This window comes from Canis lupus, chromosome 29, assembly GCF_048164855.1.
Source record: "Canis lupus baileyi chromosome 29, mCanLup2.hap1, whole genome shotgun sequence".
In the NCBI taxonomy this organism is placed as follows: domain Eukaryota; kingdom Metazoa; phylum Chordata; class Mammalia; order Carnivora; family Canidae; genus Canis; species Canis lupus.
Genome location: NC_132866.1, coordinates 3,715,942 through 3,860,120, shown reverse-complemented (window position 1 = coordinate 3,860,120; position 144,179 = coordinate 3,715,942). Strand labels below are relative to the sequence as shown.

Here is a 144,179-nt window from a genome sequence, read left to right as displayed (position 1 = left end):
ACACGTTGGGACGTGATTGAATAAAATTGGCCTTTACCACTTGGAGAAGCACCTCTCTGTGCTCTTCACGGCACTTCATAAACGATGACGTGTGAGAGGAGATGCCCTGAACAGTGGCCAATAAATGATTTTATAGCCATAATTGTGTTTTTCAGGAAAAGGGAATATTTCATGGAAAACCAGATAAGCCTTGTGCAGGCTGACGGCATCGGATCTGGCCACTTTGGTTCAATTGATCTATTGTGTATATTGTGTCATGTGATTTCCTTAATGACATTTCTCTCTTCTGCGAGTCTCAGGATCAAGGGGAAATTCTGAAACAACTACTCTTTTGTAAGACTGAATTTTTAGTAAGATTAGAAAGCTGACTTTAAGTTGGTAATAACCGTATGTATCTGTCTTTTAGGAGGATGGAACAGGATGGCGATGCCTCATACGTAGTAAGAGCAAACAGAACCTGCAGCCTAAAACACCTGTGGGCACGTGGGAGTCTGTCCCAGCCCCTGCGAGTGGATGCAGGCGAGAGCATTTTCCCAGGGAAATGGGCTTATTCCAAACGTCCAACTCATTCACCTCCACGGGCCGAGGCCGGAACCTCCTCCAGAGTTTCCACCGGAACTTTATTTTCCTCCTTCAAATCTGAGACCCTTGATGATGTTTCTACATTTAGGGGTGGGACCAGAAAGAGGAAGAAGTTGCGGCCAAGGGAGGTGGATTCTGAATGAGAAAACCAGACCCTTTGGTCAGCCAACCCCTCTGTGGACACTCGCGAACTTTGCCACACATCATTTCTTTCGCTTTGTTTTTAATTTAAAAAAATGTTTATTGTCATAACATGTAGATAGCATATGGTTCCCACCTTAGCCATCTTCAGGAGCACGATCCAGGGGCATTGAGGGCATGTACAATGCTGTGCGGCCACCGCCCCCCCCCGAGGACATTTTCGTCATCTCAAACCCAAACTCTGTCCCCGTTAAGCTCTAACAGCCTGTCTCTCCCTCCCTCAGCCCCTGGTGACATCATCCTGCTTTCCGTCTTCCTGGACGTGCACATCCAGGTCCCCCGTTCAAGTGAAGCCCTATAGTGTTCGTCGGTTCTACTTGATTCCACTACAGGAGAAGGGTTTCAAGGTTCTGGCTGCATAATATCCCACTGTGCGCACACACCCCAGATGTGTACCCATCCATCTGTCAGTGGGCGCGTGAGCTGCTGAGCACACTGTGTGTAGACCTAGAAGAGGCATTCCCGGGTCGTATGGTCGTGCTGGGTGTGACATCTCAAGGAAACTGCTGTTTCCCACGGTGGCTTCACTGGGTTCATTCCCACCAGCGATGCGTCAGGGTTCCCCTTTCTCCACATCCTGGCAAACTTGTTATTTTCTGTTTGTTTTTTTTTTTATTTTTTATTTTTTTTACTTTTCTGAAAACAGCTAGTGTAGTGGGCATGAGGTGGTACCTCCTTGCTGCTCTGATTTGCATTAGCCTAGTGACGAGTGATGTGGAGCATCCTTTCATGTGCCCACTGGGTTTTCATCTGATTATAAATAAATGAAAAGCTATACCCCACGTCCTGACCCTCACCCAGCTTGGCTCCCCCATTCCCTTCTCTCCAGTCTGCGCCTGGGGATGACAACGTGGTCCTCTCTCTGTGGGAGAGCAGAAGAGCAAGTGGGTGGCAGAGAAGCCCGTCTGCCTGTGGAAGTGCTACTGGCTCATGTCCTCCCGCCCCGGGTTCTGACATCCAGCTCTGGCCGTGTGGACACGAGCTTTGGGCGGGGTGACTGGGCTCCTGGGACCCTATGAGGTGGCTAATGTCTTGAGACTTTAGGCTGGCATGGGCCCTGCTTGCCCTACTCAGCTACCATCAGCTGTCACTGAGGATATTTGTGCAGCGCGTGGTCTGGTTATTAGCATCCACGGCCCACGTCTGGCCAGGAACCAGGGCTGCACCCAAGCTGGAGAGGCAGTGGCTGGTTTCTTGTTTTCTCTCACTGAACTTAGCCTGGTTTAATCCCACCTCATCCACATGGAGTCTGGGTCAGGAGAAGGCTTCTGCAATCAGGGGGAAGGTGGGACAGATTCTGGGGACACCCCTAAACTATTAACCATAAAGTGTTGACATTTAACTAGGAAGTGTTGACATTTCATGTAGAATAACCTAAACATTAATGTCATTTCGGGCACACGGCTACTGGGCTTTAGAATGTATGAAGCCTCTCTCTCTCTGGAGATGAAAATGTCCATTTAGCCAAAGAGACAAAATATTTTTTTTTTAGGCAAAATATTTTTCCATGTCTTGTGTCCACGCAAGAACGATGAGGCCTGCGTTTCTATTTATCAAAACGTGTTGCCATGCGGCAAAGTCCACGTGTTTCAGACTATCCCGTGTGCTCAGACGCTGCCAGCCCCAGGGCTTTGTTGGAGGAACCGCGTCCAAGGCCCCCACGCGCCGCCCGAGGGAGAGGACGTGTCCCCACGCATCGCAGGCCTGTGCGCAGGAGGCCTGCCGCCCCGGCCGGGGACAGCCCCACTCACCATTTACTCATCACGGGTGTCGGACCTCAGTGTGTTCAATCGTCCTCTGCACGGATTCACCTGGAAGGCCAAACGGAGCCCTAATTTTTTAAGCTGCGGGGTCCATGTGTTTATGCATTTAGCACCTCAAGACAGCAGGAAATAATTAGCGGTTGGAGAACAACGTTCACAAAACCCAAGAGCTTTTTCAAATTTGGGACCTAGAATGCTCTCTGCGAACTAACAAGCACGCACGCCAGAGGGAACAAGAGCCTTTTGTGACCGGGGGTTACCCTGAGCCCAGCTCCTGGGCCCCTGGGCCGCCCGCCAGGGCCTCCCTGTCCCGCCAGGGCCGTCGCCGGACCGGTCCTTTCGTCTCAAGCGCCCGGGACCGTCGAGGACGGCGAGCAGTGGGTTCCTTCTCCCGCGGCAGCTGGGACAGAGTCCCATAAAACACCACTTTATTTAATCCGAAGTGATTTTCTGGCAGGCTTGCCTTCTAATTTGGAACCAAATATTTAAACAACCACTGCGTGCAGGTCCTAAAATACAAGCTGGTGTGAGGACTTGAAGGTGATGACATGAGCAGAGACGGTTTGCAGAAAGACAAGAAGTTCGGTTCTGGGGTGCGGCCCCCGACCCCAGGGTCTTTTCATTATTTATCGATATTGCCTTTGTTCCCAAGGTCAAGGACGGCGGGGGCGACAACTGATGTTTATGTGGCATCTCGAGTTCTTCATTCCTCATCCCCATGTCGGGAGGAATCAAATATTCCCCCTATTAAAACTCTTGTCTTTGGCCAGTAACTTTATGAGAACAGGAATAAAAATGTGCAGGATAATTTCATCTCTTGGCAAAACCAGCCCCTGGGGTGCTGCTGTTGAGCTGGGCAGCGGGGACCCGCGGGACGGGGGGCGGGGGCGCACCTGTCACCGTGTCCGTCCCCCGCCCCGAGAAGGCGTGTCTGGATGCCGGAGGAAATGGTTTGGTGTGTAGGGAGTCACGTGAGAGCACCCTGGACGGTCCTAATAGATGAGCAAATATTTTGCAGGACGTTGGTCTGTTTACTTTGCCTTAGCCGCAAGACGCCTGTAGGGGGAGTTTTCTTATTATTCTTTCTGAGCATCTACACAGGGAGAATAGGGTCGGGATCTTGCTGTTTCCTGACTGATCCGCTTCTGCTGAGTTTTGTGTCGGGGTTCAGATACTTTTGCACCTACGACGATCACTGCTTCCCGTTTCTGGAGCATCCCGGGTTGTGACGGAGAACAAAACCAGCTGTGGCCATCGGAGGATTTCGGGAAACCCGGGATGGGGAGTGGAGGGTGGTTTTATTTTTTTATTTATTATTTTTTAAAAAAAGTTTATTCATGAGAGACACACAGAGAGAGGCAGAGACACAGGCAGAGGGAGAAGCAGGCTCCCTTCAGGGAGCCCGACGTGGGCCTCGATCCTGGGACTCCAGGATCATGCCCTGAGCCAAAGGCAGACGCTTAACCGCTGAACCACCCAGGCGTCCCTGGAGGGTGGTTTTAAAGAAAGCCTGGGACCTGGGCAGCGGTAGGCAGAGGGCACAGCCAGGGAGTGCCCGGGGGGTGAGGGTCCGCGGACTTGGAGCCCCCTTGCCCGCTGGAGGGCCCCAGCCCCGAGCCAGGCCCAGCCTGGCCCCAGATGAGGACAAAGGGAAGGCAAGCCAAGGGGGCTCTGCTGGGCCTGGGGGCTCCGGCCTGCCCTGCCTGCGTGGCTGGAGGAGGGAGCTCGCTGGGGAAAGGGAGCAGAGGGGTCTGCAGCTGGAGCCCCTGCATCCGTCTCACAAATTGGGCCTCACGCCCTGGAGGCCATCTCCGCTGTCAGGGGCCAGGAGACTCTTTGTGCCTGGTGTCAGAGGAAAGGGTGAGAGAAGCAGGCTCCATCTGTTCAAGTGGAAGAATGAGGAAGCGAGGTGAGCAAGGTGCCTGAGAGAGAGCAGGACGGTCCCAGGGCCGTGGAACTCCCGCGGAGGACAGGGGCCACCAAGCTGGCCGAAGTGGCAGGTGTCCCACAGGACGGAGCCGACCAGAGGGGACACAGGCCCTCCCTGGCCTTTGCACACATCAGCACAGCTGCCCTGACAGCAGCACGGGCAGGGGCCTGGCTGGTCCGTCTGCAGGGCTGGCGCCCTTGAAGGCTCGCCCCGTGTGCCCGAGCAAGGCCAAATCCACGCCCCCTTGGAGAGCTGCTCGCCCTTCAGTGAGAACTGTGAAGCCATATGACAAAGGACACGGTCCAAGCAAGGTCAAGGTGGAGGTCACTGATGTAAGGGAATCACTTCAGTGTGGGCAGGGTTGTGGGAAACAAGGGGCTTTTATACTCCGCAGGTGACACTATGCACTAAAAACGTGGTTTGGGAGGCAGTGGGGTGGCATCTGTCGACACTTTACAACGCATAGCCCTTTCGAGGAATTCACCAGGCAGATATATTTACCCCAAACACCAAGAGATGCGCCAGATGGTTTGTTAAAGGGAAAAAAATCCTAATCAAGAAGCATCCTGAAATTGGCAAGGGACTGTTTAAGTAAAAGTATAATTTATGCATAGAATGTAAAATGGATGGCCGTCAGGGAAACCGAGGCAGATCTGCGTGTGAGGCCGTGGGGTGGACTTCATGATGTCTTATAAAGTGAAGCCAAGCAGAGGAGCTGGGTTTTAATAGGACCTCACTTGTACGAAAATAAAGGCTATGGTTATGGGTATGAAATAAACTGTTGACGGTAGTTGTCTCTGGAAGACAAAGCTCAAGGTGAACAGTAGAAAGCAGATTCGGTTTTTATTTTATACCTCTTTGTGCTTTTTGGTTTTTTTTGTACAAAAAAAGCCATGCATGTACATGCATCATTTTCTAATTAAAAAAAAAATTGGTTTGGTACCAGATTTGTGTTCATTTGGAAGCCTCAGCCATTTAGAAGCGGACTTTTCTCAGAACCTCAGAGTCTTTCCTTCTGAAGACCACATCTCAGGCCGTAAGCACCCCGTGCCTTGGGAGGGGAATTCAGTCCATCCACCTTGAGGACGAGTACTTGACCCCTAGTAAGCAAAGGCATAACCCCACATTCTGGACGCTCCCGATTTCTGCGTGTGCTGCTTGTCCAGTTGGCATATCAGAATCTTCTCTCCACCCAGGGAACCAGGAATGCCTCACAGAGGAGAGGCACGAGGTCAAGCAGCCTCTTGATTTCAGTTTTTCTTGTGATCTCTTGTTGCGGTCCTTCCTATGTGCGCGAGGCTCCTGCAGGATGCACCAGTGGACAAAAGACGGTTGTACTCTCTCCCTGCTCCTTGCCCCTCGCTTCTCCCCGACCCCCCCTACCCCACCCCAGACATGGACCCCCACATGCATGGAAATGGCTGTTTCACAGTCAACTTGCCCAAGTCAGAGGCAGATTCTTGTTCTAATTTGGCCAATCTTCAGCAGGCAACGTGGGCATCACTCCCTTTTTCTTGGAACACTTCCTTTGTGTTTTCTTGACACCACCTCTCTCAGTGTTTCTCCTGGTTGGTTAGCTTCTCATTCTTACTCCCTTGGCCGCCGTTTCCTTCTCTGCCAAACTTCTAAGGGCTCTTTCTGTTCCTCGTCTCCATCTGCCCTTCTTCTCTGGTTTCGCTCCCAGTCTACTGGCCTTAGGCCTCATGTACACACTGGCCATCTCCCGTTCTTGTTATCCCCGTCCTAGATCAGACTTCAGAGATTAGACGTCCTTCTTCAGTTTCCTCTCTTTGTCATAGGTATCTCAGACTTAGCGTTCACAAAGCACAACCATACATTTTCCCCGGCCTACTGCCTCGCCTCTAATTTTTCTGTTCTCAACGAATAGCAATGCCATCCACACTATTCCTCAGATCGAAAGTCCAGCAAACATCCTCAGTTTCTCTTTCTTCTTAACCTCCACAGATACTATGGAGCATTCTTTTTGGATAGATTTTCAAAATATATTCCAGTTCTGCTCATACCTGAATCCCCACTGTGACATCCTGAGTCCTGATCATCATGACCTTTTACCTGGTAACCATAGTGTCTCACCTGTCTTACTGGCTCCAGCTTCTGTTCACTTGCCTTGTCTTTCTTTCTTTCTTTCTTTCTTTCTTTCTTTCTTTCTTTCTTTCTTTCTTTCCTCCTTTCTTTCTTATTTATTTTTTTTTTCATTCATTCATTCATGACACACACAGAGAGAGGCAGAGACACATAGGCAGAAGGAGAAGCAGGCTCCCTATGGGGAGCCCAATGCGAGACTCAATCACGACCTGAGTCAAAGGCAGACACTCAACCACTGAGCCACCCACGTGCCCCTTTGCCTTGTCCTTCTTACAGCAACCAGGAACTCTGTGTATAATACCCAGCTTCAGAATTTGGCAAAGATAGAATAATCATACTCTGCCTTATCCTTCACACTGATTCCTACTGAAAAACTTGAAAGAATGACTAAAGTAATTATTTGAGGACTCTGAAAGCTTGTTTTTTTAAAGTAGGCCAAATAAGGAGATAAATCAAGACTTGAAATTAATATATGACACCAAAATATCTAAATAGATGTAGATTATAATGGGTGTTTATATAGAAAGCCTCAATAAGATAAAGATATAAATTATTCACAAATTAAATTTTAATTTCAATGCAATTCCAAAAATATACTAATAGGTTATTTTATTTTTAATAGAAATTTAATGGAAATATAACATATATATTCTATATAATACTTATATATCCATAGTATTTCTGCCATAGCCATAGTACTTCTCCATAAGGACATGATGTCTGGTGGGGAGGGGCTGAATAAGGGTGATGCTGAGACCTGTCCTACCAGATTTCTGTCTTGGAAAAAGTGTCAAGAAATAAAAAGTGTCACTTTCATGAGCCAAATATCCAAATTTTCAAATAGCCAATGCAGTATAATAAAGAATCAGAAACTGACACTCAACAATATGGAAATTGGACCCATGATGGGGTAGGCATTCTGGATCAGTGAAGAAAGAAGGAGCCCTAGTAAAACAATCATGGGTCAACTACTGTTTCCATGGAAAAAAATGAAACTTGATCCCTGCCTCACAGCCTACACAAAAATCATTTCCACCTGGCTTGAGGACTTAAGGATAGTCTGAAAGTTGTTTTAGTTTTCCTTTTCACATTTGTGACCTAGGGGTAGAAAAGGGTTTTAAAAAATAAAAGAAAAATAAATAAATAAGAGACACACAATCTAAATGCCTTAGAGGAAAAGATTGCTATTTCAAATTATATTTCATTAGGAACTTTAATTCATCAACATATGTGGGAAGGATGTGAAAATTCAACTAAACATGTGAAATAAAGTCAACTTCATTAGAAATCAGAACACTGCAGATATAAGAATCCCAATAAGGTGTTCTTTTCCATCTACTAGTTGGACAAAAATGTAAAAGTTTGATAACACCTAAAGTTGGTTAAGGTTTTGAATCTTAGGGGTTTTTCTTTATTGCTGAGCCAAGTACAATTTGTAGCAACCACTTTGCAGAATAATTTGACATTATTTTATAAATAGGAATATTTGAGCAAATAATTCCACACTTAGCTATACAGCAGAATCTTTTGCATATATATGCCAAGAGGCTTGGATATGAATATTCAAACAAGTATTGTTCCTACTGGCAAAATGAGAAATTACCCTAACTTCATCAACAAGAAAATAGATAAAGAAATTGTCTTAAACTGGGCAATTGTTAGGGAGCCTGGGTGGCTTAGTCAGTTTAACATCTGACTCCTGATTTTGGCTCAGATCATAATCTCAGGGTTGTGAAATCAGGCCCCAAATCAGGCTCTGTCCTTGGCATGGAGCCTGCTTAAGATTCTCCCTCTACCCCTACCACAATACCTCCCCTAAAAAATAAAATTGGGCAATTGTCTTGAAATAGACAATTATAAAGCAATGGGAATTCAGTTACACGCAATAGTATGAATAAATTCTACAAATATAATAAAACAAAGCTCTAGAAAAATATGTAGAATATAATATGATTTTATAAGTCTCAGAAACAAGTACAGTTAAACATAGGCATGCCTGTAAAATAGATTGTTAAATAGATGTAACTATTCAAACAAACAAAGCAAAGGAGTAATAGATATAAATAGTAGTAATAGATATACTTCAGGGAGGAAGTTACTTCTGTGGCAAGGGAGTTTGGATAGAGGAGAAATGTAGGAGGGACAAAGATTTTGGTTTAAATTTGGTGTGGGTTCATGAGTCTAAATTTTATTATTGTGCTTCATATTTTACAGACATACTATAAATAGTAACTTTTTTTTTAAAGAAAAGCATACCATATGATTCTGGACTACTATTAAAAATTTCCTCTGCATTTAGTGTTGAGCTTCCTGTTGGCCAAAGCAAAGAAGTAAATAAGCTCAGCTCAGGAGTTACTTAGTGAAGCTAAAATTATACTAGTTGTTCAGGAGAAATAGCATCTATCTGTCAGCGAAGATTGAGTAATGGTTGAATAAATGTATTTTTTCTCAAATTAAAACATAGTTTAATAGGAATAATGTTTAACACAAATTATTTTTCCAGTTTCTCCTCGACACATGAATTTCACAAAAAGTTTTCATGATCTTCTTTCTCCAGACACTCCAGTTTACTTTGTCCGAAGTCCCTGGGAGTTGACAGTGAATCCAGAAAGGATCCAGTTCTAGAATGTGCTCTTCAGCATGGGGCACATCTGGCCACCTCTATATGCTCACAGATGGCAGTCACTGAATGCCATCCCCCAGTTGTTCTGCTAATATTTGCCACAAAAAATGTTTGTTTGAATGTATCTTATCAAAGTAATGTTTGTATTCTGGATTAGGCATTGCTTGGTTAAAGATTTGTATAATCAGCTTATTTTAAGATTAATTCATTAAAAAAAACCTCTGCAAATTCCTATTATCACTTAATTTGTATAAGGATATTTACTATATTTTAACAGTGCAATTAAGATTAATATGGGCACTAAAACCATAAGGTCAAGTAAACATGAATTGGATGACACTCTAAATAGTCATTTCTGATCCTCAGATATTATTATGCAGCCCAGACCTTGTGGGTTTGCAGAATAGCAAAAAGGTCAGAAGTGGAATGAAATGAATATTCTCCAACTGTCCTGCGCCAAGGAGATCACCTGCTCATTCATCACTCTGGGTCTGAGAGCTGGGAGAGGATGGATGGTGCCCCAGAGGGGGACCCTCCCTCAGGCAGACATGAAGTGGGGTGCATTCCTGTGGCCCAGGCTCTTCCAGCCTCAATTTTCTCCAGAGCTCCTTTTCTATGGGTCGATACGTGATGGAAACTCTTACTGGCAGAGCACTAGCCCTCTCCCCTTCTGAGACACTCCGGGCTGCCACCAGCCACACTCTCTGTGATCATTTCTTTCTGAATCATAATACCTGGCATGGGCTTTCCAAATATTTTACTGGAACTAAGTAGTATTTTAATATCTTACATGAACTAGATAGTAACTCTCCCATACTGTAGAGGGTTGAATGGTGCCCCCCAACCCCCGAATATACATCCATGTCCTAACCCCTGGCACTGGAGTGTGTGACTTTATTTGGAAAAAGAATCTTTGCAGATGTAATTGAGTTCAGGATCTCGAGAGGAAATCCCCATGGGCCCTGAATCCAATGACAAGTGTCCTTACAGCAGACCGGAGAGAAGACCATGTGAAAACAGGCAGAGGTTGGAAGGGTACAGCCACAAGCCTAGAGCCTCCTGAATCTGGAAGAGACAGGGAAGGAGGCTCCCCTAGAGACTCCGAAGGAGTATGGTCCCACCAACATCATGATTTCGCCTTGGCTACAGAACAGTGGGAGCACGATTTTTTTTTTTTTGCTATTTTAAGCCACTCAGTTTGTGGTACTTTGTGGTAGCTCTAACAAACTAATATACCTCCAAAATAGGCTTTACTTTTAGTTTTAGTTTTAGTTTTCCTTACAAATTAATTTCTTATACAAATCATAAAGTCTGTGCATCTGGTTTTTAAAACTCAGTGGATCCAATCATGTCTACCTCCCTCTCAGTGAACTATGCAGGTTGTTTGACTCACCCAAGTTAGGGAGGTTGGTCAACTGGCAGGGCTTTAATTAGAATCTCTTAAAAAAGTGTGTAAGTTGGATGCAGCTTATTACAACAAGCTCCCAATTGACCTCATTCTCACTATAATTGCTTTGTTCTCTCTATTCCGACGGTGGTAGGGGAGGGACTGTATCAGCATTCCCCTCTCTGGTTTCTATTGACTGATTATGCTGCATCATCACCAAGAAGAGGCAGCAGGTCTGGCCCTCCAGTTTTTTTTTTCCCCCAACCTGGAAGAGAGACAGACAATCAGACACATGGCCATCTCATGTAGTGATTAGTGCTATAGTAAAGCATGGACAAAACATCTTGCTGGTGTGTAGGAAGGAGCCACGTTTTCTGTCAAGGGCCATGCTGTGAACAGAGATTTCTGCACTGATGGAAGGTTCTTATCTGTGATAGCTAGTGCTTGTCCCTCCCTAGTACTCTCCAAGTACTCTGTCCAAGCCACTCAAGTGGCTGTTGAACACTTGAAATGTGGCCAGTGCAATGAAGAATATATTTTTAATTTGTTTAATTTAAATTAATTTAAATTTAAACACCTGTATCTGGAGAGGGTTGTTGGGAAGGGCATCTACGCTGAGCCTCCAGGTGGGCATTTTGGCATTCCAGACATTGCTTGAGACATTTCTGGTCACAGATCTTTTTTTTTTTTTTTTTTAAGATTTTATTTATTTGTTCATGAGAGACATAGGGAGAGAGACAGAGACATAGGCAGAGGAAGGAGAAAGCTCTATGCAGGGAGCCCAATGTGGGACTTAATCCCAGGACCACGGGATCATGCCCTGAGCCAAAGACAGATGCTCAACTTCTGAGCCACCCAGGCGTTCCTCTGGACACAGATCTGATGCCACTTAATGAGTAATGAAGGGGCCACATTTAGAATCCATCCATGAGTCCAGGAAAATCAATGATAATCTTTAATCAAGAGGCCAAGTGATCTTCTCAAGGTCACAGGAATTGGCATGCTGGGAAGTTCCAATTCCTCTGGACTTTTAGTAATTTCCAGCCAGTTATGTCCTTTCATGTGAGTCAAAGATGTTGATGGCCAGTCGTCCCATCCCCCAGTGGGTCACAGACCTTCCCTGTACCTGACTTGGGAGCACAACAAGGCCCACAGACACATGTGAGGACATCACATTACACTTGTCCATGAGACACATGATGCCAGTGTGTCTACAACAGGAAACCCAAGGCTGCATGGGACGTCAACGGACATATGTGAGAGTGGCCAACAACCTCCAAACCTGTGTCAGATGGGCACCTCCAAAGGGAATGCCAACAGAACAAATTGTAACCGAATCAATAATGGTTTTAGCAATGTTTTATGTAATGAAATCATAGGAAATAGAAAATCCCTATTCTCAAGTAATTTATATGAGCTGTTTTCAAGTCACAAGGGGTCAATTCAATTTAGAAATTACACATAGATTCATGGAGTTCGCAGCTTGAATATGGCTTTCTATCCAACCACTCAACTCCAGGCTACCTGGCTTTCCTAAGGAGCACGTGACCCCAGGGCCAATAGGCAGCTGTGGGATTCCTGGTGGGTGGAGTTACATGGGCTTCTTCCTTCTGAAGTTGGCAAGAGTGTGGATTCTTTTGTTAAAGGGAGAATTGGAACAAGAGAATTCTGGGAGAAGTTTGGTCTCTCCTGTCAATGGCCTTGAGGCATATCATCACCAGCCCCGATTCATTTATTCATTGCACGCGTATGTCCAGGTTGATGCTTGCTGGTTAGGCTGGGCTCTCTCTGCCACTGAGTCTGACTAGCCAGGAAGGAGGTTTTAAGTTCCATTTTTCAGAGGAAGAGAGGCAGCAGAGACTTGCTGTTGCCTTGTTGGCTCACAAGGGCTGAAAAGACTTCCATTTCATCACTGAGATACCATAGCCCATAGAGTGTGCCAACAATGAGAATGAACCTGAATGAGCTGACAAAAACAAATGACAACCCCACTGAGAGAGGGATGAGGGGGATATCAGTTAGTCAACAGAGCACATGCTCAGCTTGGCTCACACTCTAGAAAATGACACCAATTGGAACCTTGGGCTCCCCCAACTAGGAACCAGTGTCCTTCCTTTCCTGTATTTATATTTCAGTAGTATTCTGGGCTCTTTTTAACTTCTGATCCTGTTGTCCTCCAAAGTACTCTGCACTCTGCCCTTGGAAACTACCCTCCATGGTAGACAGGTTGTCCCACATGCCCAGCTCCTCCCCTTCCTGCCTCACCTGACACACATTCAGTTTTTTCCTATAATGTCACCTCGCCCTCAGCACTTAATTTTCTACCCTGCAAATATTTTATGTTTAAGAGGTACACTTGCTGTTCCCTTCTTTCTCAATGTTGTTTACAGAGACATTTAAACATAAAGATGTAGAAATGCTCAAAGTGCACATAGATATAAGAAAAACATAGAAAGGGCAGCCTGGTGGCTCAGTGGTTTAGTGCCGCCTTCAGCCCAGGGCCAGATCCTGGAGACCCAGGATTGAGTCCCACATTGGGCTCCCTGCATGGAGCCTCCTTCTCCCTCTGCCTGTGCCTGTGCCTCTCTCCCTCTCTCTCTGTGGATCTATCATGATTAAATAAAATAAAATCTTTCAAAAAAAAGAAAGAAAATCATAGAAATACTGGGCAACGTAGCTTGTGTACCTGCAGTACCAGATCATCAGACTTCGAGGCAAGGAATATAATGAGAGTGAAAAGGGGGTATTTAATGTAAAGAAAAGTGTCATCCCGACAGAAATATGCCTACAAATCTACCTATTAGAATAGCTTCAAGTATATAGACTTAAAAGAAAGAAAACCACAATGAAATTTGGATAGTTTTTAATACTCATTCATTGACTGAAAGGATATTAGAAAAGTATCGGTAAGGGTATAGAAGATTTGAAAGACACAACTAACCACCTATGCTGCATAAACCTATGGAACACTGTATCATATATTTTAGCTTCCATTTAGTAAAATGGACCAGAATCTGGGCCAGAAAGCAAGCATTAACAAGTTCCAAAAGACGGAAATCTTATATTCTATATTCTTTGGCCACTGGGCAGTTATATTAAACTTAACAACAGATAAAAACTAGAGTATTTTTAAGTGCTTAAAAATTTGAAAAAAACCCATAATTATAAATAATATATGAGTTTAAGAATAAATTATAACAGAAACCAAGAAATAAATGTATATACAAATATATGTGTGTGTATATATAAACACACGTGTATTTTGTGTGTGTGTGTCTATATCGAAATCTGTATATCTATATGAGTTTAAAGTCAATGCTTTCAGCTTCCAGTTCAGGAATTAGAAAATGAACAGCAAATTAAACCCAAATAAAGTAGAAGATATAAACAATAATAATATAAGCAGAAATCAATAAAATATAAAATGAATATATAATAGAGATATGAATAAAATGTTGATTCTTTTAAAAGAGTAGTAGAATCGATAAATCCCTTGCAAGACATAAATTAAAAAGAGAGAGAAATATAAATCACCAATATCAAGAATGAAAATGAGGATGGTTCTTATAGAAATCAAAAGACTATTAAGAGGATTAAAAACTTAATGCCATTAAGCTTGGAAATTTAAATAAAATGGATAATTTTTTAAAAATCCAATTGAGAGAAATTGACACACGTGAAAGAAAGAAAATCTCAATAGTGCTGTATCTTTTAAATAAAGCGTATCAACAATAAAAATTTTCCCACAAAGAGAATTCTAAGCCCATATAGATTTACTTTAAATTTATCAAATATTTAGAAGAGAAATCAGTTATATCGCAAACAGAATCTTACGCACAGGTATTTGATGAGATCAATATGATCTTGATACCAAATATGACAGACATTACATGAAAGGAAAATCACAAGATGATATTACACATAAACTAATATACAAAAATCCTAAATAAATATTAGCAAATCAAACCCAACAATATATAAAAAGAATAATATAGCATAAATAAGTGGTACTTTCCTCACAAATTCAATAAAATATAAAATTGCTTTAAATATCATTAATCAATGTAATTCACTATATTAAAAAAGCAAAAAAGAACAATCTACAATAGTGTTAGTAAATGCAGAAAAAGTGGCACCTGGGTAGCCCAGATGGGTGAGTGACTGATTTTTTATTTCAGCTCAGGTCATGATCTCAGGGTCCTGGAATCCAGGCCCTTGTTGAGCTCCTTGCTCAGCAGGTGGTGTGCTTGAGAATTCTTTTTCACTCTTACTCCTCCCACCTGCATTCTCTCTCTCTCATAAATAAATACATAAATAAATAAAGATCTTAAAAATATTAAAAATGCAGAAAAATAATTTTATAAAATTAAACATCTATTCCTGATAAAATATATCAGCAAATTAAAAATAGAAAAAAAAATCCTTAGTTGAATAAAGGGCCCACACAATACAAACAAAAACATTATATTTAATGATAAAATATTGAATACTTTCCTTCTGAGGTCAAGAAGAAGACAAGGATGTACAATATCACCACTTCTATTTAAAATTATACTAAAGATCCTAGTTCAACAAAGTAAGAAAAATTTTAAAAATAAAATTGTAAAAGAAAAGACTAAAATTTCTTAGATAGCATGACTGTGTTTATATAACTTTCAAAAGAATCTGACAAGAAATTAATAACAACACGTGAGTTTAATAAAGTTGCTGGATACAAGCCCAACATACAAAATTAATTTTATCTAGGTGCTAGAAACAAATAAATGAAAAATAAAAAAATGTAAAATACCATCGAAAATAGTATCAAAAATCTAAAATGCCCAATAACAATTTTGAAATATATGCAAGTCTTCTACACTGAAAACTGTAAAACAGTACTGGAATAAATCAAAGAAGTTCTAAATAAATGGTGAGATATGCTATGTTCATAAATTAAGTGACTTAATATTGCTAGTATGTTCATTTTGCCCCCATATCATTTTAGTCTTAATGAAATTCCAATCAAAGTGCCAGCAGGTCTTTTCTCATGTTTGTGGAAATTGATAAGCAAAACTTTGTATAGATAAAGAAAAAACATTGCTTGTTTGTTAATGAATATGTTAAGTAAAAATTTATATAAGGTAGTTAGAGAAATGCAAAGGACTTAAGAGAATCAAAGAGTAGAAAAGTGGAGGATTTTCACTGGACTGGATATCAGGACTTTTTACAAAGTTATAGTGACTACAATAGTGTGTTATTTGTACAAAGACAGACAAATGGATCAATTTGTGACTTAATCCCTATTGCAGTTCAGGAGGGGAAAAGAAAGATCTTTTTCAGTAAATGCATTAGATAAAAATGACCTTGACCACTATCTGACAAAATTCACACAAAAAAATAAGTCAAGAGTGATAATGTAACCTTTTTGGGAAATAGGGTCTGTATGGAGGTAATCAAGTTAAATTTATGTCATTAGGGTGAATTCTAATCCAATATGACTGGCATCCTCATAAAAAAGGGGAAATTTGGATACAGACAGATATGCATAGAGGGAAGACAGTGTGAAAAGACACAGAGAAAAAAGTCACGTGAAGATGGAAGCAGAGGTTGGAAGTAAGCTGCCATAAACCAAGGGGCATCTGGGACTAGGAAAAGCTGGAAGAGGCAAGGAAGGATCCTTTTCCGATGGGGAGCATGGCCCTACAGATACTTTTGATTTTGGGCGTCTAGCATCCAATATGCCAGACAACAAATTCCTGTTGTTCTATGTCGTTACCCTGTTTATGGTACTTTGTTACAGCAGCTCTTGGAAACTAACACAGGATCAAAATAAAAAGTGACATGTTGTACTTTACAAGAACTTCTGTGTATCAAGCCATCTCATTAAAAGTTAAGCCACAAAAGAGGGGCTGATGTTTATAATTAGTATATCTAACAATGGACCCCATTCCAGAATATTTAAAAAATCCCTGCATTTCAATTAAAAAAAGGAACAAACTTGAAAATTGGCATAGAACTTTCATAAATGTGCACATTAAAATGGCTGACAAGCACATAAAATATGTATCCTATCATTTAACATTAGAGAAATGAAAATTTTAAAGTGAGACACAACCATTCATTCACTAGAATGGCTGAAATTAAAAAGATACATTAATATCATTAGATGCTGGTGAGGGTCCAGAGCAAATGGGACCTGTTCCATTTCTGGCGGTAGTGTCAGTTGGTACCATTTGGGAGACAATTTGACCAAATCTAAAACTGAGCATGCATGGATCCTATGACCCAATTATTCCATTAGATATGAACTTAACTGACGTGAGTGTATATATATCAAACGACAGATATGAGAAGGTTCAAAATAACTTTATTTGTGAGAGCCCCCAAACTGGAAACAGCCCAAATGTCCATCAAGAGTGGAATGGGTGATTAAGTTGTGGTATATTCGTACAGTGAGATGAGAAAGGGCTACATAGAAATGACTCTTGACAGGCTTGGTGTTGTATGGAAGAAGTCTGACACCAAAGATCATACACTCCCACTTCCATTTATATGAAGTTCGGGACAGGCCAGGTCAATCCATGATGGTAGGAGTCAGGATAGCGGTTAGTCCTTAGGGATGGCATTGGCGTAGGGCGGCCATGTGGGGATCTTCTGGAATTATGCAAATACTCTGTCACTTGGTTTGGGTAGTGGTTATATTGCTGACTAGAAATGTAAACATTTATCAGAGTGTGTAAATTGGATTTATACATCTTACCAACAGTTTTTGAGCTTCCAAAACTGTTGAAAGCAAAAAGAAAAAAAAGTGTCAGATAATAATCAAGAAAAGCATCATTAAAAAAACATTTCAAGAGGGAGATAATTACCTTATCAGATATCAAAGCATATAAATTACTGTAATTAAATCACTTTGAGTAGGGACATAGGAAGAGACAAAAAAAAGTGGAACCAATCAGAGAACCTGGTGATAGAGTGGTTGTGAGTTTCAAACAGTAGACAAGTTCATAATTTTTCAGTACAAAGAAGTGTGCCCACATTTACTGGAGCCCTGGGTAAGTGCTAGTTAATCAATTAAAGTAAAAAAGACTATATTCCTATATATGATGATTTACTATATTACAAACATTATACTTCAATTTTAGGGAAAATAAATGCATTATTTAATATGTGGAGAAGCCTCAACTGCCTACGCTTTGAAAATAAATTAAGTTGGTCATCTATTTCCATTATACAAAACTTGAAAGCCAAAACAAGAGAAGACTTACAAAAAAATCTAGGAGATTACAAGTAATTTAGGGACAAAGAAAGATTTGTTAGGCAAGACACTCAGCAATTTTAAGAAAAGATAGACCCATTTCACTGTATAAAATTTTTAAATATTATAATAATGAAATATGAAAATAGTCAATAAGTAAAAAGTAGATTTGGTAAAATTTTGCAAAGCAGATAGTGAATAACATTAATATTTATTATATAACCTTATATATTATATTTAATTCATAATATATAATATATATAAATATGTAAAGATGCAATAACTAATATGTATTTATATAATTTATATGATATTGATCTGAAATAGCTACTTATAATAATATAAGTAGTATTTAAAATATAACCTTATATATATATATCTTAGATATATAAAGAGATCTTAAATTTGACAAGAAAAAGACAACGCAATAGAAATATGGACAGAAAGCATCCAAAATCATAGAAGTCAGGGAAATGCAAATCACAGCAGTGAGGAGACCTGGTTTTATACCTTTAATGTTGGCAAAGGAAAAAGCTGTATGCCCTTTCCTGGTAGAAGCATGGAGAAAAGACATTTGAATCAGAATAGCCTTCCTTTTTGTAAAGTGGTTGGGCCACATTTTTAAACATTAGGAAGGGTATGTCCCCTTCCGCCCAGCAGGCCCTGGCTGGGATCCCTGCGGCTCAGTGCAGGTGTTGGGACCAGGATGCTCCTGCAAGGACAGAGCCCTGCAGCAAGGGGGCTGGGGAAGGCTGAGTGAGTCACTAACACTGAACCTCCCTGAGCTGAGCTGAGTGAGGAAAGAAGAAAGCAGAAGTCATAGGTCCCCGACACAGATCTGAACAATGAACAAAGACGGTAAAACCCTGCGTGTCCACACACATGAACACTTGGTCCATACAACGTGGGCATGGCTCTGTGAGCTTGGAGAGGGGCACACATGGCTTTGTCTGAGGTTATTATATGTGCTGAGGTGACATGGTGCAGGAGGAGAGGGAGGAGGCAGTCAAGTAAAAATGAAAAAAAAAACACATGAAAATGAAATATATAAACACATATATATAATATTATATATATATATATATATTCTACTGTCTCATGTATGCATTTGTGTAAGATTACATGAGTGTGTAAGTGTGGCTGGTGTGAAAAGGTGGAACCCTGATGCAGCTAGGGGATCCTAAAGTCTTGTCTCCAGTCCCCGTTGGGGAGGGTGTGCATGAAGTTCCCCGTCCACCTTCCGCTCCATGCAGGGACCCAGAAGGGGGCTGAGCAGTCCGGAGCAGGTCCGAGGCTGACTGAGCCGACCCTGCCCTTGCCGCACCGACCTAGGAGCCTGTGTGGACGGGGAGCAAGGACGGGGTGCACCTGCCCTGGTAATTCTCTGCCTGCCCCCACCCAGCAAGAGGTAACGTGGGTGATACCTACTGCCCCCACTCTCCCCAGCGACTGTCCCCTTGGAGACCACTTGCTGGAGAAAAGGAGCAAATACATAAAAACCAGAACAACAGCAACAACAGAAACAGATGGCATCAAGAATTTAACTTTTTAATATTTATTTTAAAATAAAAGAACACATGCTCCTTGCACGGTTATTTAGACAACAGGAAACTGTATAAAAAAGGTAGTTTCCAGCCCCCAAAACTGAGAGATAAGAACTATTGATAGGTGGGCATTAGCCTTCCAGACTTTATAAGTGTATCTTATAGATATGCATATATTATATATTCCCACATGCATATGTATGTATACGTGTATATGCACAGTATATACTCTAATATAATATATTATATTATATATTAGGTATTCCACATATGTATTATATATAATATATATCATATATTTTCATGTACATATGTATATATACACATTATATATTCTAATTTAATATAATATTATATATTCCCACATGCATATAATACACATATATATGTTACATATTGTATATATTATATATTCCCACATGCATATATATGTATGTATATGCACATTATGTAGTCTAAATAAAACTGAAATCGTGCCAATACGCATCCGTGTGGCATCTGGTTTTATTCATTTCTATTTAACAAACATTGCAGACACCAGGCGGGCCAGCCGTACTGCAGAAGCGCTGCCTGCATCGCATTCCCCTCTAGGAATGTGCCATGACTTCGTCCTGAAGGATCTAAAATTTCGGTTCCTTGGGATCTTTGCTTTTCCACACGTGATTGCCATGCTACCCTTGTACGTATCTGTTAACAGACTCGTGGTAACACTTCTCTAGGGACGATACCCACAGGTGTTTGGTCATAAAATACACACATTCACAAACGTGCTTCCCAAATGGCTCTGCAAACGGGCACCGTCCCAAGAGTAGGAAAACCGCCCGTTTCCCACACTCTACTTTGAGAAAGCGTGTCAATCAGTGTGAGAGGCAAAGATCTTGGCCCATTATGTTGGGCACTTTTATTCCTTTGTTCCCTGGTTTTCTGGTTGTTCACAGGGGAGATAGTACATCTCGGGCTCCGGAGTTCACCTCTACTCCCGACGGAGATAAGGAAGATCGGGAACGTGGCCTGGTACAAAATTAACAGTAAAATATCTCAACATTAATGGTTTAATTGACTTATTTTATTTTATTTTATTTTTTGTTTTCATTTTCAGGGCTAGTTGATCCAGCAGGTGAGTAGTTACACGCTCCTTAGCGGACCATTTTTGGACTTCCTCGGACGTAGACAAATAGTGACATTTTATACTTTCTTCCTAATATTTGCACTGCTTCCTCTTTTCCTTGTCTTGGCTGGTAGATAGGATCACAAGGGTAAAAAAACATGACTAAAAATCTGTGTTCTCGGGTGGGCAGGCTGGGGCGGGAGCAGGAACACGCTCCATGGTTCATGGCGAAGCACAGGGCTGGCCGCCTGTTTCTGGCACATGTTTCTTCCGTGTTTACTTAATTATTTTGTTTTAGGGTCTCTGCCTCTGGACCTGAAGGCCCTTCACAGTCCTGTCTCCGAGTTCGGGATGTTCTCAACAGCTGAAGCTGTTGGCAAATTTTAGTTACCATCAGTTCAGTTCAAGAAATACCTGTCAGATGCGTGCACCTGGAAGGCCCTGGGGACACCGCAGCAAAGACAGTGGCAGAGGTCTCTGTCCCTGGGGAGCCAACAGCACACCTGGAGTTCAAGTGCCATGGGCGTCCCATGGCAGCCGTGGCGGGGTGTCGAGGGAGCCCCAGGGAGGGAGCCCCAGCCTCCCAGGGGAGGGCCAGCCCGACTCAGCCCGAAAGGGCCATCGCTGCCTCAGGACCATATTCGCAGTGAGGACTAAGCCACAATCTTCATCTAAAATTGATGATCCTCTGATTAATTGACCACCGAGAAGTCTCTGCTGCAGGTGCCCGATTCCCCAGGAACGCCTGGGATTTACCTCCTGATGGCTTTGTGCCTTCAGAAAACTCAGAACCACGTCTGTGTGCGTGGAGGGTCTCCTCGGGGCCCCGTTACTGCGGTGCCATTGGCCTAACCCTAAAACCCCCATTACCTGTGTGTCCGAGGGAGGCAGCCGGGAGGCCTGGCCCCTGCCCTCCAGGAGGACCCGCAGCCTCCAGCTCTGCCCTTGGGGTCAGCCTCGTCTTTTCGGTCAAGGGGATGCTCTCGGAGGGGCAGCTGCAGCCGGGGAGCAAACAAGGGCCCGGCGTTTCGCCCACAGCTGGGTCCTGGCTCCGAGGGCCACGGGCGGGCAGAGAACCGGTCTGTCCCGAGGCCCCCTCCGATGGCTTCGGGAGGGGGGGTGCTTCCCGATGAAACTCAGGCAGCCCTGCAGAGCCCCCAACCCGTGGGGAAACTGAGGCCCCGGGAGCAGCCACCCACATTCGCTGCTTTGATATTTATTCTTGGCTGCCTTGGACGGGCACAGAGTCAAATGTGTCCTCGGGTCCCCTCGGATGCTCCCGCAGACGTCCCTGGGGTAGAAACTCCCCATTCCTTCCACTCACCTCCCCTGCCCCACGGCCCCAGCCCAGCCCTGGAGAGGCCCGGCCTCCGCTGGCACACGCATGACGTCTGCTACCCCCTCTTATTTTACTTATTTATTCATTTATTTATCTATCTCTTTATTGAAAAGATTATTTATTTATTTATTTGTTTATTTATTTATTTATTTATTTATAAAAGACCCAGAGAGAGGCAGAGACACAGGCAGAGGGAGGAGCAAGCTCCATGCAGGGAGCCCGCCGCGGGACTCGATCCCAGGACCCTGGGATCACCCCCTGGGCTGAAGGCAGATGCTCAACCTCCAAGCCACCCAGGCGCCCCGCTGCTCCCTCATCAGGAGGGCCTGGCGTAGCTGGGGCACCTGTGAAATGGGAGGCGAGTAGCACCCTGAGATGAAGGGGCGCCGGCCTGCAGGGCCCGATGGCGACCGTGGGAGTGTTTGCCTTGTAACCCAATCGCAGAGGGCGCGCTGGCAGGGCGGCTGTTTTATGACACCGGCTCGAGTGTGTTTTCTTTTGGCACCTAGCAAACACCTCAGGTGGCACAGAAGTCACCAGACAGGGGCGGGGAGCCCAGCAGCTCATGAATGGGAGCTTTCAGGTCCCCCCAAAGCGCTTGGGGCCCCTTCACTCCTGAGGGGACTGATTCCCAACACCCTGGCCGGGCGTCCACACTAGCGACTGGGTTTACTGGGGCCCGGCCGAGCTGCGGTGTCCACACTGGTTGGTCTTTCTCATGGACAGCTTAGCGCACAACGTCAAAGGAGCTTTCACAAGAGAAAAGAAAACTTATTTTTTTAAAGATTTTATTTATTCGTGAGAGACACATAGAGCGGGACAGAGACACAGGCAGAGGAACAAGCAGGCTCCCTGCGGGGACCCCGACGTGGGACTCGATCCCGGGACCCCAGGATCATGCCCTGAGCTGAAGAGAGTTGCTCAACCACTGAGCCACCCAGGCATCCCGAGAAAAGGAAACCTAAGGTCTGATAAAAATGTCTTGAATTTTGCAGTGAAAAACCTTGTGTGCTCACCTTGTAGGGACCAAGGAAGCAGCCCCGCGGGTGCCCCTGTGACTCCTGCCATAAACAGGCCAACCCAGGTCTTGAGCTGCCTCCTGGGGTCAAATATTTTGCCCCAGTGCCCCAGACCCAGAGGCGAATCAGGTTTTAGGAGGCCCCGAGTATACACAATTTGGGAAGCCTTTTTAAAGAAAAAGATACAAATTGGGAATAAAAGTACATATTTATCTGGAATAAGATCAGAGTGGTCATTATGGAGATTAGAGAGGGCTCCTAGGCGGGAGGTGTGTCCTGGGCAGGTCACAGTCCTGGGGACACGCTGTCCTGGCAGCAGCTGGTCACTGACGTGCCACCAGCTGGGCCATCGTCCCCGTCCACCCAGACACAGAGAGGAGACCCAACGTTCTCCTGTCCTGGGCTGAGCATGTGACCAACTGTGGACGTGGTGTTGCCCGAAATTCACATCTCACCTGCCCCCGCCCCACCCATAAAGTCATCTGGGTCAGGGGGACCCACCATCCAGTTTGCCTCAAATCCAAGCAGTTTTCTGGGATCCAAGATCTTTAGTGCTAGCACATGGAACATTCTGGATGAACGGGGGCAAGTTTATCCCCTATCTGGCTCAAGTAAGTAGCCAAGTGAAGTCCTCCTGGGCCAAATCCTGAGACTGTTAATTTGCAAAACTGATAAAGTCTAAGAAGAGGAATCTGAGTTCCGTGTTTCCAGCCTTTCTCATGTGCCAGGTCGGGGCTAATACAGGACCATACACGTCCTGCAAATACTTGAACTTTTGTTATTTTACTCTTGACCGAAAAAGTTCATGGGAAAAAACAAAAACGAAACCTTGCTATCATTCAAGAACTTGTCACCTGCCATCTAAATAAATCTCCTAAAAACATTCAGAACCTTCTTAAATACAGGTTTGGCCACGTCCCTAGTGCTATGTGGCCACATCTTTTAACCAAAGTCTCTGGCAAGCTGCCCCAAATCGACCTTTCTGGGCTTTCACCTGTGTCCAGATCTGCCCCTCATCCCTGTCACATGTGTCTGTTTCTGATGCTGATGGAGCCACGCACCAGCCCCATGGGTGCTCGTCAGATGGCCCACCTCTCAGAGCTGGGCTGCAGGGAAGCTCTAGGGTGTGTAAGCCCTGGGGGGTTACTACGGTTCATCAAACACTCAGCACAGTGCGCTGAGCCTCCCACGGCACCTTCCCAGGGCACTGGAAGCACTGGGCTCACCTCTGCAAGACCACCCCGCGTGCACCCGGGAGGGGCTTTGAAGTCGATGTAACTCTGTGACCTCACTGGCATCTCAGCTGCAAGGGGAGGGGTGCCGCGGGGTCCTGCCACCTTCCACAGATGACTAAATGGAGGCTCAGAGAACCGAGCTGCCTCAGCTGGCCCACCCTGCACCCACCTCGCCTCCTGGCTTCTGCACCAGCTCTGTCTCCTTGGGCCTCGTGCCTCGGCCTGCAGGCCTTGGGCTGGGCTGTCACCGGGCGGCCCTTCTTCTGTGGACTGTGACAGCCGCTTGGGTGATTTTCCATGAAGCTCATGGAGGCACTCTGTGATTTTAACGACAACCAAGAATTCAAACAACAAAACAGTCTTCCTTAAAATAAATTACTCTGGAAAACTTCAAATGTTTACAAAAATAGAAAAACATAAGTTCCCATAGACCAATCACTCAGCTTAAGCAATAATGATCTTGTTTCATGTATACCCTGCACCCTTCCACCCCTCCCCTTTTCTAGAATATTTTGAAGTAAATCTTGAGCTCATAAAATTTTCAATTTCTGCTGGTAAAAATAAGGAGATATATATATGTATATATATATATATACATATATATATCTCCTTATACATACATATATATATATATATATATATAACTATTATTCCTCTAAATACTTTACAATAATTCTATTATTAAATATCCCATTAGGGTTCAAAATCCCCTGGAAACCTCATAAATCTTTAACAATTCATTGCCCAAAGCAGGATCAAGATAAGACCTATGCATTCCAATTGATTAGTGAGTCTCAAGTTACTATTAATCTTTGGTCTTTCCTTCCTTCCTTCCTTCCTTCCTTCCTTCCTTCCTTCCTTCCTTCCTTCCTTCCTTCCTTCCTTCCTTCTCCTCCTTCCCTCGCACACACACACACATTCTCTCTCCTTCTTTCTTTCCATTTCCTGAGCAATTTAATGATAAAGGATGCAGATCGATTGTCCATGGATTTCCCATTCTGCATTTCACCCAGTGATTCCTGTCACTGCATTCCCTTTTGTTGGATACCTGCTGTCATCTGGTTGTTGCATCTAGACAGGCTTTCCCAACTGATGCATTACTCTTATGTGGAACAGGATACTTTTCTGTGGTTGACTATCTTGTGCATTGTAGTGTTTTTAGCAGCATCTCTGGCCTCTACTCACTATTAGTGAGTAGCACTCCCAGCTGTGCCAACTAAAACGGTCTCTGGAAATTGTCAGCTATTCCCTGAGAGGCAAAGTTGCCTTTTGCTGAGGCTTGAAAGGGCAATGAGGTTCAAGCTTAATTTCTTCTCGAGACCTTTTGAGAGTAGCAGTGTTCACGTCCCTCTGTGTTGTATAGCCTCCTGTTCTCATTGGAGCTGCTGCTGTCTCCAAGCTGATACCAGCCCAGAATAAGGAACTGATTCAAGGATGTATTAGCCACTTCATAAGACAATAAAGAAATAGATTAAACCACAGTGTTGCTTTTTATCAAAAGTCTTGAGTGGTCTGTGCTAAATACAAGTGGATATCTGGACAAACATTTTTTCCATACTTCTTCCTTGATGACAATTGGATTAACATAAAGAGAAATGGTGTTATGGTTGGCGGTGGGCTGCCTGCAGTGGGGGGGCGGGGGGTTGCCCACAGGGTGTTGGGCCGTCCTGTACAACACAGTCCCACGTTCTGGGGCAGTGTAGCTCTGGTTTGACTGTGCAAGGAGAGGGCGCTCCAAGCTCCACCAGTGAACTGATTTTGTCTTGATTTGTGGGGCGTGAATTCTGACAAATTAGAAACATTCAACCAACTGACTGTTCTCTAGATCATTGCTCTAGAAAAGATGAGCTTCTTAATGAATTCTTTTACATTAAAATGCCAAAATTATTTAATAAGGTTTCTCCTTTCTGCATTAGATGACACAATTTTGACTTTTTTTCCTCTGTTTTGTATTATTACAATTTAAAATGAGGAAAGCTATGTAGCCATTTCAGGTTAATTTGTTGTTATATTTGCCAGCTTTCTTCACTGCATTATTAAAACATTTAGTACTGTGTGTCATTAGTATTCCAAAATGTAATTAGCATATTTAATCAAAAACAATTAAGAACAAACATTGCTTCCCTTTTTAAGTAATAAAATATTTACTACTGTAAAAATAAATGGAAACCAGAACATACTTTGAGGTGTTGATTCCTGAGAAAGAAGAAAGAAAGAAAGAAACAGAAAAAGAAAGAAAGAAAGAAAAAAAGAAAAGAAAAAGGAAAGAATCCTAAGGGTACTTGCCAACTCTAAGCTCCCTCTGGTGGATTCTTTAACTTCTTTTCCTCTTGGGAATTTTGATTTCTGTAAGTCAAGTACAAAGAAATAAAATTTCATTACGCCTTCTCAAGACAATAATACAGGGCAGTGCATGAACTAAGAAAAGTTATGTAATTTTGAGTCTAGGGATTTGATTTCTCAGCTGAAAATGTATTTCTGCAAAAATAAGTTTAAATGCTAAAGTATCAAATGAGGCCTTGAGATGTCAGTAACAACAACAAAAAGGGACAATTGAAAATCAGTAGACCTTCGCATTTGGCAGTGACTATGAAAACTTACCTCCACAGCTCCCAGCTAGCCTTTTGTTAGGTTTAGTTGATTAGCCTGTACTTTGTTGGGCTTCTTGAGATCATGCAAAGCCTTTCACATGTCTTTAGTTTCCATGTATTTCTACCTGTGCTTCTACCTGGCCTGCAGGTGTTAATGGTGTATGGCTTTGGCTTCTACACCTTCAACTCTGACTTTCAGAGTCATGGGCCACAGCAGTTACACTAATTTGTCCCTTTATCAAGACCATTAGACCCTGGACATCGTACTTCATGGTGAGAAATTCAAAGCTTCCTCACCAAGATCAGGTACAAGGCAAAAAGGTCCCCTCTCACCATTCCTTTTCAACACCATAGTGGAAGTTCTAGCTGATGTAGTGAGACAAGAAAAGGAAATAAAAGGTATACAGATTCAGAACAAAGAAATAAAACTTTCTATGTTTGCAGATGACATGATTATGTATGTGGAGAATCTGAAACCACAGACAACAACAAAAATGCCTGGAACCAATAAGCAGTTATAGCAAAGCTGTAAGATGCAAGGTTGATATATGACAATCACCTATCTATATGCCAACAATGAACAAAGAATTTTAAATTAAAAACACAATGCCATTTTTATTAACACTCAAAAAATTCTAAATACTTGATCAAAATTCTAACAAGATATGTAAAGATCTATATAAGAAAACTTCAAAACTTTGCTGAATGAAATGAAATAACTAAATAATGCAGACGAGATATTTTCATATTTACTGATAGGAAGACTCAATATTTTCAAGATGTCAGTTCTTTCTTCCGAATTTGATCTATCAACACAAGGTAATTCTAATTAAAATCATAGCAAGTTATTTTGTGGATGCTGACAATCTGATTCTAAAATTTATATGGAGAGGCAAAAGCCCCAGAATAGCCAACGTAATATTGGAATAGAAGAACAGCACACCTGGGTGGCTCAATGGCTGAGCATCTGCCTTTGGCCCAGGTCTTTATCCTGGGATCTTGGTCAAAAATCAATTGACTTCCCAGATGGGTTCACTGGTGAATTCTATAAAACATTTAAGGAAAAAATTATACCAATTCTCTACAATATCTTCTAGAGGATAGGAGCAGAGGGAGTATTTCCTAACTCATTCTGTGAGGCCAGCATTAGCTTAATATCAAAACCAGACAAAGATATTGTCAGAAAAAAAAACTATAGAACAATTTCTTTCATGAATATAGATGTAAATTCTATATTCTCAACAAAATACTGACAGATAATATTCAAAAAAGTACACAAACAGACACAATTGAGTGGGATTTATCCCAGGTATGCAAGGCCAGTTCAACATTGAAAATCAATGTAAACTAACATGTCAACAAACTAAAAAAGACAATTCACATATCCATATCAATAGATGCAGAACAAGCATTTGACAAAATTCAACACCCATTCATATAAAAATTCTAGTACATGAGGAATAGAGGGAAACTTCCTCAACTTGATAAAGACTATCTCCAAAACCCTACAGTTAACATAATGCTTAATGGTGAGAAACTCAAAGTTTTCCCACTAAGATCAGGTACAGGCAAGGATGTACCCTCTCACCATTCTTTTTCTTTTTGAAGATTTATTTTATTTTATTTTATTTTTTTAAGAGAGAGAGAGTGTGAGCGAGGAGAGGGGCAGAGGTAGAGAGAAATTCCTCAAGCTAACTCCTCGTTGAGTGCAGAGACTGACGCGGGGGTTAACCTCACAATCCTGATATCATGACTTGAGCTGAAATCCAGAGTCAGACGCTTAATCAACTGACCCACCCAGGCGCCCCTCACCACTCCTTTTCAACATTAGACTAGATGTCTTTGCTAATGCAATTAGTAAGGGAAGGAAATAAAATACATACAGATTAGAAAGAAAGAAAGGAAAGATCTTTATTTGCAGATGACATGGTCATCTATGTAGAGAATCTGAAAGAATTCATTAAAAATGGAACTACTAAAGTGATTAGAGAAAAGCTATTGAATACAAGGTTAATATAAGAAACAGCAATTGCTCTTCTATATATTATTAAAGCACAAGTAGGATTTGAAAGTAAAAACACAATTATCATTTGCAATGGCACCCCAAAATTAAAATACTTAAATATATATCTAACAAAAACAGTATAAGAACTACATAAGTGAAACTATGGAACTCTGATGAATGAAATCAAAGAAGAGCTAAATAAATGGATATATATTCCATATTCATGGATAGAAAGACTCAATATTGTCAAGATGTCAGTTCTTCTGAATTTGATGTAAAGATCCAATGCAATCCCAATCAAAATCTCAGCAAGTTATTTTGTTTAAATATTGGTGAACTGATTCTAAAGTGTATAAGGAGAGGTAAAAGACCCAGAATGGCCACCACAATATTGAAGATCACAGTTGGAGAACTGACACTATACTACTTCAAGTCTTCTATAAAGCTATGGTAATCAAGATAGTGTGGTATTGTTGAAAGAATAGAGATATTGATAACACAGGTCAGAGAGTCTTAAAATGGGCCTACACAAATATAACCAACTGATCTTTAGCAAATAACTGGAGACAATAAACAGAGAAAAGATAGTCTTTGCAACAGATGCTGCCGAAACAACTGGATATCTATATGCAAAAACCCACAAAAACCAAAAAACTAATCAAGGTCCAGACCTTAGGTATTTCATAAAAATTAATTCAAAATGTATCACAGATCTAAATATAAAATGCAGAACTATATGACTCCTAGAAAATAATACAGGAGAAAACCCCAATTATCTTGGGCACAGTGGTGCCTTTTTAGATAAAACGCTAAAGTCACAATCCTTGGAAGAAGTAAGTGATAAGCTGAACTTCATTAAAGTTAAAAGCCTTTGCTCTATGGAAGACCATGTCAAAAGAATGAGAAGATGAGCCACAGACTGGATGAAAGTATTTACCAAAGACACATCTGACAAAGGAGTTATTTAAAATATACAAAAGGAAAAAAAAAAACCACTCTTAAAACGCATCAAGAAAAAAAATAAAAATAAGCCAAAGACTTTAACAGACACTTCAGTGAAGAAGATATACAGATGGTAAATGAGTGTACCAAAAGATGTATCATGCCATATGTTATCAGGGAAGTGCAAATGAAAACGACCATGACGTACAACTGCACACCTATTAGAATGTCCAAAATCCAGAAGGCTGATGACAGCAAATGCTGGTGATATTGTGGAGCAATAGGAACTCTGACTCATCGCTGGTGAGAATACAAAAGGGCGTACCCATTTTGGAAGACAGTTGGCCAGTTTCTTTCAAAATCAAACACATTCTTACCAGGCAGTCCCTCAGTCTTGCTCCTTGGTATTCACCTGTAGAAGCTAAAAACATGTCCACACAAAATCCTGCACATGAATGTTTTCACAGCAGCGTCATTCATAATTATCGAAACCTAAAGGCCACCAAGATTTCCTTCAGTAGGTGAATGGATAAATAGACTGGTACATACAAAAGAAATAATGCAAATAATAGTTAAATAATGTAGATAATAAATAAAAAGAGAAGAGATATCAAGCCATGAAAAGACGTGGAGGAAATGTAAATGCATGTTACTAAGTGAGAGAAACCCATAGGAAAGGCTATGTGGTGTATAATTCCAACTTTATGACATTTTTGAAAAGGCGAAACTTTGGAGATAGGGACAGAGCAGTGGGTGCTTGGGGTTGATAATGGGGGAGATGAACATGCAGAGTGCAGCTGATGTTTAGGGCAATGCAACTACTTCATGTGATACCATCATGATGGACACCTATCGTTATACGTTTGTTTAAACCCATAGTATGCAAACCCCAAGAGTTAACCATCCTGTAAACCATGGACCCTGGTGACGATGATGTGTCAGTGTAGGTTCATCACCTGTGACCAGTGTACCCTCTGGTGGGGGTGTTGATGTGCAGAGATTATACACGGGTGGGGGGCAGTAGATACATGGGAAATCTCTGTGTCTGCCCTCCGTTTTGCTGTAATAAACACACTCTTAAAAAATAAATCTTAATTTTAAAAAATCAAAGTAAACATTAGAACACATTTGGAACTGAAGTCCAAGGAAATTCCACATGTCAACACTTACAGGCGGATTAACTGGGCAGGTGAACACTGGAACTTTCTAAGGTGTCGGACACACACGAGGTGCTGACCCTTCTCTACTACAGCTGACTCTTGTGCTACGCAGGTTTGAGCTGCGGGGTGCACACGCACACGGACTTTTTACAGGACAACAGTGTAAATGTATTTCTGTCTCTTATGATTTTCCTAATGACATTTCCTTTCCCTACCTTATTTTTGTGTAAAAATACAGCATATAATACGTATAACATATAAAATATGTGTTAATCCACTGTTTATGTTCTCCAAAAGGCTTCTAGTGACAGTGGGCTATTCATAGTTCAGTTTTGGGGGGAGTCAAAACTATATGCAGGTTTTTGACTGCATAGCGGTTTGGAACCCCTAATTCCTGCACCATTCAAAGGTCAAGTATATTTCTTCAATGGTACTCTTAAGGTTGGAACCTTTCATTGTATGTAATATATATTAACAACAATAATAAATAATAATAGTAATATGTCTTGTAGATTTCCATGAAAGAAATATTCATCTGGCAATCATTTTTTCAAGCTCATAAAAGAAAACTAAGAGCTAACTTAAGAAATACGGGTATGAACAGTAATAGTAGAAAGATTGAAATAACAGTTGGGCAGAAATTATGAGAATAAAAGAAAGAGAAGATCAACAAACCTAAAAGTTGGCTTTTTAAAATGATTAATAAGGTAAAAAGAAATAGGCAAAATTAATCAACAGAATATTGTGTTAATCCCACAAGTGTAAAAGTGGTTTAATACTAGAAAATCCATTAAGGAAGTTTGCTAAATTAACAAGTTAGAGGTGAACACCTCTATGATCAACTCCCTACATTCAGGAAAAAAAAAAAAAAAGACAACGCACATTTTTTTTTTTATCAAAACTCTTAGCAAACTATGAAAAGAAGATAGATTTTCTCACATAACTACCAAAAAATTGTACAGCAAACACCACATTTGAAATTGATTAAAAACTAAAAAAAAAAAAAAAAAAAAAAAAAGAAATTGATTAAAAACTATTGGATACAGATCCTTTTAGATTAAAATCTCAGGAGCAATAGATGCAGACCCACTATCACTACCTCTATTAAGCCTCACAATAAGGACCCCAGCCAGGGCAGTGCCAGGGAGGGGAAGTTCAGAGAATTTGAAAGGAAGAAAAAAGATTGTCACTAATCATGGTGGATACAATTATCAACACAAAAATTTAAAGAGAATCTGTAGAGTCATTGTCAAAACTATACGCCAGAAGTTTACAAGAATTGAAATTTTTCCCAAATTAAAATCCCCATATCCCTGCAGCAAGTAAATATAAGAGTCCTTTCATGATAGCCACAAAATCACAACTTAAATATAAGACATTTTTTGAGTAGGGCATTTGCAGAGAAAATTTAAAACTGCATTGAAGAATTTAGGCCTAAATAAGTAGAGAGATAGCAAATCCACAGAAGGAGAGACTCAGTACCAAAAAGATAATTGATCAGTCAATAAAACAAGCAAACAAAAACTGAATTAATTAAAAAAAAAAAGTTCAATTTCAATAAAAATGCCAAGGGTGGATTTCTCTGGAAACTTGCTTTCCATAAGAATGTTTGACTAGTTTTTCAATGGCCGAGGGCTAAAACCAGCATTAGATGGGGAAACCTACAGATACCAGGGCTCATTATTCGTACACAGCAGGTAGAAAAGGAGAAGAAACAAGATGGAAAGCCTATAAGAGTATCTGTGTATTTGAATATTATTTAACATGCGACATATAGCAACATCAGCAGTAGGATTGGGAGAAATGAAGGAGTTTTGAACAAACGGTACTAGAGCTAATGGTTATTCTCACTGGAAAAAAATAAAGACAGATCCCTACATTGTGTCTTACAGACGCTCCAATTGCAGGTAGATTCAAGACCTCTGTGTAAAGAACACACCCGACTTCGTGAAGATTCCCCCCTACTACTTCTGCTTAGAGGCCCTCAACAAAACGCAACAATCCAAGACCCTAAGTTTATCTACATATAAGGTGAAAAAAAAAAATGTGTAGCAGACTAGAACATACCTGCAACCTTATCACCGATAAATATCAAACCCCAAGGGAGAAATTTGCAAAATTCACAAAAAGCTGGTTGAGACCCCAAGGGAAAGGCAGGCAGAGGTTAAGGCCATTTCCCAGAAGAGGGTCCTTGCCCCGCTGCTCATCTCAAAATCTAATCGTCGGTCTTGCCCCCTCTGTTTCCTGCAATCCAGGAGGTATTCTTGGGCAAATCCTGTTAGTTTGGCCTCTGAAGCACAAGCCCAGGAGACTAGATCCCCCGGTTGGGCTTCCACGGCTACGCAGAGTCCCGTTGGCAGACACACCCCTGCAGGACTCAGCAGCCCGGGCACGGCCCCCTGCTTTGCGGCCATCCCGCGGCTCTGTAAACGTCCCCGGGTGGGGTAGCTCCCGTCTCTGTAAAACCCTCCGATTTTTCCTGTCCCCCTTAGGGGGAAAGCAAACAGTCACTTCTCACCATGGCTAAGAGTCTACAGGACCTGGCCTCTGGCTTCCTTTCCAAAATCACTTCTTACTCCTTTCCTCAGGCATAAACACTCACTCTTTGGGGCCCCAGAGCCTGGAACACTGTCTCGGAGATTGTGCTTCACTCGGTATTTCTCAGCGAGGCCTCCCCCATGACCACAACCACTCCCAGGTGCTTCCCATCCCATCCCTGCAGCTCCCGCCCCAGCGTGATTCCTCTGCGTGATGCTCAACACTCCCAGACATCAGACAAGAACAGATAAAGAGAAAAGATCATCTTTCTCCGGCGAGTCTCTTTCTCTGGGAGTCTAGGCTCCCTGTCTCTGCTGCTCACTCCTTCTCTCCTGGCACCAAGGACAGGCTGGGCATTTATGGTAAGGCCTCGTGGAATGAAGGAAAACGCTCAACCCGACGGTGGTCAAGGAAATGAAAATCAGTGAAACAAGGAGCTATCATCATCCCAGACCCATGAGATGGTGAAGTTAAAACATTTGCTGGTAGGGTCTGTGCAGGTGCTGAGATGGGTGCTGTGCGGTCTGTGCCTGGCTCTGTGTCCTGGCTCGACTGGGACCACTCAGGTTCACGCTTCTTGTCCAGCATAATTATCCACAGAGACTATCCTCGTTGTCCCAAGGGTCCTGGTTTGACAATAAATTGTGTGGCTTCCCTCTGTTCAGGGGTCCGCACCAGGGGAAAGGGGTATCGGACATACTGTAGTGCAGTCTGGCAACATCTAGGTGGAAGACGAGTTTACTCTTCAGTCCAGCCATTCAGCTCCTGGGTGAACCTTGAGAATTTCTCCCACAGGCGCACAAGAACATTTTTAGAAGGATGAAAGAGAGGGGCGCCTGGGGAGCTCAGTCGGCGAGGCATCTGCCTTCGACTCAGGTCATAATCTTGGGGTCCTGGGTTCCAGTCCTGCGTCGGGCTCCCTGCTCTGTGGAGGGTCTGCTTCTCCTTCTCTCTCTGCCGTTCCCCTGCTCATGCTCTCTCTCACTCTCTCTTCCTTATAAGTAAATAAAATTTCTCCCAAAAGAGGATAGAGAAAATGGATACAGTAATTATTATATACTTATATAATAGAATCATATGTGAGCTAGAAGGAACTAAAGCTACATGTGTGAATCTTGAAATCACGCCAAGTGAAAAATCAAGTTGTAAACAAATCTTTAGTGTATTTTGCCATTTACTCAGACTTCAGAAAAACATACATGTTGTTTGTGAAGGTATATATATTTTATATATATATATATAAAACCGAGATGGTTGGAGACCCAGTGATTTCAAGGATGTGATGGCCCTTCAGGCAAGAGAGGGCAGTAGTGGTGATAACGATGGCTTTAACTGTGTCTAGAAAGGTTTATTTTATGAAATAAATTTTTCATTTATGAAAAATTTTTATTTTATGAAAACTTAAGACTGGAAGTAGATATGGCAAAAGCTTGCATTCCTTAATATCTGTTTGGCACTTTAATGGGCATCTGTTATATGATTCTCAGCTCTACGCTGTATGTTTGAAGTACTTCATAATTAAAATTGCAAAAACAATTAAAAAGATAAGAGCAGATATTAATAATTCAGAAAACAAAAAGCACGGATAAGTCAAAAGCTGTCATGATAAACACTAAAAAAAGGCACCTCATGAAACAGACAAAATCCTAGATGGTATAATAAGGAAGAAAAGAAAAGAAATATAAACAGAGAGGCACCCTGGAAATTATAACAAGTTGCAAGGCATTGTCTGCACAGATGTATGCTAAAGCATTCAAAAATTTCTTTTTTTTAATTTTTATTTATTTATGATACTCACACAGAGAGAGAGAGAGGCAGAGACACAGGCAGAGGGAGAAGCAGGCTCCATGCACCCGGAGCCCAACGTGGGATTTGATCCCGGGTCTCCAGGATCGCGCCCTGGGCCAAAGGCAGGCGCAAAATGGCTGTGCCACCCAGGGATCCCACATTCAAAAATTTCGATAAAATAAATGTACTTTTAGAAAAATATGAAGGAACAAAACTGAATTGTCCAGTGATAATGGAAGAAATTGGAAAAAGTTATCTCAGTCTTGATCATTCTGCTGACAGGGTGCTGAGAACCTGCTTGTTACCGGTGGTTTCCTGAGGTGCTTACATCTGCCCTGTAGAGCGACCACGTGAGCTCCGTGGCCCCGTGGCTGGCTCAGCATGGCATCATGAATAGAGTCAGAAACAGCCAAGTTCCACTTTGAGGGTTCGAGTTCAGCCTGTAATTGTTGTTCAAATACTCCTTGCCAATTGGTAAAAACCCCAGCTTGACACTGCCCAACCCAACTTCCCTATTGTCTGAAGCCCTCTTCTTGGATCCCTGGAGGGATCCCCTCAACCCTACAACCAAGGCCTCCATGCCTCCTCTACCCTCCACGGCTCCCTGACTGCCCCTGGCCTGTTCTGTACCAGTATTACATTCTATGGACATGGATCTCACCCTGTCTATGCTACAGAAAATATTTCAGACCTTAGGAAAAAGGAGCAACTTCTGGATTTGTTTAATAAGAACAGAGTAATCTCTCATATCTAAATCCAAAAGATTACATATGCACATAGAAATAAAACTATTGATCACTTTTACTTTTTTTTAAAGATTTATTTATTTATTTATTTATTTATTTATTTATTTATTTATTTATTTATTTATTTATCTGCAGTGGTAGGGGCAGATAGAGAGAGAGAATTTAGCAGATGCTTGTGCTGAGCACAGAGCCCAACACCAGGCTCCATCCCAGGACCCTGAGATCATGACCTAAGCCAAAACCAAGAGTAGGGTGCTTAACCAACCACACCACCCAGGCATCCTTCTCTTTTTACTTTTGACTATCGGCCCAAAAATCTTGTCGAAATGTCGAGTTAAGTATACTAATAGAGTAATAGTTTGCACTTCCTGAATTTTACATAAATCGGATCATACAGTATATACCTTTTTTTTTTGTCTGCCTTCTTCTCCTCAGAATAATTATTTTGAGATTTATCCATAATGTTGTAGAGTGTATAGATATTCTATTCCTCTTTAATATTGACTAATATTCTTTGGTAGGGAAGTTATTTTTTTAGGGGGTGGAGAACTAACCAAAATTTTTCTACAATTCTCCTGGTAGAAAGGACATACAAGAATCATTCAGAAAATATTGAAAGGGAAGAAACACCAGTGGAGAATATTAAAACTTACTATTGAGATGCAATCATTAAAATGTGGTACAAGGCTCAGAACAATGAATGTATCACGGGATGAAAAGGGAACCTCTAGAGACTGCAGGGGATCTAGAATTTAAATAGGACAAAGGACTTTCAAAGCAACAGGTAAAGGATAGTCTATTTAATATATGCTCTTATGAAAACGAATTCACGGAGATTAACACATATACTTCAGCTCAGTCTCCATCTGTATATTATTATCAACAGCCAAACTATGGAAGCATCACACAAGAAATATCTTCATAACCTGAAGGCATCTGTGGACTTTCTAAATACTCAGCCAGTGGGAGAAACCAGACAGGAGAGCGAAAGGAAGCGGAACTGCATACAAGTTAAAACTAAAGACTCTGACAATATGGAGAGACCAAAGGCACAAGACCACGAAGGACTCACATAATTAATATGCAAAGATATCTTTAGAATTAAGCTGAAAGTCCACAAAGTTTCTATGTGGAAAATGATCCTCATGGGAAATTCCCAGAAGAAATGCAAGTGCACAAATGAGAAGATGAAACCACGCTCAGATGCCCTGTCGAAACAGTCTTTCGGGCCAGGGTGAAGGGCTTGGGTTTCACTTCCAGGGAGACGCAGGGCCATTAAGGGACTTAGCGGGGTACGAGGTATCTGAGGGAGAGAGGGTCACTGCAGGGGCAGGCGTGGGTAAGAACGGAAGCAAGAAGCTAGTTGGGGGTTCTTGCTCTAATCCCGTCAAGACATATGGTGTTGGGGGCTCGGTCAACGTGGTGGTAGCTCAAAATAGATGGGTTCAGGATGTACTCGGAGGATGTTAGAGGACTTTGTCATGACTTTGTTTGGAGGCTCTGGCCCAAGAGAAGAGGGTCATCAGTACCACTACCACGGCCTCGGTTTGCCCAACAAGGAGGGCTCTGACAGTCTCCTGATTCTGTCTACCCCAAGGCCGGCGGCCTGGCCCTCTGGGCGTCTCCCCTACACTCAACCCCTGCAGGTGGACGGTGGGACTGAGTCTGACCTGGAATCCCATCGGCTGGGCTTCTGCTGAAGGAAGTGTTCTTAAAATGTTCAGACCTAAACAAGGAGATCGGTGAGACATTGGACCACTGTTATTTCATAATAAAGTTTGGAAGTTTCACAAAATTTAAGATTCATTTATTCATTTCCCTCCACGGCAAGCTCTTACCGATACTCACCAGGTGCCAGCCACCACTCGATACGATAAGAATAAAAGACAGACATGTACCAGGAGCCAGGGCCTCCCAGAACCCTCCAGGCTGCAGAGACGTGCAATCAGGCTCTCCAACAAAATTGTGCAGATGACTCCGCTGCCTGGGAGTATCTGGGTGGGTCCATAGAGGGCACGGTGTGTTGGGTTTCCTAGTATCTGCTGAGAAGTTGTCCAGGTGGGGTCTGTGCTGAGACCCTCTCCCAGAGGGGCTCATCCGATCCTCACATCAACCAGCAGATAGGTGTGCTGTCGTGGCTGGGATTCGGAAGACAGTGGGCCTTAGGGAGGTCATGTGTCTCCAAGACTGCCATGTCTAAGGTTGAGTTTTATTTTTATTTTATTTTATTTTATTTTATTTTTTTAAGGTTGAGTTTTAGAGCTGAATGTCACACCCAGGCTCACCACAGCTTCCGTCCATTCACCCCCACTCCACACATGAATCTTCCCTTGAACAAAGACCAAGGGTTCGCAAGATGAACCTGGGGTCAGGCATTCCAGACAGACGATCGAGTTGACAATAGCAAGGGGACATCTGCGGACTGTCTCAGTGCTGTGTGGCCGGCCCCCAGCTTGGGGGACCAAGAGCAGTGATGATGTCCGTGGGGGTCTGGGCTTCCTGAACAAAGACCTGGAAATGCTGAGGGAGTGGGACGGGGCTCTCACTTTGGAGATGAGCCTTGTTGGACAGTGGCTGGGCTCGCCCCTCTGTGGGGGGTCTGAACCCATACCGGAGGAGAGAGACGGTGCTCGAGAGGCTGAGGGCGGGGAGCGGGGGACACAGAGCCAGCAGAGGGGCAGGGAGCAGGGGACCCCCTCACCAGGCACTCAGGCCTGTTCGTGCCCCTCAGCAGGAGCCTGCACCCCGGAGATGCCCTGGGCTGGAAACAGTGGGGAACAAAAGCCATCACACAGCAGGGAGAGGAAGAGAGGGAGGGAGCGAGGGCGGGAAGAAACTTCCAGAATGAGGCAAACATTTGTTCAATCCTCTATGGGGAAAAAAAGCCAAACCAAATGAGCATATAATATCGATGAATGTCTCTTGGGCAAAAGTCACACCTAAGCCCATATGTTTTAACAAATTAAGAGGTAAATAATTTGCTGAAGGTAGGCTGAGCACCTCTGTCAATGAGAAATCCTTGTCCCTCGACCGCCCATCTCCCTGAGAATGCGCGGCTTTGGGTTTTCCCTGGGAGACTGCTCTCTGGCCGGGCTCTGCAGGCGCGCTGGCTGCCTTGTGCTAACCCTGCAGGCTCCCCGGGAGGAGAGGGAGCCTTCGGCCTGCTTCTGTGTTGGCTTAGAATCCACCCGCGACCTCCGGGGCTGATAAGACAGAGCTTTTTCAGCAGGAAAAAAAAAAATGCACCGAGGATTGTCTCATGCATAAAAAGAGACATGCAAAGGTTACATCCTGAATTTGAAGGGCCCGCTCCTCTTCCTGCCAAGAAAACATTAATTTATGTAAAGAAGCCTGGCGCAGCCCCCAAATGGTTAAATTTCCCTGGTCGCGTTTCCTGTTCGTTAGCTGCGAATCTATCTCCACGTACAGAGGCCATCAAATCCGGCCACCAGAGGCCTCGGCGTCGGCTCACACGGGGGTCCGGGGATTGCTCCTGTTCTTGTGGAAAATATCTCGGAAATCCCCGAGCGGTGTGAGCGCGGCTGAGAAGGCTGGAGAGGGAAGAGAACACTTTCCTCGCATAATTTCATTTGTCAGGAGAATCTTGCGGCTGACATTGGAAGAGTGATTTAATTGATTTTAATCATACACCTGAGAGCGGGAAATTGAGCCCTCTGTCCTGAAAAATAATTCTAGGCTTCCACCAGAATATCTAATTTGCAGCTAATAGTTTTTTCTTGAAGTTTTGTTGTGAAGTTTGGAAAACACAGATCAAGGGTGAGTGTCAGCTGATGAACGGCTTGCAGCCCTCCAGGCTGGGGGCACCCAGGTGCTCCCTGCAGCTCGGCCTGTGGGGTCCGCGGCATCGGGCCCGGTGGCTGCCAGCCGTGGGCACCTTCCGCAGGACCCGCCGCCCCCAGCCTCCTCTGCCCCGGGAGGGGGGCTGCGGGCACAGGCTCGGGGTGGGCCAGTCGCGTCCCTGGTCCCAGCCCCCTCATTAGACGCACGATCTAGGACCCCAAGGCTCCGGGGGACCCCGAGCTGTCGTGGCCTTGCCCGAAACCCAGGAGGGGCACATTGCACCACGTCTTCTTCCAAGGAAGGCTTTCATCCGAAATGGATAAACATGAAAAATAAATGAGTGTTGCTTTCATCTTCTTAAATTTAATCCACTATAAGGAAATACTATTGCACAAAAAAGAGCTTCTGGGCTGAAATGAGTTTATCTACAGAAGAGAAGTCAGATTAGCTTCGCGTGGCAAAGAGCCAGAGCATTTTATATCTGCTTCCCAGGAAAACCTCTGTGACCTTCCGGTACTATTATTAGCTATTATTCAGATGGGATCACGGTCAGCAAAAGTGTGCGCATCCCCTAAAATGCATGCACGCCGAAACAGCCTTGTAACGCACCGGCAAGCAGAGATGGGCCACGTCAGTGTGAATCCGCTTGGGATCTGCAGGGGAAAAAAAAAAAAAATCCAAGGAGCACCCGGCAGGGGGTGCTCGGGAAATCACCCACCGGATGTTGGCTCTACAGAGACGCGTCTCAGCTCAGCGGAATGCTTGGTTCCCATAAAACCCAAAGACACATGTGCTCTTGTCACATGGAACGGGAGGCCATTAAGGTTCATGTACTGCATGAATACGTGACAGACACTGCTGCCTACACACCCCTCCTCCCCCCACCAGTGTGTTACCAGATTCAATTAAAGTAAAAATGTACATTTTCTTGTACGTCTCTAGCTCATCAACAGCGAAGCCGGGGAAATATTAAAGAGGCCGTATGTATTATGCACACCCAGCAGACTGAGCTACAACGCATTTTGTAATATATAATTTGTGAAATTGTGTGTTGCCTCGCCAAAAAAAAAAAGAAATGTGCTCTGCAGACCCCAAGGAGAGATGAAAACGAGGCAGGGAAGCAAGCGGTGGGTGAGCCCACCATTCCTGGCGGGGCGGGGGACGCTTCTCAGGCCCTCCCTGGCCCTCGGGCCTGGTTCCCGGGGCCTGCAGCCTGCATCACGGCTGTGGGCTAATTCGCCTGTGACCTTGAACGTGTCACATGCCTGATTTTTTTTTTTTTCTTTTTTCCAAACAGGTCTCGCACATGCCCTCCCTGTCGCCTGGGGATGACAGGTGTGAATACTGTCACAGACATGAACACACACAGCCTCTTGAAAGTAGTGGAAAATTAAATCTGCAGCTTTCTTCACAGATCTTGGATGCAAGGATGCGTGTGTGCCTTTAGCCACCAACAGCACTCAAGGCTGCAGGTGGGTGTGGCCGCCCTGGGCTTCCCAGGGGCTCCGGATGCCAGTCACAAGCGAGCAAGGGGCCAAAATCACTGGTGTTGTAGACGCGGACTAGGGCGCGGAGTTTGAATACCTGGTATTGAATTTAAAGTTGGCCATCGGCTGAGTCTGCGAGGTAAGGTGCTGTCTGGTTCCCTGAGTGCTGGTCTTCCCATCTGTCAAATGGGAGAAGCCTCATCATTTGACCCTCTAGCAGCCTAGGAGGGAGGAAGGGAGGCCAGGAGAGAGAGCTCTGAGTGCTGGCCACATGTGGGCTGTTGCACCTGTCAGGCCAGATACCCCGCCATCTCCCCAGGCACCTACCTCTCTCCAAAGGGCCTTTACCCAGAATCCCAGGACTTGGATCAACAGAGCCAGAACTGTGGATTAGGGTGGGCCCCACCCGACCCAGGCTGAGGGTTGCTCACAGCTGGCAGGGTGCACCTGACCCCAAGGCCCACTGGCTGACAAGGCCAGGGCTGTGGAGACAAGGGGCAAAATCAAATGCCCCGAGCAGACCTGGGGAATCCTGCAGGGCAGGCTCCGCCGGCAACAGGAGAAACAGCCTGAGAAGCTGTGATCTACCTGGCAACCGACGATGAGATTGGTCTGCAAAGAAATGACACATTGGCCAGGACGGGGCCACTCACTCACATGGTGGGAGTTTGGAATTCGGCCTTTGAACTGCATTGCTTCGACCCTCTGCCTTCTCAGGCCTGAGGCCCACAAAGCACCGAGTGCTTAAAAATGCTGCCCTTTAGAACATTTTCAGTTTTCCAAGGGTATCAGCCACAGAAGCCCACACATCTGGGCAAAGCTGGAGAGTTTACAAAGGCCTTTGATAAACATCACCACATTTAACTTTCTCGGGGACCCTCAAACTCAATATTTAATAAGCTAACATGGGCATATTGGGTCTCAGTAAATTCACATTCAGGAGCAGAACCAGGCAAATTAAAAATGTGAGAGCAGTCATTAATCTGCTTATTAAACATGTATATATTCTGCAAAATATACTGTATAATTATTTTTAATCTTTTTGACATCACACCCAGTGTGTGTGTGTGTGTGTGTGTGCACCCCTAATTAAGACAAGTTCCACAGAACACTCCTTATCTCTAGTACAAGCCAAGATCTTTCATATTTTCTATTTTATTCAATTTAGTTTCATTTTCAAACAAGTGCTGGCTGCAGATCATAAATGATTTCATGACCACACCAGTGGGTCATGACCAGCAGGACAAGATTTTAAGTCTCTGTATCTTTAATAGTTTTATTTATTTTTTATTTATTTATTTATTTATTTATGATAGTCACAGAGAGAGAGAGGCAGAGACACAGGCAGAGGGAGAAGCAGGCTCCATGCACTGGGAGCCCGATGTGGGATTCAATCCCGGGTCTCCAGGATCGCGCCCTGGGCCAAAGGCAGGCGCCAAACTGCTGCGCCACCCAGGGATCCCTCTTTAATAGTTTTAAATATCAATAGGTTTGCTTTTGAAATTTTATTAGCAGGAAAGAAAGTAGCTGCGAATGGCAAGCACCTCACGTTTTTCATCAATTCTACCTGCCTCCCGCCCCTGAAACAGATGGATCAGGACTTGGTACATGGGGCGGTGGCCTGGTCCCGGAGGTTGGCAAGACAGCGGAGTGTGTCAGCTCCAAACACCCCAACCGCCTTTAGATACCACATGCCAGCCATCGTGCCAATATTCACAAGATTTCATGTGACTCACTCCTATTTAAAAAATTATAAATTATGAGCATCGGTACTGAAATAAGAATATTTTCAAGCTGAATAATTGTTTATAAAAATCCTTTTCCCCTGTCAAAACCAAAGAAATGTCTGTTCTAATGACAATTTGTTTATTGATAACTCGTTTTAGTGAGTATGTGAACTTTTCTTGATGATTCCCACGTGAAGAAACAGCACGTGTTTACCGAGCACGGTTGCTACCTGGTAAGTAATGAGGTCCTGATGTGTCTGCTGACTTTATTTACCATCACGGGCTCATTCTTGCACGCGATCCGCATGCCAGGCGGTCATTTAGCATGTCCTGCCACTTGGGTTCCTCCTCTCTCCTCTCTTCTGTTCTCCTCCTTCTCCTTCTTCTCTTCTTTGTTCCCTTATTCATTTATTTTAGGTCTTAAATAATGATAGATTCCAGGTAATTACAAAATATACAGAGGGGTTTTGCGTGCCCTTCCTCCTATTCCCTCTGTGGTTCCACCTCACATAACTATGGTGCAACACTAAGACCAGGACATCGACACCAGTATCATCCATAAGGCTTTTCCAGATTGCACCAGTTTCACACGTACTCAAGTGTGTCTGCGTGTGCATGTGTAGACTTCTCTGCCATCGTGTCTATGCATAGACCACGTAACCAGCCATCACCACAGTCAGGATGCAGAACCGTTGGAGCTCCCTGGGCCCCCTCTTACAGCTGCACACTTCCCCCCAATCTCTCACGCTGGCAAGCTCTGCTCTCTTCCCGCCTCTATAATTGTGTTATTTCAGGATGTTATATGAATTGAACCATACTGTCTGGGACCTGAGATTGATTTTTTTGACTCAGCACAATTTTCTTGACTTGCGTCCTCGTTATTGTAAGTATTAGTACTTGATTCTTTCTTCTTGCTGAATAGTATTCCATATACTTACTTTGTTTAATCGTTCACCTATTTAAGGCTACCTGGGTCACTTCCAGCTTTGTGCTTTTACAAGTAAATCTGCTGTAAATATATTTGCGAACAGGTTTTTGTGTAAATGTAGATTCTTGATTCCTCTGTGGTGATGGCCGGGAGCCTGGTCACTGGGTTGTATGATAACTGCATGCTCACACTTTCAGAAATTGCTCAAGTGTTTCTTAGGGCAGCAGCACCATTTTACGTTCCCACCTGCACTGGATGAGTGATCCAATGGCTTACAGCCTGTGCCTTCATCTGAGTCCTCATGATCTTCTGATTTGGACATTCTGATAGGGATGAGTGATGCCTCATTGTGGTTTAATTTGTATCACCCTATAGCTAATAAGGTTGAATCCACCTGTTTCTTTCTAACTTTATCAAATCATTGAGTCTGTTTATAAATTGTGATAACCTCACTGAGCCTCTCCTACCCCACCCTCCTCAAGAATTTCATTCTACTTAAGACATTTTGCCTGTGGGATGAGGGAGACAGGACGTTCCCAAAGGCCTCCTCAGCATGTGGACAGGAGTCCCTCTCTAAGCCAGGCTCTCAGGCAAGCCCAGCTAGAGAGGAAGAAGGACGCAGCCAAGGGGACTTGGCAAACATGTGAGTGTTCACAGCTGAGCCTCAAGTGCGCAAAGGAGCCATCCGTGAATGCGGAGTGACCCCAGGCACGGAGATGACAGCTGAGACATGAGTGCCATGCTTCACGAGGGCATGGATGCTGAGCCTCCCTCTGTTTCTTGTCCTGTATATTTACGTCTCTCCCTCTCTCCTTCCCTCTCTCAGTCTGTCTGATGTCCCTGTCCCACTTTTTCCTTCTATTCTTGGTAAATGGCAAACACTTACAACCCAACTAAAACGCCACCAGGATAAACCTTGTGTTTGCTCTTTGGACAATATTCAATAAATTATAGTGAGCTGCAAATGTCACTGGATTGGAAACTGTAAGTGCTCTGCCTGTAAGTCTTTAAGCAAAGACGCACAGCTGATGCAGTGGCGAGGTAAGCCCCAAGGATAAGCTCCTTTTAATGTGGGGTGAGGTGGTTTTCCACAGAAACCGCAATGCATTCAGCTGGCACTAGACCCTGTGCAGGGCTATAAGGCTGGGCTTCCCTGCTTGTCCAGAGCCGTCTCTTCAGAATGGACTTGTCTCCTGCTTTCTCTAAAAATAGATTGATTTGTCTACTATTAAAAAAAAAAAAAAAAAAACCTGCCAAAAGTTTGAACTGTAAAACTACCACGCTCATCTCTGGAGACCAACCTTGGACTATTAAATTCACTTGATTTGTGATTTCGGTAACCTGAACCACCCGCTGAGATTCTCTGATGTAAAATGTGGGGACAAGAATCAACTGTACCTACTGGCTCCCTTTAAAATGTATCACAAACGTGCAGCGGCTGTCCTGCAGGAAGGGTGACGATCACCTCTTCTTCCACAGCCAGCTTAGCATCGACATCCTTCTAGCTGGGTAGAGAGTGTGCCTTCCTTGGAGACTTTAACCCAGAGGTGAAAGGGAGAAATTCATTCGCATTTCTTATTTTCAGTAGAAGAGCTCCTGCTCTCCATGTGGCATGGGAAACACTGTCTCTGCTCTTTAGGAAAGAGGCAAGATGCATGACCTAGCAGGGCTCCTTGAGCATTGCCAGGTAGTGCCTTTGTGGGCACACACACCGGCCTCAGCACAGAGCCCCTCTTAGGAGGGGGCCAGCTCCTGAACACACCTCCATTATAGCAGATCCCCTACTCAGGCAACTTACTGCTTCTCAGTTAAGATTTTCGATTTTTGTTCACTTTTGGAGTTGATTTTCTGTCCAGTGACCCTTCTTATGGCTCCTTCCATTAAATCATTTGTTAAAAAAAAGGGGGGGGGAGAAAAAAAAAAAAAACAACATAGGCCAGCAGCTGTAGGGCATCTACCAAACATACGTAGTTTGGTTTCTTTTTCCTTTTGCCCCATGCACCCCTGTGTCCGCGTCTCCCAAGTGTGCCAGCGCTTCCTCTCAGGTCTCATGTGTGGGTTGTTCAGGGACACATCCAGAATGTGATGGGGAGCAAGGCCATCCAGCTCTGGGCTCAGGGCTGCCACCAAGACTGTAGACACAAGGAACTCAGAATCGGCCTCCCTGATTCATTTACACTCTCCCTCTTGATTATTTTAGTTTTTAACCAAAGCAGGATTTGGAGATTTTGTTGTTTTTAATGATCCCGATTACTCCTTCAGCATGGGCACACGGGACTCCCACTGCCCGGTGCTGGGAGAGCGTGGTTTTCTCCAGTGCAGAAGTGGGGGTTTCTGCACTTGTGTGACAGAAGGCTGGCTGCCCGGCCACGCAGGCCACAGGGTAAGGACGTGATGAAACTCACTGCAAGGCAGAAACCTGGGGTGATAACTCAGATGCGACTTCAGTGTAAATGTTAACATAGGCAATCAGCAACTGAAAAACAAAATGTCTAAATAAATGTACAAGCCTGGAGAGAAAAATGGGCAGGAAAGGGAGCCTGAGTTATTCTGAGAGTGGCCAAGGTACTGGAAACAAATAAATTCTGGCAAAGGAGAGCGTGGCAGTTTGCTTTCATTCTGGAAGGAAGAGAAGGGCCGTTATTGGCTTTGTCATATAAGAGTGATGGGGACTCTTTGGATCCAAGTGATGTCAGTGGGAGATGTAACTCATATTGAGGACCAGGAAGCAACAGCCAGGCCTTTATGTCCTCTCGGGTTGGCCAAGGAGGCCTGTGAGGGACAGGGACTCAGCAGAGGACGGGGATGATGTATGCTGGCTTCCCTCTTCCCTGTAGGTCTTGTTGGAATGTTGTCTTTCTGTACCAGGTTCTAGTTCTAGAATGGAGACCCCAATATTCTAAAAGTGACTGATGGGACCCTGGTGAGCCTGTGTCAAGACAAGGGTCTCCTGCCCTCGGGAAGGGCTCCCAGAAGAAGGACATGCTTGAGGAACTAGCTTGGTGAGGCCTGAATGTGGTCTTCCTGGGACAGCCTTTGGTTTCTTAAAATCCATCGTGGGAAAGAGGAGCCATTTTAAAATAAAGAGGCAGAAATGGTTGCATTAGACTCTCCTCTACCTTCTACAGTAGAGTCCCAGCCTGCAGGTGAAGGCATGGCTTCCAGCTGTATCATCGAGGATATGCCATTCACCCTCTCAGATCCCAGCAGGAAAAAACGTGAGTGTATCCTCCTCCTGGTTAGGCTGTTTTAGGCCTAAATCTACTAGTAACCCAGGGGAGGGGTTTTGTAAATTAAAAGCACATCTGTTAGATGGTATTGTTATTACTACAGGCTTCAGGGACCAGAGATTGAGCTTGCACTCAGAAGAAAACCTCGTGGAAACTTGATTCTGCTTCTGTATCAGTTCTCAAAGCTTGCCAGTGGATGTCCTGGGGAAGGCAGACACGTTTCTCCTAGTGATGACAAGTGGCATTAAAATGATTTGTCACCAAATTCCAAGTGTAAGTGTAGACACAGGACTCCCCTTCACTCGCCCAAGAGTGGTGGCAAGGCGGTGGCCATTTAAAAAGTCAGAGATAATAGGTGGTGTGGTTTCTCTGAAGCCTCTGAGTGAGCTCCCCTCAGAGGGCTAGCCCTTTACTTACAAAAATCCAGACTGCGGATTTCATTGATTTCAATGTATTATTGTGTGTGGCAGGTTGTTGGCCACCTCAGATGATAGCTAGCGAGCTTGGAGATTGATGGGAAGAGCAGTCATCTTCAGCTCTCAGGCAACCCACTGAAAATTCTTCCCACCCAGTAGGGAAGCATGAGGGCATGGCCTGAAGGTCACTGCACATCAGTGGTTCAGGATTCCCTGGGCCAGGATGCAGTTGGGAAGAAGGCAGACAAGCCCGAGTGATCAGGGAACATCCAGGGTCAGGGTGTTCAGAGAACTTCCAGGAGAGACCTGGAGGTGGGGGCCTGTGATGCTCATATTTTTTCACTCAACAGTTACTGAGTGCCTGTGATGGGCCATGGTCACTGCTAGAGTTACAGCCATGAACAAGACCCAAATGCCCTCTGCATCATAAAGGCACATATACTCCTGTGCATTCGGATATGAAGCATATAATGTCACGAGTCATACTAGAATTTGGGTAAGTTACACTTCAAACGTTAGTGAAAGTTCGCCATGAGCCTCTGCTGTGTCCTCAGCTACAGCGTTAGGGGAGTTTTCACCACTGATGAGCCCATCCTCCTGGCTGAGTAGTCAAATCTTGTCCAAATGTAGTCAGGATAGGTGAATTGCTTGTCACTGATAAGCCCAAATCTCAACAGCTTCAAACAATAAATGTTTGTTTCCCACTTTTGCTGCGATTAAATATTGGCTGGTAGAGTGGAGAAGGCTGCTCAGTGCCAGCTTCAGGATACAGAACATTCTGTCTTGTAGCTCTGCATACTCCACTTGCTGCACAGAGAAGGCAAAACATGAAGATGCCTCACGGAGATGGGTGCCACTCACCACCATCACCCCACTCATTCCATTGGTCCATCTGGTGATATGTCTCCACTGAGAAATACCCAGAATTGGAAAATAGAGTGAGTGGTGTGCCCCAGAAGATGAAGGAACATGGCCATTGGTGAGCTTTCTGGCCACCCTCTGCCCTTAGGATCTCTCTCTTCAGTAGTGTGTGTTACTAAGATGGCATGGTTGACAACTGTGGCATGTCTTTTATTATTGATTTGTCAGCCAAGAAACACTCATAACTGTGGCTAAAAGTCAACTTTTGTTGACTTTTACTTTGTCGCCTTCACAACATTCTCTGGTAATTATTTTCTAAGGAGTAGACTTGCCTTATACTTTCCTGGAGTTATAAGTTATATAGTATTATTATTTTTTCTTTTATTGTTTTGGTCAAAGGCTAAAGTATGCTCATCGAAAAAAAAAAGTAAGACTTTCTAAACAGACATATCATGTGCCATGGGGCTGAGATGTCTTGCTTATGGGGTTATTTTGAGATTCAAATGAAGTAACACAAGGCGAAATAAGACAGGATGCATTGTAGGTGCTCAGTAAACATGTATATTTATGATAATTTCATAGGAACTTTCACAAACATGCTTAAGGAAAACACAACAGCAAGCCAACCTAACTGAATTGAAAATAGTCCACATTCTTATATTTCTTGAGTGGCAGGGGCTAAAAGAGATGTTCTGAGTTATAGGATGCTGACACAAGCCTGACAATTGGCAACTGGCTGGCACGTGTTTTCCTGACTCTGCTCCAGGACTTGCTGGGGCCCTGGGTGCCAAGATGAGAAGACACCATCCCTGCCCACTCCAAGGTCCCAATTTTGTGAGGGCAGATGCTTCCGTGGGGCTTTCTCAAGGCTGCCCAAGTGTCACGTGACAACAGTGATGCCCGGGCAGCTCTCCGGGGGCAGTCCAGCTGTCTCTGCGTGAGGCTAATTTTTTCATTCACTCACTCGGTATCGGTGGAGACATCATTCTGAGCACAGTAGTGCCTCTGGAATTTTCTGGTTTGTTTTTGAATTTTAAGTCTCTTCCTCTGTGGACGAAAACAGGCTTAGAGATACTAATAATGAGACCTCCCAGGGCTGGTGCGAGGTCGAACATGACACGGTGGGCAGAAGGCCTTCCATAAACAGCAGAGCAGCCTGGGTAAGCTGTGACTGTCAGTGTTGTAGAACAAGACATTCTGAGACATACTTTTCATTAATGTCATCTTCAGTCAAAACAAACAAATAAATGCAAAACGTTTTCCCACAATCAAATGGGCGGTGGCGCTGGGTGGCAAACATTCCCGCTGTTAAGATGTTACGACACTTGCCAAACAGTCCTTTCCCAGTCCTTTCTAGCACCTTCTAATTTCTAGATGTTTTTGCTGCTTTGGGTTTTGAAAATTGATATCTCTGTTGATCCTGACCGCACATACCGCCTGATGGATGACTTTAATTATTAATGAATTGTTTGTGTCCACTGATTAGACCCCGAACTGTTTATTTTTAAACTCTGAGATTGTTATAGTTAGAAAATCAGGGGAAGGGAATATTTGGAAATGAAGTACAGAGGAAGGACTATATTATAAGACTATATCTCAGAGAGACAGATGAAACAAAAAAGAGAGAAGTATAAAAATAGTTAAGAACAAAGCTTACTGAATTCCAAACACCTAAGGCAAGTCTGTCTTTAATTTTTGAAACATCCAATTAACTATTTTCTATTCTCCACCTTGAGCTTTTCACAAGCGGACCAGGATTCCATATCTAAGGAGGTGGTAATCCTGGGTATATTTTGCATAGTGCAACGCATTGTTTAAGGAGTAAACAGGACGGTGGCTCATATAACAGAGGGCCACATTTTTTTTCCATTTGAGAGTGAAAAAAAAATTGTCCTTCACCATTTGCCCTTAAAGTTTTGATCAAATGATATTTGCTTCAATTCAAGATACCTGTGGACAACGAAGCCACAGGATTCTTAGGATCAATACATTCTTCTAACACCAACCATTATGTAGCTATCCCTTAGAAGCATGATGCTCTGTTTCCTGAGCACGGCCCCTCATCTCGATGGCCCTCTCCCAAGGCCGGGAGCGGGCATCCTGCACAAGAAACCCTTGACCTCTCCTCGGTGGGGAGAGCCATTGCTGACTTTGAGGGAGAGGGCATGCTGCAGAGGGCTGGACGCTCACAAGCCACGAATGCCTCATGGGTGCCTTTTTGGAGTTTATTTCCCCTGACATATTTGTGTTTTCCTAATCCTTTTTTTAGCAGCGATGCTCCTTAGCTCAGAAAGAGGAAAAAAGTGAGACTGGTTCTCAGAGGTCAGCCTTCACTAGAGTGGCTCCCTTGCAGCTCTAAAATTAGAAAGAAAGGAAGAAAGGAAAAGGAAGGAAGGAAGGAAGGAAGGAAGGAAGGAAGGAAGGAAGGAAGGAAGGAAGGGGAAAGAAGAAAGAAAAGAAAGAAAGAAAGAAAGAAAGAAAGAAAGAAAGAAAGAAAGAAAGAAAGAAGAAAGAAAAGGAGAGAGAAAGAAAGGAGAGAGAAAGGGAGAGAGAAAGGGAAAGAGAAAGAAAGAAAAACGGAAACTGTTAACTCTGAATACTGAGTCACTCAACCTATCCTCCCACCCACCCTCCCACGGAATGATCTGGGCCCTGGATCCTGAGAGTGGCAGCCCCCGAAGCCCATCCCACCCCTGCCCGAGTGACAGCAGCACTCTTCAGGGCAAGCTGGCAGATCTGGGCAGGGGGTGGGAAGAGGAAGCTGCCAGCCTTCTTTGCAATTCAGATGGTAATGTTCTCCTGGGCTTGTTTACCATCTGCTGGGCACTCAGACATTTCTCTATTTGGTCATTAATTAATGTCCTAACTACCAAGCCACACCAAACGTGCAGAACTGGTATTTCTGAGGCACTTGTTTACAAAGTCGATGCAACTGCATTTCTCTCAGAAAGCTAAGACTTTTTACCATTTGAGAATGGCCTGCTCTGCTGTAGGTTTGATTTTGTTAAGACCAATTTTTACATCATAAACTCATTTCATTGAATTGCTCAGAGGGTAGTCAGAGGAATAACATCTGAATTTTACTCTATTTTCAGTGTTTTCCCTGAGAAGTGACATTGACTCTGAGGAGCACAGAGGTCTCTTTATTCCTTTAACAATCTGATGATTATAGTTGAGGCTTAGGGCATAAAGACACATGCCCTAGGTTAGATTTCCCCTCCTTTCCAAGTTAGAGACTGGATCGCCATCTTGGTTCCAGCCCCTGAAGAGCTGGTTGGTCAAGACATGCAGGTGCTCGTTTTAAACTCACCATGTGACCTCGGATGAGTCTCAAAGCATCTCTGTATTTCAGTTTCTCTCTCTGAAGTGGAATTGGGGGCAAGTGGTCTCTGAGGACCCTTCCTGCCAGAGATCATCAAGATGATCAATCTGATGGTAAGGCTGGGGAGGGGGAGCTTTAGCAGGAAATGGGATGAAATGAGGTTATGAGGGTGGAGCCCTCATGAATGGGATTAGTTCCCTTCTAAGAGTCAGGAGAGAGCTTGCTCCCTCTTGCTTTCTCTCTGCCATGTGGGGACACAGCAAGACGACAGTGGCCTGGAAGCCAGGAAGAGGCTCTCAGCAGACCCCAACCATGACACACTCTGGTCATGGACTTCCAGCCTCCAGAACTATTGTTTACAGCCATCTAGTCTGTGGTACTTTGTTATAGGAAGCTGAACAGACTAGGAGAGCATGAAAGTAAAGATGTCTGTGAGGCTGGGCCCTGCACTGGCCAGAGGAGGAACAGGAGGCTGGTGTCTGTAGATGTCTGCAAGACCGCTCAGCCCTCTTGGTGGGTTTGACCTGCCCACCAATGAACAGAGTCAAACAATCAGCCCATAATATATAGTTAGAGAATGAACTGGTCGCTTCCCACTCCGTTTGGATGTCATCTCAGGGAACCAATGAGTGGAATCTTTTGGCCAATGGGACTAGAAGTACCCAGGCTTTCTTGGTTCATTAAGCTTCAAACCATCAGGTTCTAACATAGGGCATTTGTGTAGGGCACTGGCCCAAAATAGAGCAACTACTTTAAAAAGTATTTGCTATAATTCAGGAGTTAATATTTTCCTGCCTCCATTTCTTTGATTTGGAAAAGTTGGACAATCCAGTTAATTTTGTTGTTGTGGATTCTGTGTTTTTATATTCTACGGAGGAACAGGCTTTCTTATCCTAGTGGACAGGCCTCAAATCATAAAGGGTAGCCAGCCAGGGCTTTGGGTGAGAAAGTATGGAGTGACTTTCTCAGGTTCCTGTCATCCTGGGACTGGAAGACCTGATGTCCTATTGTTGTGGGAGTATTGCTGCATCCTCTTTGCCCCCCCAAGCTCTGTGCTTTCAGGAGTGCCTCCACGGAGGGCCTAGACTGCCATTGTCCTTGATGCCACCGTGAGCATGGCAGGGACGCCGTGGTACCCCACAAGTGGTGCCCTCACCAGGTGGGAGGAGGGAGAGCAGCAGGAGTTCCAAAGCAGAGGCCCCCTGGTGACCATGCCCTCTCCCAATGGAAAGCTTGGTTTCTGAGGAGCATCCTCAGATGACCACTGAAGGACATGAGGTTAAGCGGCCTGACAGGTGGAGAAGATGCAGGCAGACCTGGCTTCTGGAGCAGCGGTGAACCGGACGCCTGGCAGGTTCAATCCCGGGGGGAGGCGGCAGGGTGACGGTGAGCCTGGGGCTGGGGCCAGGCTCAGAGGAGACGGGGCTTGACTTTAGCAGGCAGGGAAGGGATCCTTGGGTGGCTCAGCAGGTGAGTATCTGCCTTCGGCCCAGGGCGTGATCCTGAAGACCCGGGATCGAGTCCTGCATCGGGTTCCCTGCAGGGAGCCTGCTGCTCCCTCTGCCTGTGTCTCTGTCTCTCTCTGTGTGTCTCTCATGAATAAATAAATAAAATCTTAAAAAAAAAAGTCTTTAGCAGGCAGGGAAACCACCGAATAAAATGTCAGCTTCTTTTCCCATCCTTCCTCTAACGACTTTTCATCACTTCATGCACCATCCTGTCAATCGATCACCTTAAAACATGGGCCAAGGCACTCCTTTGGGACAGCGTCCCCAGGGGAGCCCAGCTGCGTGTTCCCGGCCCCAGCCCCAGCTGCAGCGACTGTTGGGGTGAGACCCCCCACTTTTCGTGAGGGCTCAGCGCGGGAAGAAGAGCCCAGGCCCCCATGCCTGCAGCCCTGTACACAGCCCGGGGAATGCTTTAGGATTCTCACTACCTGTTGAGACAGCAGACGGGAGTGACATGCCGAGGTGCCGAACAACAATCCCCCTAAACTGTTCTGAGCAGGAACACCTGTATTCACCCTTTTGGGAAATTCTGTGCTCTAGGCAGCGCTTTCTACAGGGTGTCACCCTCCGTGTGTGTGTGTACCCTACCCCCCAACTGCCTCCAAGCTGGCAGTCAGGCAGAAACATGAACTACTCTATTGTCACCGACTCTGCTAATTAAAACTGACACACACGTGCAAACAACAACCCCACCCCCACCCCGAGCAAACGCTAAAAAGAAAACAATACCTCAAAATATTTCCTTCTGGACAGCCTTTGACCTCCGTGAAGGCAAACCTTGGGGAGCAGTGCCTATCATTAATGGCTTAAATCTATCAAAACACCTTCTTGATTGATAAACATGCCAGGTTTATATTATGATTACTGCATACAATTTTCTGTCACTGTTAATTTATTTGAAAGTCTTAACCTGGTAGGGTATGACACCAGCAGTATTTTATAATGAGAACTGCGGAAATAAATCATCCCCTCCAAATAGTACAAAGAAAGCACCACCCAATCACTCAGTACACAGGTGCCAGGATGGGAGCAGGCTCAGCCCGCCGGCAGCCAGATGCAGCCCCTGGGATGAGCATCCCCGGACCTGAGCCCTTTAAAAGCCAGAAGAGGAATTCGCACCCCTCGGGGTTCTTGATCTGATGATGTCCAAGTGGTTAGAGCGGCAGGTGCGGACCCCTCCCTCCATCGGGGCAAACCCAACCCAACCCAGACCAACCCCTGAGGCTCAGCGGGGGGCAGGCTGCGGTCTGCAGTTGGCATTGCCAGCGCCTGGACTTGGAGCCCAAGGCCCAGAAGGTTCGCTCGAGGTGCCCCTGCTTCTCGCACACAGAGGCGGGCCAGGCGGGCGGGCTGCAGGACGATGCGCTGCTGGGCGGCTGCGGGGAGGCCGCCCGGCCGGTGAGACCAGGGTGGCGGGTGCTGCAGGCCCGGGGCCCCCAGCCCGGCCCGGCCCTCCTGGGGCTCCGGGCGTGCAGGTGCCCGCCGCCCTGTCCACCCGCGACACCGCCTCCAGGAGGCCGCCGCTCCTCAGGAGTTGGGGGACATCCAGACAATATTGAAACCTTCCCAAATGAACTTTGCATAGAGACATTTTCATTCGCTGCCTCCCTCCTCATGCATATTAACGAATGGTATGCGCGGCCTCATTTAATTCACTGATTTTACATTCGGATCACTTTCTCTTTTACAGCTATTTTTACCGGGCTTCATTAATCTTTGTTGAATACAATGGCATACATCTTTAATGCGGCCGCTGTCAAGTCATATTTCAGCAAGAGCTGCAAACTGAATGACAGGGAGCAATATTAATAAATTTAACATAGACTATATCAATTTTTAACAGAACGAATGTGGAAAGCTAAATGTATTATTTTTCGTTTAAATCATAGGGTTTATCACCGGTTAAGTAGCAGCGATTTCGCAGAAACTTGTGACGCGCCATACAAATAGATTTACATCTCATTAATAAGTAAATTAGGCAAATGCCTTTCAAGTTCAGACAAGTACATAAGTGTAATCTCCATATTAAAGGAGTAGTCTTTGATAAACCACCGAGGAATTGTGGCAGCCAAGGATATGCCATGTTGCCAGGGCTGGCGCCTGGTCTGTAGGCCCACCTTTAATTACGCTCCGTCATTACTAAAGAGATAAGTGTCTCTCCAGTTAAGATTCTATAAATGAACAGCATGCTGGCACCTCCCAAATCATTTCTGCAGGAACCATGAAAAGGTGGGAACGGTTATGAACAAAAACGAATTATCACCTGTTCTTTCTCTTTCCCTGCCCTGTAATAACGTGGATATATTGACACGGATTCACCTTAAATCTCTAAAAAGAAACGATCCATTAAGGATGCTGTTTTGTTTAAGGAAGAAAAGAGGAGGGAGCGTAGGAAGAGGGGAAAAAAAAAAAAAAAAAGAACAACAACAACAAACAACTCCTGATTTTTTTTTCCTAATTTCTCTTCATAAATCCCCACAGAGATAATTTGCTGTAAAATGTAAACCCAGTGAGAACTTGCCTGTCTGTGTTAAATAAAAAGTTACGGTTGGCAGGAGGCATGTTTTTGCAGTAGCTTTAGCGATTATAGGAAATTACATGCAAAGCCAGAGTTCTGATCCTAAGTTAATTTATAATTGGAAAAAACTTATTAATTAGCTATGTCGCTCTAATTAAGAATTAGAAGAGTGTGCGCTAGGACATCATTCAGTAGCCACCTGACAGGAGTTTCTGAAAGCCCAGAAGAGACAGCTGCTCAGCCTTGCCCACCGTCTCCTGCCTCTTCCGGGAGCTTGGCAAGCACAGATGCACGCCTGTCCTGTGTCGCGGAGCTCCAGGAAAGGGCCAGAGCGTCCTGAAGCCTGGCCACCCGGAGGCCCAGGGTCTGGCCGGGCACAGCACCCCGGCCCAGCTTCCACGGAGGACCAGAAACTTCTAGCCATCCACACACACACACACACTCACACACACACAACACGCACACACCCCTCTGAGCCTGTCCCACCGTTTTTTTCTTTCTACCCTGGTTCTATTTTTGTTTCCAAACTGGCTTCTCTTCGTCTGCATTTTTTAAAGCGCCTCTTTTTATTGTTTTCTCTCCACCCCACGACAGATACAAAAAAAAAAAAAAAAAAAAAGAAAGAAAAGAAAAAGAATTAAATATTTAAGCACTTGTAAAGGTCAGACGTTTTCAAAAAATTACACCTTTAATTAAAAAACAAAAATTTTAGTATCTTTAATCCCGGGGCCCCCCTGCCTTGGCTGCCGCTTTTTCCTGTGGATTTTGTATCTTGAGTTGCAAACCCAGGACTGTAAAATGACTTTCTGTTCTGATCAGTTAAGACAGAAAATGAAATAAGAGCACAAACAACAGGATGAAAGCTACTGTCTAAGTTAATTGTTCTCTGCAAAAAAAAAAAAAAAAAAAAATACATGATTAATTTTTTTTAACCCAACCTAAACCTTTCCCATCTGTAAGGGTCATTTTCCACGTGCAGGTTTGCTTTCAATTAGGGCAGAACAAAAGCTCAAGTGGGCATTGGAGAGAATTCCGTTTTCTTATTTGAATACCAAAAAAGATGTCCCCCAGATAATGATGCTTAAAAAAAAAAAATCTCTGCATTAGCACATTTCTACCATTCTATTCCATTTGCTGGCAAAATACAAGATTCCTGATACACTTATCTTATGAGGTTAATGATCTTTTGTTGTCTGCTCTAAGCCTATTATTCATTTTAAATTAGAGGCAAAGTGGTGTGTTTAAAAGTAATTCAAATGGGAAGTAGTCTTTCTTTAAAATAAGGGGCTTTAATCCCTTTTCACGATCATTAGCCTGTACTTAGTTAAAAGAACTAGGTTGTGGAGGATAAGGAAAAGCTTGCTAGATATTTTGGGTGTTGCCTCTAATGAAACTCTAGGGGCAAAGCCGAAGGAACCCCCTGCTTTCCGAATCCCTCCTAGCGCTCCCTTAACTCCGGGGAGGTTTTCAGCAGAACTGGAGGTTCCCCGCGAGGCTGCGTGCTCAGGGTGCAGCCTGGGACGGATTCTGTAGAGTTAGCTCCCAGTCTCAGGAACCATCACCCAATTTTAGAAGCCTGAAAATTGTGGAGTTTATCCGGAGATTAAAATCTCCGAAACCTATGGCTTTTCTGGTTTACATTCAGGTGCAGAGGGTTCGAGAAAACCCATTTAGAAGGGTGGTCACTTGGGCCAGCATCCAGGATAGGAAAATGCACGCTCTCCAGGAACATGGCTTGTGGTCTCTGGTCGTGAGGCCAACTGCCAGAGGTGGGCCTCTCAGGCTGCTCACCCCCACCCGGCCCCCCATCATCTGGGACCTCTCCTCTGACACCTTAGAGCCCTTCCTGGTCTGCTTGGTGAACTTGCAACCTCACTGTAAAGTGCAGCTCGAAATGTCAGTCCTCAGCGTGCTTGCCTCCCAACACCTGCCGGTCACGCTGCTCTGGGCGCCAGGCAAGCATTTGGAGGGGCCCGTCCGGCACTGTGCTGCTGCGAACTTACCTTTGTTTCTGCGTCCTCACCGTCTAGCTCGAGGCCAGGCGCGTAGTAGGTGTTTTATGAATCAGTGAATGAATGAAGGGAGAGCAGAGGTGATGGATCAGCTGACACAGAATTTGAACTAGGTCCCTCTATACCTATCCAGCCCCTCAGAATCACCTGCTGTCTCCCCATTGTTCCTTCTCCGGAGGAAGGGGAGGCCCTGCTTCCCAGAGCTGCTTGCTGTTTGTGCAGAGCCTCCTTCCTACTTTGGGGGAGCTCGACTTCTTTTGAATAGAAGGAGGTCTTCTAGCTCAGATGGCTCGGAGGAGGGAGCTGACTCTCTGGGGCTCTCAGGACCTCACCTGCAAGCAGAGGAAGCTTCCGGGGTCCCTTTGGTACCCTCAGCCTGCCAGGGCTCCCCACCAGAGCCCATCCAGTTGCTGTCATGACTATTTCCTTACATTGTGTAGGGGGTGCCAACACAATGCAACAAGTTCGAAAAAGAAAACAAAACAGAACAAAACAAAATGTGTAACTATTAGGACAAGGGGAGCACATTTTTTATTATTTACAAAAAAATAAATGAAAGTTTACTTGGAAAACTTAAGAATTTAAAAGAAGTACAATATTAGATAATATATAAATCAAATAATTATAAATTAGAAATATATAAATTAGATAATATATAAATATTAGAAATAATAAGATTTCAGTGACATCCATAATTTTAAATAAATAAACAAAAATCAATTGCCTTCTTATATGCCACTGATGATCATTGTGATTATAATGAGTGATTATAAAATGGGTGTAATAATGCACTGACAACATCAAACGCATGCTATAAACTACCTAGGAATAGTTACCAAGAAATGCACGAGGAAAGTATATGAGGAAAACTATAAAAATCTAATAAGAGACATAAAATAAGACTTGAATCAATGGAGGTGCAAACCATGTTTTCAGAAAGACTCAATATTGTAAAGATGGCAATTCTCTTCCGATTATTTTTTACGCTAAACATCGTCCCCATAAAATTCTAACGGGATTTTTTTCTTTTTTTTGGGGGGTAGGTTTTAGAAATGAATAAAATGAGTTCTAAGTTTAATGTAAAAGATAAACATGCAAAATAGAGTGCTTCTGAAAAACCCAGGTAAGTAGTGCGGGAGAGCAGATTGCACCATGCAGCAGACAAACCATGGGCATAACACAGTGCAGTCATGGTGCAGATACAAAGAGATCAGAAAAGCAGAAGAAAGAACTAAAAAAATGCCCAAGTACATATGGCACTTCAGTATATGCTTTAAGGTGGCATTTTAAATCTATATGAAAAATAAGTTGTTTCCTAAATGCTGCTTGGACCCCTAAGTAGGCATTTGCAAGAAGGGGATGAGGTGATGGGGTGCCACACACTGAAGCCCAGATGTGGCTTTCAAAAGGACAAGAGGCTCCCTTTTATGGAATCATCATTTTATTACTTTGGAAGTTTCTCACATTTGTGTTATGATTGTTGATTCCAAAGATGGTGCCGGTGTATTTGCGTTTGAGAATTTTCAAGCAGATGGCAGTAAAGAGTCTTAGTTGAACACAAGCTATTGTATTATGACAATTTCCCAGGATACAAAAGTCAAGCGCCTTGCTCTGACGTGGTACACGATCTGTATCATTCTACTTAAGACATTGGGAGTAAGATCAGGCTCGGTTATTGGACAATCTAGAAACATCGAGTATGACCAGGGCCTCCACTCAATGAGGGCTCGGTCTCTGATGTATGCATTCATGGCTATCGTTTCCAAAATTAAATAAAACAAACAAACAAACAAAAACTTAGGATAAACAAACAGCAATAACAAACATATGATCCTCAGTGTCCTGGCTAAGAATTTGAGCCTTTCATGATATAGATAAATACCCTTTGCTGGTTATTTAATTTATCAGAGTAATATTGCTGAGTTTCCAATTTAAACTAAAAGCATTTTAGCATGTTATGAATCACTAATTACTAATATTTATTTTCTATTAATAATTTATTGTGCCAAAAATTAATTTGTTGTGATTATTATTACTAAGAAATAATAGTATATTAACTAATTTTTTTTCCTTTATGTTATTTGGACAAGGGTGCCCTATTGACTAAAAGCATCCTATTCTTCATAACATACACCAAAATTAAGTCCAGACATATCAGAGCTTTAACATAAAAACTAGAGTCCCACAGGAAATAGAAAGATATAAATATATGACCTTGAGAAGGGAGGGTCTTCTAAGCTTAATTCAAAGGGTAAAATAATTTTTAAAAAAGATAGAGAGATTCAATGAGGAAAAAAGAACATCGTTTTATAAATACTTTTTAAAACTTTATAATATTTAAATAATAAGCAAAAATTAAAGCAAAAATAAATTAAAAAAAAAACCACAACAGAAACAAAAATTTATAAGGAAAATGCAGACCCGGAGCAGGCTAGGAAATCTGTGTCCCCGAGAGCACAGAGGAGGACTGGCAGCCTCACCTCATGAAAGCTCCCTGCTGATCCGTTCAAAAAGATGAATCCTTGGTCAAAGTATTGACCATACAAAATGGTCAAAGAAATGGGAATAGAATTAAGCAAATGGGAAGATGATGATGGCCACTTGTCATCAGAAAGTGAAAATTAACCCACGACATCATTTTGGCTACTAGGATGAAAGAAATAGTCAAAATATGGAAAACTGAAATACGCAAACACGAGAAGCAGCAAAATAAATCCCAATAAAATGCGACGTTGAATATAGGAGGAAAGGGGTCCTGTCGACAGGAAGAAAGAAACATGCACAAATCCTGGAAGAGAAATCATCATACAGTGGTATAAACTTTAATAATGTTAATACTCTTTATTTTTTGTTTCTGGTGATCAACATAAGGACCTTAATGGAAGATAAAAGCTTTTTTTTTTTTTTTTCTGAATTGTTTATAAAAGGAAAACTATTTTAAACTACTGAGACTTCATATAGTGGAGAACTGGTTAGGGAAATGATAAAGTGTCTGTAAAGAAAAATACGATGCAGTTATTTAAATGAAGATGCAGATTCCTAGTTAATACCATACAACCTCATCTTGCATTATTGTGTATTTTCAGACACACGCATGAAGGTGTGAGCACTGCAATCACACACAAAATTAGCAATGGGCTTCTGTAAACTCTGAATGGCTTAATAACGAGCATGCCTTCTTTTTATAATCAGGAAAATCGAAAAGCTATCTTTGAAGAAAACATTTTTGTCGAGATTAAAATCACTTATCATTCTGAGCAACGGAGCAGTAGTGGTGCTTAAGAACCCCGTTAGAGGTTCGGGCAGCAGATCTGAATACAGACGCTAGGATGTCTCTGTGCATTCACGAAGCAGGCGTGTGTTTGCTTGCCATCAGCATCATGTGTAGCAGCCGTGCAAGGCACAGCGATCGCAGAGAGCAGAAGGATGCTCAGGCCAAGGGGGCGGCATAGGAGGCCCCTCCAGCTCAACGCGGGCACTTGGAGGCCCCTCCTGGGTTCATTCCCCCAGTTCTGTCCCTGCCGCATCTGTGTGTGGAGATTGCATATTCAGTATCCCCCTCGCTCCCACCCCTCCAACCACCACCATCATGTGCTGACAAGGCCAACCCCAACCCCGCTGGCTTTGCTGTGTTTCTGGCTGGCTTGTGAACAGACACGGGACAAAGCTGTACAAAAATGGGAACTTGTAGACTGATGACAAGATGGGAGTCATCTCCCCAGGAAAGTTTCAGGTCTGCTGGGATGAGCTTGTTTTAAATGCAGGTTCCTGGACTCTATATGGGGAGGCTGGACCATCTCCAGTCTCTCTAAAATGCCAAGGCGCTGCACATGCGGTGTAGCGTGGACAAGGCGGTAGTTGCTATTTGATCAGCAAGAAGACAGTCTTAGCACGAAAAGCGTATCATGAGAGGTCCTACATGCAGGATGGATTAGAGCAGATCCCAGGCCCTTGGGCTCCCCTTGAACCTGTACCACCTTGAACCTCTACCCATTGGAGCTCATGTTCTGTAGCCATTCAAACCAAGGCATACCCGGAAGCCAGGCAAGGGCTGGTTGGCATAGACCACCTGGAAAGGCTGAGAAACCCTAAGACAGATACATTTTATTATTTCACTGGCTGTGGTGATAGCTTTACTTGTAAAAAATATTTATTTGTTTTTTTGTTTATTTATTTTAGAGAGTGCATGTGAACAGGGAGGGGCAGAGGGAGACGGAGAGAGAGATAATCTTAAGCAGGCTCCACACTCACTGCAGAGGCCAACTCAGGGCTCCTTCTCATGACCCCAAGATCATGACCTTAGAGGAAATCAAAAATTGGATGTTCAACTAACTGAGCTACGTGTATGCTGCTGATAACTTTTTTTTTTAATTTTGGAAGAAAAATTTAATTAAGAATGTATAAATTAACTACAATGGACATTGCAGTCTGTGATAACACAGAAAATGCTTACAACTAGTCTGTATAGGGAAAAAAGCTGAATTAAGATGTGTTTCTGTAGCTTGAGTGTGGCTCAAGGCCATATAGTTTTGCGCACGTATAGCATAGACAAATAGAATATTGAATACATAAAGAGTTGGATAAAAAGTATGTAGCTAGGGATCACTGGGTGGCGCAGCGGTTTGGCTCCTGCCTTTGGCCCAGGGCGCGATCCTGGAGAACCGGGATCGAATCCCACATCGGGCTCCCAGTGCATGGAGCCTGCTTCTCCCTCTGCCTGTGTCTCTGCCTCTCTCTCTCTTTCTATCTCTGTGACTATCATAAATAAATTTAAAAAAAAAAAAAAAGCCTTAGCTTTAAAAAAAAAAAAAGTATGTAGCTAGAATATGAGGTCATTAAGATATATTTATTGAACGAATGAATGGGTGAATAAATAACCAAATGAGCATCCAGAAAGGACGGTGGGGACATATGGAAAATAAGTTTGAGAAGGAAACAGAGGGATCCCTGGGTGGCGCAGCGGTTTGGCGCCTGCCTTTGGCCCAGCGCGATCCTGGAGACCCGGGATCGAATCCCACATCGGGCTCCCGGTGCATGGAGCCTGCTTCTCCCTCTGCCTGTGTCTCTGCCTCTCTCTTTCTCTCTGTGACTATCATAAATAAATAAATAAATAAATAAATAAATAAATAAATAAATAAATAAATAAATAAAAGAGAAGGAAACAGAATATGAGTGATTTCAAAATTTTCACTACTTTTCTCTATTTTCCAAATTTACTTTAGAAAATCCATTTTAATTTTTAAAAATAATTAAATAGAACTTGATTCTAAATCAGAATTCCAACTCGAGGTCCTACAGGGTTAGAGGAATGGAGCAAACAATGCAGGGGAGACCAGATCTGGAACACACGGTGTTCTGCAAGACCGTGATCCGGGTTCTTACAAAACACACAGTTATGGGGGGGAAGGACAGAAGATAGGGGACTTGTAGACCAAAAGGGACTAAACCAAGACCCCGCATGGGTCCGAAATGTATCCTAGAATATAGGTTATGTAGGATGGATAATATATATATAATATATATTCTTGGAATACTTAGAAAAATCAGGCTTTGGTCTGGCTATCAGATAATAGTATGAGTGTATTTATATATTTTTCAGTGTAACGGTGGCTGTGTAGAAGAATATACCTTCTTAGGAGATAAAAGGTGATGTCTATAACATAATTCTCATGATGCTTCCAAGCTTCAAATAGTTGAAAAATTTCAAGTGCAGAAAACCGTGTGTATGAAAACATACGAGGGAGACAGCAAAGATAGCCAAATGTGAACAATTGTTAGAACTAAGTTGATTTTATTGCATGATTTTTTTTTATTATATAGTGCATGATTTTTTTTTTCAGCCTGTTGGTGTGCTTGGAAATTTTCATAATACAAACTTGGGAGAAGATTTTAAAATAAATATATGTACCTATGAATGGAATCACACAGCATGTGGACATACAGTGTTTTGTGTCTTGCTTTTTCTCTTAGCATGATGTTGTCAGGGTTCAAGCATGTTGTAGCGTGTACCAGTGCTTTGTCCCTTCATCTGGATGAACAAAACACATTTTGCTTATCCATTTGGCAGTTGATGGGCATTTGTGTCGTTCTACTTTTTGGCTGTCATACACAATGCAGCCATGAACATTTGTGTAAATTATGCATTTGGCTACATGTTTTCGATTCTGTTAGTTACATACGTCAGGGTAGATTTTCTGAGTCATTTCTGGGACTTCCAGACTTTTTCAAAGGAGCCACACCATTGACATTCCCACCAGCAATGAGTTTCTGTACATTCCCAACAACATTCGTTATTTTCTGTCTTATAGCTATTCTAGTGTCTGTGAAGTAGTTTTGATTTGCATGTTCCTAATGATGCTGGGCATCTTTTTTATGTGCTTCATGGCCATTCATATATGAGAAAAATCTATTCAAATCCTCTGCATATTTTTAGATGGGGTTATTTGCATTTTGACCGTTAACTTGTGATATCCTTTTTATATTCTGGATACCAGACATTTGTAATGATATGGTTTGATTTTTTTCACATTCTGTGGGTTGTCTTTTCACTTTTACAGTTTTCTTGGAAGCATAAAAGTTGTTCATTACGTGGGGTTTTCTTTGTGGTTACTTACACTTTAGGGGTCCTATCTAAAAAAAACCATTGTCTAATTAAAGGAAATGAAGATTCACACCTATGTTTCCATCTAAAAAATTGTATAGTTTTAGCTCTTACATGCAAGTCCTTGATCCATTTGAGTTAATTTTTGTATATGGTGTGAAGTAGGGGTGAAACTACTTTCTTTGTATGTAGAAATGTATTTGGGGCACTCTTTGCTGAAAAGACTACTTTTTTCCATTGAAATATCTTGGCATTCTTGTTGAAAGTCAATTGACTGTAAATATTTGGTTTTATTTCTGGACACTTGATTCTACTCCATTGACCTCTGTGTCTATTCTTATACCTGTACCACATTGTCTTGATTACTGGAGTTATATTTAATAAAATATTTAAACTGGCAAGGGTGATTTCTCCAACTGATTCCTTTTTTTCAAGACTGTTTTGACTATTATGGGTCCCTTGTAGTTCCATATGAATTTAGGATCAGCTTGCCAATTTCTGCAAAAACATTCAGCTGGGATTTTGATAAATATTGCATTGATTCTACAGATCGACTTGGGTAATATTGCCGTCTTTACAATATTAAGCCTTCCAATTGGTCAACATGGAATATCTTTCCTTTTATTTGGGTCCCCTTTAATGTCTTTCAAATTTTTTTTGTAGTTTCCTGTGCATAAGTCTTCCATTTCTTTTGTTAAATTTATTTCTAAGTGTTTTATTTCTTTTTGATGTTATTATAAATAGGATTGATTGTGTTCTTAACTTTGTTTTCATATTGTTTACCACCAGTGCATAAATACAATTGAAATTTTTATATCAATCTTGTACTCTGTAGCTTTGCTGAACTTGACTATTACCTCTATTACTTTTCTACGGATACATTAAGACTTTCTGTAAACACAACTGTGTCATCTGAAAATGGAGATAAGCATATGTCTTCCTTTCCAATCTGGATGTCTTGTATTTCTTTTTCTTGCCTAATTGCCCTGGCTAGGACCTCCAGAAAAACTGACAAATAGTTGGGAGAGTGGACAGCTTTGTTTTGTTCTTGACATTAGAGAGAAACTGTCAGTCTTTCCCCATTAGGTGTGATGTTAGCTTTGGGCATGTGCTAGGTGGCCTTTATCATGCTGCCACTGATCCCATCTTGTCCTAATTTGCTGATTTTTTTTAAATAAAACCTTATATGCAGCCTTTTGAAAAACACATGTTGGTGGAAATTTTGATTCAGGGAAAGGTGTCTAATACAATGCTGAATACATAATTTAAATTTTTTTAAAAAATGGTATCTACTGAACATCAATTATGAATGGAGAAAAGCATGAGAACTCAATGGGATTAATAGTGTGTCTTTCTAGATGGTAAGGTTAATGAGTGCTTAAGCTTATTTTCTTCTTGATAATTCCCTATATTTTCTAATAAGTTAGTATATCACTTTTATTATCAGGACAGAGAGATCACTGAAAAATAAATATAAATACTCTGAGAGAGAGAGAGAGAGAGAGACAGAGACAGAGACAGAGACAATGCAAGCATGAGAGCACCAGTGATGAAAAGAGAGTGAATCCAGTGAGGGAGCTCAGGGCAACCCCGCTAGGAGGCTGCATTCTAAGTGGCTGCACTGAGGGCCTATGTCTCGGTTTCTGGGTGAGAAAATGAGAACACTCTGAAATAGCAGAGGGTGACATACTGAAGGAAGTGTATCCAAGGGGTGCGAATCCTGTGTCACAGCTTAGAGGCAAAGTCTATTGCTAGGCAGCCACAGAAGATTCCTTCAGGGGCTAGAATGGGACCCAGCCTGGGAGGTTCCATGTGTTCAGCCTGTAGTGGGTCTTCTTGGGCACAGGGATATGAGCCTGACCCTGAAGACAAGGGAGCCAAAGGCCTTTGTTGCTGTGGCTAACCCTGGAAGTCGAGCCTGGACAACCAAGAGTCCCACCCACCGCTTGAGAGAGCTAGTAGGTTTTTGAGTCAGGTTTAAATACGATTCTTCCCATGCTTGAAGACAAAATAAGGGTTGAAAACAAAGGCAGAAAGTGCCATATGCAAGTGCCTTGGTGGTGAAAGGTGAGGATGAGAGTTGCTTGGAGGAAGGTGTCTTTTAAGTGATGTATTCTCAAATTTCCACCGCCAAGCAAATGCTCAGAAGATTTTGTTGGGGGTAAATCCTTGGTAAGCTAAAGACTACAGTGTGTGTAGCCCCCACCTCCCACACCTAGACGCTTCAACTCATATTTATAAGGGCTGTGAAAAACTCTTCTTTTACTCTGATGATTGAAATCTGCGTTCTTTGCAGTGGAGAGAACCCGATTATGGAGGACAGAGGCCATGCCTCCAACACCCCCATTTCTCAAGGCCTGATTCCCTGATGCAATCTCTGTCGCAGAGCTGAAATGCAGCAAATACTTTTTGAGGCCATAATTAATGTAAGCTCTTCCCAAAATGTGGGTTCCACCGTCCAGAACGTGGCCCAGGGAATGGATTCTAGCCACTTTGGGTAGTTCGAACCAATCTACAAAGTTCTATAACCCCAAATCTTTGTCAAAGCCCTTCAGAAGAGATACTAGTACTGCTAACTCATTTGTTTTCTTTAAAATAGGGCCAACAAACTCTCTGTAAAAAGGGCCAGCGAGTAACTATTTTAAGTCCTGGAAAATATCTGTTGGAACAGCTCAACTTTGCCATCCTAACAGGAAAGCCACCACGGACAAGACACGAATGGCCACGGTGTTCCGGTAAACCTTGATTTACGGCCACTGAAATTTCAATTTTGTGGAATTTTCACGGAACACAAAATATTCTTCCTTTTTTGGCTCTGTATTTTTAACCATTGAAAGATGTAAAACCCGCTCTTAGGCCTGTACAAAAAAGAGGTGGCAGGGCCAGATCTGGCCCAGGGGCCACAAACTTGTCAACCTCTGCTTTAAAAGACGAGCCCGAGAAACCTCAATCAACAGCCACAGCACAGGCACACTCGTCCGAGACATTTTTTTTTTTCCTCTCTTCCAAGGGGCACAGTCGCTCTGTTCTTGGTGCAGGAGTTAAACGAGCGAGTGTTTCAAGACCGAACCCATTGTCTCCACATCCGTGCACCCTTGCACGATACCAGCGTGTTTGGGAGTCTGTCCCCCAGTGACACTTTTCCTTCCTACGTTCCCAGGTCCCAACATCGGGCTCCTCCAGACACTCACAGGTCGCCAGCCCAGGGTGGCGCATGCGCACGCCCGTACCTGTGACCACAGGGCCAGGAGCCGCCGAGCCCCTGAAAATGGCTTCCCTCCTTGAATTCCTGAGAAAGAGCAAACTTTCTCTGTGCTTCTTTTTAAAATGCAACAATGTAAAGGTCACAGAGGAGGAGATGAAACTCGGAGTTGTAATAAGGAAGGAGAAATAAAAAATAATGACAGAAATAAATTGTCATAAGAGGGGATACAGTTATGATTTATTGTGATATTCTACAAATTTGGAGGTGATTAAAAGCCACCTAAAATTCACATTAACAAGTCACATAAAAATGGAATTAAACTAGTGGGCATAATGTGGCAGGGTATAAAGAAAAATCATGACAGAAATAAATTGACAGAAGAATGATACTATTCAAGTTTTACTCTGTCGGGCCGCCCTGACAGGAGCCTAGTATTTTAATTTCAGAGTTGTGGTTGAGTTTTTGGAGTTCATTAAAGGCCCACATTAAGAATCTCATAAAAGTGAGGAGAAATTAGTGACCATAATGTGGCAGAGGAAATAAAGAAACAATAATGACAGAAATAAATTGACAGAAGAATGATACACTTAATGTTTCGCTCTGACACCCTCTATTAATAGGCCGCTGCAAGCTGGAACAAATGTCATTCATATTTTAGCCAAAGTATACCACTAATTAGGCCAGCTCTCTGCACTGGAATTAGACTTGAGATCCCTCACCTTTAGAGTGGAATCATTTGAATTCTAAAGAAAAGAGCTGGTGACAGAAAAAAAAACTTTCTACTCTGGCTTTTCTAATGAGATAAAATTCCCCCTTCTCCCCATTTCGCGGCTATAATTGCTGATTATGTTGTTACATAGCGGCGGCTCCCGGCTCTCTCCTCCCATCATTATGATATAGTCTGGCAGATAAGGAGGCTTCAAACGCAGACTGGAGTGGTTTGAGTCTAATTTAGCGCTCATTTAGGCCGCAGGTACCACACAAGGTAAACACTGTATTGTTATAATTAATTACCCCTTAGGCCTCGCCAGGCCATCTCTGTTTCAGCTGACCCTTATAATAATAAGGCTTCCGGGCATATTGTATTTCTTTTGACAGATTAATTAGAAATTCAGCCGTGGAGGTACAAAGCAACGCGGTCATGAATATTTAAATGGCCTGACACAAAAAATCATGAAAGGCTGCTGAACTACATGACGGACAGGGGATATTAGGGAAGTGACTCTAATCAATAATCTCTTGATCTCTTACATATTAATACACTGCCTGCTGTTATTAAGCTCCGTAATAAGGAAGGGGAGAGAAAGTTAGTGTAGCTCTGCTGTAGGCCTCGGCGAGGCCCCCAGTGATTACGCTAAGTGACTGGGAAAATGCACAGAGGAGCGGGGCCTCAGCCTCTTCAATCTAATCCAATCTTAAGGAATGGCAGCTCTGAGTAGCACCGACTGGATAATTATTGGCGCTGACAAGGTGAGGGCGTCTGCAGGCAAATGAGCTCGGAAGCAGGCGAAGTCCCCAGACCACCCAGCGCAGGGCACGCGGAACACCGGCGCGCGTGCTGTTCGCCTTGTCGGGGCTCGAGCCGGGGGGTCTGCGGGGACCCGGGCCCTGCCGAGGCCCGGGGCGAGGGGCGGCGGCCGTCCAGGGCCCGCTGTCGGGGCGGCTCCGACACCGAGTCACGAGGCCCACTCGGGCTCCCTTTGCCGTCTCTTCCGCCACCAAGGCCGCCGCGTGAATTAAGTAGCAGAGGCAGCTGAATATCATCTAAATTCATTACGGGCGCCGGTCCTCCCAGCCCGCAGCAAGCCGCTCGCTCCGCCACCCGGGATGCACCCCCCGCCCCCCGACGGCCCACCTGGGCCCCACACCGGTGCCTCGAGGCCCCGGGCACCCCATGCAAATGCTCCCCCTGCAAGGGGCCTGGGACCGCAGAAGCCAAGGTCACGGGAAGCAGCCCGGGTCTGCAGCCTGGAGGGGTGGGGGGGTAGGGCTCGTGGTGCTCGTGCCCGTGTGCATCTCAGCCAAGTGCCTGGTGCCGTGCTCCTCATATGCCGGGTGCAGACATTAGGCACTTCCTGCCCCCCTGGAAAGGCAGAGACCCCCTCCACCCCTCAGATCAGACCAAGTCTGGGGGGTGACAATCTTGATGGGGAGCTGGGTGCCAAGGCTTCCTCCCCGGGAAGGCCGGGAAGACCGGCTGGACCAGCAATAGCTCCTGGGGGACTTGGTGGGTGCCCCCTCGCTCCCCCAGGGGTGTGGGGGGAGAGAGCGCGGTTGGAGGGGGACACACAGTTTGGGAGGCCAGGTTCTGAGCTGTGGGAGGAGTCGAGAAATAGGTTTCAGAGAATAGAGGTGCCTGCCTCATCCTCCTGTTGTTTCCTTCCTGGGGATGTCGATCTTTTCCAGAAAGCCTGACTCTCCCCAGAGCGAGTTTTGTTTGCATGGTTTTTTGTGGCGTTAATTTTTTTTCAGTGGAAATTAAAGGAAATAAAAAGATGTTCATGCCCGCGTCAACACGATGCAGAACATAATGGCGGCGGGGGTGGGGGCGGAGCAAGACAGTTTTTTCAGCCGAATTTCAGCCGAAATGGGAGTCCTGAGCCATCCTGGGGCCATCAGGCCTGGAGTTTGTGGGCAGCTGGGCGAGAGCGTTTGCCCAGTGCTAACACCCGTTCCTGATCACGCTGGCCTGGGTGACAGGGGTGTCCTACCCTGACTGTGGCCTCCTTATCGAAAGTCGCCTCCTTTTCTCATGGCCTCTGTCCTCTGGTGGCTCCCAGGCCAGCGGGGAACTGATGCTGTCGGGAAGGGCCCTGGATTTGGGGACCAGGTCACCCAGCACAGGTTGTGTAGCTTCTGGTCAGGGGCCCAATTCTAATCTCTCAGAAGACACAACACACAAGGAGGGACTGGAGAACTGCCTGGGCCCCAGTGTGGCCGCGTGTGACACCCCCGCGCCGCACGAGATGCTGCACAACTCTTGACCTCCGCAGGCTTCCATTTTCCCATCTGCACTTGCCATCGGTTCTCCGCGGCCGCCAACGACACAAGCCATTTACAAGCAACTGGTCACGGGAGGTGCTGTTGCTCGTTCCCTTACCGTTTATTCCAGCTGAGGACCCACATCCTTCGGGGAGGCTGCCCCGTGGTGTTCTCAGGGTTCCCACGTGGCCACTTACTCTGCTTGACTTCACTGGTTCTTAGCTGTTGGATCCCCACCCTGCTCCACTGCGCCGTCCGTGTGTCCGTGTCCTCACACTGTCTGGTCGTCGGGGCCGCGGGCTGGGGCCGTGCACAGCACACAGCGGGTACAGGTGCCGCCGGGTGCTCCAGTGGGCACCGGTCCTGCCGACTTTACCTTCACCGAAGAACTTGCGAGAACAGCCCCGCTCTGGGCTGGTGCTCAAAAGGGGAGTAGATAATTAGGAATAAAGAAAAACAACCCCGGGGGTGACTGCCGAATTAAATACTCAAGCACAAAACTTGTAAGTACTGTGCTAGGGCTAACGGTTATAACAATAATTACGGCGATGATGACAGTGATCATCTCTACCCGGGCTGTTCGGTTCGTAAAAACCTCACTGAAAGGTCTAGTTCTGGGGACTAGTTTCTGCACCCTCCATCTCCCAATCGCCAAATCGTAACGAAGTGCAAGCCAAGAAGCAAATTCACTGCAAATTGTATAAAAGATTTGGGGCCAAAATGAAGCTGTTAAAAACCACATCTGTAAAAATGGTGTAATTATGATGGGTGGGTAAAAATCTGGCAAGAATTATTTTCTTAAATAAGGCGTAAAGGAGAACAGATGTGCCGTAACTGACACTTTTTTTTCTTTTTTTTTTTTTTTGCAGTTTCACGATTTCTGAGAAAGGAAAAAAAAGTTGATCTGATTTATCAGATTACCCTATTTATTACAGTGCAGGTAGGGGCTAGAGAGAACCCTTTTGTCTCATTTTCATCCTCTGGAAAAGGAAAGAGGTCCAAGGGAACCAGGTGAATCTGCTCCCCGGCCCAGGCAGGTGGGCCGGGACCCCCGGGAGGTGGGCTGGGCAGGCCTGTGGGAGGCGCCGTGCTGGGGGGGAGGCGACGGAAACGGAGCAGGAAACCTCCCAGGCTAAGGAACAGCAGCGGGGACAGGCAGGAATGGGAGAAGGCGTCAAAGACAAAGACAGGCCGTTTAAGTCTGGAAATAATTACGGCTCCGTGAAGACAATTGGATTCCACATTACCTTGGTCAGTGTCTGCAGCGTGGGGAGGTATTTGGGTTGGGTTTACTTTTTGGAGCTTAGCAACATAAATTTGTTGTCACTGAACTATTAAATACAATGGACACATGTTGGCAAAGAGGGTCCAGAGAGGCATGGAAGTTATTAAGGGAAATAATCGCCTAAATGGGCCCACTGCACGATTTTAATATCCCATGACAACACTCAATTGTCAAATTCAGCTAGAGTGTCCGGGATGCTACTAAAATTAAGCCAGAAATTCCTAGATTTATTCTTTTTTTTTTTTTTTTTTTTCCCAAGCCAGGATTAGGAGATGCCAGTAAGCCCTAAGCAAGAAATAAGCTGGGATAGAAGAAAGGATGGTGTCCCCACTTTATGAGATTTCTGCCATTAAATCTATAACAAATGTCTTTCACCTACCCTCGATGAAGAGGCAATGTGGGATTTTAATTGGACTTTTGGCTTTTCTTCATTTGATTTAAACCAAGGTAGAATTTCAAACAATAACACTGGAACACCTGGTTAACACGTTAGATGATATGCACCGTTGTAAATTGTGGTTTTAATAGTTGCTCACTGGGGGATTTAAAAGGGTCTCATTGTTCTGTTTGGCAGATATTAAAAAAAAAAAAAGTCACCAACTACTGGGATTTAAAAGCCACACACGTGATTTCAAAGCCGCTCAGATCATGAAATTGAATCATTTGACCCCTGCTTGTGGCCACTTTACAAGGGGCGACTCGTGGCCCCATGATGGACTTCTCAAGTTTTTCCAAAGTCGGATCGCGCTGGAAGGTTAAAGAAATATGGCAATTCCGTGCCTGTAGGATGACTGGCGCGAGTTCTGGGAGTGGCGTGGAGAGGCAGCGCGGTGGGTGCGGCGTGCGCACACCTGCCGTGCCCAGCGCTCTCTGCACCCCGTGCACGCGAGGCCGCCGCTCCTCTCCCTCCTTCTTGGAAACACATGGAAGTTGCCCCAAGGAGGCTCTGGTCCACCCACCCGGGCTTGCTCGCGGGCTTCCGTGTCGCCAGCCCTCTCCTCCTGGGCAGGGGGCCGCCCCGTCTGCAGGCCCCCGAGGGTGACCGTATTTTAAAGTGACAGTTTTCAAAATGCCTGCAGGACTCCCGCCCTTCCTCCCAGCTGTGGCCCCACCTCGCCGCCTCCCCACCCGAGCCTCGGAGGGCGCAGAGGGCACAGATGCAAAACAAGGACGGCGGCCGCCTTGCCTCCCGAGGGACGGGGACCGCGCACAGGTGCCCTCGCGGCAGCAGCAGCCCCCACCCCGCCTCCCCTGGGCGCCTGCGGGGTCATCGCAGCCCAGCTCGGGGTGGTGGGGGGACAGGGCGGGCCCCCCCACAGAGCCCTCCCCCGCGCCCTCCCCCGCGGCCCACCCCCCGTGGGTCTCCCCCCAGGTCCTCCCCCGCTGTCCTCCCCACGGCCGGTACCCCGTGGCCTGTGCCCAGAGGGACGTCGTCTCAGAAGGCGGAGCAGATAAAGGGGCAGAGGCGGGCTCCAGAGGCGCGCAGCCGCAGACACCACCGTGGGCCTCCGCTCAGGCTGTTGTTTCAGGACAAGCAGTTGAGCCCAGAAAACTGCCCTGTAGCCCGGCGGGGTGGGGCCGAGCCCCCACGTGCCCACGCTCCCTGCCCTGCCCTGCAGCCCGTGCAGACCGCCGCACTCAGGACCTGGAGGCGGTCTGACTTCCAGCCTGTCCTTCTGGAAGCTTCTCTGAACTTGCCTGTCTCCTAGAAAAAGGCCTCAGTGAACAAGGAAAGTGTCCTACTAAGGGGAGGACACCCAGAGGCCAGTCTACACACCGTGGGTGCCTGTTCCTCACACACGGTGGGCACCCTGCTCCTCACACAGTGGGCGCCCTGTTCCTCACACAGTGGGCACGCTGTTTCTCACACACAGTGGGCGCCCTGTTCCTCACACAGTGGGCGCTGTTCCTCACACAGTGGGCGCTGTTCCTCACCGACAGCAGGGCGCAGCGCTCGCTGAATCAATCTGTCCGAGCGCTCTGCCCGGCGCCCTGTCGGAGCCGGTGTTTGTGGCGTCTTTCTGCTTCACAGGAGGACATGACGGGGGAGCGTGCGGGGAAGGTCAGCTCGTTGTGTCACATCCTGCTGAGGCAAGGAGTTCGGCAGGAGAGAGCAAGGCAGTCAGACCAGAAGGGCACCTCGTTATGTGAGAGGTATCGTCGGGGCGAGGCCTGCTCGAGGAAGCCGTAATTGTTGAGGACCTGGTCGCCCAGATCGACGTGACTTCCGGGCCGCAGCGGGGAGGCCCAGCGTTCCTGGGTGGCCTCCGTTTGCGATTCCTCAGGAGTTCCGGGGAGTCCCGCCTCTGGCCCTCAGTGTCCCCGCCTGGGCTCTGTCCTGCGGTAAGAGGTGGCGGCTCCTCCATCCTGTCAGCTCCAAGCCAAAGGGCGCCATCGCTGGTCATGTCACCTGCAGACGGTGAAATGCACGTTCGGCGGGTTGGATTTTTACGCTCTCACTGTTTTTACCTCGGATTTGGCTACGAGGATCTGAAGTTTCAACCACCGCGTTGGAAGCTGAGCTTCCCTTGGCTTAGCGGGCGCAGCCGCCAGAAGCTCCTTACAAACACCCGCGCCTCAAGTCCGGAGTCCCCCGTCACCACGCCGGGTGGCCTCAGAGTTTATTTGCTTTAGCCGAGCCTCAGTTTCCTCATCTGCAAAGTGGGGTAACGACGCACCTTTCACGACATCGCTGGAGCTTCCCCCGGTGCGCCGGGGAGGAGCCGACGGTGGCCCTTGCCCGCCCGCGGGCCCAGCGCGCCCCACGCGGATCCGGCCGCCCGTGGGCACAGCTCGCGCACGACGAGGCCGCTACGCGCCGGGACGAGGACTCGCCAGCCTGTGTCTCGGGCAGATGGACGTGTCGGGGTCACTCGGCCTGAGTGCGGCGCCTCAGGATCCGTTAGGCTGAAGGGGGCCTCGATGGCGCCGCAGCCGCCCGGCCTCCTCCCAGGCCCGCTTCCCGGCGGCTCGGCCGCAGCCAGCCGCCCTCCTGCCCTCCTGCCCTCCTGGCCGAGGGGCTTCCCGGAACCAGCGTCCCCTTGTTCTCCTGCACCAAGAGGGACGTCGGGCCGCGTGGGAGAGGCCCCCGCCTTGCCCCCAGCCGGCTGCTGCCTGTCGGCGACGCTGGGTCCCAGGGGCCGCACGCGGGCCGCGCCTCAGCCTGAGCTGCGGGAGCCCGCCAGGCCGCCGGCGTGTGCGCGGCCGAGGGCAGGAGCTCAGCCTGGGGGGGCAGGACGGGTGGCACGGCCGGAGCGCCACTCGGAGCGCGGTGACCGGGGAGCCCGGGCCCGACGTGCTGGGGGGCAAGGAGCCAGAGCCCGGCCCAGCGGCAGGTGGGCCACCCCGGGAAGGGGGCCGGGTTGTCCGGGCCCCGTCCTGTCTGCCGCCTGCTGGCGGGGCAGCGGCTGTGGGTTCTGGGGGTGGGGGTGAGCGCAGCCCCCCGGGGCAGCCTGGCCCACCGTCCTTAGGGCAGCAGCACCGGTCCGCTGCGGGGGGGAACCCCGCAAGCCGCTGAGTCACACGCCTCGGTGACCTCCGTCCAGGGCGGCCCGTAGAGCGCGCACCGCGAGCCCGAGGACCTCCAGGGCCCCCACGTGCTGTGTCCGTGGACGTGCACTGTGTATACGCGCATGCTAGGGCTGGACACGTGCTGCGCGTGCGTGTGCCCTGTACCTGCGCATGTGCGTGCATATAGGTGCACACTTGTGAGTGTATGCGGGTGTGCACACGTGTACATCTGTGGTGTACGCATGTACATGTGCACGTGCCTCTGTGCATCTGTACGTGTGGAGGCACCTGTCATCTGAGAAGTGATGCTCAGGCTCAGGCCAGATGAACAGTGACAGAAGAACCACGGATGTGGCTCAGAACAACTTGTGGCTCCGCCATTTTCAATCTGACCTTAATTTTTTTGTTGACAGCCACTTAGAGTGTCTGCGTTCTCTCGCTACGCCCTCCCCGCTGCTCACTTACCCAGGAGGCACCCACATGGCTAGTAGGCACCCAGATACACGGTAGGCACTCAGGTGTCCAGTAGACATCCAGGTGTCAGTAGGCACCTAGGTGTCCAGTAGGTACCCAGGTGTGCAGTAGGCACCCAGGTGTCAGTAGGCACTCAGGTGTCCAGTAGACATCCAGGTGTCTGGTGGGCACCCGTATATTTGGTAGGCACCTAGATGTCCAGTAGGCATCCAGGTGTCCAGTAGGTACCCAGATACCCAGTAGGCACCTAGATGTCCAGTAGGCATCTAAGTGACAGTAGGCACCCAGGTGTGCAGTAGGCACCCAGGTGTCAGTAGGCACTCAGGTGTCCAGTAGGCACCCAGATGTCCAGTAAGCATCTAGGTGACATTAGGCACCCAGGTGTCAGTAGACACCCAGGTGTCCAGTAGGCACCCAGATGCCCAGTAGGCACCCAGATGTCCAGTAGGCACTCAGGTGTCCAGTAGGCACCCAGATGTCCAGTAAGCATCTAGGTGACATTAGGCACCCAGGTGTCAGTAGACATCCAGGTGTCCAGTAGGCACCCAGATGCCCAGTAGGCACCCAGATGTCCAGTAGGTACTCAGGTGTCCAGTAGGCACCCAGATGTCCAGTAGGCATCTAGGTGATAGTAGGCACCCAGGTGTGCAGCAGGCACCCAGGTGTCAGTAGGCACTCAGGTGTCCAGTAGGCACCCAGATGTCCAGTAGGCATCCAGGTGTCTGGTAGGCACCCATATATTAGGTATGCACCCAGGTATCCAGTAGGCATCCAGGTGCCCAGTAGGCACCCAGGTGTCAGTAGGCACCCAGGTGTGCAGTAGGCATCCAGATTTCCAGTAGGCACCCAGGTGCCCAGTAGGCACCCAGTTATCAGTAACTCATGGATTTCCAGAGTTTCTCATCACTGTCAGAGTCAGGTGGCCACCTTGCCAAGACCAGCCCCCTCCTGCCACCCTTTCTGGCCTTGCCTGCAAACCAAGGTCACTTCTGCTCCGGCTCTTTGCCCTGACTGTTCCTGGGCCCCGAATGCCCTTCTATCACCTTTGCCAGTCTGGTTCCTTCAGCTCGGGGCAGACAATCGCCCACGGCCACCCCTCACCGTCCGGAACGCTCTCGGCATTACTCCTAGCTGTCACACATCGCGCTGTTGGTCTGGTCTTGCATCCACAGGTAGGAGACATGGTTGTGTTGCCCCCCTTGTGCCCAAGGCAGCACTGGCACCGTGTAGGGACTCCGTGAGTGGCTGATGAGTGGATAGAGGGGGAATGGGCCACCCTGTAAGGTCACTGGGACCAGGAGGCAACTGCGGCCCAGTGAGGGCCGCCATCCGGCCCATGGCCCCCTGGCCCCCCATGCCAGAGCCCAGACGTAAGTCAGTCCTTGGGCTTCCGAGCCAGTACTCCGTTTGACAGTGCCACACGCAATGTGGGCACCGAGCATTCTAGATTGTTCTTCCTACTGGCAGCATTAACTCTTAGGGCAGGGAGCCAGTTGGCTTCCGAGGCTGTGCCAGTGTCCCCCGCTCTGCCCCTCGGCCCCCAGGCCTCCCCGGTACCCCTGGCCATTCCTGCAGAGTCCCCCTTCTTGCGGTGCTGGAACCTTCACCGCAGCGCTCCATAGGGAAGCACGCAAGGCCGTTTCCTTAGTCGGGAGTTTCAAACGACTTTGTTTTCCGCGTCATGTTGTAAACCTGCCTGTGAGCGAATATCACACTGTTTTCTGGACAATTCTGCAAAGCTTCCGCCTTTATCCATCCCATCCAATGGTGGTTGTTTCCGTGCGGATCTTTGGGACAGAGCGCTACACCTCACCTGCCCTGTTTTATTCCTCTCTCCTCTCCCTTTAGCAGAAGCGCTACCTTCAGCCCTGCAAGGAGGAGCTGCCCCTTCCCCGGCACGGCAGCTGCGCGGCCGGGGGGCATTGCCCCGGGTGCCAGTGCTCCATGCAGCCGTTCTAGAACCGAGCGAGGTGCGTCGGCACAACTCACTTCAAGGCAGTTAATGAATTACAGCCGCATCATTACCTCTGCATGTTGGTTTTAAACACATATTTATTCTTCTCTGGCTCAACGGTTACTCTCCAGAGCGGGTCAGGGCTGCTGGCTGCATCTCGGCTCCGTCTCCTTCCCGCTCCTTCCTCTCCTACGTCCTACCGCCCTCCTTCTCTCGCTTCATCCTCTTCGCCTGCTTGTCCTCGTCCTCCTTCTCCCCCTCCTTCCATCCTTTTAATAATATCTTTATTTTCCCGTGCCTGCTCGCCGGGACAGAGAAAGCAGGGCGGTCCTGACGGGCAGGAAGGGAGTCTTTAGCATCCGAACGCTCCAGGTCTGTGTAGACCCGGATCCCCGTCGTAGCTGGGGCACCACCTGTGAGTTGCATTTTTTTTTCCCCTTCCTTTCTTTCCGGGTCTTCTCCAGGTGGGCAGGGCGAGAAAGCAGGAGGGTGTGATTTCCTCGGACACCTGCCTTCCCTTCCTCCCCGGTCGCTGGCGTTCGATGCAGCAAGTGCGAGAGGAGACGGAAGGCACCTGAGTTACTGTACAAGGGAATTTAATTAAGAATATACACATTAGAATTTCAGTGGGATTGCCTATTTAATGTTACTTTATTAAGCCTTCTATCAAACCCTTTTTTATGTATATCAGTTGATATACAATTAATCTGTTCTCTTGTGAGAAAAAAAATAGCACCTCAGGTGGATGAACAGTGTCAGATGATCATAATTATAAGCAGCTGTTCACTTGCAGCACCTCTGGCCTACATGGGGGATGCTGTGAGCTACCACTCCTCGCAACAGCCCACCTCATTAGACTTGACCTTCCCAGCTGGGGATTTCATTTGTGTTTTTTTAATGGGTTTGTATACCGCAAATCACAACACCTTATGAAGACGGAGTCTTTGTAGCTGTAACAAAAGAGAGCCTGCGAGTTTACAAAAAAGCCGCCGCCGCCGCCGACTGGCAGGGTAGCGCCGTAATGCAGGTAACTTTTCAGCCACTGGCTGGGGAAAGGCGTGCCACCCCACGTCCCAGCTGAGATAAATGCCTTTCCTCGGCTTTGAAGCGCCTCTGCCCGGCGCAGCCACCAGCAGTAAAAAGTAATTGCTGAGTCTGGCTCGCGCCGTGGAGCACGGTGACAGTCGGCTGGCAGCCGGGGCGCCCGAGCCCCGGCAGCAGAACACCCCCCCCGCCTTGGTGGCCCGCAGCCCCCCTGGACTCGGGGCGCCGTGCCCCCGGCAGGTGCAGGTGCCCGGCGAGCTGGCCGCCGCCGCCGCCCCGGCAGGTGCGCAGATCCGAGAGGCGGCGCGGGTGCTGCGGCGAGGTGGGGGAGTCTTGGAGAGAACATCTCTGGTTTTCTTTTTGCCTTTCCATTTATGTTTGTAATAAACTCACTCTCATACAATTAGCCTCAATTGTTTTTATATCTTCGGAGGCAATAATATAGGCAGCCTGGGGAATAGAGCAGTAATCCGTATACCTGTGTTCATTTACCCAAATCACTATGGTTACAGCCAGGGCAAACTGTTTACTGTGAGAATCTGCGCGCCTCTTTCCAGCTACTAATGACCTTTCTGTTCCTCCAATAACATCAACAAACCGAGAGGCTGCCCACACCATTAAAGCCAATTGCCTCTCAAGTTACTGAGGGACTGGAAGGCTCTCTCATTTATTTTCTCTCATCTGATGTAACTCACATGCCACTTTCTTGTCTTTAAAGAAGGGGAAAAACTGTGGATTATTGATTTGCTTCTGAACAGAAGACCAACCTAAAAGCCCCGATGAATTGTCACTCATTATTGAAATTACTGAACACTAATTAAACTGGCAGCTCAAATCCCAGCAGGCCATACTCATCTGAAGCTGAAATTCAGACACTTGGGCAGTGGAAGAGACACAGCGTTAGCAACCACCGGGATTGTAATAAGCTTTGCATTAATTTTTGCTTCTTAAAGGCGCACGGTCCTGTTTGCTGCGGCCTGGGTGTACGGCCGAAGCCCCTTTCCTGTTTTTTTTATTTTTATTTTTTTATTTTTGGGGGGGGATGGTATTGGGGGGAGGGTGTTTTTGTTTTTCTTTTTCTTTTTTTTTTCTTTTCTTTTATAATTCTTTCTTTCTTTCTTTCTTTCTTTCTTTCTTTCTTTCTTTCTTTCTTTCTTTCTTTCTTTCTTTCTTTCCTCCTTCTTCAGGAACTGGTGATTCAAGTCTGTCTTAGAATTTCCTAGGAAGACTCAGCTTGGTTCCCCTGTGAAAAGAGAACATATAGTCCGAGACTCCTGCCAGAGAGCACCCAAAGCAGCAGGAAGACCAATCTAGCTGGCACAGGGCAGGCTGGAAGTTCAGATGGCTCCAGGAGAGGAAACTGAGTCACACTGGCTGGAGAGCGACAAAGCAGGCTTCCCAGAAAATGAACAATGCCAAACAGCATTTCCAATTCATCAAGTCTGATTTACTTTCTAAAATATGCCTTGGCCTATTTTCAGGGCTGCACAAACTCCACATAAATTATGCATGATCATGGCTAATCCACCTCCTTTGGCTGTGCCTAAGTAGTAGCCCCTCGTTTGCTCAGCTTCAAAGGGGGCTGGTTCTGGGGAAGGGGCCGGTCCAAGGCTGAAATGGAGAGCTGATGTCCACAGTTGTGGGAAAGAGCAGAGCTGATTGGGCCTCTGGAAGGCCCCTGTACAAGGCCACGGCATGAGGGAAGGAGATGATGGATCATGGTCTCTTGGCCATGTGTACTCACACAAGGGCGTCTTGTGAGGACTGTTTCTTTCTTAAGAGGATTTTTTTTTTTTTTTTGGAGGAGCAGAACTATGTGAAGTGCACAGACGCTTTATTTGTAAGGGCCAGCAGTTGGAAACAACCCAAGTGTCCATCAACAGGTGCACGGATAAACAGACTGTGGTATGCACACAAAGGAACACCGCTTAGCCGTAAAAAGGAGTGAATTATTGAAATACACAGCAGAATGGTCAGAGCCAGCATTCACACTATAGTATGAATTGACGTTATCAGATTGCTTTCCTCCAAAGTCATGAAAGGATGTACATTTTATTTTTTTAAGATTTTATTTATTTGAGAGAGAGTGAAAGAGAGAGCATGAGCAGGGGGGCAAGGGCAGAGGAAGAAGCAGATTCCCCACTGAGCAAGAAGCCCCATGAGGACCCAATCCCAGGACCCTAAGATCATGACCTGAGCTAAAGTCAGACACTTAACCAACTGAGCCACCCAGGTGTCCAGGATGTGCATTTTAATAAATATGAAGAGCATAGAGCTGAGGAAGTACTAGGAGCTGGCAAGGGCATATCCAGAAGGGGCCTTAGGGGGTTCCTCAGAGAGGAGGTGACCCAGGCTGGGTAAGCCTTAGGTGACAACTGTAAGTACAGACACATTGCATGTGCTGCCTTGGAAACTTAAAACTGAATTCCCTAGTTTTTGTCTCAAGCTGTTAGTGCCCGTCTGTACAGTTCTCCTGGCACTCAGTGTAGATGGGGGGCTCGCACGGGGCAACATCCACGGTGAGAAAGGAGCTCATCACAGTGACTGATTGTCATCCCAGGAGCCTAAGGTGGAGGAGTCTGTGATCTTGCAGGCACCGCACTCCCAGGCAGCTGGGCCACCTGCTCCCTCTGAGCTTCACTGTCTCAGAAGGCAATAAACGGCATAGTGGCAAGGCTCTGCTAATCCTCAGGAGGACTGCTTGCTACCGCTGCTGTGGAAAACAGGCCTTTGGCAGGGTTGATGTTCGCTCTCACTGGGACAAACTGCTCAGGGAATGAAGAAATCAGGCCGTGGTTCCAGGCTGGGACCCTCACTTTGGGGTGGGTCTGCTGTCCAACCTTGGGAATGTTGCATAAACCCTTTAATCTTCTGTACCCTTGTCTCTAAATTTCTGATAATTATTTCACCCTAAAAGTTAAGTGACATAATCTATATAAAACCATTTGTATAGTCCCAGGCATGTGATGAATGCTCAGTAAAAACGCTGGGTTCTTGACCCTTGACCTTGGGATTTTCTCTGCGGCTCTGGTGGCTTGCACCAATTATACATATGTTTTGCTTAGTGCCTTGGCTGTACTCACTCTGGGCTACCTGGCAAGGTTCACAATATTCACTCAAGTTGCTGCATATGCCCCCTTATACTTTCTATCAGTGAGCAATGGGATCCCTGTGTCTTCTCAAAAAATCTTATATCCTTCTTTATGAACTTATTTATCCACTTATCTGTTTATTCATCTGCCTCATTAGGAGCATGTGAGAGATGAAAGCACCTCTCTTTTAAGAACCTCCATGCCTGGCTCCATTCCTGCTCAACATTTAGCAAAGGAGTGTTATTTCAGTCCCCCCCACGCCATCCCATCCCATTCCTTGAGATGGCTTGCAAAATTGTGTTGCTGTAACAACGTTGATAATGAGAATCCACTACTCTGGAGCCACACTGGCCTGCTGAGTACCAGGTACCTGTTGTTCGTGATGCACGCACAACTCATGTAATTCTCAAACATAGGCCCAATTAATTATTGTAATTTTATTGATGGAAGGCACAGGGAAGCCAGGTTACTTGCCCAAGGTCACACATCAGTGGTTAGGGAAGCAAAACAAATAAACAAGATTTTAGGTCAAAGAGGAAACACATTTTTTTAAAAAGATTTTATTTATTTATTCATGAGAGATGAGAGAGAGAGAGAGAGAGACAGAGACACAGGAAGAGGGAGAAGCAGGCTCCATACAGGACTCCAGATGTGGGACTCTATCATGGGACCCCAAGATCATGCCCAGATTCAAAGGCAGATGCTCAACCACTGAGCCACCCAGGAGTCCCAGGAAACAAATTTTGAATAGCAGAATTGATCCAAGTGAATGTAAGGCAAATGGATCTTGTCTTGTACAACCACCAGAGTTAGCTCATGAGTAAAGGTCTGTTTTGCCTGACATCAAAACAATAAGGAGAATATGATCAGTTACAAGATTTTAACTTAACCATAAAATGCCAAGGTACTGGTTTCTTGGCAGAAGCGCAGGTTTCTGTTGTGATGAATGGCAGGATCCCCATTCACATCCATACTGATTTCTAATGTAATACGCTGACACTCTAATAGGGACTGTATTATGGATACGCTTGTGGATATCTCAAAGCCAAAAAACAAGGAGATCAGAGAAGAATACTCAATTGTACTTATTGTTATTTCTATTCTTTTTTTTTTCCAAAGATAATTATGTCTTTCAGGTCAGACACTTTGTCTTCACATCCACTAGTACTTCCAAGTGATGGTAGTATTTTATATGGCTCCACCATATAAGCGTGTTCAAAGTGGGTCACATTGTTTCTTGTTCACTCCATCTGTGTGTGTTTTGAACCATTTTTTCCCCTTGCTGGTTGCAGAGTAGTGTCTTTTATTCCAGGATTTTAGAGACAAACTTTACAATTTAAATACATGCTCTAGCAAAGATTACATTTGAAAGGACAAGAACCTTAGCACACTTTTATTTCCTCCCAAACCTTCCCCTGAGTCCCACAGCATTGCCTGGGAGTTTATTTTGAGCTTATAGATATATATATATATATATATATATATATATATATATATATATATATCTCTTAGTCATCTCTGGCCACTGTAACGAAATAACACACACTGGGCATCTGAAACCAGCGGCAATTTCTTCTCTCATGTTTCTACAGGCTAGATATCCAGGGAGGGCTCTTTTCCTGGCTTGCAGATAGCCACTTTCTCACTGTTCTCATGTGGAGAGAGATAGAGACAGACATAGAGACAGAGATGGGAGGGAGGGAGAGAGACAAAGAGAAGGAAGGACAGTGGGAAAGAGAGAGGGAGATCTCTGGTGTCTCTTCTCAGAAGAACACTAATGGCATCAGATGAGGACTCTACCCTTACTACCTCCTTTAAGCTAATTATTTCCTTAGAGGCTTCATCTCCAAAAATAGGTACATTGGGGGTTCTGGCTTCAATGTATAAACTGGGGAGGAGAGGCACATGAACTTTCATTCCACAACATATGCCTAGGGGTTAATACCTTCATTATTGTGTCATTATTATTATTATTATTATTATTATTATTATGTTTCTTTAAAAAAAAGATTTTATTTATTTATTCATGAGAGACACACAGAGAGATAGAGAGGCAGAGACACAGGCAGAGGGTGAAGCAGGCTCCCTGCAAGGAGCCTGATGTGGGACTTGATTCTAGGACCCGGGGATCATGTCCTGAGCCAAAGGTAAGCTCAACTGCTGGGCCACCCAGGCATGCCTATTATTCTGTTTCAATGCCACTTACTATTTTTTTCTTCAATATTTATGTATTTACTTACTTATTTTTTGCTATTGGCTGAATTTCATTCCTTGCTTTGTGAAGTTTTGTTTTATTCTATTTTGATTTTTCCTGTGATGCATCCCTAAGTATTTTTCATCAGGGGCCTGACTTTCCGATTTCTTGTCCATCTGAAAAATATCCCTATTTTAGCTTTAATACAGCATGGTAACTGGAATGAATACAGAACTTTAGATCTGCCATTATTTTCCTTCAGCATCTTGAGGATGTTGTTTTATTACCTCCTCTTCTGTTGAAGCTGATGAGAAGTCAGCTCTAAGTCAGGTCGTTATTTTGTACCTGCTCTATTTTCTGTGTCTCACGGTTAGTTATTTGTCTTTAGTGACTCATTAACTATGTAATCATCTCTTGAGTTCTTCCATATTTCTACTTTTCATTCCCACAATTTCTAATTGGTCTTATTTTCCATAACTGTCATCTTGTTTTATAGCCACCGAGTCTTTCTTAGTCACTACTTGTTATCATTCCATATATATTAATCTGCTCTTTATCTCATGGAGGCTTTAACAATGACTTATACCGAAAGCCCTCTCAGTTTGCTCTCTTATCTCCAGTTAGTGGAGTCTGTTGACTCAGCCATGACACTGGATCCATGTGCTTGCAGCTCTGGTCGGGGAAATCATCTTCTAGGAGATTTCTCTCTTCCCAGGTCTGAGCTATGACAACATCCCTGTGGAATGGATCAGATACCTCTTTTCTCCACTTCCCATCCCCTTGATTCACCTGCCACTCCAGCCACTGTTGAAGCAGCCAGCTGTCCTCACCTGCTGCAGAGGCGTGCCTTGCTTTCTGTCACCTTGCATGGGGCACCTGTGCAAACTCACCTGTCTTTTCCAACACAGGCACCAACCAGCAAGTGCGAGGGGGTTAACACTCCATGGGGCAAAGCCTGACCAACTACGGATAGGGGGCAATGGATAAATGCTACCATCTTCTTTCCCGCAGGCAACAGATGCTATGGTACGTTCTTCATGACTCCTCAGTCTCCAGGATTGAGACCCTGTTGTTCATACCGGGGACCAGCTCAACGACACATCTTTGTAATGAACTTCTGATCTCAGTGAGCAGTCTCCCGTCCTGGGAAAGCAGATCACCTATCCCAGGTGCAAGAGGTGTGGCCAAGCATGGCCACCTGCTCAGTGTTCAGACTCCCCTTCAGCTCTGTCTCTGGACGTTACCTGCAGATCCTCAAACCCTAGCTTCCCATTCAGGCCAGCGCTGAAGCTCAAGGTGGCAAGAATCTGATCCACTAATAGGTTCTGAGAACACTTTGTTAGAGAATATCTTCCAAGAATCAGAAGAGTCTTCCAGCCTATGACTGAGGTAAAGAGTTGTGACTGATTTCCTGTTGAGTGCCAGTTACTACTGAGGCCAGGTTTAGATCTTACAATTCACACATTTCTTTAGATCTTATAACTTACCCATCTCTTCTCATAACCAATACCATTTCACCCTCAAAACTCTCCTAGGATGTAGACATTCTGGTGATGATTCCCAGTGTAGAAAAGAGACTCAGAGGCTCAGAGACATTCCAAGATTCCCCTGCCGGTAGCGGATCATCCTGGTCATCTCCCTCCCCTTGAGGTGTCTTCTTCTCACACTCTCCAGCGAGAACATGTCTAATATCTGGGACCAGACCTGTGCTGGGGCAGGCACAGGATCTGGGCCCTTTCACGGGAAACACACCATCTGGTTGGGAAGAAAGGACTTAGCTGGATAGAAAGTGCACAAGTCCAATGGAACTACAAGGCACACACCTATGACCTCTTCTGATCTGAGTCCTAGAGAAATATCTGAAAGTCTGGAGGCTCACGGCGGAGGTGGCCTTGGAAAGTGCGTATGGTCTGTCTTGGAGGTTGGTTCCTACAGGTCCCCAAGCCCTTGAAGGGATTTTGCGGCCTTGCCTTGTCTTCCTTCTTAAATGAGGGAGACCCCTGAGGACAAACAGACTGAATAGTGGGGCAGGACCGTAGGGCAGGGCTTGCTGTTAAGTGAGCAGAGATGGGCACAGACCAGACCCAGAAAGAGATGTTTAAAGACAGAGTTTAAGAATTAAGATAAAATGCGGCTCCGGCGGCTGTTCCGAGCAGCGTTGACGGGAGCCTGGAGAGGCAGTTATTTAAGGACTTGAGAGAGACTAAAGGCTTAGGTCTAATCTCAGTGCTGCGCTCAGACTCCCAGCACGCTCAGCTCTGTGGCCCACGGCATGGGGTGGGGCGCAGGGCAGGCCGCCAGCCAGGCTGCAAGCTCAGGACCAGTGGGGACCCAGCGGTGCCGAGCCCCGCACCCCCCCTGATGGGAGGCACCCTCCTCACAGCAGGACTTGCTGATCGCAAAGCAGCTTGGGGACAGTCAGCTATCCCCACTGGTTGCCACATGGAGCATCTGCCCAGGACTGGTGCTGGGTGAGACTTTGAAGAAACCAAACCCAAGGCAGGAATTACCCCTTGAGCCCAAAGTCCCTTGCGTGACATCTTCATATTCAGGTGTTTTATCTGATGACCACCCTTTATTGCAAGTGCAGAGGGTGGGCTTGAAAGATGGAACAGCGTTTCAGAGAAAGGAGCAGCGAACCATTCTGGAGAAAAGAGAGGAAATAGATTCTTATGAGTCCCCAGAGAACTGATGATTGTAAAAAGCAGCACTAAAGTTTTCCCAGGGCTCCTTAGTGAGAGGGGCACCCTGACCCTACAGATGACAGAGAAAAACATCCAGGGGCTTGGTCAGATTACGGGCTTTCCCTGGTGTTGCTGAATCATCAAAGGGAGGACCAATGTTCGTGCACCTGCTGCCTCCAAGCCAGGATTCTCCAACTTTCTGTTGCAGGAGGTTGAAGGAGAATGGATAGAGGGTATTTGGAGGCAACAAAAGAATAATAACAGACACTTCCAGCCTTCATGGCCCCAAGGCAGCCCAGGAGAGGGCTGTCTGTAACCTGTCCGCTCCCTGCAAAGCAGGACAGGGAAGGGCCCATCCGGCTGGCTTGGTCCTCATGGCATCTTGGCTGGGCCTTCTGTCCACACAGGTGGCCTCTCACTCATCAAGGTGATGACTTTGACTTATGCCCCCAATCCCAGGAGAGGCTGAAGGATGTTCTTAAGGTTGTATGGGCCTAACTAGCTGCTCCTTTGCATCACAGGAGCCTCCCTGGCATCTTCACCCCTGTGCCATTGTCTAGCAAATTCTGCTCCTATCTATACGTTTTCTCACCCTGATCTTTATTAGTCAGGACAAAAGTCTGAATTGGGGAGAAAATCAATTACCTTTTCCATTAGGACACGTGTACGCACCAGATACCTTGGCAATGTCTGCGAGATACGTTTAAATAATTAGAACTATAGATCTTGACTTTGGAAGCTCTGTTCTCTAAGACATAAACAGATGGAGATTTTAAAAGAACCTTGGCCACCTTGAACTCAGGTGGATTTGGGACCCATTCTTTATTACGGATGATGCTCCTTTGCTCTGGTTACTGCCTCCTGGAAGGCGGGGTGCTGGGGTCTCCCATGAAAGACCTTGAGACCGCTGGGAGGCCAGTCACCTGTCAGGAGATCCTCAGGGAGGCAGGAGGCTCCATGGGGCAAATCCAGATAAGGACCTAGGGGAACTCCAGGTCTGCTCTTTTACTTCCACCTGCAGCATTATCAGAGGAGCTGCTGCATTTCCCAGCAGCTGGGCATGGTGAGGCCTGAGGGCTCTGGGCCAGAACCTCCCAGAATCCACCCCTCAGGTCAGTACTGAGTGAGGCACTGTCCACTGAAAAGGTGCTGTGAGTCACCTATGGAATTTTACCTATTTTAGTGGCAACAGTGTGAAAGTCAAAAGAAACAGGTAGAAATGATTTTGTAGTTTGTCTAATCCAATGTATACTACATATTATTGTGTCAGCATAGGATCGATATAAAAAGCATCAACGAGATATTTTCATTTTCTCCCCCACCTGAAGTCTCTGGAATCGGGTGTGCATTTTATCCCTGGAGCAGATCTCAGGATGACTAGCCTCAGCTCTAGTGCCCCATAGCGACCTAGGCTAGGGCCTTGCACGTCGGGGTGAACAGCTCTAGACGATGCTATTGTTACAATGCTCCATGCATGCCAGTGTCCTCCCCAGGGCTCCTCCTGGCCTCGACCTTCCAGACGGCTCTGCTCACGGGGGCTGTCTGGCCAATACACTGGAGAAAGCACATCCATCCCCCACAGATCAATGATAAACACTTACCTGTTGTAGCCAAATGCCTTTGGAGTTTATTAGGCACCAGAATCCTTCTTATCACAAAACACCTGGTGATATACTACACGCAACTGATGCTCTGGAGCATGCTTTAGGAATCTGGGCTTGAGGCGGGAAAGCAAGGAGACGCTGAGTGAATGCGCTCTTGCTAATGCTGTGGTTTTGCTTTCCAATCTGGCAACAGAACTCTGACTTACTCATTCCTTCAACACATGTTACCTGGGAGTTCCCAGTAATCCAGGTGCTGGGACACAAAGGGGGCCCCTGTCCTCATGGAGCATCTGGTCTGGTCACAGAGAAGGCGGCCATGAGTATGTGGTACAGTTGTAATATCAGCACGAAGAAGGATTTCGAGATTTCTGGAGGTGGGTGGGACTACTCGACTATACAGGGGATGAGGCCAGACCCTCCTGTGCAGGCTTCATTTGGGAAGATTGATGAGAAGCGTGAGGATGGGAGGGAGAGGGCAGTCTGGGGAAAAGGTACTGGGGAAGAAGGCACAGCAGGTGGAAAGGCCCAGAGGTGGGAGCCAGCTTGGTGGGTGGACTTGTTTGACAAGGCTCATGGATCATTCTTGATGGCCCAAATCACTCCCCCAGGAGCACCCTAGGCTTGGGCTCCTTCCACATGTCTCCTGGTCTCCAAATTACTCCTTTTCCCAGAGAAAGCAATCTAAGAGGCTTGGAATCCAAACCAGAACCTGAGAACTGTTAGAAACAACAAACTGGAGATAACTTGGGTGTACCATCTCCTCTGTTGTATGTTCTCAGGCTTCTGCCTATAGTTTTGGTTTCCCTTTCTACAGAATTTTGTTTTGCACTGGAAAATATCTTTTGTTGTCCTCCGTTTTTTTTTTCATTTTTCTGATTGCATATTATATAATTTTTGTATAAATTAATATATGTAATTTATTTCAGATATGAATGATCTATGCTCACACTTGGAGTTTATTTTGTGTCAGGCACTGATAATCTTGTTTTCAAATAAAGTTTTGATTTCCTAATCAAAATATTTATTTTGAGGGATGCCTGGGTGGCTTAGTGGTTGGGTGCCTGCCTTTGGCCCAGGGTGTGATCTTGGAGTCTTGGGATCAAGTCCCATATCGGGCTCCCTGCATGGAGTCTGCTTCTTTCTCTGCCTGTGTCTCTGTCTCTCTCTCTCTGCATCTCTTATGAATAAGTAAATAAAATCTTAAAAAAATATAGATAGATAGATGATAGATAGATAGATAATTTGTTTATTTTTGCATGAATTTTGATTTCTTAAAGCGTGGCATGCAATTTCATTTACCTCACCCCCTGTTTGGGTGGCCTCCTTCACTTATGCATCCAAGGGCAGTGTCTCACCCTTCTCACTCTGAGGCTGGCCCTACTTCTAAGATAGTTGTGATGTTTATTCACTTTATCCATGGTGCTGTGGGCCAGGCACCAGCCTCTGCGGAGGATCTGGGTAAAGCATGGAGTAATGGGCCCTGGACATCAGGGGCATTCTAGCTCCTAACTCCTAACTTACTGTGCCATCTCTGTGCCCATCTCTGCCCCTCTCCAAGCCCATTTCTCATTTTTATCAGGAGTTTGGTCACAAGCTGTTGTTCTAATTGTCCCTGGGGATTCTGTTGGCTTGTCTTTCCAAGGTCACCTTACATCAGGGAATATGGGGCTGGTGCCCCAACTATACTTGTACTAGAGAAGCTCTACCCTTGTCTGGGTTTCATATTGATTTTCTACCTATGATATTGAGTTTTAAATACAGATTCTGCTGGCATTGATGACAACGGTGATGATGATGGTGGTGATGTTGATGATGGTGGTGATGATGGCAGTTGTGCTGAAAGGGAGATAAGAAGCATCACGTCCTGTGGGTTTTCATCTGTCTCTTATAAATAAATGGCTTTGTTGTCAAGTAGGATTTGGAGAAATACCTAAGATCTCAACAGTTTTGCTACTTCAAAATGAGAAATATGCAATGTCCTTTAAGAGAGTTCTATCAGAAATGATTATATAAATAAATGTATTTGAGAACATCAGTTATAAATTAGGGTGAATTTAAAATTTAATCCTTCCTTCTTCCTTCCTTTCTACCTTCCTTCCTTCCTTCCTTCCTTCCTTCCTTCCTTCCTTCCTTCCTCTCTCACTGAAATCTCTGGAAATGGGTCCTCTTGCAGATTTAGCAAATAGCCTTACCATATGTCTGTTGCTACTAAGAAGCAATGCAAGGGGTTCTGACATGCAAATGTGCAGACACATTAAGTTTATGCCCAAGGCATCATTATTACTTAGAGTAATAAAGGGACCTCCATTTGTTCATCGTTTTTCTCTTTGCTCCCCTTGGTGGCTGTCATTTCTCACAAGACCCCACCTGATGGTCTTCCCTTGACCTTCTCTAGTCTATTTTTTTGAAATCTAGGACTTCCGGCTGGGTGAGAGGAAGGAGAAGCCTGCCAGCACCATCCCTGGCAGATGCCCAACTTGGCCTCAGTGTCTAGCAGTACTGAAGCTGGGGGCTGAATGTCCTGGGGGCAGGAGGAGGTGTCCTCGAGGAGACAGGTGTCTGTAGCAAGGGCCATGCTTGGCACCCCTGGACCCCCTCTGATTAGAGGGATCAGGCCACCTCCTATGCACCCTTGTGCCTCATCCAGCACATTTAAATGAAATCAAATATTTTGGGGGTTCCCTTCTCACAGCATCATGATAGACTGAGATCCTGCACCCAGATGGTGATGGGAAGCTGGCAGGATACAGTGGTGGCCCCTGGGTATCAGCAGGGATGGGGGCCCTGGAGACCCCAGCCCCTCTAGAGGAGCTGCCGCGTGCCAGCTCTGAGAGGTCAGCATGTAGAGGACACTCGAGCTGCACTTTGCAGAGAACCGGCACTTCGGGACGGCCAGGGCTGGTCAGCGGCTGTGCAGAGGGCAGGGTGGGCCAGGCCGGGAAGGGGACCCACCAAGTCAGGGGCCTTCAGGACTCACCGGACGATCAGGCCTTCTGGCTCTCTCACTCGCTTGCTGTGGGCCTCCGGGCCAGCGACTGAACCCTCTGTCTCAGCTTCCCCATCTGTGAACGGAGCTGACCAGAGCGTCCGCCTCAGCGGGCGTGCTCGGGACTCCGAGCGGAGCTGGCTTCACGGGCGCAGGGCTGGCACCTCGCCCAGGGCCGCGCGCTTACGGGCTCGACGCCCTGCCCTCACGGTCTTAGACTCTTAGTGACTTTCGAACAAGAGGCCCTGCCTTGTCGCCTCTCATCAGGCCCCACCAGTTACAGACTGGTTGCACGGTGCGTGCCCCTGGGCCGCACGGGGTGGGCCACAGTCTCTCGGGAAAATTCCTGCGACTGTGCCGTGGCCAGGAGCCCGGCTGCCAGGGCCAGCGCCCGTGTGTGTGCAGGAGACGTCGGGCTCCGAGCTCGTGCTGGCCGAGGTCCGTGGCCTCCGCCTCCGGCACTGAACAGGGGCAGTGCCCTTCCTCCTAACGAGCCAGGACTGCAGCCAGACCTGCTTCTGAGAGCTGGAGACAGTCAGAGGAGGTTGGCAGAGTGCGTTCGCGTGGTTTCGAAATAGAGATGCTCTTAGCAGGAGTGCGGGAGCATCAACTCCGGTTCGTGTCTAGCGGAGGCCAAACAAGACTATACTGCTTCTCTCAAGCATTCTGAAAACCAGACCAGGGCAAGCGCTGATGCAGGCTCCCAGAGAAAGTCAGCTTTTTCCGAAGGTCCCACCGTCCCGGCCTGCAAGCCGCAGCTGCCAGGAGGGCGCCTTCATGCACTTTAGGAAAAGGCATTCCCTCCGGGTGACACTGCCCTGAACCAGCGCCTCGGTGGGGGAGCAGGTGCAGGGTGGATTTCAAGCTGCAGCACCCCAGGGTGCACCCCCTGAGTGGGGCCTCTGAAGTGCCCTCCTCGGGCCTGCAGGGCAGGGCGGAGGCTGAGCCAGGACGAATTGCCATTTGCAGAGACGGAGAGTCACAGCCTTCTGGTCTCAGAGTTGAAGCCTGGGCTTCCCTGCCCCCAGGTGGGGGGTGTGGTGTCCTGCTCTGCTGGGATGCTGCTGGCCTGGGACCTGCTGCGGGTACGGGATGCACGCCCAGTGCGCGGGCAGGGAGGGGCAGCCCACCCACCAGCGGGCCCGGGTAGATACTCCAGTGCCTCTGCTTCCTCTTGGCTCCTGGCTAGAGAATTTGGATGCTCCCCAGCCAGACAGATTTGGTCACCCCGGACAGGTGAGCTTCACTTCCAACACCTGCCACGGCACAAGTTCTATGTCAAGATGGGTGTTGGGGGGTGTCTCCAGGTGCCAGGCCTGCCTCTCAGGGCGAGCGCGTCTAGTCCCCGTGGTCAGGGCACGTGATGTCCTATTAACCACTCTTGCTTCACACGCATCACAGTCACGGAGCCAGGGCAACACGGGCTCCCGCCGTCTCCGCTCCAGCTCGCTGCTCACTTGGCCTCCGTTTAAGGCGCAGCTCAGGATTCTAATTTGCACCTCTCAGGTTTAAAGAGATGCTTGTGGGGAGAAGTGTTGGCTCTGGCGTTTAGGCCCTGACTCCAAGCAGCATTTCAATTCTGATTGGAAAGAAATCTCCGGGATTTCTACCCTGTGCTTTCTGAATTCGCACACGAGAGGTTTTCAGTGGGTGCTTTCTCTCTGCCGCGATGTGGGTTTTTCCACCTCATCTTTTGCAAACAGAACAGGATCTGTGAGCTGAATCCCAAGAAAGCCCGGCCGGGGGTCAGGGACGGCAGCCCCGGCAGCCACCTCGGGTTCGCGCGGCTGTTATGCCGGCCTGCCTGTCAGTCCCTGCCCCTCCTGGGCTCCTGATTTTCATAATAACATGAGGTGAGGAGCCTGCTGAAGTCACCGGGGGTTTGGCTAGAGGAGCTGGACCTTCTGTGACCATTAAGCCTCGGTTGGCAGCCTGATTGGGTGATCGTACGGAACCCCGAGACTTCGGGGGGATCCGGTGACCCTGGGGGGCAGGCCAGCTTCTAGCAGGTAACATATGGGGGCGGAGAGATAATATGCTTTCTCTGGTACAAATCCCCACAAACAACAGAGAGATCAAGTTGCACAGGGATCCAAGTTGGGGACAGAGAGCCTAAAATGGAGATGGAACCCTTCATCTGGCCAAGAAGAAAGCACTGATGGGCAGGAGAAGGTTCCGGCAGCCAACACTTGGTGGGCAGGGGAGCGGGGCAGCTCCCGGCCCCGGCCTCTCGGCAGCGGGCAACAGGAGGGCGAGCCGGGGCCAGGGCTGGGCGACCAGGGGAGCCCACCCGGAGCACTCCCCGCTCCTTCCTCCGCTGCCTGGCCCTTGACAAAGAAAACCCAGGAAAGAAAGAGGCGGAGAGTCTGGATATTTGGGAAAGGGCTCCAGGGACCGGCCAAACGAGGGCTCAGACTCTGAAAAGTGAGATTAGCACTAAGGGAATACGAGTCTATTTCAAGCCTTGAAAAAATAAACCATTAGAGAGAGAGGAAAGAAAAAAAAAAAAGAAAAGAAAAGAAAGAAAATCCCAGAATGAGGAGGGAACAGGACCCTTCAGAGGAGACGTGGTGAAGGCTGGATGACACAAAGCGGGGAGCGATGGGGACAGGGAGGGGCAGCGGGCCTCGGAGTGCCGGCCTCGCCACCACCAGCTCCCGGCACGGACACATGGACGCACGGACGCACGGACAGACACACGGACGCGCTCATCCACTCCTTGGGAGGCTTCCCCTCACTTTCCTGCATTCAATAGATTCCTCTTCAAGAGGAGAACACACAAACCAGAAAACATTTCCTTTTTTTTTCCTTACCAGGGGACCCAGTGTTGCGGTATATGGGTTTTGATAACATGTATGAACTGAGCCTCTAGAAAAAGGTGTCATCCACCTTTCATGTTAAATTTGACAAAATGCCGATGTCCTCCATCCCCCCGAAATCAGGAACCGCGGCCTGCGGAGAGAGCACGGTTGTAAGAAGTGTAAAAGGCACCCTCTTAAAAGTGTTTCTTCCAGCAAAATGGAACCACCAAAGTATCCGCTTTGCCACGCCAAAGAGCGTCCCTCTGGCTCGCTTTGGCAGAAGTCCACTTTTATTCCAGTTGTTGACTTTCAGGCTTTGCTGTGTTCTGAAAATCAACAAACACCACGCCAGGAAGCATGCGCCTCATTTTATCAAATGGTACCCGGCTTGGTAATGGCCTCCCCAGATAATTCGAGCTGATCTGTGGTGATGACCAGGGGGACGGCAATGATTGTCATGTTAGTAAAAAAAATCAAAACAATCATGTTACGTCAGTTCTACCATTAAAAGACTTGCTTCTCTGCAAATTTTTGCGCTCAGTAATTAATACTCTGGGGCTTGTGGTTTCCAAGCCGGTTCTCCAGGCACAGAGATGCCACTCACCTGATAATTATTTCAGGAAACCATGCACGAATGAATGTGATTGACAAATGCAGCATTGCTGTAATTGCCTCAAGCAGAGTCGGTGAGAAAAGGAGAAAGAAAGAGGAGAGTTAACTAGTTGTGTGCTTACCTATCAGACGGGAAGTGCCACGGCACAGGAAACCTGGTTGTTGCAAGACACCTGACTGTTGTACTAATCACACACAAGATCGAAGCTGGCAGATTGCATCAGGCGAGGTCCTGCCTCACGTCCTAAGTGTAGCAGTGACCAGGGCTGGGTGTGTTAGAGGAGAGCGTGCAAATCTCCCGGCGCTGCTATAGCAGGTGCACCTGGAGAGGCTGGTTCAAGCTCGTGCCCCCGAACAGAAAGCTTCCAGAAAGCCTTTCCGGGCTTCATGCTGAAGAACCCTGATTACAGAAGTTGGTTCCGTTCTGTAGCTCGCAAGTGTCTTTAGTGTTTGGGCAGGATTTTGCTTGGCTGTGGGCTGTGGGCTGTGGGCTGTGGGGTTTTCCTCGTATGAGAAGCGTTCCGCGCATCTCAAGCAAACACCTCTTTTCTGTCCCAATCGCCACTACCTCTCACTGCTGGGGTGAGGGGAGGGGGTTGGGGGGTGGTGCACCTGTGGCTCCGCATTTGGGGTTGAAGGAACGCATTCAACACAGGCCTAGACCTCCATTTGTCATCGTAGGTCTCACGACTAACCATGCACAGGCGCTGCGTCTTGATGATACGGCTCTGCCCGGGACCGCGTCACACTGGATAATCTTGCACCCTTGACGTTTGCTTTCTTCTGTCTATTTCCAGTTTTCAACATAGTGCCAGGCATGTAGGAGACATTCAGTGAAAAGTCATTGGGTTGATTGAAATCTTGTGGACAGATCCTTACCCGGGAGAGGCTCAGAGAGAGAGAGAGAGAGAGAGATTGAGTGGCATCTTGAAAGGACCATTCCATAATGGAAGAGCAAGATGTCCTGGAGATGAAGAATGTGGCCTTCGGGTCACCTGAGACCCTGGCTGCCACCTACGGGCTGCCAGGCTCTGCAGATGAGGCATTTCCCAGCTCCAGAGTCACCACCAGCAGTTGCACGAAGAGACGGCCTTGCCAGTGGACCCCTCAACCTCAGTATTCACGTCCGTAAAATAGGGATGATCTCACCTTGCACATGCGCCCAAATGTCTTAATGTTTTTATAGTGTTCGGCAGAATACAGAACATTCAGGAGGCTTGTGCTAAATGGGAGCAAAAAGACAAGGCAAGCGTTGGCACATCCGGCAGTACACTTAGAGAACACAACCAAGCTCAGTGCCTGACTCGGTCGGAGACCTGGTCTGTGACTTTGCTAAACAGCTTCATCCCTCTGAGTCACAGGACATTGCTTTGCATACGGTTTGACTCGCTTTGAAAAGTAGGAAACAAAAGCATTAGAGCTGATGGGGGAACAGCTTTTCTTCGGTGCCAAAGTGTCTCTGCTCCTCATTCTCACAGAGGAGGAAATAAGCCTCATCTGTAAATTGACTGCCAGGAACTACCCACTGACACTATGTCAGTCTGTTTCCTTCAATTATTTGTTTCACCCAGATGTAACTTTTATTTATTTTTTTAAATTTTATTTATTTATGATAGTCACAGAGAGAGAGAGAGAGAGAGAGAGAGAGAGAGGCAGAGACATAGGCAGAGGGAGAAGCAGGTTCCATGCACCGGGAGCCCGATGTGGGATTCGATCCCGGGTCTCCAGGATCGCGCCCTGGGCCAAAGGCAGGCGCCAAACCGCCGCGCCACCCAGGGATTCCCCAGATGTAACTTTTAGCCTGTGTTTTCACTTAGTATTTTATTTGCTTGTCTATTCATTCATTCATTCATTCATTCATTCATTTTTAGGGGCCAGGGGCAGAAGGAGAGAGAGAGAATTTCCAAGCCGACTCTGGGCTGAGCACAGATCCCGATGGGGGGCTCCATCTCATGACCCCAAGATCATGACCTGAGCAGAAATCAGGAGTCGGACGCTTAACCGATTAAGCCACCCAGGAGCCCCTTCACTTGGTATCTTAAGTACCGACTCCGACGGCCTTGTCTGGGCCACACTTGCTAACCATTCACTCCGAATGAACATCGTGCTAATTTCCATTGTCCTGACGATGGTCTTGCTGCATAAAGCGTGTTCCGCGCTTGCATTTTGTCCCTTACGTCTTCATACCTTTCCTTATGTCCTGAGCCGAGCACTACACATACTTCAAGGCTCTTGGAACTTACTGGCAAGTTGCCCCCCTGCAGGTGGTCTTACTTCACACCTTCCCCTGCCCTCCTGGAGGGGGAGCCGCCTCACAGTCCCACACCAGCCCCGCATGTCATCGTTAGCGTCGTCATGCCAACGTCATGGGTGGGAGAGTATATCTTAGAATTTGTTTACATTTACATTTTTTTGATATCTGGTTGAAGCTGAGCATTTTTTTTCTCCTGCTTATTAGTTATCTGAGTTTTCTCTTTAGTGAATTATTTATGTTCTTTGCCCATTTATCTAGTGGAATATTCAGGTTTTCTTACTGATTTGTGAGAGCCTTTTGCATATTAAGGTTAACCCTTGGTCATATTTACTGCAATTATTTTCCATCCAATTTGTTGTCGGACTTTTAATTAAAGATAATTTTATGTATTGATTTTTCAAAGTAGCCCAGGGTATTAACGCATCTCCACGATAGGGATGAGAATTTTCCAGCGGAAAAGTGAGGCTCGGTGCAGGGGGTGCACCCCCGTTGGAGGCTGGTGGCTGTGGGTTTTGGGAGCCGGGTATCTCCAGATAATTCCGTCAGTCCTCTGCCTGCCTTTGGCCTCTGCGTATGCAAACATCGGGAGCGCTTCCTCCTGTTGGAACTGGTGTGGGGTTGCCAAGTGACTGTTCTGTTTGTTTTTCCCTCCTAACATAAATAATTTGGCGTGGTTTCCATACAAACATTTATCATCTCTTCCAAGTTATTAGCATGCAAACTCAGGAGCATTTCTGACTATGTCAGGGGTGTGAGGAATCAACCGCGAGATAATTACGAGGCTCGCACACCGACGGTGGCCGGTGCTCGCTCTGGGTTCCACGCGGGCCGTGCTTTGGTGGCCAGGGCCACGGGAAAGGCTGAATTAAATATTCCTATTAGTTGCTGGGCTCTTTTAGTCTCTCATTCATCTACAACTCTCAGATGAATACCATCTGGCCTCAGTCATTTATTACAATTTAATTTCTCCATTTGTTCCATCACTTCTTTCTTGATATTTCTATCAGCAAAAAAAAAAAAAAAATGAGAGAGAGAGAGAGACCTCTTCCTCTGGCCCCTGTCACCTCGGTTGGAGGGACGCTGGACACGGGGACAGCTCCTTGCTGCCTGGGATGACCCAGAGCACTGGGCCCCCTACCCTGGGGCTCTCTATCCACACAAGGCCCTGACATGGTGCCACATCTGGGCAGCATGACAGGAAAGAGTGGACAGAAAAGGTGATCACGACTGTGTATGTTCCACGTGGACAGCGTTTCTGTGGGTTTTCCTCTCCGTGCTGTTCTCGTTTGGGTAATCCGTGTCAGGAAGCTGTGAATCTGTGGCTAGCCGTGCACCCAGCCGACGTGCTTCACCAAAAAGTGCAAGGTCTCATCACTCCTCTCGAAGTTCACTCTTCCCTTTCTGTGGGTGATGGAAGGTGGCGTCTTCCTATAAACATCCAGGAAAGGAGAGTCCCTGCAAGAAACGATGAGACAGGCCACCTGGGTGTTTTGACAAGTCATTCTCTGCCCATGAGTGACACCTTGGGCCCTTTGGCATCCAGGCTCATCTGGGTGAGTGCGTGGCTGACCCGCCTAGACACCCCCCACCCCGCCCCAGGCTGGGCGTGGGTCCCTTGTCTTGTGCCACTGCAGACAGATTCATCGCTAAAGCTTAGAAGGACCAAGAACCAGCAGTGGACTGTGTCCTCTCATAAACTGAAACGTTATCTTAAAGGCTCATGTATGCTCCTTGGGTGGTTTAAAACATTTCCAGGGAGGTCTCGTGGACAACGGTTACAGCCACTCTCCGCTCTTGCAGGGATCTGCACCTGCAGACCGTCCCCCGGCTCAGCTTCCTGGCATCCCTAGGACAGCGGCAGGATGTGCCCTCGTGGGCAGACAGTGCCTGTTTGCATGAAGAAGGTGCCCTGCAGGAGAGGGGCAGGCCGGGTCTGACACACCTGGTAGGGCGCACACCTGACCTTCCGGAGGGTAAGCTCAGGCGAGAATGATGCTCCTCACGGGCACTGCCGCCTGGCAGGTAGCTGGTCCTGACGCTTACCCTGCCCAGAGCAGCAGGCAACCAGGACCAGAGTTCATCCCCACAGAATGGGACGTGGGATCCCTTCCTACCCTGCCAGGCCGAGGTAAGCACTGTCCCAAGAGCATGCATTCTGCGTGTAAGGCATTCCTCCTCCTCGAGACTGCTGGTCAAGCCTCAGAAACAGGAGCCCCGGAGGCCTCTGGGAAGGTCTTTCCATCCCAGGAGTGTGGGGACAGAGGCGAGGGCTCACCCAGGGTGAGGACGGGTCTCACAATGGGGGGCTTTCTCTCCTCTGCTTAGCTCCAGGGAGAAGGGTGTGTACAGGCACATGTGTGTGTGCATACCTGTGCCCATGTGCGTCACGTGTGCACATGCATCTGAATGTGCAGGTGTCTGTGTGCTTATGGACATGTGTGCGGCTGCATGTTCACTTTGGGGGAATGGGAAGCTCTAGATGACTTTGCATATTTCCGCTTTCTCCTCCCCATACTTTCCTCCCTGTTCCTCCCAGAGAGAAGGTGACAACCAGGCAGGGAGAGGGTGAACGGAAGGCCAGAGCCAGGCTGGGCCCCGAAAGCTCTAACTTCAGTAGCTGACATTGATAGGCTCCTGCCTGTGCCCAGGAACACAGCCCTCAAGGTCTCCTGGGAGGACAAGGCCAGGAGGGTCCCTCACCTAGACTCAGGTGTCTAGTGCCTGAGCGTAGAGGACTCCCTCCCTCCCTCAATACATAGACTCTGATCCCCTTGCAGGTGCCTCACTGTTTGCAGGCGCCTCACGGTGCTACTGGCCTCTGCGCTCAGGCGGGGTGGAGAGAGAGGCATGAAAGGATGAACACAACCTGGTGGGGGAGTGTGTGTACATATGCGTTGCATGTGTGCGAGCATGCAAGTGTTTATGCATGGAGGCGTGAGTATGCACGTGTGCCTATGCACGTGTGTGAAATGTGAGTTTGTATGCACGATAGTATGAATGTATGAGTGTGAGCATGTGAGTTCTGTGCATGACTGCATGAGTGTGCAAGTGGGAGTGGGAGCATGGAAGTTTTTATGCATGATGGTGTGTGTGCATGTGTGTATGCATGTGTATGTGCGTGTGCATGAGATGTGAGTTTGTATGCATGATGATGGAATATGTGAGTGTGTGAATATGAGCATATAAGTTGTGTGCATGATGGTGTGAGTGTGCAAGTGGGAACATGCAGGTTTTTATGCATGATGGTGTGTGTACATGTGTGCATGCGTGTGCATGAGATGTGAGTTTGCATGCATGAGGACGGAATGAGAGCGTGCAAGGGTGAGCATGCCAGTCTACGCATGATGGTGTGTGTGCATGTGGGTACACGCTGGACATGAGCATGCACATGTGTGGCAGCAAACATGCACGTCAGTGTACGGACAGAAGTTTTGAGTTGCAAAGGGCGTTTTCAGGAACCGCAGGGTCCCAGGATAAAGAAGGGCGATGGGGGAGGCAAACATCCTTTCAGTTAAGTGGGGATTAAGGGAGGCCTGTGAAGACCGGTCTTGCAGAGTAGGTGGGCCTCCACGCGAATGCCCGTGTAGGCGTGCAAGTCACGGACAGCAGAGTGGGCAGGGAGGCAGCTGCCATGCCAGCTGCAAGGGGACAGAAAGCCGGAGCCCATTGCTTCGTCCCTCTGCAGAGGCGTCCCCTGCTCCGGGGGCTGTTACAAACATTAAGAGCGTGTGTGAAAAGTCCCATCACAGGGTCAGGGCCTCACAGCCCCTCCACCTGGCTGGTTCCCCTTCTTCCTCTAAAAAGGTTGTCACCGTGCCATCAGTAACCCAGTGAGAGACCGAGTGTCCCCTCCCTGGAGATGCCGACCGTGCCAGGGCCAGGGCGGGTGCGGCGAGTGGGGAGGATTGCCTTGAGAAGACTATCTGGAGGACGCGCGGAGACTCACTTGGAGTGTTGGGGGCCCTGCCCTCTGCGCCCACACGGCTCGGTAAGAGATGGCGTGCAGGGGCAGCTGGAAAGACAGCCGTTCTGGCCGTCGGCCCCACTGCTGGGTCCTTGCCCTTCCGCACGTCCGTCCCCGGAGCTGGCCACGCAGGGTGCCTGCCCGCTGTGCCTCCAGAGACAAGCTGCGGCCTCTGTAAGACCTCGGTGCAGGGGCTAAAGTGTATTTAAACACAATGCACATTGTTTTCAGGGTTGTTGTTTTTTTTTTCCTGCTGGGGATGATTTTTTGTTGATGTTGTTTTAAACGTGAGAGCCACGCTCTTTGTGGAATTCGGCATAGGTTTATGACGATGCTTCTGTGGGGAGTGCAAACCAAGGAGCCCAGCTCAAAGGGAGGCACGAGCTTGGTGCAGAATGCAGATCCTCTGTGTGGGATTCTCTGGCTAAAAGGAGGAAAATGAGCCCCCAAATAATATGAGGAGTATGTCTGCAAGTGCTCCGCTTAGCTTTGTCCGTGAAGTAATTGTGTATGAAATGAGAGTCTTTGTCCAAGTTAAGTTGCGATGTGGACTCCGTGAGCACGAGTCTCCTTGCTTTGCAGAGTCACTCGCTCCTAAATGCCCATTTAAACCCAGCTGCAAAGCATGGGACAGCAGTTTTCATCTAGAAGCAAATTTCTGGGTTAGCAGTCATTCCTGATGGAATTACTAAGAAATAGGAGTTTCTAGCTAGAAGCATCAACCTCCATTCCCCCTGGGGGTCTGGACCCTGACCTCTGACCTCTGGCCTCAAACCCTGGAGTCTGGTGCTGAGTCTACACTGCAGAGCTACGTGGGCCTGGCTGCCTTGCTGGCCTGATGTCCTCGAGATTTGAGGGATCACAGGACCCTTAAGGAACCTGACCAAAGCAGGCCACCTTTGCAGGGGAAATTCATATCAGTGCAAAACATCGCCCTCAAAAGTGGGGCAACTGGGCTGGACTTTGCTGAGTTCTGCAGGTGGCAGGCGGTCCCTGATAGAAGCCCTGCCCCGGATGCTAAAGGGGACAGCGGGAAGCAGGGCACAGACGTCACCTTTTTGGGGCCTGCTCTAGCCAGTCTCTCTCTCATTTTTGCTGCACCTCAAGCAAAACAAAACCACCGGAGCCCCCCGGGGAGCGGGGTTGACACAGGTGCACCCGCCACGTGCACAGACACGTACACCCCACTTCCCAAACCTGGGATCACGTGGGCCTGCAAGCTACCCTTGGCTTTAGATGTAATCACCCTAGTTTAGGGAGTGACAGCTTTATTGTTCAATAAAACAAGTTAATTGCTTCAACTATCCTCACGAGCGGATAGGAGGTTTTCTATATTTATCCGAGGAACAGGGGGACACGGCACGGAACGCGAGAGGCAGGGTCCTCGGAAGCAGATCCGAACGGGGACGGAGGCTGCGGCCCTTGACTTTGTCCCTGCAAGGCTTCGGCGCCGGCAACTAAGGGGCGGAAGAGATATTTAAGGAAATCACATCCGAAGGGGACGATTCACGGAGGCTCTTTAAAAATCCTCACGTGGAGGAGAGCCCGGCCGTCTCTTTGTGTCACCCGCCCCCCCACCTTCTCCGTCTCCCCACCAGGTCCCCTCAGCAAACAGACAGGCTGCGGCCTCTGGAGTGGAAGAAGAGGTGCCCAGAGCATCGTGATGAGGCGGAGGGCGGAGTGATTTAATTGTCTGGTTCCTTCTGTGCTGGAGAATATCAAACAGATGAGGAGGATAAAACAGGGAGCTCAATAATTAATTTTCATGTTCCTCACTAGTGGGGCTGCAGCGGGCCCTGTGCCGTGATGAGAGGAAGAGGCTGGATTGTGAAGTTTCACTCATTAGCTACGTGTTGTATGAAAATACCTGTATTTTCAAAAGGCCGAGTGACAAGAATGGAAAATTTCAGCTATTAAAAATATCCTGGTGTCAGGGACTTTGGTGAGAGAACAAAAACTCTCTGATTCCCTCAGATAAATAATGAAACGCGTGGTTGTTGAGAGGTGAAGGGTCAAAACTCCCCTATTGACTAAACACAAGGTTGACTTAAAAGATCTTCAGAAGTTGTTCAAGGAGCCGAGCGGCAGGCTGGGGTGTTTTGCCTTCTAATGAAACCGAGGGGCCTCCGCAGATCCCCGCCGCCGCCTGCCGCACGCGGGACCCGCAGCCCGGGCCAACCACCGGGTGATGCGTCCCGGGCTCCGACTTTATCCAAGGTGGGGATTAAGATGCAAATCCGATCCGCATCCACTGTGCGGGTGTCCGGCCGAGTCGGGGGGACGGTGGGCCTGTGGCAGACCCGCAGCCTCCTAAAGGCCGCTGGACGCACGGCCACCCCGGCCGGGTGCGGGAGCCGGGCTGCCTTTTCTTTCTGGAATACCGATGAGCCCAACGTGCAGTTGTTCCCAGGCTTAGGATTCAGACCTGGGTAACGTCATTTTTAGCACAAATTGTTCAATCATTCAAACACACAAACATTTCAAGGTAATTTCTGCAAATCCCCATTGTGATCTAATTTCTTATTAAGCAGAATAAAGCTGTTTGGCATTGCAATTAATCAGTTTGGAGCTCTGCAGAGCGTTTGCTGCAGGGAACTTCCTTTTTTTATTTTTAAAGGGGTATCAGAGTCACGTTCCTTGGATTTATGCCCTGCATGTCTTGCGCACCCAGCGAGCCACTGGCCCGGTCACACACACACGTGGGCAGGACGCTCGCCCGACCTGGCAAGGATAGCCTCAGAGAGCTTTATCGCCACCACTTTCTTTTGCGTATGTGCACAGAAACCACTGCCACGAAGATTAGTAAGTTGGCACGTTATAAAAAAAAAAAAAAAACAACTCGGAGGTGACAACACTGTACCGATGATAGAATGGCCCTGTGTCTAGGTATTAGATCATAAATCCTGTTTGTGCACGTCTTTTTCCATTTTGTAAGTCTCTCCTCCCAAGAAAGCCCCTCGTGAAAGTGGGTGGGGGGGAGCCAAGCCTGAGAAAGGGACGTGGGGACAGAGGGGGAGTGCCCGGGCCTGGCGTTCCTGCTTCAAGAGCTTTGCACAAACAACAAGTCATTCATCAGCAGCCCCACCGTCGTCGTGAGAGACGTGCACCCAGACCCCTGAAGGTTCCCGGGCAAATGTTACTCAAAGTCTCACAATTCCTTTCAAAGATTTGGATCTAATTTCTAGTTGCGACTGATCAATAGGCAATTTATGAATGACCGGTATCATTCTCAGGGGCTTCGACAGACAGCCCTGGGTAAATACTCATTCACCAGTAATCACAGTTGCGAGAGGCAGCACCACAGTTAGTAATTTAAGAGGCAAAGCAAAGCATGTGTTTTTATTTAACAAGAAAGATCTCAGGGCAGAGAGGGTTATTATTTTAGAAGCAGAAAGGACTGTCTTTTGAGCAGAATAAATGGGGGGTCATAATTCTCTAATCTGACCTAATTTTAACAAAGGAAAATGATCTGTTAAAACGTCCCAGAGATAATACAAATTAGACCAGGTCAACAGTAGGTCAAATAGATAGGGTGCTAAAACATCCTTTTTACTACTTTGTAGCATTTTATGCTAATTCAGTTCCCTCCTCTGTGATAAACAAAGCAAGTGGAAAGTAGCTAGCATCACACAGTGATGGGTCCCTGAGCTACAATTTAATACAAATCTAGTAATTCCATTGTACAACATATCTAGTTCATTTAGGAACCACCTACACTGAAGGCGCACAGATTAGATTGCTCGCCTCACATGCAGGTACATGGCCTGTAAAGCTCCAAAAACAAATACGGCTTTAGCGGATAAGCCTTACGTGGAATTGTGCGGGGTGCATGTTGGAAGAGGCACTGAGTTGTCATGAGAAAAAGGTCCTAAGTGCTGGAGGGATCACGGGCACGGGCTGCAGACCTGGTGGCTGCAGAGGGCGCAGAGGCAGCGTTGACGCCCAACAGGGGAGGCTCTGGGGTCACCGCCATTCCATATATCCTCCCCAGGACCCTGCAGGGAGGAAGGGAAGGGTGGAGGGGCGCTCTGTGTCCCTCCTGACTCATGGTGAGCGTCATAAAAGCCTCAGCCAGGAGAAGTAACTTCACTCCCTCCATGCTCCATCAACCCATTAGGGGAATTTCCTCTCCTCCGCACTGAAAATGAAACCCCGTGCCCTGCAAAAGTTGAATTACCTGTGTATATGATCTCGCTCCTCCTAAGAGAGGGTTTTGTTCACTGTCATCCATCACGGGGTCAGACGGAAGGAAGGACTGTTGGGGGCTGGGACAAAGAACTGAGCCCGTTAGAGCTATGGAGCACCCACCGGCCTCACTGGGATGAATCCACTGGCCTCAGCACCTCATTGACAGCCTCAGGGTGACTTAGGCCCCGGCGGAAGCAAAGGCCTTTGCGCATGTGACCCGTTAGTGCCTTTTGGTGGGGAGATTGGTTCCTTGGCTGTGAAGAAAAGGAAGATAAACTGGCGAAAGCCTCCAGATGAAAAAAAAAAAAAAATGCATTCAGGCCTGGAATAGGCAGTAAAGATAAAATTGGTGGTGGTTTGAATCCCTAAAGGTGTGACATTCGGATCTGATTAAATTCGCCATCAGAGACCATATCTACATGCACAACTGCTTCTTCAATTTTGATGAAATTGACTCAATCCCATCCAAAGAAAACGGCCGATTCGCAGGCCTGATGAAAACTCCTGCAGACTCTCCGAAGCCCCTTGGGATCGCCAAGGAGTCTTCTGCACAGGAAAGGGACAGTATCTTTAATTCCACATTTTGGCAAAAGCAGTAATGATTTTTGCAGACCTGCCGGTTCTCATCGGATGCAGGCATGACTTTGTTCTAACCACCTGGTGGGAGTTCTTACTGGACGTGGGGAGGCCTGACTCCTTTACCCCACTTCCCACTTCCTCTGTGAAAAGAGATCAAGCAGCGTTAGTGTTGGGGGACTTTTAATTGTGCCCTACGTGCTCCATGCTGGGCCTGTAGGAGGGTGGTCTGTGTGTCTTCTGCCCCAGGAGCATACGGTCCAGGTGAGGTGACGGGGCCAAGAGCCAGCTCAAGCATCGGGCGCCGAGGGTAGCTTCCAAGAATGGACGGATGAAGCGAGAGATGCGGAGCAACGACGTCCAGGGCACCCAGCTGGGTAGAAATACTCAGGCCTTTGTCAGGCCCAGTAATCAGGTGCCGTACCCAGCACTGGGCAGTCCTCACGCACAGCCGTGCAGAAGGGAAAGCTGTTGCTATTTTCCGAGCAGGAAACCGAGGCACAGAGGGGTCAGTGACTTTCTCCAGCTGATGATAAGGCAGTGTGGGTCCCAGCCCCTCCGTCTGGCTCCAGCGCCCACACCTCCAACCACAGCTCCCGACTGGAGCACGGGACGTGATGTACGAGTCAACAGAGAGCTCGGGGTTCGAAGTCAGAGCGTGGAGGAGCGTGGACCTCACCTGTAGGTGAGAGGGAGCGTTTAACATTTGCATCCGGGCCCAGTATTTGAGAAGGTATCTGAGGCCAGTCATCTGGCTGCGGTGCAGACGGTAGGGGCGAATGGAGCCCCGTGTGATGTGAAATCAGGAGGGGCTGGGGGTCTGGCAGGGACTGGTCAGGGTGCAGCTGCAGGCTGGGTTCCCACGGGCAGCAGGCCAGGCCGTGGGGGCAGAGGGAGCCTGGATACACCTGCGGAGGGCCGGGGGAGAGGACGGGAGGACACCACCTGGAAGTGCGCCCCACAGCACGGGGACAGGGGCTCCCTGGACACACCAGCTGACCTTGAGTCCCGCTGACGCTGAGGGGGCCTCCGAGGGAGCCTGTCCTGCTCTCCATCTCCAGGCAGGAGACACCGCCTGCGCTCAGGGGCCTCTCATAACTGATGCATTGGTGCTCCTGGGGGAAACCAGCAGCCACCTGACCTGCCACGTTTTCGGTTATCCCACTAGACTAGGAGAGACCTTTGAAGGGTGGTGTAATCTTGCCCATTCTCATCAGGATTCTTTATTTCATTAAAACTCATGAATTCCACTTAAGAATTCTGTGAAGTCTTTCACTAAAATGATATATAATTTTAATCACAAAATAATTCTTTTGTAACTTTAACTTCTGAGAGAAAAGAGGGGAAAAAGCATACAACACCATTTTTTCCCCCAAGTGTTCCCGGAGTAATTGCACTGGGGTTTTCATTAGTTTACTAACTGGGAGACTCTTTGTCAGATTTCCCTCCTTACCACCCTGCCTGTGGGACCTCTGTCTAAAAATTCCTATTAGTTTTCATGGTTTTATAGCTTTTTGGTATAGATGGTCACCTGATTAATTAGCTATAAAACTACACAGGGAAGTATAAAACAGACACCCAAGTACACCTTGTATGTAATGTATTATTCATTCCACCCAGTGCGATAGTGTATTTGCGGGAGCCTTTGTGCTGGAAATCTCCGGCAAAGTGTTGCTTAGCGATGCATTTGCCTGCAATATGGACAACACAAAATACACACTAAATGCTGTTTTTCAATATTTCTTTTTGGCTAAATGAAGAAATAAAGACAATATGATGAAGCCAGATGTCCCCCACTGGAGAGCTCTCAAGTGAGCTTCCAGCATCCCAGCCCGGGCAAGGACAAAGCGATCAGCTACGATGATTTGAGAAGGGGCTGACATCATCATGTTCTTCTTCTGCCAGCAAAGCCCAGGGTCCTATCTGCATTGTCTAATTCAGCGGCATGTTCACAGAATTAAGAAGGATGCTCGAGGCCTGAGACAATGTGGAGGTATTCAGCGGGTACCTGTCAAGTGCCAGGACTTTGGCAGGATTCTAGGAGTTACACGAGAGATGGAGGTGATGCAGGTGGTCCTGTTCCTGAGGGCCCCCAGGAGGCGTGGGCCGGGGTGGTTAACGGGTCCAACGAGGATTGGATCTGTCCCCTAGGATGCCTCGTGAGGCTTTGGGAACCTGCCAGGGCAGCAAGCCCGCTGCCCCTGTGCACCTGGGACTTGGGGGCAGCGAGAAGCCCACTCTCCTGGCGTCCACGGCCTACAAGAATGCTTTTCTAGCTGAGAAGCACAGGACGGACCCAGCGGGGTGGGGATTTGGAGGCACAAAGGCCGTGCTCCGGGGAAGTACAGGCATGCCTCAGGTCTGCTGGCGAGTGAGGGAAGGAATGACTGGATTGAGCAAATACTGTCTCCGCTCCGGTCTCTCTCCATGGTCCCCTGTCCCCCCTCCCCGCCGCACCAGTCCGCTCGGCCTTGAAGTCCATCTTCTTTGCCTTCAGAAATAATCTTCAGAAGTTTGCTTCAATGGAAGGATTTTTTAAAAGGCAACTTGCACATTTTCTTCCCCGGACACTCTGGGGAAAATGGTGTCGGCCTGGCCACCTGTTGGAATGCAGCCCAGAAAGGCGGCTGAGAGTCGATATCAAATCAATAGTGTCACACACGGTGATGCATGGGAAGGGACTGTATCTCTCGCCTGAAAATCCATTTTGACAGGAGGGCAACATGGAGTCGTTTCTGACACCGAGATGATGGGCTAGCTGGTTAGGGAGTCAGTCCGCTTGCACACGGCCTTCCTGCTTGGCGGGAGGGAGCAGCCTGTGTGGACCGTAGCGAGACAGCGGCTCGGATGCACACCCACGCCTGCATGCTCCTGCCCCATTAACACATCACAAAAGGCTTGGCCATTTTCAGGGAGGAATTAGGGCTCACTGGGCCCCCACGAGGAAACTCGCTCCTGCTCCACCTGTGACTTTGTTCTGCCGCGGGGGGCTTGTGAGGGCTCCTCCTGTGATCCCACCCATCCATAGGCCAAGGCCCATGACAGTCTGGCTCTCGGTCCACGTCCCCGTAAACTGAATGCCGTGGTTAGCTTGCAAATGTAGCTCAAAAAATCCACCTAATGACACACCCAGCAGGACTAGCTTAATAAATACCCCAAATCTGGAAGATGTACACTTCTCCATACAAAATTAACACAGAGATCTCTTTCGGCTTGGCCGTTTAGCTAGGATCCCAGTATCTCTCGGGTACATTTGCATGATTATGATGATAGTGCACCGTTGGCTTTGTGTTTTCTCCACCAATGTGCTAGCTTTAGCACAAAAACACCACATGCAGTCCTCCTAGGCCACATGGGGACAGCCAAGAGCTGGCCCTGGGGTTTCTCCTCTGAGCCCTCTGTAGCACTTACACCAACACCTCGCTTCTCCATAAGTATTAGCTGAATGAATGACAACTGAGTAAAAGCTGAGCAAATCTGTTTACAGAGCACCTCAAAAATATCTCATTTAATCTTGTCACACCTATGGGGCTAGTATTCTTTGAACATTTGACTCGGAGAGGTTGAGTGACTTGTCCAAAGCCACCCAACAAGCAATGTTGTCTGAACACAGGCCTTTCTTGTGGTTCTCTGGGTCACAGAGCATACCTATCTCCTGCTCCTGCCTAAATAGTTTTACTCATACAAATGCAATGCTCTGCATGACATTTAGTTTCTAGAACTCATTTCTTTGATGAGAGTTATTTCCAAGTTATAAAGTTTGCATATAAAATAATTTATAGTATGGATCTGGGTTCCTCAAATGCAAGTACTGAGTTCTATATTCCTGCTAATCATTCACAATCCACAAAGTACCCTCCCTGGTCCTCATGTGGTGCTGGACCAGCATCAGGTGACCTCCCTCCCGTAGCATCTTGTGCATGCCTGGTGGAGGTGGCATGCTGCATCACCCTCTCTGGGCTCCTGGGATCATTGACTTGCCTGTGGAGCCAAATTCAGGTGGGCCAGGCTAGTGAAATAGAGTCTTCTAATCACACGGTCTTTGGAGGCAGCTAACCCTACCCCAGACCTCTCCAGGTGCCAGCTCATGAGTGTGCAATGCTTCTGAAGTTTGCACGGCCTCCTGGTATTTTATTGTCTTCACCTGTGCAAGGATGAACAAGCTGTGCCGTTGATCTCAGGCTCCTGAGGGACACCAGCCACCTCCCTGGGAGTCTTTTTTTCCTCCCAGACATTGGTGTGCTGCAGCCCACATGACTATACCCAGCCCTACTCCCGACCCTGTAGGAGCTAATGGGATGGACCAGGCTACTCTCCACCAGACCTCCCTGCCAGCGTGCCTCTGCCTTGGTGGCCCTGTCTAACACAGTTGGAAGACACCTGCTCGCACAAGTTGACACTCGGTATTACGAAGCTCTGCTAACCTGAAGTGAAGACACAGCTGACATTACAGAGGACAAAGCAGAGCAAGAGATTCACAGACGCAGCCCTTTCCTCCTCCCTTCAGCTTTGCAGGTTCCTGATTTGGGTTTCCAGCAGCAGAGCAGCTTTTGCTTTTCCTCACATTACAGTTGAGGACCTGAGACGGACGCTGGCACTTCTCAATTCAGTGCTAAAAGCTCTGCAAAGCAGCAGCTGCTCTTGTCGCGGCAAACAATGTATAATGATGGCTCTTTGCACTCAGAGAGGGTTTTTATTTCCAAAGCATTTAAGAGACATTAACTAATTAACAAGTTTCTTGAAGGCTCTGGGTCTCTGTATCTCTATGGAAACTCCTTTTACATTGAACAGTTTATTCAACAGTGGAGAAAAGGAGTGTCCCTAGTACAATCATTTGTTGGGTCAATAAAATTAAATTAATGTACATTTGAAATTACAAAATCGGAGAGATAGGAAACCAGTTTTTCTTCTTTTTCTTTTTTTTTTTTTTTAATCAAACTTACTGGATTAATGAAAGAAACCTGAGTGGTCAATACAGTGTGTAGGGGGGCAAGAAAAGGCAGAAAGTCCCCAAAGATTCCCTTTTAGAATTGTAATAAACAAATCAAAATCTCTCTCTCTCTCTCTCTCTCTCTTTTTACAGGGATGGTGGACTATGGAATTATACTAACAAGTTGCAAATAATGCACAGATCAGAAGTCCCATGCCAGCACACCAGGAGACACTTGAAGTCAGTCACAAAGGTATGTGGTCCACGCGTGTGCGATGAGATACACCATCTTCTGTTCAAACATATTTGAAACAAAATCCATTAAGCCAAATACTTCCAGGTAAAACAGATAATGAAATGTTTGTGACAGTTTTCAAGGCTTCTGATTTTCCCACTTCCTCCCTACCCAAGAGGCATCGCATGAGGGGGCTTCAAGGAGCAGAACGTTTCTTCTCTTCTACTTTGGCTTTGAAGAAAAGGCCCCACTAACCCTCAAACTGTCTCAAAAAAAATTTTTTTTCACACTTTACTATGTTTTGATAAATTGAGTTCTACTCCTGTGACACAGGTAATAAGAGGTCTTTGGGGAAGGTGCAGGGAAAGGGCCCCACTTGGGCTATTTCTGAGTCAGAAACTACTTCATCAGCGATAGAGCTTCTTCCAGGGAAAAGGATGATCCTGAAGTGGAAACACCAAGCAGGTTGTCAGGCCTGCTAGTGAAGATGCTCAGCATCCTGCTGGATGCGCCTCCATCCCCATCGGGCCTTGCCTGGGGATATGGCTTTGCTGGTCCAGTGATACCGGCGGGTGAGGCCAGCATGCTGTCACTCACTCCACTCAGCAGAGTTTGCACTTCCAGCCCCCCAACAGCCACCATGAGTGGGTGAGTTAAATTGCAATGGACATTTCTGAATCCCCGTCACCACCTTCCAGTGCCCCAGAGAGTGGAGAGTGATTTGCTAATGGAAAGAGGCATGGGTAAAATCCATCACTTGCTTTAGCTTCTTCATTCACCTCATCACCTTAAAAGCACTCAGAATTTGTTCTGCAAGCCTGGGGACCTCACAACGACCGCAGAGAATGTTCATGGCTGGAAATGACCACCTCATCAGGACTGAGGCCCCAAGTCACCCTAGATGCTGGTTGACTCTAAAATCATGGGAGAGAAGGGGCTGTATCCTCAGTGATCAAGTTCACTGCAGTGTTATCACAAAGTCAACAGAAAAGCTACATAAGAATGCAGAGTACATCCTTTCCCCTTGTGCCTGTAGTCTCATGGGAAAAAAATAGATGAGACAGAGCTGGAAGTAAGTAGGAACTGAAACCAAATGCCTAGATTCCAGCTTCCATTATGGCGACTACTAATCATGTGACCTTGGGTAAGTCCTTGAACATTCTAAATAAAATTGTCTCATTTATTAAAAAACGAAAGCAACAAGTAAAATGAAGTCTTAGCTGGTGTAATAAAGCAAGAAAAAGAATTCAAAGACATGTGGATTGGAAAAAAAGGAAATAAAACTATCTTTATTTGCAGATAACATGATTGTCTATGTAGAAAACCCTGTAAATTCCACAAAAATACAGATTTTAAAACTAATCAGTAAATTTAGCAAGGTCACACAGGATTCAAGGTTAATGCTTAAAAGTCAATTATATTTCTGGGCCCCGTGGGTGGCTCAGTTGGTTAAGTGTCTCATTCTGGGTTTTGGCTCAGGTCATGATCTCACAGGTCATGAGATCAAGTCCTGCTTTGGACTCCACACGCAGTGGAGAGTCTACCTGAAGAGTCTCTCCTTCTACCCTTCCCCCACTGAAATAAATAAATATTTTAAAAATTAATTATATTTCCATATAATAGCGATCAATCTTTGGAAATCCATATTAAAATAATGTCTACAAGCGCTCCAAAAAGTGAAATACTTAGGTGTAAATTAAACAAAACAGGGAGAGGTTCTGGTGTCAAAAACTACAAAACACTGATGACAGAAATTAATGACAACCTAAATAAGTGGACAGACACACTAGATTCATGGCAGGAAGACTCAAGATAGTTAACATGCAATTTTTCACAGGCTGATCAGTAGATTTAGCACACTTCGGAGACACCCCAATAGGATCTTTTATAGATATCAGCAAGATGAATATAAAGTGCACAAGGAAAGATAAAGAAACTAGAGAAGCCAGAATAATTTTGAAAAAGAAAAAAATACAATTAAAGGGCTCACACTGCCTGGTTTTAAGACTTTATATAGAACAATGGTACTCAAAACAGTGATACTCATGAAATGACACATACATCAATCAGTGGAACTGAAGAGAGTCCAGAACTAGAGCCACCAAAACATAGACAATCGATTTTTAAAGACTTAATTGTCCTAAAATAGTTTTAGGTTTACAACCAAATTGAAAGGGAGGTACAGAGATTTCCTATGGGCTCCCTGACCCCACACATGCCTAGCCTTCCCTATTCTCAGTGTTACGCACTGAAGTGCTAGTGTTTTTACCAAGAATGAATCTGTAATGATACATTATAATCACCCAAAGTCCATAGTTTACTGTAGGATTCATTTCTAGTGTTGTATATTCTAAGGGTTAGGATTACAGGTATGTAATGACATATAATCATCATTGTAATTATTATAATACTATACATTTTAACATCATGCATTCACTGTCTTAAAAACCCTCTGTGCTCTACCTATCATTCATTCCTTCCTCTCCCCAAATTCTTGGCAACCATTGATTTCTCTACTGTCTCCACAGTTTTGCCCTTTCCAAAATGTCATAAAATTGGAATCATACAGGAAGTATAGTGGGAATCATACTTTTTCAGATTGAGTTCTTTCACATAGTAGCATGCATTTAAGTTTACTTCATGTATTTTCATGGCTTGAGAGTTCATTTATTTTTAGCACTGAATAATATTCCATTGTCTGGAGTTACCACATTTTATAGATCCATTCACCTACTGGAGGACATCTTGGTTTCTTTCAAGTTTGGACCATTTTGAATAAAGCAGCAATAAAAATCCATATGCAGTCTTTTGTATGATTTATGCTTTCAACTCCTTTCACCAAGGAGTGTGATTACCAGATGACATGATAAAATATATGTAACTTTACTCAGAAAACACCAAATTGCCTTCCAAAGTGGTTACACCAGTTTGTATTGCCACCAGCAATGAATGAAAGTTCCTATAGCTCTTCCTCCTCGTCAGCATTTGCAATTGTTAGTGTTCTGAATTTTGACCATTCTAAGAAATGTGCAGGGATATCTCAACATTGTTTTAATTTTCTTTTCCCTGATGACAAATGATTTGGGCAAAATTTTATGTTCTTATTTGTCATTTGTGTATCTTCCTTGGTGAGATATCTATTAAAGGCGTTTGCCTATTTTTAAATTGGGTTGTTTTCTTAATGCTCTGTTTTAAGAATTATTTGTATATTTTTGGATAACTTCTTTATCAGATGTGTCTTCGGCAAATATCTTCTCCCAGTCTGTAGCTTGTCTTCTTCTTCTCTTAACATTGTCTTTCACAAAGCAGAAGCTTTTAGCTTTAGTGAAATCCAGCTCATCAATTATTTCTTTCATGGGTCGTGTCTTTGGTCTTGTATCTAAAAAGGCACCACCATACCCAAGGTCATCTAGGTTTTCTCCTGTGTTATATTCTAAGATATTTATGGTTTTGCATTTTAAATTTAGGCCTCTGACTCATTTTTAGTTAATTTTTGTGAAGGCCATAAGGTCTATATCTTGTTTTGTATTTTTTTTATTTATTTATTTATTTATTTATTTATTTATTTATTTATTTATTTATTTTAGTTAGTTAGTTATGTGTAGATATCCAGTTGTTTCAGCAGCATCTGTTGCAAAGACTATCTTTTCTCTGTTTATTGTCTTCCATTATTTGCTAAAGATCAGTGGACTATATTCGTGTGGGCCCATTTTTTTTTTTTAATTTTTTATTTATTTATGATAGTCACAGAGAGAGAGAGAGAGGCAGAGACACAGGCAGAGGGAGAAGCAGGCTCCATGCACCGGGAGCCCGATGTGGGATTCGATCCCGGGTCTCCAGGATCACGCCCTGGGCCAAAGGCAGGCGCTAAACCGCTGCGCCACCCAGGGATCCCGTGTGGGCCCATTTTAAGACCCTCTGATCTGTGTTATTGATCTAACTATTCTTTTACCAATACCACACTGTCTTGATTACCATAGCTTTATAGTAAGTCTTGAAGTAGAGTAGTGTCAGTTCTCCAACTGCGTTCTTCAATGTTGTGATAGCCATTCTGGGTCTTTGTCTCTCCCTATAAACTTTAGAATCAGTTCACCAATATTTAAACAAAATAACTTGCTGCGCTTTTGATTGGGATTGCATTGGATTTTCATATCAAATTGGGAAGAACAGACTCTTGACAATATTGAGTCTTTCTATCCATGAATATGAAATATATATATATATATATATATATCCATTTACTTAGCTCTTATTTCATTTCATTCATCAGAGTTTTGTAATTCCACTTATGTTGTTCTTGTACATGTTTTGTTAGATGTATATTTAAGTATTTTAATTTTAGGGTGCCAAAGTAAATGATATTGTGTTTTTAATTTCAAATTCTATTTGTGCGTTGATAATATATATTGCATATATATATTATATATATATAGTGGCTTTCTCTAATCACTTTATTGGTTCCATTTTTTAATGAATTCTTTCAGATTTTCTACATAGATGACCATGTCATCTGCAAACAAAGATCATTTCCTTTCTTTCTTTCTAATCTGTGTGTATTTTATTACTTTCTCTTACTAATTGCATTAGCAAAGACATCTAGTCTGATGTTGGAAGGAATGGTGAGGGGTGCCTGGGTGGCTCAGTTGGTTAAGCACCTGACTCTTGATTTCAGCTCAGGTCATGATCTCAGAGTCTTTGCATGCAACGAGGAAGTCTGCTTAAGGAGTTTCTCTCTACCTCTGCCCCTCTCCTCGCTCTCTCTCTCTGAAAACAAATAAAATAAATCTTAAAAAAAGAAAAAAAGTGATGAGAGGGTACATCCTTGCCTGTTCCTGATCTTAGTGGGAAAGCTTCAAGTTTCTCACCATTAAGTATTGTGTTAACTGTATGGTTTTGGTGATAGTCTTTATCAAGTTGAGAAAGTTCCCCTCATTCCTAGTGTACTAGAACTTTTAAATGATTGGGTATTGAATTTTGTCAAATGCTTGTTCTACATCTCTTAATATGGCCATGTGATTTTTCTTTTTTAGTTTGTTGATGTGTTGAATTACATTGAATTTGAATGTTTTTTTTTTTTTGCTTGAAACATAATAAATTAGTTTTTACTCTCATGTAGAAGTGTATAGGATTTCCCTACAAACACTTGAGTTATGCCTAAATTTGCTCATTTAACAATCAATTCCCCCCAATAAAACCCTAGGACATATTATTGGCCAATATATCAAGTTATTGTTAACTGTTGATATTCCCAGTGAGGTTGCATTTACTGAATTTTCTTTTGCAGGATGAATACCTGTATACCTTCAAGCATCTGCTTAAAACACAAACCTCAATGAGGATGTTTTGACATGAAGGAGGGGAGGAATTTCCTGAGCACCTATCTTTTTTTTTTTTTTTTTAACTGGGTGAATTTTTTTGTTTTGTTTTGTTTTTTACTGGGTGAATTTGAATGTTGAACCAGCCTTGCATACCTGGGATAAATCCCTCTCAGCTGTGGTGTATGAATTTTTATATACTTTTTTAATTATGATTTGTCTGTATTTAATTGAGAATATACAACTTGCATCTATATTCATGAGAGAAATTGTCCTGTAGTTTTTTTTTTCCAATAATATCTTTGTCTGGTTTTGATATTAATGTAATGCTGGCCTCACAGAATGAGTTAGGAAATACTCCCTCTGCTTCTATCTTCTGGAAGTTATTGTAGAGAATTGGTATAATTTCTTCCTTAATGTTTTATAGAATTCACCAGTGAACCCATCTGGGAAGTCAATTGATTTTTGACCAACGTACTATAGTGATTCAATGAAAAATAGGATAGTCTTTCTATAGTTGTACATTCATATGCAAAAATATTAATTTCTACACATATTCCATACATTATACAAAAGCTAACTCAAAATAGATCACAGCTCTAAATATAAAGCATAAAACCATAAGGCTTTTAGAATAAAACATTGGGAAAGTATTCATGACTTTAGGTTAGGCAAAGAATTTTCAGCTATGACTCAAAAAAGAGAACTAAAAGACAAGCTACAGGCTGGTAGAAAATACTTGCAAATTACATATCTGAAGAAGGAATTGTATGAGAATATATAAAGAATGCTCCAATCCTTCCTTAATGATAAGGAAACAAGCAGCTCAATTTAAAAAATGGGCACATGATTTGAAAAGATACTTCACCAAGGAAGATACAAAAATGGAAAATAAGCCCGTGAAAAGATACTCAACATCACTAGCCAACGGAAAATGCAAATAAAATTCACAAACTACATACCTATTAGAATGGCAAAAACATGGGAGCCACCTGGGTGGCTCAGCAGTTGAGCATCTGCTATCGGCTCAGGGCATGTTTCTGTGGTCCTAGGATGGAGTCCTCATCGGGCTCCCTGCATGGAGCCTGCTTCTCCCTCTGCCTGTGTCTCTGCCTCTCTATCTGTGTCTCTCATGAAAAAATAAATAAAATCTTTTTTTTTTAAATAAAGAATGGTGAAAACAAATAAAAACACACAAAAACTTGGACATTGTCAAAGGCTGGTGTGATGCAGAGCAACCGACAGTCTCATACAGTGCTGGTATAAATACACATGTCCAGCCCCTCTGGGAAGGTCTGACAGTTTCTTCTAAACGTGTACTTACCCTGTGACCCAGAGATCCCAATTTTGTTGTTTATGCAAGAGAAGGGAAAACATATGTTCACACATCAACCTATTTGTTAATGTGTGCAGCAGTTTTATTCCTGTTCGTTGAAAACCAGAACTAACACAAATATCTTTCAATGGATGAATGGTCAAAGGCACTGTGGTACATCCACTCCATGGAACACGACTCAGCAGTAAAAAGCAATCAGCCATTGGTGCATCCAACATGCATGAATCTCGAAGGCATGGTGCTGGGTCAAAGTGGTGCCTTTCCAGAGGTTGGATAGTATGGGATCCCATTTATATGGCATTCTTACAAAAACTGAGTGACATGGATAGAGAACACATCCGTGAGTTTTTGGAGGATTTGACTAGTAAAGGGCAACACGAGGGAGTTTGGGGAAGGGATGGGGCTTCTGTGTATCCTGATTATGGTGGTGGTTACATTAACCCGCATATATGTTAAAACTCATGAGATCACACAAACCCCCCTCACACCCATTAACTTTGCTATGTGTTAATTTAAATATTTAAAAAATTAAAATAAAGAATAATTAGGTGCTTAACCTGTCTCATTCATGGATTTATCAATATTTGAAAGCCCCAATAAATGGAAAATATTGGTATAAATAAAATTAAGCATCTTTGGGGCACCTGAGTGGCTCCGTGATTGAACGTCTGCCTTCAGCTCAGGACATGATCCCGGGGTCCCGGGATCGAGTCCCTCAGTGGGCTCCCTTTGGGGAGCCTGCTTCTCCTTCTGCCTGTGTCTCTGCCTCTCTCTCCGTGTCTCTCATGAATAAAGAAATAAAATGTAAAAATTAAAAAATTAGGCATTTTTCTAAGTCCCCGATATTTAAGGTGTTCAAGCAACTGTTTGAAATCTAAGCCCCCTTTCTTCAACATAAGTAGGAACACAATTTCTTCAGACTCGGACCCAGTCTTCGTCTTGTGTAGCTTGATGCACGAGAAGCAGAGATGTCCACAATCTGATCTTCCTGTTTGGACTCTTGCTCACTTTAGAGGGGAGTGGAATGCTGTGATGGGCAGGACTGTGTCCCCCAAAATTCATATGTTAAATCCCTCACCCCCAGGGCCCCCAGTATGTGACTGCATTTGGTCTTTAAAATGGTAACGGAATTAAAATGAGGTCATTGGCAGGGATCCTCATCCATTAAGACTCAGGTTCTCATAAGAAGTATGGACATTGGGGACCACGGGGAAGGCCATTGTGGAGACTCAGCCAGAAGACGGCCGTCCACCAGCCCAGCGCAGAGGCCTCAGACCCTGCTGATTCCCCGATCATGGGCTTAGAGCTGGGAGGGTTGCAAGAAAACCCCCGGCGGTTGTGAGAGCCGCTCAGGCTGCGGGGTTCTGTTGCAGCAGCCGGGTGCGATCCAGGCGGCCAGGTGCGGGACGCCCCCTTTTCCCCTCACGGTCCTACACCCCACGCGAGGCACGAACGGGTTAATTAAAACATCGATTGTAAAATCAGATCAGGCCTCCGCTGTCTGCTTAAAAGTTGCATCTCTAGATTTTACATGAATTTTTAATTTTAGGTGACTAGAAGTGACAGTGGAGCAGATCATTTGTGTAATTACAGCAACAATCACCGAGGCAGGAGCACCTCTCAAAAGGACAGAAAACGAGTAAAAAAAAAAAAAAAAAAAAAAAGGACAGAAAACGTGAACTGGATTTGGCGGCAGATGAGGCTGGTGGTGGAGCCCCCCGGGGAGGGGGGGTTGTTGGGGGACCTGTCGCCTTGCAGAGCAGGAGGGCATTGACTTCCCGAGTTTTAGGGAAGGGGCGCTATTCATTCTCGGGGACGCACAGCATTTGCTTCAGAAACGTGTTGTGCTGGGATTAGAGAAAGGACAGCGCCAGCCTGCAGGTATCCGACAACCAGAACCCAGACAATGGATGGAGCCCAGTCGTGGCCATTGTCACGCGTCTAAGCATCCTGTTCATTGCGTCCTCCGCCGCTCTCCTTGCGGAGATGACATCCAAGGCATGTTGGTGACCATCAGCAGAGCAATTAGGCTGGCAGTCTGTCCGTGCAGCAGAGCCAGGATTAAAGGCTCTACAGCGACTAAGTCTGGAGAAGGCAGGAGTGGCAAGGTCCCATCTCCCATGCGAAAGGCGGCTCAGTGAAGGAGAAGCCACCCGGCCGATAAACCAAGGGGGGTGCAGTCCTGAAGGCAGGATTCTCCTTCCTTTCCCAAACCTCCAGTGTAGACCTGCCCCCAGTCCAAACCACTGCGGAGAAAAGGAGGAAATAATCTGCTGGGGGGTAAGGGGGGGTGGGGTGGGGGTTAACATAGTGATAACACCACTGTCGGATACTGATTCCCGGAAAACCGATTCCTGTTAAATACCCAGTTAAAGTTTAAGAGCAGATGTAATGTTTTTATTGCTTATGGGAAGATCACAGCTAATTAGCCTTAGTTAAATAAAGCATAGCCCTTGAAAATTAGAGACAGATTCCTTTGCCCTCTGAATCGTTGCCTCCTGTCCACACGGTTAATATTAACCTCCTGCAGCCCCAGAGATGTGTTTCCATGCTGTCATCCGAGAGAACCGGGTGGCAAACAGCCCCCAACCTCCAGGTAAAACAATGATTTTTTTTTTTTTTGAGGGAAAAATAATTCAACAGGTGGAAATAACTAGCGGTTTCCTTTGCCAGGTTTTGATGGCCGTAACCTAAGTTCAGTTCAGATGGGAAGGCTTAGGAATTATAATTTAGATCTTTCTTGCACGTTCTGAATGCTGTTACTAGGACCGATGCTGGCATTTTCAAGGACCCGGATGATTGATTTGGGAACGTGGCCAGGATATCAAGTTTGTTATGGAGATGAGCCCCACAGGCAGGGAGGGCGGCTGGGGCCTGCGGATCACCCATTTATGAAGGATCGTCCTCAGAACAAGGGAAAGTTTCCCACCTATGCCAGGTGCCTGGGGATTTTCTTCCTTACGATTATGTTTAGTTCACATCTTTCCCTCTGATTTCCCCAATTTACTACATCTTGAAGGGAAAAGAGAAACATCTTGATGGCCTCTAGAAATAGATGCTGTGCTTGAGAAGTCAAGGAGACAGTGGCAAACAATCTGTGGCACCTGAAATAATGTCCCCTATAACTAAAAGGTTCCTACCTGGGCGTGCAGGTTGTTGGCTTATTCAAATCCCATTTCCCCTTTGCAGAGAGCCCCCAGGGCATGACTCTTCTACATTAAATATTCACTTAAAATGCACATATATTGGTCATGAGAAGAAATCAGGTATGGAAGTTCTAGACTTGTGCATCCGTGTGCTGTGCAGACACCCAGGCACAGTGGGGTTTAGGCTGTGTCTGTACACTCAGGAGCTGACCCGCTGCACCTGCTTTCCAGCCAACCCTTTCCAGGCAGAAGGGTTTATGCAAAAAAATAAATAAATAAATAAATTAAAAAAAAGAGCCTTTCTCTAGTGGACTCCCAAAGGGAAGGACTCCTGGTGGATGAAACACAGTCATGTCAAAAGAGGAAAAAGACCCCAGATCACAATTCCAGCCAGACCTGTGGCCCAAATGCAAGTTCACTTTGTGTGCAAGTGCACTTTGGCTCCTTTGCGCTTCTGGCTGGAGTTCAACAGACCATGAGAGCAAAGCAGGACCTCGAGTCTAGATCCTGCTCAGGTCAGGTCCCCGCCGTTTCCTAATTCCTCTGGAACTTCAGCTGTCCGTCGCTGGCTTGCTAGAGCTAGAGAAATTCTCCTAGGAAGGGAGACAAAGCATTTCACTCAAAGTGGATAAAGCAAGTGTTGAGTTTGAGTGCACAAAGCGAGTTTGAGTGTTAATAGCAGAAAGGGAGACGATGTTGGGGGTAAGATACTATGGGGGGGGGGGTAGGAATCAAGGTGCCAGAGGACCAACTGTGGAGTTCAAGTACTAGAAAGAAAAACAGGATTCTCAGTCAACTGTGCTCTGCCCGCAGCCATTCACAAGGCGAGAAGGGATTGCTCTTTCGATCATAGACGTTTCAAAGGGTTCTTCTGGAATGAGAGATGCTGACAGATCGAACGATGGCAAACCCCAGTCTCTAAGAAAGGGCCTAGGGGAATAACCAGCACGGAGACAGCACGTCTGACCCCGGCGTAGGCAAAATCCTAGAGACATTAATAAGAGATGAGATCACGCAGCATCTGGAGAAATAAACCAGTCAGGACGGCTGGTGGGGGCAAGGGCCGTCCGGGAGGTGCGGGGAGGCCGGCCGGGGATGCTGCAGGGAGGCAGGGCCCCGAGGCCCGGCCGCGGCCGAACCAGCTCCCGAGGGGGACACAGGCCGAGCCTGGTGAGGGGAGCACCCGAGAGCGGCCGCCGAGAGCCCCTGAAGGCAGGTGGCCAGAGAAGGGGGGACCCCCAGGCTCGCTCCGGGCTGGGGAGGGGACCCCGGGCTGGGCTCAGCCCCCTGCCTGGGACCACCGCCCGCAGAGAGAGCCCACCTTTAGTATACGTGCTGCCGAAGCGAGCACGAGAGCCCACCTTTAATGACCCCCGTGGAGCACTTGCCCTGAGCTGGGTGACACGCGTTTGAGCCAAATAGCTTCTGCAAGACGTGAGTGTGTTAGTTCACAGGGCAGAGAAGGAAACGGAGGAGGGATTGGCCAACCTGTGGAGGGGAGCACCCCACGACGGAGACAGGCGGCAAGGCCGGGCTCCACTGCTCCTCCCTCCCTGTGTCTCCCCCTTTTCCCCCCCCCCACCACACAGCTGCTTTCCATCTCTTCTTTGGCGCCCATTTGGCTTGATCCTACAGACAGACAGACAGACAGACAGACTCCACTCAGTGGGAAAGCCAGCCAAGAGCGGCCTTGCAGTCTCGGCCTCCGAGCTCGGCCCAGAGACACACGGGGATGGGCTGCAGGGTCCCTGTCTGAGCACCCGGCTGGGGGGACAAGCCTGAGAGGGACAGAGGCCGGGCTGCAGGCCGAGCACTCGGGGTCTTGAACGCGCCGCCCCCGGGCTTCTACTCTCAGTGTGACACAAAGTGTCACTGCCTGGACTCGGACTTGGCTCGGAACCCACTGCAGGGAAACTCGGTGCGCTCTCTTCCCTATTATTTTGAACCGCGGTGACATGGTGTAAGGACGTGAAGCGGTTTGTTGGCCCTGCGGCCCTGGCCCCAGAGCTGGGCTCTCGTGGGCATCATCCGGCTCATTGTGGAGGACAAATAGTGTGCATTGCACCGGGGGGTGGGGGGGCGGTAAGCTCGTCTTCACGCTGTGCCGGGACCCCGAGCCTCGGCAGCCTGAGCGCCTGGCCCACCATCCGCTCGCGTGGCCACAGCCAGCTGCTCTGAGCTAGGGACAGGTGGGGACACTCTGAGAGCAGAAGGTGTCATTAAGGACTAAGAAGGAAGGTCAATGGGAAATTGCAGGCGGCTACATAGCTGACTCGGACTTCCTGAGTCTTCCCGCTTGCATTCTCACCACTCCGCTCCCCACCGCCCCCCCCACCCTCCCCACCCCCCCCCCATACACATTCTCTGCTGCAAACCGTCCCCTCGGTCCAAGGATGGGCCCCGGATCACGGCCGCGATGAGATTACGTATTACAGCACCCCCCCTCCCTACTTAGGGAGCTTCGGGCTCTGCTCTCTCACCTCTTCCTTTCCAAGCTTTTTGTTGCTTGTCAGCTATTCCCTATTCATCGAATGTGCTTCCCGAAGTTTCTACAGAGCTGGTTCTTTGTCCTCATTTGGCTTTAGCTTGCAAGTCCTATCTGTGAGAGAGAACCTCGCAGGTCCTGCAACCAAAGCGGCCCCCTCCTCGCTGAGCTTCCTCCAAAGAGTTTTGTCTCCTGTGTTTCTCCATCTCCGTGACCGAGGCGGGATGAGAGGCAGAGCTGTGTCCCTTTCACTCTCATCGCGGTGCCTGCCGAGTGGAAGGCCCACGAAGACATGTGCTTGAGGGACTGAAAGGTGGCCTGACGGGGCCTATGGCCCGCGGGGGGCACCATCCAGGAAGCGTGGTCTGAACATTGACCATCTGGACAATTAGCGAGTCCCACAGGAAGGCCAAAACCTACTCGTCATTTGAGGAAGCCAAAATTGTGCATCTTCTCCTCCCCGAGGCTGGTGAGCATCGCATAGCTGGAGAACATGCTCTGCCGGTACCTCGGATGCACATTTCGTTGTTGTTGTGGCACCTCAAGGCGCCAGTACTCTCCAAGAGAGGGAAGACATAACAAAACCTCACGTGCTTTCTCTACCTTTTCCACCCACACAAGTGAACGGACCCCGGTGGCCCCTCGGGTGCTGGGAGGCTGCATGCAGGAAGCAAGTTGAGAGGCAGGAGCTCCTGTGTCGGAGGCGCTCGACCATCCGCATCCATAGTGACAAACAAGCCGGGGTCACCATAGCTAATCGTTCGCACAGATAAACCAATCCGACCAAATCTGATTTTTACAGAAGTGCGATGTGAACCATGGGCTTCTCTTGCCTTTCCCATGGAAAGTCATCAGCAGAGCGAATTTCTTTTCCTGTTTATTTAGAACTTATGTGGACACTGTCATGAACATAGGTAGAACGACAGTCATTAAGTCCTCTCGATGGGCCAGGGTCATGGGTGTGACCAGGTACGCGGAGGCTCACAAGGTCAGGGTGGTTCTCAACCGGAAATGCTCAGCACGCAGGCATGCACACATGTAGACACAGGCTGGCACTCGAGAGCTACGGGGCCGGCAGCAAATACGCAGTGTCTGAGATGGCACCAAAGTTGTGGGGAATGCCCTGGTGGGAGCAACGCGCAGACTGCAATTAGACCAGCGTGGAACTATTAATCACACAGCATACCAGGAGGAGGCTGGCTGGCTGGGGTCAAGGTCCCATAAGTGAGGGTATTAGCCACGGATGTGACACGGGGTGCTTTTCCAACCTGCTCATTAAAGAAGTAATTGGGAGGTCAGGAAATTGCAGACACTCATCTGAATGAGCTAGGAAAGAAGCATGAGGAAAGGGCAAAGTTTTGTCATGTATATAGGAATTCTCTTGCTTTAAATGCCATATTCTTTGTTGCTTGACATATTCACATTATCCCAGAGGCCATTTTAGCTGGTCTCCAGCTGTGAAAAAGACAACATCACATCTGTGGTGTCAGGTGGAGGCAAACACAACAGGAAAAAATTAATTGAAAAATCTTGTTCAGATATTTTGTGAAGAAATTAATAATGCACTTGCTTTGTAGAGAGACGGCCCGTTTCTTGTGTCCTGTGAAGGTATTCAATACGTGTTTGAATAGCTTTTAGTTTGAACGTACTGATAATGCAGAGGCGATGCAGAAAGATGGAAGAAAAAAATAGAAATTATTCAGTGGCTTTAAAAGGCAGATACACTAGATTTATCAAGGTTTAGGCACCAACATATCTGTACTGATCATACAATGGATTTCTGTCGTTAGTGGCGGTTTTGAATTTTTAATTAAATTAAGTGAAATGTTTTCTGACCAGCAGACACATATTCACGTGACTCGGGCGAGGGTGTGTGAATTGGGTCCCGGGATCTCATCCAATCATCCCTTGCCTACTGAGCTCCACGCACAAATATGCAGGCCCCTTCGTTGCCGAACACTTGGCTGGCGTGGGGCAGCCAGAAGAGGCAGGCAGAGGATTCCCCTTGACATAATTAATCAATTTTACCATCAGATCATGTGAGGATCCTATCAATTAGTATCAATTTTTTGTTAACGTGACTCGAAGCCACTTGTAAGATGCTATTTGCCCGTCTTTTAATTGTATCAGTAAAAATGAATTTCCACCCGATATGGTAATTAAACTAAATATGTGATAATGCATTTGATTAGCGACAGGAAAACATAAGAGAAGTTGGAAATGAAAGGACATCCGCGAACGCCTCCCCGCAGCTCTCCCCAGAGCTCTGTCCTTACCCTGCTTTCCCATCTGAGGTTCCTACACTGTTGAGCGCAGAAGCTCGATCCATGAAGTAGGCCCCAAGGGTTGCATTTAGGCTCCAGGATGTGATCCCCGTGATGCCCAGGGAAGACACCCAGCTTCCGAGCTTCCCCGAGGTGACTGTGAGGGTACGGGCAGCCTGCTTCTCCACGTCCCTCACCTGCCTCCCCTGACTCGAGGCATTGGTCACCTCAGCGTTTGCCTGTGTCCCCATTGAACAAAATGCTCCCCCTCCTCCCCGGGGGGACAGGTGAGTATGATGCAGTGGGGGGCCAGAGTCAGGAGATAACCGTCCGTGCGCCGGCTCTGCGGCTACCCAGGCAAGGCACTTGGCCTTTGCCAGCCTCACCTCTGCTGTCCAGAAATGCAGGAAGGATCTGGTAACAGGGTGGAGAAGCAGGTTGGGAGGCCACACCCGAGCAAATACAAGGCTGCTCCCCTCCTCGTCTTCCTGGTGATAAACACTCTGGCCTGCTTCCCTTCCAGGTTTCTAGGGTGAAGTAGACACTGATCATATTTGTCATTAAGCTCATAAGGTCCCATCTCTGGGCTGTAGGAGCAGGAACTGAGGACCAGCCTCCTGCCTGGTCGATTTTCACAGGAGACAAAAGGCTGAGGCCACGTGGAAGGAAGGGCACTGGGACTCGGCTTGCTTTCCTCGTCCCCAAGGGAACGCAGCTTGGGCACACTCAGCTCAGGGAGTCTCTGGTATCTGTGCGAGCGCTCGAGAATTCCCTCCGTGTTTAGGGAGAGCGTGGCAGGCCATCAGCCGAGCTGGCTGTGCTTCAGAGAGAGACCAGAGGGACCAGGGACGGCAAGGGGTCCGTCACGATGGAGAGTAGGTGTGAATCGGAAGCGGTGCAAGGTGGCAGCTGGACCAGAACATTTTTCTGAAGCACCTAAGCTGGGCTTGAGACAAAGCCCCTGCGACATGGAGAAAATCACCTTCTGGAGGCTGCAAAATCAGATCAGATGAAATAGTTGGTGTCATAAAAAGGCATGTAGCCAAAGGAAGGCTGCATTACAATAGTATCTTTATGGAAGTGCATGTGACAACCACATGAATATCAAATGAATTCATTATGATCACTGCTATTTCCATGAATACCAAATGAATGTATAATGACTGGACTCTTAAAGTGTTACCAATTTAAAAAAAAAAATCCTAGAAATAATGGGGAAATTAATCTCATTCCATGCTGAAGAAGTCGTATTTCAGAAAAAGTCTTGGAAATACTCAGATGGTTGGCAACCAGGAGTTTCCAGACGTTGCCACAGCTCATTTATTCTTCCGGCACCGTCCAGACTCTATTTCAATTGCAAAGCATCCGCAGCGATGCCCCGGCAGAGAAGGCGCCCGGATCTGCTCTCTGAATGAGCACACACGTCCTTCATCTGGGGAGTCTCTCCCTGCTCTGAGGATTCTTGAAGTTTGTCCCACCCCAAATGTCCAACCCTGGCAGGGGCACTTTCCAATCACACGGAACTGGAGAGGCCTTTGCCCGGCGCCCCAGGAGACGAGGGGTGGCTGGCACAGAGGGAGGCCCAGTTCTGCCCTGAAACGTGGCTGCTCTTTAAGCTCCAGCCCCAACAATTTGAAGAGAAGCTGGCATGTGCAGAACTAGGGGAGGAGCCCAAGTGGTCCAGGGTAGGACAGGGCTTCCCCATTTTTTTGTTGTCCCTGAATACACCCTTTCTCTGGACACTGAAGATGACAGAAATGGTTAGCCACCTCCTTGGAAAGACCCTTCAAGTCTTTCTGGACCTCCGGGTCAATGAACAATGGTGACTGAAGTCTCGGGAGGGGGTCATTTGGTCTGTGTCTTTGCCAGCCCCCTGTCAGAGGCCCTACTCAGCCAACCCAGGCCGGAGGGCAAGGCACACTCAGTGTGCGTGCCTTGACATCCAGTGGACTTCAGGCTAGGGCTGCTTGGCTACCTGCTGGGGCAGGGAGGTATGGGGTGCAGCCCAGGCAGCCGGGTTGACCTGTGGAAGAGCCTGCTTCAGCACATTCACTAGACATTCTGCAAAGGCCGCAGACGGGGGTGGGGGTGGGGGTGGGGGTGGAGGTGGTGGGGGTGGGTTAAACCCAGCATTCCCAGCTACAGATTCCCCAATGTGAGTTGCAGGAGAAATACCGTCCAGCTCCCAGGGGCCAGGAGGATAAAGGACTGTCTGTCGTGTCCTCTGCTCCTCCTGCCCGCACCCTCCACCCTCCCTTGGCAGGAATGGTCTACAGAACTCATCACCAGGTCCTGCCTTGGAAAACCAACCTGAAGCAATTTGTCTTAAAATATTTTTTCAGGTTTCTCTCTACTCTTCCTTCATTGCTTGGCTGGGGGACAAGGCCTGAGATCTTTCTAGATCCGTGCCAGGGAGTGGGGATACCGATGGGAGACACGGACATGCCAGTGTTTGGAAGAAGCCAGAACCTATAATTGGTTTTTACACTAAACAGAATGTACAGGGTCGTGGTGAAGAGAAGGTTTGAATGTCAGACTGCTTGAGTTCAAATCGAGCCCCTGACTCCCAACCTGCCTGTGCCTCAGTTTCTTTAGATGTGCCATGGGATGGCTGGCTTGTGTCCCTGAGATGGTTGTCCTGGGAGTTCAGTGCAACTGGTAAATGTAATATCTGGCATCGAGCAAGTGCTCGATAGAATGTGTGTGAATTTACCTGTCCATCCCTTTCACAGGTGTGTATGTGTGTGTGTGTGTGTGTGTAAGACAGAAAGTGTATGCATGCATGTAATTTTAGTTTTTAAGGTTTTATTTATTTATTCATGAGATACAGAGAGAGAGAGGCAGAGACACAGGCAGAGGGAGACGCAGGCTCCCTGCAGGAGGGCCGATGTTGGATTGGATCCCAGGACCCCGGGATCACGCCCTGGGCCGAAGGCAGGCGCTGGACCACTGAGCCACCCAGGTGCCCCTATGCATGTAATTTTAAATGCATTTAGACACATGTACACACACTGTCAACTTTCAGTAGCCCTAGGAGCCCGCTTTATTCTTCCCTGCAATGCAGCCGCTAAAGAGTGTGCTCTTCGACATCAGGATTTGGAGTGGGAATTTGTTCCTTAAACAAAGAATCTTACACAAATTTTGCACTGATGATTTCACTTATATTCCGTTTGATTTTCCCCATCCCTGACTATGAATGATTCAGAAGTTCTCAAATGCTGGCCAGGGCCAGACCGGATTCACACAAGTGGCATTTTTTTTTTTTTTTTTTTACAAGTGGCATTTTTAGTTTTTATTTTAGATTCATTTATTTAAAGAGAGAGAGAAAAAGAGAGAGTGTGTGTGCATGAGTAGGGGGAGGGGCGGAAGGAGAGGGACAGAGAATCTCAAGCAGACTCCCTGCTGAGCTAGGAGCCTGACGCGGGGCTTGATCCCATGACCCCAAGATCATGAACTGAGCTGAAAGCAAGAGTCAGATGCTCAACTGACCGAATCATCCAGGCGCCCCCACACAAGGGCATTTTAAACACACGCTTGGAGCCTTCCCTCGGGGCTTCCGATTCAGGAGGTGCAGGTTAGAGCCCACGGGGAGCTTTAAAACACCCCAAAAAATAGTCATATGTGGTCACAGTGGGACCATTGATGAGCTTACCAGACAGGTATCAACTCACTCCCCTACGGCCTTCTGTGTCCACCTGGTAATAACAGGAAGTGGGGAGGCCATGGTGGCGGAGCTGAAAGGACCGGGTCCAGAATTCAAAAGAAGAGAGTGTGTCATCATTTCTTGAGTCTGAACTAGTCGGAGGAAAGAGTAAGATGTAGGGCAGCCCCCAGCAACTACTCCAGGGGACACGCCGGGTTCAGGGACCTCAAGGCACAGCTTGGGACAACTTGGGACACTTTGGGTGCTGGGAACCTAACCTGGACACACCCCACCCCTCTGGGCAGTTGCTGGGAAACCTCAGGTCCTGCACAAGAGAACGCGTCACTGCAGCATCTGGGGCATCCCCAAGGCTGCCTGTCCCCTTCTCTCCCCCTTCTCAGGCCTGCTCCTCCCAAACCACTCCACACAGCCTAGTGTGGTCATGACCTGTCACCCCACAACCTTCCTGTCTCCAGAATGCAAAATCCAAAGAAAAGGTTCTGCTTCTGCTGGAGGCACACGTATGAGGCCATAGGGGAGATCCTGGGGGCAGATGGGCCGGGAGTCCCTCCTCAATCCCAGGCAATGAAGTAGCAGTGGGAGTGAGATGCCAGGTCTCTGATGGCCGTGGACAACAGAGCTCCTGGTTCTGAGGCCTTGAGCCTCAAACTGAGGCTCCCACCCCGGCTGCCCTGCTTCTCAGACCTTCACATTCCGAGTCACACCACCAGGGATCCTGGGGTCTCCAGCTTGCAGACAGCAGATTTGGAACTTCTTGACCTCCATAACCGTGTGAGCCAATTCCGGTCATAAATCCCTCCTTAAGGAAGCCTGGGTGACTCAGTCAGTTAATCATCTGCCTTCAGCTCAAGTCATGATCCCAGATTCCTGGGGGCAAGCCCCACGTTGGGTTCCACACTCCATGACTCTGCTTCTCCCTCTGCCTCTGCCCTTCCCCCTACTTGTCCTCTCTTGCTCTCTTTCAAATAAATAAATAAAACTTTTAAAAAACCCAAACAAATCCCCTCTTAGATCTATCTGTGTATACATCTCCTATAGGTTCTGTTTCTCTGGAGAACCCTAATACAAATAATTTCAAAATGAAACGTTGAAAATAATAACAGGACCCTGGAGGCCCTCATTGAGTGTTTTCAGAATGATTGCATTTTACGGGCTGGAGGAGATGGTGTCCCTAGACTGATGACAACAGACCCTGAATGGGGAACCCTCAGTAACAGGCAGTTATGCCGTCAGTGGTCAGCTCAGGAGCAAGTCAGCTCCTTACTAAGGCGTAAGGCGTGCTCACCCTTTACCGCTACCCCAGGCCCCTGCCTCCTAAACTGATGGCAGAGCCGTCCAGGGCTCCCTGCGGGGCTCAGCTGCACCACGCTCTCCCTGGACTCCAGGCCAGCGCATGTTGCTCCCTGTATCTGTTTCCACCCTCTTCATCTGGCCAGTGCTCCCTGGGCCTCCTCAGTTTAGATGTCATTTCTTCTTCTTTTTTTTTTAAAGACTTTATTTATTTATTCATGAGAGACAGAGAGAGAGAGAGAGAGAGAGAGAGAGAGGAAGAGACACAGGCAGAGGGAGAAGCAGGTTCCATGCAAGGAGCCTGATGTGGGACTCGATCCAGGGTCTCCAGGATCACGCCCTGGGCTGCAGGCGGCACTAAACTGCTGCGCCACCGGGGCCGCCCAGATGTCATTTCTTCTAAGGAGCCATCCCTGATCCCCCAATACTGAATCTAGAGCCCATCATCTACAGGAGCTGTCGTGACACTTCCTTACTTGTCCTCACCAACTGGACTAAGGGCCCAGTGCTGGGCTGGTCGTGCTCTGCGCCGGGCAAGTATTTGAGTAAGTGAGTGAATACTGATCGTGCGTCTGCAGGTCATGGACCGTAAGCTCCTCAGGTGCTTTCTGCACCTTCTCAACTCCCCCCCACCCCCCGCCCCAACATGATGTTAAGCACAAAATTGGTTACCATAGAGTTCTATGCTTGATGGAAGAGCAAGAAAAACACTTCAAGAAAAACATACCTATATGAAATGCAATCAGGAGATGAGTCAGGCGAAGATAAATCATCGCCTTCCCCAAGACGTACTTTCCCCAGTGGTGAAATCAGCATCGTGCCTTGGTCGCCGCTCCTATGCCTACAGTCAACCACAGGCCTCGCAATGGTCAGGCCAGGGCTGACGCCCAGCTGTCCTCTCACGCTCACCCTGAGCAGGCCCAAGGCTCCCAGCAATTAGGTTGATACCTGTGCCCTTGAATTTGCAATGGGTCCTTTTTCTTTTACTATTTGACTCTGACACATTTTCCTTCTCCCATAAAATAGATTCCTCTTGATGTGAATGACACCCACCCTGTTACCCAAGGGACAGGTGATACCACAAGAATCGTACTTGTCCCGGTCTTCAACGAGATCACAGCATCTTTGGAGAAAGCAGATTTGTAAGAACTATCCACGATCAGGCCTGCCATCGGGAGGCTAATGAGGAGGCTGGGGGAGACCTGGGAGCAGGGATGAGCACCCAGGAGTGGCTCTGTATCAACAACCAGATATCCCGAGTTTCTGAGGATGCTCTGTGTCTTGCATTAATGAAATGCTAAGTCTTGTGCTGAAAGTAAAATATCTAACAGAAGGGTTTGACAATGTGTTCTAGAATGGTAAAGGCAAGTTGACGGTGACGGCGGCAGGTCACAGACCTGCTCCGTGCGCTCCATCAGCAGTTCCAGCTGAGTAATTTGCAGGGCCCACGGCAAAATGAGAATGTGGCCCCTTTTTAAAAAAGAATAGTAAGAATTTCAAGATGGTGACAGCAGAGCCTTAGATGTTCCTTCTTAGCATGGGACCCAATAAAAGAAACGCCACCGATTGCTTGCCCCTGAAGCCAGCCCTGCCATCAGGCAAAAACTGGAGCAGACCCTCAGTCCTACTTTGCTGACGGGGGAACCGTTCAGCTCACCAGCAGGAAGCTAAGGCACAGGGGGGCACACGGTTAAAACACTGCTCATCGTTTTGACTCGACCCCACTGCCAGAGCCTTTCCTCAGAAGATCATTGTCCGTTTACGTGGAATGTTCTAAACAAGTTCCCTTCCAAGAATGAACCACGGGGTCCCATGATCTTCATTAGCCACTGAAGGGATTGTCTCTGCTTGGTCTCTTGCCTTGATTGTGGGAAGAAATTAGTGAAGGAACAAAATTCAATATTTATTCAGGAGAAATCTAAATAAAAGAAAAACTAAAATCCAGAGCAATTAAAAAGATGTAAGATAGCCCCTCAACAGGACAATTTGAAGGAACAACTTTCAAAACCCACGAAGGCAGAAGCATCTTGTTTTAAATATCAGTTATATGTGAGTTTAAATTAAGGTAACAAATAAGGACAATATTTTAGCCACAGCCATCACGAGATGTATAATCAGTGACACAGAATCTTTTTTTATATAAATTTATTTTTTTATTGGTGTTCAATTTGCCAACATATAGAATAACACCCAGTGCTCATCCCATCAAGTTCCCCCCTCAGTGCCTGTCACCCAGTCACCCCCAACCCCCGCCCACCTCCCCTTCCACCACCCCTAGTTTGTTTCCCAGAGTTAGGAGTCTTCATGTTCTGTCTCCCTTTCTGATATTTCCCACTCAATTTTCTCCTTTCCCCTTTATTCCCTTTCACTATTTTTTATATTCCCCAAATGAATGAGACCATATAATGTTTGTCCTTCTCTGACTGACTTACTTCACTCAGCATAATACCCTCCAGGTCCATCCACGTCAAAGCAAATGGTGGGTATTTGTCGCAGAATCGAATGCAAAGTTCATCCAGAAAAAGTAATTTAACTCTACATTTTTGAGATGTTTAGAGCAAATTATAATATTAGTATATTTATTATTGTTTTGACAAGACTGACGAAAATATGATTTATGCAGGGATGGGAATGTTTGTAAATTTATCTGCATGTCGTTTGTTTGACAACTTTTAACATGAGATGAGAATAAGACAAATGTTTCTAGAAAGAAGCCAATGCTGTTTCAATTAACTCATGGTAAAAAACCTCAGGAGAAGGATCCACATTAACACAACATTATCTCACTTTTTGGGGAAATAGATGGTTAACCCCGATGCCCTTGCATCCAAAATACAAAACAGGTCAGAGGAAGAGCTCCCAGCTCCTGTGTCCCTCATCTGCGGAGAGAGAAGCTGGCGTCCGGCACCTCTCTCAGGAGCACCTCTCAGTCAACTTTTAGGAGAAACCACCAGGCTCAGTGCCCAGTTCTCCGCTTTCTGGGCTGAGAGTGGAGATACCACTGAGCACTCTGAGCATCTAGCAGGCCTCCTGGATGATTCCAGAGTAAGTTGTGGGTTGTACCACTTTGTATTAAGTACATTAAGTACAATTAAGTACTTTAAGTACAATTTTTGGAAAATGATAACATGCTTGGTCCAAGTCTGGCGGTGCAGAAGCCACACATTCTAAATTTCTCATGGCAGCCCTGGTCTCAGAGGGTATCTCGTGATCCCTTAATCCCTCCTTCACATCTGTTGGGCTACAGGCTGCCACTGCCACCGCCTTCTTCTCTTTCCCCCTCCTCTTTCTGTTCCTCCTACTCCTCCTTCTCCTTTTCTTCTTCCTCTTTCTCTTCTCCTTCTCCTTCTTCATTTTATTTTATTTTATTTTATTTTATTTTATTTTATTTTATTTCACTTTATTTATTTTATTTTTATTTCTATTTCTATTTCTGTCCGTCCACGGGGTAGAAGAATTGTGATGGGATCAGAAGCTTCAGCTAAGCAAAAGAACCTCTCCCCCAACCCCTTAAAAGTGTCACAGTGATTGTTGGCTACGGTTGTCTAGCTCAAATACCTTGAGGTTTATTAACTGGGCCTTGAGTGTTTGTTATTTGACGTTGTCCTTCACCAAGATAGCCCGCCCCACAGGGCCTGGGAGGATCCCACCTGGCCAAACCAGCCATCACCTCTTTTCCTACTGGCAACATGGAACCTCCTTCCAATGGGTTAACTAGGCCCTGCTTTTGTTGCCTATCATGGCAATAGTCCTACAGGGGCTGTTTCTAGCTTCCATCTCAAGTGACTTCTTATTCACATTATATTAAATTAATATGCACATTATACCAATGAACATTTTATATTTCTTCAATTATAATTCCCTACCCAAATATACTGCTTTAATTGCTGGGAACACCAGTATTAAGTCCACATCTCTGTTGAACACGGCTGAGATTGCTTTCCCCTCATAATACAGCCACACCTTTTCACATGTCCTTCCCAGGTGAGGACAGGCGGTACAAGCCACCTGAGACAACAGGACTAGTTATTCCTGAGCGAGAGGCCAGGGAACTCCTGTCCTCAGACCTGAAGGCTTTAGGGATGAGAGTGGTTGATCGCTGGCTGCTGGTGGTCTTCAGAGAGGAAATAAGGAAACAAAACATCTTGTAACTGGGAATGAGAAACTGGAAGTGATAGACTCCACATGACTCGTGCAACAGCCCAGATGGTATGTCCAGAGGCCGCCCGGCTGACCCTTTGGTTTCCCCAACACCCTGCTCCTTACTGTCGATGGCTTTCGATCTGCTTCCTCCACTATGTGGGGTACCTTCCCCCGCTCTGTCCACCTGGGAAGCTCTAGCTGAACCTTGAGGGAGCAAGCCTGGTAGGCCACCCCCTGCCTGCATTCAACAAACATCTGTGGCTCATCTGCTCTGTTCCAGTTTGTTCTGAATAGGAGAAGCTCGGGGTAACTGACCCATGGACAGGAGGTTTACTTACTAAGGTACCAAGAGTCCACGTGGGTGGGCTTCACCTGGGAAGCAAGCACAGCTTCCTTCGGTTGAAGGAAGGAAGGAAAAAACAAACCAAAGAGTGAGAAGCACAAAAATTAGACCACTGGACTCGTCGGGCAGCACTCGGAAGCCTCGGGGGACAGACGAGTATACATGTAATGAGCGCAGTGAAATCCATAAGGTCAAAGCGTGAACAATAGTTGACAAGTGTCCTATTTTCTTCAACAGCCGAACCCACACTGAAGCTATCCTGGGCCACGTACGTTCAGCTCTTCCTTATGCATAATTTAAACATTTTCTCACATCTTTCTACATTTTCCCACAGAGTATCAGAAAGTTGATACAAGGCAGAATCCTACTTTCCCGTCACATCGACAAAGAAGAAAGGCAGAGTTCCAGTTTGAAAAGTGAATTCTGTGCTGCTGAAAAGCATGGGGCTGCCCTGCCCACTGGCATAGCAGAGAGTGGGGTGGACGGTCCAGGAAGGGGCAGCCCGGGGAGGGCAGGGGTCTGGTCTCTGAGGCTGTGTCCCTTTCCTGTAGGACCTGTGATGCCCTACCCTCCACGACCTACCAGAATTCAGATGTAACAGATTTGCCCTGACCTCCCAAATCAGCAGAGCCACTCACGATTTCCTCTATTCCTGGTCCCGTGGATCCACTCCTACACCACCCACTTTGTTAGAATTTACAGTAAAAACAAATGCTGTCCTATTTATCTACCACTGTAGCCCATCAGTGACCAAAAGATTCTTTCACCCAATGGGGTAAGCCTGACAAGCCGACCCTGGACTGCCACTCAGCCACCATCCCAGGGCCTAGCTTCCACCCACACAACACACATGGACAGTGGAGAGCTGGCCTGCCCAGGGAATGGCTCACCTGAGAATTCAGGCCATGGTCCACATGGCTACGGCCAGCGGCTGAGCCCCATACCTTCACAGTTTGGATGCTGGCTTGGTGGTAATGAAAGGCAAAGAGGCAAGTGAATTGGGGAGATAGTCACCCTCGGCCCAGGAGCTCAGCAGAGAGTCAGGCCAGAAGGACTTGGGGAGATGGCCCTTGGTGGCCATGTGGCTTTCCAGATGGGCTTGGGGTGGGAGTCTGGACAGAGACAGAAAAGCAAAGAACCAATCAAGGTAAAAGCAAGAGGCTGAGAGCTAGAGAGGCCCCAAAGGAGGTGTGCAGTGGGGGATGTGGTGAGGTCAGAGGTCACAGCCCAGCTGGGTTCCAAGGGACAAGCTTGCACCAAAATCCCCTGGGACAGGGTCAGTGCCTTGTCTTCAGTGTAAGACCACACCTAGCTCCCATTGTTGAGGGTCTGCCTATACCAGGCTCAGTGCTTGGCTCTGATGCTACAGAGGGGAGTAGGACCATATCCACAAGCTCTCCTGCTGGCTGGGCAGACAGTCCTGTGCACAGATAACTAACTATAACCTCCTGGGCAACTGGTGCAACCAAGAGTGGTCCCTGGAATTGGGGACATCCAGCCAGAACTCTCACAGCCCAGGCACTAAAACAGGCTTGTGAACAAAGTCAAATGAGCGAGTGCTTTAGTTCAAATTGCCCTGATGGACCATCACAGACAGGGAGGCTGACATGACAGACATGGGTTTCTCACAGTCCTGGAAGCTGGAAGGGCAAGATCAGCATGCCAGCAGACTTGGTGTCAGGTGAGGGCCCTCTCTCTGGCTCACAGGGGACTGCCTTCTCAATGTGTGCTCACAAGTGCAGGAGAGACTGAGCACCTGTCTTCCTCTCCTCATAGGGACAATGACCCCATCACTGGGGCTTCTTTTCGTGACCTAATCACCTCCTGAAGGCCCCAGCTCCTGATATCAACTTATTGGAAACTAGGGCTTCAATACATGAGTTTTGAAGGAACCAAAGCATGCAGTTTATAACAGTGAGTGAATGAGTAAGTCGTGATGGAGCAAAGAGCAGATAGTACAGATACGACAGAGGAAGGTGGTGATGCCACGTGGCCACACAGGATCTGGGTGTTGCAAACTACAGCCAGTATGTGGCTAGTTGCAAGCAAATTACAAACAATTACTATTAACTGACCTGTTTGGTCACATCATTGTTTTTTTTGATTAGTCATGAATGAGAGTAGTTTGTTATTACTTTACCAAAATGCTACAGCCATGCTTACAACAGTCAGATTACCTGACTGGCCTGAAATATGGAAATGGTTGATGTGATCAGGACTGTAGGAGGAGAAGAGGGAAGACTCACTTGGAGCTTTTAGTATCTGGGGTTGGCTGTGAGGCTGCATTTAATAGATGCTGCAGTGTGTGTGTGTGTGTGTGTGTGTGTGTGTGTGTGTGTGCGCGTGTATGTGCATGTGTGTGCATGTGAGAGAGAGCTAGCATGTATATATGAGTGTGTGCTGGTGTGTATATCTGAGTGTGTGAGCATGTGTGTGGGCTAGTCATGTACATATGAACATGTGTGTGCTGGTTGTATTTGAGGGTGTATTGGTATATATATACACACACACACACACTAGTGTGGTACTAGTGTGCATATATGTTTGTTCATGCATATGTATATACATCCACACACCAGGTAAACCAAGAGAAGCTCCTTGAGTGGGGCTCCCATATTCTAGACCCTTCTATGATGTGACGTGTGTACTTCTGAGAGCCTTGAATTGAACTTAACATCTCTTCATGAGGGAGAAGTCATGACATAGGAAACAATAGAATATCTTGGGCCAAAAGGTCATGGCTAGTAGCTCAGCAGGCTAGTGGCCTGCTCCATGGGGTGGGTCACTCATACCCACTGGGAGAGATTCAACCGCAGCGTGCTGGGAAGAGGTTTTAATGTTAAAAATTCGACAAAAGAGCAACACACTGACAAAGATACTCACAGTGAAAGATCGAAACCTGTAGGTAGGACTTAGAAGCCATGGGAGAGAGCAGGGACAGTGGCAGGATAGGCACGGGAGGACAGGGGACATGGCAGAGGTCAGCTGAGGCTGTCCCCAGCCCCTTTCAGTCCACAGGGGCCCTCCCAGCATGTCCTTGTGGCCAAGCATCTTCACTGACCCACTTTGATGTCCTTGCAACAAGGTCACAATTTTCCCCTCGGGTGTTTGGCAGACTTTAATTTATCCCCCTCATGTAAATGTCAAGAGCATGTTAAGTGCCTTCTCCAGAACCTCCCGGCAGCACCCAGATTGGGAACTGGTGCTGGGTCCACACAGTGAGCGCCGGTGAACACCCACCAGGCCCATCCCAGGGCTGGCCGGACAGAGCAGCCTGTGGGGGACACGGACACAGAGTCCACACACTGCGCCCCGTGTCCTTGCTTCTGGAGGAAGAATTTTAAATTCTGACTCCACTTTCCCATATTTGGACATTTCATAAATAAGGATGAACCACCGTGTCCATATAGGCTGAAAGCATTTCTTTTCCAACCCCCACTAAAAGCAGTCTGAAAAGAATGAAACCTTAAAAATGAGGGAGTATGATAATGTTTGTTTGATAAAGAGATCTTTAGGTTGTGAGAGATGCTTTTGGGAAATAATAACTAGACTGATGAGCGCCCCCTAAGAATTTCCCTATCTCCACAACTTGATTCAAGTTCTTTCCTCTATTGGAAATGCCAGCACCCCAACCTGCCTGTTTGGCAAAATCATATGATTTTCTCATCATTTTTGAAAGGACCTCCCTTCCCTGGTCCTGACTGACAAAATACATACTCCTCTGCTTGCCCAACTATCCTGTGACCGACTATCACATTTTGTTCAAGGGGGTGGGCTGTCACCAGACCCAGAACACTCAGTGTTGTCTTCTGTTAGAGCCCTCATCGTATTTGTTGATAATTAATTAACAGCTAGCTCCTTCATCAGCTCTCGGTGGGCCAGGCTCTCCTCTAAGGGGTTCACAGACATTAACTTGCTTGATCCTCTTAACTCTTCCCCCCCCCCACAAAGATCCTATTGTTATGCCTATTTTACAGGGAAGGAAGCTGAGGCTTAAGTAACTTGCTGAAGTCAGGATCCTCCTTTCTTCTACTCGAGCTGTTTCTCCCTTGTCACCCCACAGTGCCCTGTAAGCTGTTGGGACTGAGGTCTGGGTTCTCCTTGCTTCGGAACCCACTGTGTTCCCCTGGAATCACTGTGTTCAGTTGCCCCTTGCCCTCCCTGCCTCCCCTGGCCCAAACCAGAAGACAGATGGCCTTATAGGGAAGGACAGTGCATCATCACCAGGGCCTCCTTGGCTCTCCAACAGCCCCCTCTGTCTGGCTTTCAGGGCCAGGGGTGCCACGAGTAGAGCAGATCTTAACCGAGCAGGTTGGGGTTCCTTGAGTCTTCTGAGTTTCCCATAATAAGCAGGGCTTGGCTGTGTTGGGCGGTGAACTTCCTATGAGGCAAAGACATCTCTAAGATACTCCACATAACAGGGCAGGGGTGGCCAGGAACACTGGGACTCCCAATACCACTTCTACTCCAGAGGTGGGACCTGAATTATTCCAGGCCATGTCTAATTCTCAGATTTGGGTTTCGTGTTTATTTGATTTTTTTTTTTTTAGCTTTTTTTTTTCCTTTTGCAATTCAGGGAACTCATTAATGTCTTCACTAAATATCCTAACTGGGCCTTTTAGAATGTAAATTTTCTCCAGTCGTTGAAATGGAAAGTGCCCTTCCAATTTTTGTCCTAATTTGCTAAGTGAACTTGGCATGAGGTGTGAAGCAGCATCCAACGTGCTCATGCGCTGGCGGAGGTTACGGACGTGGCGTTCTCTAGGCTCCCGGTAGAGAGATGCTGAACCATGGAAGCTCAACCTTTCACTCGTACAAAGAGGTGACGTCTTCAGATTTGTGAGAGGAGACAAACTCAGATTTATGGCGAGTATCCTGAGGGATTTTTCAAACAGACCGGACTTGTGAAAAGTCACTCCCTGTCCCTCTTCCTCCTTCGCGGTTGGTGGGGACCCAGACAGAGGCTGTGCTTTGCGGTGGTGCAGGGGACGATCACACAGGCAAGAAGGTGCAACCGTGTGCTGAATTTATCCCAATAATTGCAACAGACAGATCATTTGACAGGCTCTGTTCAGACTTCCTGAACAATCCAGCCCATAGTGGTCCATTTTGGAATACTTTTGGCTTATGTCTTCCGGAGGCTTCTATTTTTTTCATCCTAAAAGTTTCCCCTTGGGAAGCAGGGCTGTCTTGGACAATCAAGAGTGGTTAACAACCATAGTAGAAGCTGCCTACAGGTTGACAGACAAACCGGTAGGATATCTCATGTAATCTCTCAGGTAATTTGGTGTCATAGCTTTAATAATTTCTATGAATGTCTTCATGCGAGGCTTCAAGGGTTCTTTTTGTTTTGGACAAAATACAAAATAAAATAGGACAACTTTAAGATCAATGATGCCATACAAAATGGTCCCCTCTTCTGATTTCTGCATTTGTATTTTAATCAAATAGCGTGAAAGGATTGGAAAGGACAACACTAACAGCTAGTTGACTTCTATTTGTTCTAGAGGCAGACACTAATTGTTCATGTCAGTTTACCTCACTGTGGCCCGCTGCTAGGCTTTGACATCAGGTGAGCCAGTGTCCCAGAGCCTGCGGCCCGGGTGTGGCTTGAAGGATGCAGCGAGCAGGGCCGCAAATAAAGGGGTAGAGGCTGCACTGGTATAAATGAGCTCTCATGTCCTTTATGTATTTTAATTAACCTGACAGATTTTTCAACAGTGGAAATGCCTTTTCACCATTCTTTGACCCGGTGAGCACTTCCCCTCGACACATGTGTCACTGTGTCCTGCCTTATCTCGTGTCCCACAGTGGTGTCCGCTGTGCTCTGCACCCAGCGGGGTGGGGACCGAGTTCTCCAGCACTGTTGGCCTGTCAGAACCTTCCATGCATGGGCCAGTGACTAAAGTGCTGAGCTAAACCCAGCCCCTCAAACAGTAAGCCATCCCCCAACAGGCATACCCAGCTTTTGAGAGGTCTGTCTCAAACATGTGGCTCAAGGAAAGAGAGATACTCCTTTGACTAGTTGACCTTTTCTAGAATTCCCAAATTAAGAACCCCCTCTCCCTTTGACTGAGATTCCCACGTTATCCAGAAGTCTCAAGCTTCCTTGGATACCTGAAATTTCTGACTACTGCAGCACCTGGTGACAATTAAGAGGTGCTGCTGGATTTCTAAAAATCTACCACCTAGTGATGTGGTAAACTTGTACTCACTCAGGATTGGCCATCCAGTAGGGAGTCTTTGACTCAAGGTTCTTAAAAATCCTCCATAAGATGGTGCCCTCCTCTTCATCTCCCTCTATGCTGGTCCAGGCCAAGGTCTGTGGTTCAGGCAAGGGACAGCATTTGTGTGGGAGGCTTGGCCATGAAGGAAGTTGACTTGCTCCACCCCATGGAGCCCTAACACCAGCCCGGTGCCGAGCTCAGCAGTCCTGGCTGAGTCCTGGTCACCCTCACACTACTGGTCCAACCCACGCAGTGAGGCTTTTGATGCTTCTCTATTTCCATCTTGAAAGTGGATCTAGGACCCTTAACTTTAAGAAGGATCTATGTTTCAGCCCGTGGGTATCTTGTGTCATCAGACAGGCCTCTGCTCCCTTCCGCCAATGCTGTGTGAATGAGTACATCATGGACCACATCCCATTGCATGTGGAAACCATGGAGCAGACATCTGGTGCCCTTTCCTCAGTCGAGTACCAGAACCTACCACCCTACCATATTTAGATTCAGGAAAATGGGGCAATGAGATAGTCAGAATGCAAAGTCCAACCATACTTCCTTCCCGACTCATTCTGAGAGCCCCAGAATCCATGGGAAATCCCTGGGCACATTACCAGCAGGCTTTTCCCTCCATGTCACCCCCACTGGGGGTGCCTCTTGGTCACTGTTTCCTCTGTTCCTCATCACGCACACCAAAGGCAAACGAGGCCTGGCTTGTATTAATAGCCACCTTAGAGAAGATTCCAAGTCTCTTACCTTCTCTGATTTCTGTTTTAGAGATGATATAAGGAAATATAACACTCTGGATCACTCCATCTTACTCAAAGCAAGGCTGTCCTAAAGGATTTAGATACTGGAAAAAAAAAATGTGCATGCTATAGTTACTTTCAGAAACACACACAACAGATTTTGAACTCCATCCAGATCTAGCTCAAGAACCACAGGCCCCAATGTGTTGGCTCATATTTGAAAGCAAGGCGGCCTCTACGAGATTGCCAATTTGAACACAGGCCAAACGGCAACCAGATCCTACGAAAAGGGAAGATAGATTGAAATATGTACGTGGCACTCAGATTCAGTCTTCTGTCCTATGAGATTTTTTTTCTTAAAAACACAGAGTTTCACATGCAACATCTGCCCCAGCCCGGTGGTGCGCTGGAGCCGGCTTGTACAGGCTCTCAGGAACCACTGGTTCAATTTGCAGGCATTTTGTGAGCCGGTTGTCGAACACAGCTGTTTTAAATATTAGGTCATACAAATTCACAATTAAATAAATCATATTTTTATTATTATTATTTTTTAATAAATCATATTTTTAAAAGGTAGTTATTTTATTTAAAACAAAGGAAGTTATTTAAACAATGAATATTCAAGGAAAGGTGTTTATTTAAAAGATATTTATTTCATCTTAGAGGTTCCAAATAAATCCCTTTCTACTGATTTTATTACATTCTCCTACTATCTATGGTCTTGAGGTCATTTATGGGTTTATCCCTAGGGTGAAGGTGGTACGTGTCGGTGTGCTCTGTGATGGCAGTGTTTACACCACAGAAAGGGGCGAACACCGTGGATCAGGGCCTTTGCCCTCTGGAGAGCTGGGTATTGAGCATTGATGGCTCACCACCGCCCACACCCACAGCTCTGCAGTATTTCAGCGTGAGGTTTGGGAGGTGCTTAAAAACTGTGCTTCTCCACTCATTTTCCTCATGAAGTCTGTTGCCCACATTTAGCAGCGAACATTCATCCACTCCTGTTTGTGGGAAGTGAGAGTCTCATCTCTTTTTTTTCCCCCTTTAAATAGATTCAGCCACATACAGAATTATCCCATGTAATGGATTTCGTCTCCATACTGCAATTATTAATACCGGGCAGAGGTCGTGTGTTTCTTGGCAAGGCTCACGTTCCCATGTATAAATCATGATAAAGTAGGTTAGCTCTGGAGGGGTGGACTGCTGTTTCCAATTTGGCCAGTGTAGATGTAGTTGGTCTCAACAAGGGCTCTTTTAAACACTGAGGTCCCGTTGGACGGCGGGGGCTGACGTTACCTGGATGCACTCGCAAACGTGGCAGCCAGTGGAACTGGGGCCGGGCACAGAAGGCATGGCCTGTGCCTGCGGGGGCCTGCTCAGGCCCAGGGCACCAGCAGGTCTGTGTTGCACACCTCCTTTTGGCCACTTGAGAGGGTGATCTCCTTCACCTGTTAGGGGAGAGCTTGCGGTCCCTGCGCTGAGCCCGTGAGTGCGAGCTCACACACATCCTATGTAAGCCTTCTCTGATTAGCAGTTACAAAAAGAAACAGGACCTGAGGAACAGGTATGATCTTCTCGCATGGAGACTTTTTGCACTACAGGTACCCCAGCCACGTGCCCCGGGGTCAGGCAAACGCGGTGCCACGGTCCCCACGGGCTTCCCACCCCCCGAACCCCCAGCTCCCACATTTCCTACAGACTCCATCTCCTGCTTCTCTGGGTCAGGAGTCCGGATGTCTCCTTCCTCACAGCTTAGGGATCCAGAAATTAAAAAGAAAGAAAGAAAGAAAGAAAGAAAGAAAGAAAGAAAGAAAGAAAGAAAGAAAGAAAGAAAGAAAAAGGAAGGAAGGAAGGAAGGAAGGAAGGAAGGAAGGAAGGAAGAAGAAGAAGAAGAAGAAGAAGAAGAAGAAGAAGAAGAAAAAGAAGAAGAAAGAAAGAAAGAAAGAAAGAAAGAAAGAAAGAAAGAAAGAAAGAAAGAAAGAAAATAAAAAAGCCAGATCAGGCCCGTCTTCCTGCTCCGGGGGTGGGGGTGGGGGGGTCAGAGACAGCAGGGATGATCCTGCCCCCAGAGCCTCCAGCTCGATCTGATTAGACTCTGCTGCTCCCTGTCAACGTTCCCTAGTTTATGTAACTTTATCTCCTCATCTGGGCTTTTCTTCATTTATTGCTTTTAAATGAATATTTATTGAGGATTTATTAGATGCCAGGAAGAAGGAAGAGGATGCCCGGAGGTACGTGGAGGGGCCTCCAGGAGATCTGACGGCCGTGAGGCGGGTCCTTCGGGAAACGGTGGGTACGAGGATGAACGAGGTGCGCGGGTTATCAGGGCATCTTGCTGATATGCTCGGGATTCTTCTTCAGGCAGAGGGAGCTTCTACGTGATTTTAATTCGGG

General features: G+C 46.7%; 1 long non-coding RNA gene across 4 annotated transcripts; it reads left to right on the top strand.

Annotated features, from left to right (window-relative positions):
* Window positions 1–46,676: 46,676 nt before the first annotated feature.
* Window positions 46,677–133,380, top strand: LOC140620691 (uncharacterized). 4 transcript variants are annotated; one of them, XR_012020411.1, is made up of 7 exons: window positions 46,677–46,789; window positions 46,916–47,005; window positions 47,121–47,290; window positions 85,007–85,384; window positions 110,748–110,847; window positions 131,356–131,471; window positions 133,173–133,380. It is a non-coding gene; the product is annotated as an uncharacterized lncRNA (long non-coding RNA). The 4 variants fall into 4 exon arrangements; XR_012020410.1 differs by lacking the exon at window positions 133,173–133,380 and having other exon boundaries at window positions 131,356–131,829; XR_012020412.1 differs by lacking the exons at window positions 131,356–131,471; window positions 133,173–133,380 and adding an exon at window positions 116,114–116,235.
* The last annotated feature ends 10,799 nt before the right edge of the window (window positions 133,381–144,179 follow it).